At 34.4% G+C, this 134238-nt stretch overlaps 6 protein-coding genes, 5 long non-coding RNA genes, 1 other non-coding gene and 3 pseudogenes across 16 annotated transcripts; 9 read left to right on the top strand and 6 right to left on the bottom strand.

Annotated features, from left to right (window-relative positions):
• Positions 1-1905: 1905 nt before the first annotated feature.
• On the bottom strand, positions 1906-1979 carry TRNAV-CAC (transfer RNA valine (anticodon CAC)). Its single transcript has one exon. It is a non-coding gene; the product is annotated as a tRNA-Val (tRNA).
• A 3558-nt stretch (positions 1980-5537) lies between these two features.
• LOC136061968 (uncharacterized) lies at positions 5538-7670 on the top strand. Its single transcript, XR_010623818.1, has 3 exons — positions 5538-5714; positions 6364-6450; positions 7354-7670. It is a non-coding gene; the product is annotated as an uncharacterized LOC136061968 (long non-coding RNA).
• Positions 7671-28442: 20772 nt separating this feature from the next.
• On the top strand, positions 28443-52881 carry LOC111987293 (disease resistance protein RPM1-like). 4 transcript variants are annotated; one of them, XM_065760487.1, is made up of 5 exons: positions 28443-28749; positions 28863-28944; positions 31425-31561; positions 43407-43495; positions 49698-52881. In XM_065760487.1, exon 5 carries the CDS (start codon positions 49847-49849, stop codon positions 52550-52552), a length of 2706 nt encoding a protein of 901 aa, XP_065616559.1. In that variant the 5' UTR covers positions 28443-28749; positions 28863-28944; positions 31425-31561; positions 43407-43495; positions 49698-49846; the 3' UTR covers positions 52553-52881. The 4 variants fall into 4 exon arrangements, 2 of the variants coding, with proteins under 2 accessions (XP_065616559.1, XP_065616560.1); XR_010623825.1 differs by lacking the exons at positions 43407-43495; positions 49698-52881 and adding an exon at positions 48162-48470; XR_010623826.1 differs by lacking the exons at positions 31425-31561; positions 43407-43495; positions 49698-52881 and adding an exon at positions 48162-48470 and having other exon boundaries at positions 28444-28749.
• Positions 52882-61945: 9064 nt separating this feature from the next.
• Positions 61946-63085, top strand: LOC112035713 (disease resistance protein RPM1-like; annotated as a pseudogene).
• A 9631-nt stretch (positions 63086-72716) lies between these two features.
• LOC136061973 (uncharacterized) lies at positions 72717-74086 on the top strand. The gene is made up of 3 exons (XR_010623824.1): positions 72717-73103; positions 73243-73324; positions 73972-74086. It is a non-coding gene; the product is annotated as an uncharacterized LOC136061973 (long non-coding RNA).
• A 3356-nt stretch (positions 74087-77442) lies between these two features.
• LOC112035712 (uncharacterized) lies at positions 77443-80500 on the top strand. 2 transcript variants are annotated; one of them, XR_010623823.1, is made up of 3 exons: positions 77443-78998; positions 79439-79495; positions 80239-80500. It is a non-coding gene; the product is annotated as an uncharacterized LOC112035712 (long non-coding RNA). The 2 variants fall into 2 exon arrangements; XR_010623822.1 differs by lacking the exon at positions 77443-78998 and having other exon boundaries at positions 79009-79495.
• A 4471-nt stretch (positions 80501-84971) lies between these two features.
• Positions 84972-89275, bottom strand: LOC112035688 (uncharacterized). Its single transcript, XR_002885534.2, has 3 exons — positions 89218-89275; positions 85313-85406; positions 84972-85229 (listed from the first exon to the last, which is right to left on the bottom strand). It is a non-coding gene; the product is annotated as an uncharacterized LOC112035688 (long non-coding RNA).
• LOC136061975 (uncharacterized) lies at positions 86257-88362 on the top strand. Its single transcript, XR_010623827.1, has 3 exons — positions 86257-86474; positions 86900-87188; positions 87960-88362. It is a non-coding gene; the product is annotated as an uncharacterized LOC136061975 (long non-coding RNA).
• A 682-nt stretch (positions 89276-89957) lies between the features above and the next one.
• Positions 89958-96080, bottom strand: LOC136061972 (uncharacterized). The gene is made up of 4 exons (XM_065760482.1): positions 95677-96080; positions 95523-95595; positions 95324-95444; positions 89958-90026 (listed from the first exon to the last, which is right to left on the bottom strand). Exons 1-3 carry the CDS (start codon positions 95881-95883, stop codon positions 95365-95367), a joined length of 360 nt encoding a protein of 119 aa, XP_065616554.1. The 5' UTR covers positions 95884-96080; the 3' UTR covers positions 89958-90026; positions 95324-95364.
• Positions 96081-102879: 6799 nt separating this feature from the next.
• Positions 102880-106957, bottom strand: LOC112022404 (uncharacterized). The gene is made up of 3 exons (XM_065760463.1): positions 105586-106957; positions 103885-104988; positions 102880-103838 (listed from the first exon to the last, which is right to left on the bottom strand). The coding sequence occupies exons 1-3, from the start codon at positions 106955-106957 to the stop codon at positions 102880-102882; spliced, it is 3435 nt and encodes a 1144-aa protein (XP_065616535.1).
• A 956-nt stretch (positions 106958-107913) lies between these two features.
• Positions 107914-108411, bottom strand: LOC112022405 (uncharacterized). Its single transcript, XM_024054998.1, has one exon. The coding sequence runs from the start codon at positions 108409-108411 to the stop codon at positions 107914-107916; it is 498 nt and encodes a 165-aa protein (XP_023910766.1).
• A 1140-nt stretch (positions 108412-109551) lies between these two features.
• LOC112022406 (disease resistance protein RPM1-like) lies at positions 109552-111110 on the top strand (annotated as a pseudogene).
• A 2038-nt stretch (positions 111111-113148) lies between these two features.
• Positions 113149-113709, top strand: LOC112022408 (disease resistance protein RPM1-like). The gene is made up of 2 exons (XM_065760462.1): positions 113149-113496; positions 113602-113709. Exons 1-2 carry the CDS (start codon positions 113149-113151, stop codon positions 113707-113709), a joined length of 456 nt encoding a protein of 151 aa, XP_065616534.1.
• Positions 113710-114772: 1063 nt separating this feature from the next.
• LOC136061974 (disease resistance protein RPM1-like) lies at positions 114773-115519 on the top strand (annotated as a pseudogene).
• A 5509-nt stretch (positions 115520-121028) lies between these two features.
• Positions 121029-133753, bottom strand: LOC111994819 (phospholipase SGR2; the record flags this gene model as incomplete). Its single annotated transcript, XM_065760475.1, is given in 12 exon segments — positions 121029-121711; positions 123096-123142; positions 123872-123975; positions 124412-124460; positions 126736-126798; positions 126882-126975; positions 131625-131727; positions 132382-132454; positions 132681-132802; positions 132879-132951; positions 133033-133590; positions 133688-133753. Coding segments are annotated over 12 exon segments (1593 nt in total), but the record flags the coding sequence as incomplete, so codon positions are not given.
• Positions 133754-134238: the final 485 nt, after the last annotated feature.

Here is a 134238-nt window from a genome sequence, read left to right as displayed (position 1 = left end):
TTATTTTTTTTTTTTTTTTTTTTTTGTGGAAGAATTTGCTATTATGTGTATTTCTGGATTTATGTTGAGTAAAAGCAGGTTGTGATTATGTGTATTTCTGGATTTATGTTTGAGTAAAAGCAGGTTGTAATTTTTTTTTTTTTTTTTTGTAAAATGTTTTATGGATGTGTAAAAAGGCCCAAAAATGGCCAAAATAATAAAGGCTCGAATCTGGGCTATAAGGACCAAAACAGAAAGCTAAAAAAGACCCAAAGATGGCCATTGCCAAAATAGAGAAGGCCCGAATCTGGGCCACAACTGGTTTCTAACAAAGGCCCAAAACAGGTTTTTGAAAAAGACTTAACGGTTCCTAACAAAGGCTCAAAACAGGTTTTTAGAAAAGACTTAATTAGAGCATAAAAGACCATAAAAAAAGAGACTTGCATACTGCATTTTTTTTTTTTTAAAAAAAAGCCCAAACAGAAAAGTTTTAGAAAAAAAAAATCGAAGGCCCAACTGGCCCAAACTCCAGGCCCAAAAATCGAAACCGACCGAAAAACCGACCGAAACCGAAACAAACCGAAATCGACGGTTTTCAACTATTTCGGTCGGTTTCGGTTGAGATTTTCAAAAACTGAAAATTTCGGTTTCGGTTGGCCGGATTAGAAAAAACCGACCGAACCGAACCGATTACAGCCCTACCAACAACATAGCTAGACGTGGGGCTGTCACATATAACAGGCACACAACCAAGAACCAAAAACACACATAGGAGAAATCTTTTTCCACTTCTATTTTCTCTAACTTAAGCTTCGAAATGTTTATTGCTGCTCATTGCGTACTTCTATATATGTAAGAACATGAGATGTCAAACTTCTCTAAGATATTTCAATCTCAATCCGTAAATTACTAATTTACCCCACTCAATTTATCACCACTAAAAGCTCTATATGGACCTAATATATATTCACCAACACAAAATCCGACAGGAAGTGTTGGAATGACTACTACCATACCATTTTTTTTTTTTTAGATAAGAATGACTACTACCATACTAATCACCCATGACTGAGGACAAGCAGAAAAGGATAGGAAACAGAATGACAAAGCATACTTCACAAAATTGTTCAATAATATAGTATATTTGCTCACTATAAGTAATTAGAATTAACAAGCTATACTAGATAAACATGTTTAAAACTATCTTACTCTTAACTTAAATTACTATGTATTAATGAAAAAAATCATTCATATATTATTTTAGTCACATGATTTTTTTGAATCAAATGACTTTTTTAAATAATGCACATATGTTGTTTTATAATTTGTCACGTAATGAGTTGGATTTTACCAAATACAGTCGCACTATGTATAAAAACAAAACAAAGACAAGCTCACTCACATCAAAAGATCACAACTTCATGGCTGCTTATAGTTCACTTGCACCGAAGTGCACAAAACTCCTCACATAGAACATATTCAAGTGTGCCATCAAATTAGGCGTTTTAAAGTTTGCGTGAAGAACGGTGACCGCAAATGAGAATCCATGTGGACCATATCACTGAAAGGTAACACATAAAATGGTTGGGCAAAGTTCATAAAATGTAACATTTCCTAGTATGGATTTACATAAGGGCAATGGTAGTAACTACAAGCTTGTCTGAGAATTATCAGCACCAATGATTGGAGGACAGCCAAAACTTTGTTTGCAGAAAAATGGTATAGAAGCTAACCTTTCCACTAACAAAGGAACAACAACAACAACAACAACATACTTTCTATATCTACCCCAACAGCTATTACTTTTGGTTTAAAAATGCACTCAGAAGCCTTAATAATATATGAATGGTTTAAAAAGCTTATGCTTTGTTTGGTTAAAGCATATATTTAATTGAGGGGACAAAAAATAAAATTTTGATAAATTAATGTCTGAGCCCGGGTTCGAACCGGGGACCTCTAGTGTGTGAGACTAGCGTGATAACCAACTACACCACCCAGACGATCTGTTAGCTTCGCTCAAATTATTTAAGTTCTTGTTTGATAAAAGGAATATTGACTCTCTCTAACATGAGGCATGAAAAAAGTCAAAAACCCAAAAAATGGAAGAAAGACAAAAATTTAAGCTAACAAATCATTGTCTTATAACGAGTATTAAGATCAAGGTTGTTGAAACTAGCCATTTCCTAATTTAGTCTTCAACCTCTTAAAGCTCCTCTTTGTTCCATCTTCCAAGTCAACAGTCTCAACTTGATCTCAAAGGCTGAACAATCGATCAAACTAGCCTTAAGGTTTTGTTTGTTTGATCATTCAAAAAATGTCCACCACCTCCTTCTCCCTCCTCCTCTGCCTCTCTTTCTTCACCACCACAATCCACTCCAAACCACTCACCTCACCGTACCTCTCATCCACCACACTCTTCCCCAATTACCAAAAAATGCTCAAATCTTTCAAAATCTTCATCTACAAACCAAACGAAGCCTTAACTTTCAACTCCCCAGCTGAATCACTCTTCTACTCGTCTCTTCAAAACAGCCCTTTCGTCACTCAAAACCCCGAAGAAGCTCACCTCTTCTTCGTCCCTTTCCGCTCCACTATCTCCACGCGCTCCATCGCGCGTGTCGTCAAACGCCACAAAGAAGAGCTCCCATATTGGAATCGAACTCTCGGCGCCGACCATTTCTACCTCTCGTGTGCCGGTTTGGGCTACGAATCGGACCGAAATCTCGTCGAGTTGAAGAAAAACTCAGTCCAGATTTCTTCCGTGTTCATGTACTTGGTGGCCCTGTAGAGTACTTCTGACATGGTTTTGGGGTCGTTTTTGTATAGTGAGAACAAAAACTTGCCCTTCCGCAATCCGTTCGTGAAAGCTGCCACCAGTATCTTGTCGTCGGCTTCATCAATTGAGAGTGCTTCCTTATTAAAGCGGGTTGTGTAGGATCTTAGCATCTCGTCTTCTCTCTGCCTGATGCTCATCAAACATGCTGTGGACTTCTTGTACCTGTGTCCCCCTATGAAGTGCGAGGTGAACTGAGCGCTTAGTTCTTTGAAAGTGCTGATGGAGTTCGGTGTCAGCCGGCTGAACCAAATCCTCACGGGACCCTTCAGCATGGTTGGGAAGGCCCTACACATGATTTCGTCCGGTACCTCTTGTAGATGCATCAAGGTCTTGAATGTCTCCAAGTGGTCTAGGGGATCCTTGACCCCATCATAGCTCTCTATTTGTGGCATTCGGAACTTGTGTGGAAGGGGGAAGGAATTGACGGGGCCAGTGAATGGAGAGTCGGTCCGGTTCACCAGGTCATCCAAATCGCTGGACACTCGCCCCTTTAGGGCGTTCATTATGACCTCCATCTGTTCCTTCATCGCCTGCATCTCTGCGAACATAGGCAGAGTCATCGCATCCGTGAGGGATGGGAGGCTCATGTTCTGTCGTTCTGGCCTGCTTAGGGCGTTACTCCTTTCAGGCCCTTCTCGTTCTCTTTGCATGGCGCTTGTGCCTTCCTGATCCTCCCTCTGGTTGTGGGGTGCTGTGTTTCTTTGACGCAGCTGTTCTTCCAGGTCATGATTTTGTTTGGTGAGACGCTCCACGGCCGCGGTGAGGGTCCGAACCTGTCTTTCGAGTGCGGTCGTGGGTAGTCCCTCTCCTTGGATGTCGTTGGTTGTTGCCATTGAGCGAGTGAGCACCATGCAACTCTTCTGTCTCAGGGATGAAGCAACGTCTGACCGCTTTCTTCTTACAACGTCCCCACAGACGGCGCCAACTGATGAATTAAGGAAATTCACCAATGAGTCGCACAATGCTCTTTTCGCTTGTACGTTAAACTGCACGAAACAAAGGAGAAAACCTATCGAAGGGCACCGGTGTGGTGCCGGCCAAACACCCTCCGAAGGTTAAGTCAGAAAATATTATCACAACTCTAGAGTGCTAGAGAGGGTTAAATCATGCGTACCTTGGTTTGTGAGGGTATTGGGGCTTTTATAGTAGCATAAGGTTGACAACCCTTTCTTGGCGCGGAAGTCTTTTCCTTATAGGACTCTCCTTGTAGAATCCTAAACGTGATGAACAAATCTCCTCCTTATAGGGAAGATCTTTACCAAATATGTAAGATTTCCGGAATCCTACTAGCGCAAGGACTCTATTTGGGCCCTTATGAGAGTGGGCCAAAATATCCCCCATGAGGGGTCCAACAGGCCCATAGACAACCAGCCCACCTTCCTTCACTCCGTCCATATTTGGCCCGTTCACATGAGATTCGTCCATTGGAAGCCCGTGCAAATGACGGACTCGCTTATCCGGACGTCTGCGGACCATATACGGCCCGTCCAATCACATAAGATATTCTAGGGTATTCTGTCCCTTTCAGTTGTAAAACCACCAGATCTGGCACAAGATTTGACATTATTCGTCTACACTGACTTTCAATATAAACCTTCTCATCATGTGAACCTAAGAAACTCTCAGACGTCATTGACACCATCACAAAACTTGTTTGTGGGTTCTTTTATAGACACATGTGTCACACACTTAGACATAATTTGGACATGATGTTTCAGGAACTCCACATCAGCAGCTAGTTGGTGTTTCTAAGCTCAATGACACCTGTCTAAAAATAACATGTAAGCATAGAATACCTTATACACCTGAAAAGACAAATATGCCCCTGAAAATTTTCAAACCCCGCCTAAAGACCTTTTTCCCCTTCAGCAAAATCAAAAGTCTCTCTCTATCTCTGCTCTCTCTCTCTCTCTCTCTCTCTCTCTCTCACCGCACCACCATCTGCTCTCTCTTTCTTTCTTTCTCTCAACTCCAAAGCTCCACAGCCACTACTTAGCATCGCCGCTGGAGCTACGCTACCAAACTTCACCAATTCCAACGAGACCGACCTTTGTCTCTTCGGAAAACCCCAAAATTGTATCTCCTTCTCGTTGCTTCCAACCACCGACGACGGAGGCTTTTTCCCCTCTTCCAACACCTAAAGTCGCAAGAAGGTTTTCTTGTCTTTCCTTTTCTGTTTATTTTCTGTATTTTTCACATATTATTTGTATTTTTTTCTTCTCGAAATTACAAGGGTTAATCTTTTTATGATGATTGATTTGGCTTCATAATATCACCTTAAAAGGGGTCTACTTTTTATAACCAAGACTCACTTGAAAGATAGACCCTTGTAAGGTATGTTATGGTGTGAGATTTGGGTGTTTTTGTTTAGGAAAGAGATGGGTCTGATGGGGTTTGGTGGTATGGTGTAAGATACGGGTGTTTTTGTTTAGTGAAGAGACAGGTATGATGTCTGATGTGGTTTGGTATTTTGGTTTAGTTTGTATCCCTATTTTATTATCAATGTTTATAAACTTACTTGGGATTGAGTTGCCTAGACTAATATTGATAGTTCCTTGCAGGTAATGTGTATATATTGCTAGCAGTGTACTTTGTAACTTGCACATAGTCTATATTGCCTTATCAATAAATAAAGAGGAATTTGGTATATTTCATTAGATACCTTTGGATTATTTCAACATCAGTCATGTTTATCATTGGCTTTATATACTCTGTTTCTAAAGCTCCACAGCCACTACTTAGCATCGCCGCTGGAGCTACGCTACCAAACTTCACCAATTCCAACGAGACCGACCTTTGTCTCTTCGGAAAACCCCAAAATTGTATCTCCTTCTCGTTGCTTCCAACCACCGACGACGGAGGCTTTTTCCCCTCTTCCAACACCTAAAGTCGCAAGAAGGTTTTCTTGTCTTTCCTTTTCTGTTTATTTTCTGTATTTTTCACATATTATTTGTATTTTTTTCTTCTCGAAATTACAAGGGTTAATCTTTTTATGATGATTGATTTGGCTTCATAATATCACCTTAAAAGGGGTCTACTTTTTATAACCAAGACTCACTTGAAAGATAGACCCTTGTAAGGTATGTTATGGTGTGAGATTTGGGTGTTTTTGTTTAGGAAAGAGATGGGTCTGATGGGGTTTGGTGGTATGGTGTAAGATACGGGTGTTTTTGTTTAGTGAAGAGACAGGTATGATGTCTGATGTGGTTTGGTATTTTGGTTTAGTTTGTATCCCTATTTTATTATCAATGTTTATAAACTTACTTGGGATTGAGTTGCCTAGACTAATATTGATAGTTCCTTGCAGGTAATGTGTATATATTGCTAGCAGTGTACTTTGTAACTTGCACATAGTCTATATTGCCTTATCAATAAATAAAGAGGAATTTGGTATATTTCATTAGATACCTTTGGATTATTTCAACATCAGTCATGTTTATCATTGGCTTTATATACTCTGTTTCTTTTAGTTTGCATTATAGCACTATGTGGCACTAGTTTCTGTCATGGAACCTTGCTGATTTTATTTTGTATGTTGCTTATTTCAGTTACTAAATCATATTGTGTGAGCTGCCTCCTGAACACCCTGTCTCTAACATTAGACCTCTACGTGATTCACTCAGTCTTCTCTTCAGGTATGTTGCACTTCTTTGGTTTACATTTATACAAATATAATTGTATCTGTTGTCCTCATGTTAAATACATAATTTTTGTTGATCAGTGTATGGATTGAAATTTATATAATGAACACAAGAAGGGACAGGAAAAAGGTTTGAAATTTTTTTATTTGCTACCATGACTGTGTGCCTTTGGCATGATTATTCTTAAAGAGGGAAGTCCGCCTTTGTTGGTCCAAATGGTAAGGCTCATTACACTTTGTATACTAACACAGAAAGGTGTTGATTTATTGTACTCTTTATGGTTATCTATCAGACCTGAGCTCCTTTTGTATAGGCCCTAGTTTTTTTTTTTGGGGTAAGTTGTAGATCCTTGTAGTTGTTTTGGTGTTGTAATTTTTATAGATGCTATAGTTGTATTGGTGTTTTACTGCTGCTAGGTGTGTTCTGAACTATTTTGAATGGCTTGATTTCTTGTTTTTGTCCAGCTGCTGCACCCTATTGCTTTTATCAATTTATAGGAACTCATGCATGATTAGTTGATTTAGCATTCCGATTCTTACTTTGTGCACATGCCTTGGTGATGATTCAATTGAAGCAATAGTCTATCAATAATTTTTATGTTTCTGTGTAACTTTGTACCAAAATCATTAGAATGGATTCATTGAATGTTGGGAAATAATCAAATTAGATGTGCTCTTGCTAATTATGCATTTTGATAGGATCCTTTTTGTATATGCTATATCCTCTTTTTAAGGGGTGGTCTCTAGTTGCTTGTGAGCAGCATTGGAATGCATTAACAAATGAAGAGTATCTTTCTTTTGTGGTTATTCTTAAAATTTTATTTTTTATATATATATATGAAGTCTTGAACTTTAAGAGTAAAGTGACCAACTAACCAACCTTGAATTGGTTTTGCAGATTGTCTAAGATTGCTTGTTTATAATGGCTGTCATAGAAAATAAATTTCAGTAGCATATAGCGGTGCTGGAGCAGCCACACATAAGCAATAGACTAAGGACTATACTTGAAGATATGCTGGACTTAGCAAATGAGATTGACCAAGTTTCATTTGGGTTAGGAGAGATGTAAATCAAGTAGCTCATGAGCTTGCTAAGTGGGGCTTTGTTAACAATTGGAATGGTTTTGTAAATTGTGGCCTTACTTGATTGTATGATATATGTGATCATGAAGGATGCTCTAGGTTGAACAATTTCAATTTCGTTCTTTTTAATAAAGCTTTGTTTATTGTAAAAAAAAAAAAATATATATATATATATATATAATGGGTGATTACGTCCAAGATATTTTTATGCAACTTTAAGAAAGAAAAAAAAGAACACACAGACATTGATAAAAAAAATAACAATAAAAAATAATAAAATAAAAAAGAGTAGAAATGAATAGTTGTAATTCATTTGTTCTTGGCTTGACGTTAATGGGGCAATCCAATCATTCTCACTTGTGAACTCAACTATTGTAAGACTTGAGTGAAAGTGGAGCAGCTTGTAGCATTGTACAAATCTCCCTTGAAAAAAGAAAAAAGAAAAAACAAATTCCCTTCATCCCTTGTAAGAAAACAAAAAAAAAAAAAACAAAAAAAAAAAGGTCTAATACTTGCCATTCATTATATCATCAAAATAACAAAAAAGAAATACTCTAGCACGGAAATATTGTCATTCACTATATCATCCCCTTAATTGGAACTCTTCATGAGTGCTATCATTCATCCCAATATAGCACCTGCAACAATCTAGCATTGCAATTCCACCACCATGCACATATTGAAACTAATATAAAAGAATAAAATGTACTATTGCATTAAAAACTTTCATCATTTGCATATAATTAGTCTTTAACTAGAAGCTACTTAAACATACACAAAATCTATCATGCTTGAGTAACTTCATTAGTTACAAAAATTTTCCAAAATGACAGCAATAATTAGTGTTTGGCTATGCAATCACTTGTCCAAATTTTCAGCTATGCTATCTAAATAATTGGCAAGTCAAAAATACTATCTAAGATGTTCCTCCATTGTGCATTAATGTCGAAGATGTTGTCCAAAAAATTGTCCAAAAATGCTGTCCATTAGCTGTGCAGAATAATGTCCAAAATATTATCCAAAAGAGCTTTCGTCCAGAATTTTATGCAAGGGCCTAAAAAAAAGAGAGAACAATATTAGGGGGAAAAAAAATGAGAACCCAACATTATTTGCACCACCAGGTTCTTTTGATAAAAAGTAAGACTTTGTTGCTTTTATACTTGAGCTAACCATTGTGCTAATTATATTCCCATGAGCAGGTAGCACATTCCTTCCCAATCTCAAGTGACATCTTTCTTCCAAAGTTGCAAATTCATGATTGTGTGTCATTAAAGTGTAAAACACTTCAAATATCTTTTTTTTACATCAAACTGGATCCTAGCACAACAACCTGTTCTTACATCTAAATTATGATACTTTATAACCTTGTTTGAACACACAAATTCTCATTGCCTAATAACACCATTATACTCTCGTTTAACCACTTTTCAAATGCTAAATCCCCTTTTTAAAGCATACAATTTATAAGGGTTATATACTTCTTCAAACCTCACTTGCATTCCAATTTTAAATTCAGCACATTCACCCAAAGTTACATTTTCAAAATTTTCCCTTTTATCATTGTCCCCAATTGCAACAAAAGCATTTTTTGAAAAGCCATGACTAGTTGAACCTAATTATAAATATATATATATATATATATTGAATGAACATAATGAAAAGATGACTCAAATATATATACAACAAAATAACATTAACCACCATAAAGTCATAAAAAAGAATTGCTGCCAGCCACCTGCTGGTCCTCAGCCATAAACAAACATACACTCAAGTGAGCTTTACACCAATTATCAAAATATCATAATTTTTCATAATAACTCAACCAAAGACTTAAACTAGGAAAATGACAAAAAGATAGATTGAATACCTTAGAGGAGACTCTTAGGAAGAAACTATTTATCAAAATCAATTCCTTCAGCAAAAACAACGGAACAAAAGCATCACATCCATCCTTGCACCATGAAAAAAAAAAATTATTACAAATAATGAAACAAATTGTGAAAATTCCAACTATGAAAAAGCAAATAATGCAGGTCACTGCACTAGTTGGGTGAGCTTATTACTCAAGTCAGATTAGGTATCTTTCCTGGAAAGTAGTGATTGAATTTATTGGCCTAACAGTTTGCATGCAGGATGCACACCAAAATCTTGTTGATAACAATTTCAAATATAAGAATTATGAATTCTTGTAGGACAGATTTGTATTGTTAGTGAAATGTGAGTGTATATTGGATAGATAGATAGTGAAATGTACATATAAAATTGGTATGGATAGACACTGAACACAAATGGTTTTTATTAATCCAGAAACAACTTAAACTTGGCTAATCCGGAATTGCTAGTCTCCCGGACTTTGGCTATTCTGATTCCTATGTTTATAAATCCCATATAAATGCATCATCTAATCAATATTCTCACTGAAGCATTTTATCAAACAGTAGAAGTTTCCTTTCTAGATATGAATATATGTGTCAATTTATAAAACATAAATAAATAAATAAATAAAACAAAACAAGACACATGTAAACATAAAATTTCATAAAATAAATTCAAAAAGAGAGAGAAGAAAACCTTCCTGCAACGTCTGGTGTTAGAAGCGGAGAAAACTTCTGGTGTTGGTGGTTGGAAACATCAAGAAAGAGACAGTTTTGGGCGTTTTCCGACGAGACAAATGTCGGTCTCGTCGAAATTGGTGATGATCGACAGTGTATCTCTATATCCGGTGGCGATGCTAGGCAGCGGCTGTCAAGGTTTGGAGTTGAGAGAGAGAAGATGGAGCCATGGAGGTGCTGCTGTGCTGTGGTGGTGTAGAGAGAAACAGAAGGAGAAAGACGAAAATTTTGATTTTGTAAAAAGGGGAAAAGCAAGAGAGGGTGAGTGTTTCAAATTTTTTCGGGCGGTGATGCTAAGCAATGGCTGTGGAGCTTTGGACTTGAGAGAAAGAGAGCAGATGGTGGTGCGGTGAGAGAGAGCAGAGAGGAGAAAGAGAGTTTTGATTTTGCTGAAGGGGAGAAGGGTGTTTAGGCGGGGGTTTGAAATTTTTCAGGGCATATTTGTATTTTCAGGTGTATAAGGTAGGGTGTGATGACATGTTTTTTTTAGACAGGTGTTACTTTCTTATTGGGCTTACAAACTACAACTAGATGCTGAGGTAGAGTTCCTGAAACATCATATACTTTCTCATGAGTTAGTGTCTCTAGACTTTTTGCTTCTTTCTTGTTCAAGAATGAAATGACAAGCATGGAAAGTCCTAACTTCATGTTAGATAGGGGAAATTAAACTTTTTTTACCCTAAATTATATCATATTTTACACTTTACCCTTTGAACTATCAAAACACATGATTGACCCTCCAAATTAGAAATTTTGCAACACACTAACCCTTAACCCATTGCCATCTATTATGCTGTTAAGTCTAATAGAATTTAGCATTACTATCTGTTTTGGAGAGATGATAAATTGATCATTCAATATTTAATTCTATCAAAGTTAACACAAAAATAGATGATAAAGGGGACGTTGAAATATAGTTATAACATTAGAGGGTCAATTATTCATTTTGATAGCTACGCAAGGTATAAAATGAGGTATAGTTTTGGGCGAAAAAAGTGTGATGGCTAATAAGTTTACCTAAAAATGTCTCTTTATCGATACATAGGGTTGTAAGTGAACTCAGTTGTTTATAGACAGCTTGAGCCCCGCTTTGAAAAAAAGTTTGATTATTAAGGAAATATTTGTAAAATAAAAAATAAAAAATAAAAATTGATTTTTGACAGATTTTTATATTTTTCATAAAAAATGGTAGCAAAAAATTCTTAAAATGGTACATTAACAAAAGCCCCAAGAACATCCATTAACCGGACCCTTACAATATTTAAGGTAGTTATTACCAATGGTCTGTGGTCTTTATTGTTGAACATAAAAATTGACAATATATATTTACTACATTATTGAAGTTACTACATTATTATTATTTTTTTTTTTATAATTACAATGTGCTGCGGACCCCAAAACTTGAACCTTTTACCCTAGACTCCCAAGCACTTTATGCACAGGGAGGTACCAATTCAGCTACAAAGCTCTTTACAAGTTGCTACATTATTGAAGTGATAGAAAAAACATCAAAACAAAACAATGGTTCCCATTTCTCAAACAGCTAAAATTTAATTTCCAAACATAAGGATGCCAATTTACAGCAAGCTCCCAAAGATCCAATGGTGTTTAGCTATTTTATTAATTACTTGAAGTGAGATTAATCCAAATTATAGTTGTTTTTACCTATTTATAAGAACAGCCTTACATTATTTCCAATGGTGTTTAGCTTTGTTGGTTTTTTCTTTAGCATATATATCACAAATTTTCCTATATTGAGCTTACAAATTGATACGTCGCTAATCATAAAGAGATAATTCACACTACAAAAAAATGAGTTATAACAGTGGTCTTTTATGTAGCACTTACAAAAAATGCTACTATAGTGGGTTTATTATAGCATATTTTCAAATGCTACTATAACTCTCCTTGTAGCAGCGGTTTTTTTTGTAACCGCTACAATATACTTTTTTTTTTTTTTTTACAATGGTTTTCCAACTGCTACAATATACTTTATTTTTCGTGCTTCTATGGGTGATTTCTAAACACAAAACCACAAATTTTTTTTTTTATTTTTTATAAATACAAAACTACAAAGTTTAGTTTTTTTTTTTGTTTTTGTTTTTTTTTTTAATTTTTTATTTTATACCCCAATGTAGAAAACTAATACCCTAATGAGATCATCATACACCTAAAATACTCAGAATGACACAAATACCCCTAGAATTATAAAATGACCAAAATATCTCTAGAATGTCCATAACTAGAGAAATATTTTTAAAATTTTCAAAATGAACAATATACCCCTATGCCTCCAAATTTACAAAATACATTAGGAATGATTACAATGAACCAAAAAAAAAAAAAAAATCCCTAAAATCACTAAATGATAAAAATACCTCCCAAACCGTAGTATTACTACTATTATCTACCAGTTTAAATTGTGAAGATGTTTATCCTCAACAATCTTAGTATGGTGTCAAACACCTATTGAAAAGACCATAATTTCCTAACTCATTTTAGTGACATGTAATATATATGTGTGTGTGTGTGTGTGTGTGTGTGTGTGTGTGTGTTGGGGGGGGGGGAGGAGAACTAACATTTTAGTATTTATTCTATGTGATTAGAAAGATTACTAATAGAATAAATATGTTTATTTTGTTATATTATTTATTTTAAGTATAATGAAATTTTAATATCAATTTTCTAAGATTTATATGAGAAACAATTAATTTTTTTTTTTTATATGTGAGAGAAACAATTGGTTTGAAATATGGTATTCTTGCTCAAATTAAGTTGGTTTTTCAACAACTCAAACAATGTCCAACAAAAAGGAAAAAATAAAATTTAGTTACACACAATCAAGAATGTAAAAAAAAAAAAAAAAAAAGATATTTGCATTTTCTTTAGTAGGCATGAAACATGCTTGTCTATATTAGCTACTATATCATGCAATTTTCAATTTGTAAACACACACACACACACACACACACACACACACACACATATATATATATATATATAGTATAATTAAATCACTACAATATTCTTACTGTCTTTATATTTTGTATATAAAATAATTAAATATTACCATTTTTTTTATTGGAAAAATTATTGAAATAATTTTTTTTATACATCAATTGTTGGGGTGGGAGATTTGAATCTTGGATATCTCTGTTAGAAATGTGCCAAGCAGTTAAGCTACAAGATTCTTGGCTAAAATTATTGAAATATTGGAGAAAAACTAATAACAAGTTTCCCCACCCATCGTGCAGGAACTTAGCTAGCAATAAAGAAATGAAGAGCATAAATTTCAAGCTATTGGACCAGGTATAATGCTATTTATGTATTAGTCTAATAAAAATTTTGAAAATAAAATGGCTCATACACCTTGGCAAAAAGGTTAGTCCTAATAGCTGAGAAAATATTTTTTTAAATCCACAATTTAAAAATTCTAACAAAGTAAATATTGCAAGCAATATTATCATTTCAAATCCAAAATAGTCACAAGACAAATTACAATAAAAACAATATAGACTAGTACTCAAGCAGTGATAAACTAATTAGACAAGCTACAATGAAACAATATTCTCCTTTGAAAGCATTAATCACCAAGAATCACTAAAACAATAAAACATGTTCACTCTTGTAACTAGTAATCTCTAGTAGTGGTTTTTAATTCTCTAGTAGCGGTTCTATGAAATAATTGATACCAAGTTATTGCAATGATATATTCATTGCAGTTACGTGTTTGTCATTGCAATAGATTGTAAAAAAATTAATATCAAATTATTACAATGGTAACTTCAATGCAATAGCTATTAATTCGAAATTTTCGTTGCAATAGATTGCAAAAACAATTGGTATCAATTTATTGCAACGATTCTTTCATTTTAAGTTATTGTAACAATTTTTCCTTATATATTAAAGCTTCTATTGCAGCTGAAAATTATAAGTTATTACAACTTATTATTGTTGATACAATAATTTAACACTTTAGGTTACTATTGCAACCATTTTAACTTGTTTTTTGTTGTACTGTTCTCAGGAAAGATTAAAACTTTAAGCAGGTTTTACAAGAACAAAGATTCCAAGCCAAACTCAAAATCCAAGCTAAGAAGAAACTAAGAAACTAAGATTCCAAGCCAAACTCAAAATCCTCCATCTATTCTATGATGTCCAAGCTCCTGGCAAATTTTCGAAGGTTCACTCGATCTGTTCCCGGCTCAAGGAGTAATGAACTTCTACTGCGAACAGATATCTGGTGCTCATTTTTCAAATCTACTATCACCATAGCTTCATCTTTGTTGGAGAAGTAAACAACCTTGCCCTCAAAATAGGCAGCTTGTTTCATTGCCTTTTGCACCTGTGCCTCTACTATGTTCGCCAGTGTCTCTGCTTCTTATGCCCAAGCTATTGCTTCTTCTGCCAGTTTTCTTAGTTCTTGTGCCAGTGCGGTTTCTTGCACCAATGTTTCTGCTTCTTGCACCCCTGTCACTACTTCTTGCACCCGTGTCACAACTGCTTGCTAAGATCGTGCTGCTTTTTGCTTAAAACTCTCCTTTTCCAATTTAAGTCTCCTCACATTGCGGTGAATTTCTTGAAACTGCTCAACCTTTCTTTTATTGTGGGTGCCATACTGTATTACATCAATACACCCATGTAAGGCATCCTTTTTAATTTTTTTTCCCTTTATTCCAAGATAAATAAAACAATATTATTTAAGTGAAATTTAAAATATGAAAACGCAGTAGACAAGCAAGAGGAGAAAAACTCTAACCTTCAAGGTTATACATAAACAGTGTAGATGGGACAAGATGTAAACTAAAGTCAAAACACCTGTGAGCTCCTTTTGCACAATCACCAAGCAACCTCACTCAATCTTATACCAAACAGAGTTTGTCATTACGACAGTGACCCAAAAAAGGGAAAAGGCTCTCTTCTTCTAGAGAGAAAATTTGGAAACCAATTGAAGAAGATAGATGAAAATGACAAAATATGAGCATGTGAGGGGGTATTTAATTATTTATAAGTGTGTGATAGTCATTTTTTATTAGAAAACCCTTCACCTAAAAAAACCCTTCACCCAAACATTTTAAAACTGATGGAAAACCATACATATTTCTAAGCGATTCACATTGCCCAAAAAAAAAGGCTCATTTAACAAGAAAAAGGAAAGAATATGCCAAAGCAAAAAAGATAAAGAGAAATTTAAGAAAACCTAGATAGATAGAATAATTCAAATGAGCTAAAAGAAATTAAAGAAAAGATAGAACAATTCAAGAGAGTAAACCAATTTAACGAATGAATCAAATATAATTACCAGTGGGGAAGTCGACAATCTAGGAACATTCTCGCGCACACCCAATTCAAATGTAATTACCAGAATTAGCAGGGAGAAGGAGACAATTTGGGGACCTAAAATGAGAGATAAAGCAATGATTAAAAAACAGAGAAGCAATTTGGATCGTTGCGCTTGTACCTTTGCTTCTTTCACTTCTTTCACTTGTGTCTTTGCTTCTTTCGCTAGTGCCTCTACTTCCACTACAAGAAAAATGTTTATTACAATGAAAAAAACCATTGCAATAACATTAGAGTCATTGCAATAGTTGATACAAGATGTTGCAATAAAATTTGAGGTATAGGTTTATGCAACAAAAAGTTTTGTTGCAATAAACTCCAAATATTTTAATAATAACTTTGATGCAATGATATATATATTGTTGCAATAAACAATTTACTATTTAACATATCTTGTAAGTATAAGCTATTACTTCATGAAACTTGTTGTAATAGATTGCAAATAATTGAACAAAATAAGTCGGATTAAATTACTGCAATGATAACTTCGTTGCAATAGCTATTAATTTAAAATTTTCATTACAATAGATTGCAAAAACAATTGGTATCAATTTATTGCAATGATTCTTTCATTTTAAGTTATTGCAACAATTTTTCCTTATATATTAAAGTTTCTATTGCAGCTGAAAATTATAAGTTATTGCAACTTATTATTGTTGTAGACGTAGCATCTCTAAAAAAAAAATAGAACAAGAAAAAGGAAAGAATATGCCAAAGCAAAAAAGATAAAGAGAAATTTAAGAAAACCAAGATAGATAGAATAATTCAATTGAGCTAAAAGAAATTAAAGAAAATATAGAACAATTCAAGAGAGTAAACCAATTTAACGAATGAATCAAATATAATTACTAGTGGGGAAGACGACAATCTAGGAACATTCTCGCGCACACCTAATTCAAATGTAATTACCAGAATTAGCAGGGAGAAGGAGACAATTTGCGGACCTAAAATGAGAGATAAAGCAATGATTAAAAAACAGGGAAGACATTTGGATCGTTGATTAAGAAACTGAGCTAAATGAAATTAAAGAAAAGATAGAACAATTCAAGAGAGTAAACAATTCAATTCTTTCTTATTTTCTCAGGTCAGAAAAGCAATGGATCACTTAAGGATCCAAAAACCTAGATTATACGCTATCAGATGCTGAAAAATTTATGAAGTATTTCACATCCATAGTTTCCACACAGAGAGAGAGAGAGAGAGAGAGAGAGAGAGAGAGAGAGAGAGAGAGAGAGAGAGAGAGAGATACTTATACAAACTATAGTGACAAAAACAGTATTTTCAAATTTTATTTTATTTTTTAAGCTCGTCTCGAAATTTGCTACACTCAAGGAAAAAAAAAAAAAAAAAAACACTCTGTCTTCATGGTTAGGTTCCGTTTGTACTTAAGTTTAAATACATGTTTTTAGTTTTTAAATAATATTATAATGTATTTTATATATTTTTTTTACTTACACGTATTTTTAAAAAAATTAAAAACTGTTATTTAAATGCACATACCAAACAGGCCCTTAGCCTTTTATTTATTTTAAAACCTCTCAAAAATATAGTATTCTTTTAAAAGTTAAGAACTAAATTTCCTAATGTACTTTTTACATTACACGCATTTTAAAAAAAACTAAAAACTGTTATTTAAACACACATACCAAACAAGTCCTTAGTCTTTTATTTATTTTAAAACCTCTCAAAAATATAGTATCTTTTAAAAGTTAAGAACTAAATTTCCTAATGTACTCTTTTACATTTTTATATATAAATGTCAATGCCATTTTTTCATTAGTGTTTAAATTAAAAGTCCAATTAACAAATACCCTTAAGGCTCCACTTGGGAGGAGAGAATGGAAAGAAATAAAAATAATAATTTTAGAATATTCTTCCCTTCTCTGTTTGGGAGTTTTAATGGAGGGAATGGAAAGTCCATTCTCTTGTTTGGGAGTTTAAGTGGAAGGGAATAGAATGGGTAAGAGGGAACACTCATTCCTCTCTATTCTTTTAAAATCTCAAATTTTCATTCCCTCCGAAATTGGGAGGAATGAGAGGAAATAAAATTAGATTTAATGATTTTTTTAATTAAAATTTCCAAAATGCCCCTATTATTCAACCCTTTATTTTAAAATAGGGTCTAATAGTAATATCATCATAAAATGATTCAATTCCATTCTCTCTATGTTGCTCCTAAACAGGATTACTTACATTCCATTCATTTTCATTCATTTCCATTCCTTTATTTTAAAACATCCAATCAAGGTTACTAAATTCCATTACATTCCATTCTTTTCCATTCCTTTCCCTTACTTAAATACATTTCATTCCCTTATGATCATCTTATTTCATTCCATTAATTCCCTTATGAACTCCAAGCGGAGCCTAAGACATTTATTAAGAACTATATTAAAAAAAATTAATACAAATTTATGAGAAATGGAAAAAATTATTAAACACTTTTTTTTTTTCATTTCTCATAAAACTTGAAATGTTACATTTATAATATTTTCATAACAAATCCTTAAGTGATAGGTTGTTATTTATTGTTACGAATGGGCAAAAAAATAATTTAAGTTATAATTCAAATTAGAACCAATAAAAACTTACCACATGTGGAGTCCATTAACGTTTTCCTTAAGTTTATGATAATAATTTTGAAAATGATATCCTTTTACTTAAAAGACAACACATTAAATTATATTCTCTTAAAAAGTCAGACCATCTAAACTTGACAAACAATCTGGGACAAAGAGAGTAATAATATATACATAGTATTTTTTTTATACAAATTTCAAAATTTTTTGCAATGAATTAATCATTGTAAGAGTGGACAAAAAAGAATATTACATGAATTTCTCTATGAGTCATGAAGTATACTATATGAATTCTTTCTGCATTAAAAAGAAGGAAAATGCTAACAAATGCCCTCTGGGAAATGATAACAAACCATTTTAAGAAAATTTTATGAGAAAAGAAAAAAAAAAAAGTTTGTTTTTGACAAGTTTTTCTATTTTCCATAAAAGTTGTGACAAATTTTTTCTAAAATGAATTGTTAACCATTACCCTAAGGGCACCCGTCAACCTGACCATAAAAGAAATAGAAAAAACAAAACTTGGGTGGCAAATGTGAGAGACATGGCACAAATTTACACGTTCAGTTTTTTTCTCTAATAAGACATTTAAAAAAAATTATTTACTAGAAATATGAAAGTAAATTTATTCAATTTATATATATATATATATATTTTATTCTCTATTTTTCTTTTCAACAATGTAAAGAAGTTTTTCATCTTATGAAAATAAAAAATAAAAAAAAGTTTTCATTACTCCACTTTTCATTTCTCCAACCAAAAATAAAGAATATACTTATTTCTCTTTCAACAAAGTAAAAGAATTATTCATCTTATCAAAAATAAAAAATAAAAAAAATTTGTTAGATTGGGAGTGGAGACAGGAAAAAATAGTGGGACTCGACAGTTTTCTCTCCGAGTCCATTAAAATTCAATTCTCCCAAAATGGAGAGAAAAAAAAAGAAAGAAAGGGGTTGATGGAATTACCCATTTACCCCAAGCCCTCCCCCACAACTCTATATGTTGATCTCTCTCTTTTTCTTTTTTTTCCATTTTAACTTCTGTTTTTTTTTTTTCCCTAATTAGATATTTTTAAAAATTACCTAATAGGAACGTGAGAATAAGGGTACTTTGGTACACTGAATGNGAGAGAGAGAGAGAGAGAGAGAGAGAGTTGCCTGGTTTTGCAATGGGAGAGAACTAAGAAGAAAGGGAGTTTGGTTTGAAGGAAAGTGAGTACAGAAGCTTTTGGAATGAATGAAGTAGAGAAGGAAATGGAAGGCTTTAGTTTGAATCAGCTCTGTATTTATAGATTTTAAAAGTTCAAAGAGGCGGGGGATTAATAAAAGCTTCTCTTTCCTTTTCTTTTCTTTTTCAAATTTCCTGCCTACCCTCTAATTTACAATTAAAAAAATTTAAGAAAATATATATATATATACACACACACAAAACTCCCTTACCCTTTGAAATTTTGAGTATTTAATCCTGTATAGTAATATTTTTTTACGCCTATATTAAATCTAGATTAGAAATTGACTCATTATAAGTTTTGGGTCACTAGTTTAACTAGTTGATCTCGGTTCAAATCACCGATTGAATTAAAATTTGAATAAAAATATAATTTTTTTTTAAAGTTCTGAAAATTAAAAATTGATAGATCAATTTTTAAAATTTTAATATAATATACATAGTATTCACATATAAAATATATAAGGGTACAATAACATGCTTAAGGGTATGTTTGGTACACTGAATTAGATTACATTAGGAATAGTAATCTTTATTATTGGAATAGAAGACATTGTAATGGAATAATTATTATCATTCATAAGTTTGGTTGTTACATATGGAAAACTTGTAAAAGAAGATGTATAAAAAACTTTACATTTCTGGAAATATATTAATTTTAAAACCTATTATATACACTAAAGAATAGCTATTACATCCATTTTAAAGAGGAATAGCTATTCTTCAATTTAAAGAATAGTTATTCCAATGTAATAATTAATCCATGTAATAAAGATGCAACCAAATGACCGAATTGATATATTATATGAATAGCTATTCCATTACAGGAGCTATTACAACGTACCAAACATACCCTAAGAAAATAATATTTATTGATCACTCTTAGTATAAGCTAAACATAAAGAGTTCAACAATTTTTTTTTTTTTACAAAAATTTGTAATGATAGAATCTTTAAATTAAAATAGATGAACAAACAAAGTAAATACTATAACAAAAATATTGTGCAATAATATAAACAAGTGATATGAAAATAACTTAAATCATTTTGAAAGTTAATAATTTTCTTCCTAATAAGTTTAAGTATTTTAAAGTACTCAAAAAAAGCCTAACTATTTTTAGAAACTTGTTGAGGTTGAACAAGGTTACAAAAAACCCATCGAATATAATTGGGTTAATTAATTTGACTAGGTTATATGCTTAAATGGTCTAATTAAAGGCTCAAATCAATCTAAGCATTGGGTCACTAGTATAAAAATCCAATTAATTAACCATGTCTAGACATAATAACTATGATTTATTTGTAAACCATTAATTGTGATATTATTTCATATGAAAATGATATAAACATGGTAGGTTTCAATTAGCTCAATTAGTATAATTTCTAATGGTTGAATAAGAGATCTGGAGTTCAATTATTACCTACACAAAAAATCGATTTGTGTCTTGGCCTTATAATAAGAAACACAATCATCAAAATTGGACGTCATATATTGAAACTCTATATATACATAAACATGTGCCATTGTGTAAGCAAAAATGTCTGTTTCCACAAATTTTTAGTAGTTTAGGTATAAAACAATTAATACAAGAGGTGGTTAATTATTACATTCAAAACTTTAAGTGGTTTCGTATTTTACAATTTAAAAAAAAAAAAAAAAAAAAAAAAACCATGCAATTTTTGTGTACTTGCCCACAATTTTAAATTTTAGTTAACGACCCCTTTCATATTATACAATAAATAAAAAATAAAAACACTAATTTAAAGTTCGAATCTTTTTCTTTTTTTAATATTCACTTTTTTGCCTTATATAATTTATTAACTTTAAGAGCCCCTAAAACATATGTTCACAAAATATATAAGCAAAAATATATTGTAAAAAATCCTTTTCTTTTCCAAAAACTAACTCTTTTTATTTTTCATTTTACATACTACAAGATTGTTAGGGATATAGATATGCATGGCTTTTTTTTTTTTTTTTTTTTTTTAAGAAGAAACAATAACTCTATAGTCACAATTTTCACAAAAATATGTCCAACTACCAAGATGTCAAGTTGGTAACTGCAGATAATAAAGTAATGTTAGTAATAGTTTAGATGAGAACCCAAAAAAAAAAAAATCACTTATTTGTTTTGAAAAATGTTGTGTTTGTAACATTACTTTGAAAGAAAAGATATTATGAATTATATGGTTGAAAGTTTGACACATGTTCTACTTTGTCATCCATAAACAAAAGAAAAGTTTTTCATTTAAATTATCTTAAATTAATTTATATGTATACATTTGATGTTTCTAAAAATAAATATTATACTCTAAAATCTAATCTTTAATTTAGTTAACAAAAAAGCCTTGATTTTACTTTTAAAAATATATTAATTGCGTATATAATTTAAAAGATAATTATATATGACTTAGAGTATCGTTTTTCATTGCAGCTTCATGAAGAAAACTAGTGATTTAAAATAAAAAAGGGGGAAAAAAAAAAAAGCTTTCTATTAACTACTTCACCGAGTGAGTAGAGACAAAACCCTTAGTAACAATAATCGGGTAGAATATGAATGATTTTATATGGAAATCCATCAAATGTAGAATTGGAATCCCACCTGTGATAGTCTTTGACAACAAGAAGCAGATCAACAACAACTAGTTCAAGGAATTTTGCTCACAGTTGGGAATTACTCTTCTCCTGGTTGCTCACAGGCAAATGGGCAATTTGAAGTGACCAGCATGGCATTATTAATGATGATCAAGGTTCAAGACTCAGTGTCGAGATGCCTATTGCCAAAGAAGTGGAGAACTAACAATTGCGCTCTATTCCTACCTTTTATCTACTGGAGCATACTTGTTAGTTCTTTGGCCATGGTCTATTAACATGAGTATTGAACCAATTTCTAGCCAACTTTACCCAATTCTCTTTTACTCTCCCTGCCTCATCCTCTATCCAAACTGACCATTAGAAATCATAGTAGAATCTGCTAAAGTGACTGTTACCTCACTAACATGACTCGAGGGAGGTGAAAGGTATTACTGTTATACCACTAATGTTCACTGAGGACACCCTATAATGGTTTATTATCTTAGACAGAAGTGAAATCATCGCCCTTGACTTGCAGTGAGCTAGTGAGTCAAGGAAGTGGGCCAAACCCCACGTCTCGTATATTTGCTTCAAGTCTAGCTTTAAGTATCAATCTGATTTCACCACGAATGTGGACGACTATGCAGTCAAAGTAAGTAGTCCAAGTCGCAATCTGTTATTTTGCACCACACCAGTATACTTGAATTGACCTTTTATCTGAATACAAATTCTCTATATTATTTTTTATGTTCTATTTTATGTTCTACAAATTACAACTTGCCATGTATTTTTTTAACTTTTTTTATAAAATAGCCAAAATTTAAAATGGAAAAAAACACATAACAAATTATGATTAGTGGAACATAAAGTGAAATATAAAATGTAGTATAGAGGATTTTATTCCTTTATCTATACTAGACAACATCAACCACCAAAAATAAATAAATAAATAACTATTGTATTGACAATGTTACTAACACACTACATTGTAAGCATTAACAACACTAAACACAACTATAACGGATATAAAATACTCAAAACTATTTTTTTTTAAATCTCATTTCTAGCACTAAAGGGAGACCTGGGAGGGATATAGCAAGAAGAACTTCAAAAAGAAAAAATACATATCTGATCAATTGGGATACTCACTCTTTAGTGCATAAGCATAAAAATTATACTCAACTGTGAATGGTTAGAGAAAAAAAGCATCTTTTGCTTTAGAAGTTTGTACCACAACCTTATTACTCACGCGTGGGTGGTGATTAACTCTATTTTCCAGTGCCCCTATATGTTTTGGTTCCAACCCAGGGAAAAAGGCACGACCCATTTTTTTTTTTATCTTTTCATTAAAAAAATAATAATAAATAAATAAATAAATAAAAAAAGAAAAGAAGGCACAACCCAGTGTAAAGGATGACTAAAATTACTACCTATAGAGACATTCCTATTTATGATTAGCTTTTGAAAAATATATAGTTTTGGTTCTTGAGGAACCGTTTCATTTTGAGGCCATATGGGTGTCTGATCTGGATTGTAGAGAAGTTAATTTCCAGATTACATTAGGAATAGTAATCTTTATTACTGGGAATAGAAGACATTGTAATGAAATAATTATTACTATTCATTAGTTTGGTTGTTACATATGGAAAACTTGTAAAAGAAGATGTATAAGGAAACTTTACATTTTTGGAAATATATTAATTTTAAAACCTATTATATACACTGAGGAATAGCTATTACATCCATTTTAAAGAGGAATAGCTATTCTTCAATTTAAAGAATAGTTATTCCAATGTAATAATTAATCCATGTAATAAAGATGTAACCAAATGACCGAATTGATATTATATATGAATAGCTATTCCATTACAGGAGCTATTACAGCGTACCAAACGTACCCTAAATTTATACAATTTATATTTTTTATCTTTTTATTTTTATTTTTTATCAAACAAAAAAATTGTTTTCCATCACTTCACTTTTACATCTCTCCAACTAAATAGCACGAAGCAAAATTAAAATATTTTATATTCTTCCACTTTTTTACCACTAATCAAACCGATCTTAAATAACTAGTATTTTTACTATTTTGTTTTTGTGCCCGGAGCTCATTTCACCCAAAAAAAAAAAGAATAATAATACAAGTGGAGTGCAATTCACTTACTTGAAGTTGTAAATTACTAGCATGAGTTTTTACATGGCATTTTTTAGTTTCACATGGCTTGGTGGACTGACATAGGGAATTGAAATTCATGTTGACAGGTAATGTGAAAATATAAAAATAGTCAAAATACCACGTGATTTGGTGGACTGCCATAGGGAATCTAAACTCGTTGTCTGGGAATCTAATCCTCTTTCCCATGCAGCACAACCATATTTGGTGGGCCGACAACATTTTGCTTCGAAACACCAAATTAGTAGTCTATACTGTATGGTGACAAATTTTTTATTTTTTTCTACCGAAAAAGGTTTTTTATTTTTAATTTATTTTTTTATGCTCATCTCGGAATTTGCTACGCCCAAACAAAAAAAAAAAAAAAAAAACTATCTCAAGTTGTTAGTCTTTTATTTATTTTAGCGCTTGTTTGGCTATAGATTAAAAAACTAGTTTATTTTACTATGTAACTTATTTTTGTTACTATTTATACATTTACTGTACTTTTTAATACTATTTATAAATTTTACAGTACAATTTTATACGCTTACTGTACTTTTTAATACTATTTATATGCTTACTGTACTTTTTAATACTATTTATAAATTTCACGGTACAATTTTAGTTAACTTTTACTTTTATCTATAGTACTTTCAGCAAAAAAATTTTAATTTCATCAAAATAAGTAAATCTCAAATAGATCTTTAATATGTTTATAAAAATATAGCATTTTTTGAAAAGTTAATAACTAAATTTCTTAATTTAATTTTTTTACTTTTTTTTTTTAAAATAATACCATTTTTTCATTAAAGTCTGAATTAAAGGTCTGATTAATGAATGTCCTTAAGGTATTCATTAATAAACTATATTAAAAAAATTTTATACAATTTTTATGAAAATAGAAAAAATTATCAAAATTTGTATTGTTTATTTTTCCTTTTCCCATAAAAACTTAAGAAATGTTATGTTCATAATATTTTCATAATAAATATTTAAATGTTAGGTTGTTATTTGTTGTTATAGATGGAAAAAAAAAATTATGGATTCAAATTAGAACGAATAAAAACTTAAATTCTATAATTTATTGTGAAAATGTTGAAAATGTAACACTTCTTTAAATTTTTTTTAAAATGATTCATTAACTAATGCCTTTAGGGAATACGTTAGCTTTTTCCTTAAATTAATGATAATAGTTTTGAAAATGACATCTTTTTACATAAAAGAAGACATATTAAATGATGTTCTCTTAAAAATTTGGACATTTTGAACATAACAAACAATTTGGGATATAGAAAGTAATAATATATACATAGTATTTTCTTTAAACAAATTTTCAAAATTTTTGCGATGAATTGGTCATTGTAAGAGTGGACATAAAAGTATATTGCATGAATTTTTTTATGAGTCGTGAAGTATTACATGAATTTCTTTCTGCATTAAAAAGAAACAGAAAAAAAATATATAATAAATTAAAGAGACTGAAGTCAATGATGACTACAGCCCATCTCTAACATTTCTGAAAATATATATCGTGGATTTTAAGTTGTTAACTGAGGAAGTCTTACGCTTACCTGACTCGGAGTAAAATAAGCTACACCAGTTTGGAGAAGGTGAATAGCTTCGATCGTCCGTTATTCTTTCTCCAATAACTCATAGCATCCACTCTATTTCTCTTCATTTCAGCTGTCCATATCTTTAAAGTGTTCAGCTTTCGGGTATATTGAAAAAAGTTTTGCTTTCTGCTTTCTGTTACAGCTATAGACTAGTTTAGGCAGCACAATTACACAATTTAATTTCCCTTAATCCCTAAACACTTCCCTTAACCCGAAATCACGAATTCCCACTTAAATGTGAAACAATAATATGAAACTATGTTTCACCATTTCAAGGATGGCAACTGTTCTTGCAGAGGTTTCTGGTGAATCAAGAGTGAGTAGGGGTTTGAATGTAAAGGAGGTATTATCTTAAAATAGTTGCAAATCAAGTTGATTCTTAAGAAATGATTCATAAGTTGTTGTAAAATGGTTTGTTGACTGAGACAAACATGCTTGGTTAAGGACTTGTGGTTAAGATCTATTATACATATTGGGTCACTTAAACAAAGACAAAATTCACAATTCAAACATTGTGATTGCACTTCTACATAGAAGCTTCTTATGTCTCTTTATAACCTGGAGGAGATTATGAATCATGATGTCTCGCGTAAATGGAATTTTCTTGAAGAATCCTTCCGTTTCATGACTTTTGTATATAGTCAACATGCAGGTTTTGTCTTGCATTGTAAGTAGAAGCCTTTTCTTGTCTCAATAGATCTTTGAAGGCATAGTATTTATTTCATATGAANATAGCATCCACTCTATTTCTCTTCATTTCAGCTGTCCATATCTTTAAAGTGTTCAGCTTTCGGGTATATTGAAAAAAGTTTTGCTTTCTGCTTTCTGTTACAGCTATAGACTAGTTTAGGCAGCACAATTACACAATTTAATTTCCCTTAATCCCTAAACACTTCCCTTAACCCGAAATCACGAATTCCCACTTAAATGTGAAACAATAATATGAAACTATGGGACTACAATAATTAAGGGTCTAGTTGGTAATATTGTTCTAGTAACATTGTTTAAGTGTTGTGAAAATACATGTGAGTAAAAAAAGTGTTGTGAAAATACGTATCGTGTTGTTTAAACAACGAAAACCATTGTTTAAACAACTCTACCAAACACCCCCTAAAAGATGCAGACAACCCATTTGAAAACAAAATAAATACGGTCATATGACTATGGATGTCAAAATCCCGATCTAAATCTTACAATCCTATAATTTTATGATCTCACCTATCCAAAACGATATGGATCTTTCACGGATTTTTGGTAGGATCGCTAGATCATTCAAGATCAATAGAATTGAATGATTTTTGACGATTACAAACAATCTTAATTTCTTGTAATCTTCTTTAACTTGACAGAATGCTTAGTTTGCTCCAAATGAAAAATAACATCTCAATAGACCCAGTTTTACTATTCTAAGGTAGAGAGATAAAGTGTCACGTTAGAAGCCTTTTCTTGTCTCAATAGATCTTTGAAGGCATAGTATTTATTTCATATGAAAATAGGTCTCGTGAGAAATTTTCTAAGGGGAAGAAGTTTTGATTCGTTTTATGTTGTGATTTCAAATAAAAAGGTGTTTTTCTAACGTCTAAGGGTGAGGTGGGTAACGGGGAGCAAACGGAATGAAGTACAAGTGGGCAAAGTGATAAGTTTTGAACCACGGGTAGGCAAAGTGCAAACGAGCCAAACCTCAGGTGGGTTTGCTGTAATTATCCCTAAATAAAAAATAACATCCCAATAGAGTATTAATTACGTTTTGAGATTTTTGGCCTTTTTAAATGACATTTACAATGGATGTGGTGTTGTATGGTAATTACATTAAATTGATGCAAATTTTTAGTTTTTATGAATGAATATATAATTTATGTGATTATTTAACTTACCAATATGTTTTTTTTCTCAAATAATGTAGAATTTTACGATTCATAATTCGATCATTCGATCCTTGATCATATCTACCTTCCACGATTCTTTGCAGGATCTTGATTTTGACAACCTTACATGTGATTCTATAAGAGGGAAAAAGCAAATGAACAGATAATAAGTGGTCGAGAATGGCTACTTCATTAAGACCACAGATTCTCAAGGGGTTGAGATCAGGTGGGTGTTGCACTTAGTGCAATAGTATTGGATGACTGAGATTGAAAGTTGAATTTTTAACTTTCAATCTCAACCATTGAATTAAAAAAAAAAATGTTAAAAAGTAGGAAAGTAAAAATTGATGTGAGAGTGAGTTAGTGTAATTGCACTTTGTACAATACCCTAGGTATTGCACTGGATCCAAATTCATTCTCAAGTGAAAGATATTATTTTTAAGTATCATATTGAAAAAAAAAATATATATATATATATATATATAGAGGAGATATTTGTCAATTTCAAGAGTGAACTGGTGACATCTTTTCCAACCGATTGAGATAGATTCAATATCTAGAGTATTGCACATAGTGTAATAGTATTGGATGGCTTAGATTGAAAATTGAATTTTCAACTTTCAATTTCAACTAATGAATTAAAAAATGTTAAAAAAAATGTTAAAGAGTTAAAAATTTAAAATTTAAAAATAAGATGTTAAAAATTAACGTGAAATGAATGGGTGAGATATTGAATCAGTCCAACATAATATTACTTTTGAAGTCTGTGTCGCAAATAGTGAAGCACATGAGCTGTCATCTTTTTCCTAATAAATTTAAAAATGTGAAGCGATAACCTTAAAATAAAATAAAATAAAATAAAATAAAAAAAAACTGTGTGACAGTAATAATTCAAGAAACAGACAAGTGAAAGTCATAAAGCAAACAAGCAGTTAAGCAAAAAGTCATAAAAGTGAAAAAAAGTGAAGAATAAGAAGAAAGTGGTCGACCATGGCTACTTCAAGTCTGTAGTAAAAGGCTACTCATACTCTGTTTTGCTGAGAAGAACGAAAATGCTTCTCATTCTCAACTCTCAGTCTCAAGTGAAATACAGAGCGGAGAAAAACCATCTTTATATTATTTAATTTATTTCTCTCGTTTGCGATCCTCCCTATTTAGTATTTCTTTATCACCTTCAATTGTATACTCCTCTTCTAAGCTCTCGAAGGGAACAATTCTTCTCAAGAAAAATATTCGAGTTTAATTTTCAAGTAAGTCTATTCTTTCAAATATTTCACCACTGTATTTGCATATTTTAAATATTTAAAAGCATTAATTAGCTTTTGTTTCTATATTTGATATTTTGTTCTTTTGGATCTCCTAGGTTCCTACATCCATCTTCAATTTGAATATCAGATGGTGTAAATCTTGGGTACCAATTTCGATTAGTGGACTCAGGACTGGAGGTTGGAGTTGAAATTTTTATTTTTTATTTTATTAATTTGAATATTGTATATTTTAGTTCAATTCTACTTATGTCTACATCATATATTCATTCTTTATTAATTATTGAGACCAACCAATAATTCAAATACTTTGAGGAGTAATTATAAATTTGTATGGTCTTTTTTGGGGGGGATTTCTGGACTGAATAAAAAATTTTAAGGAGTTAGGACCTAGATTCTAAATCTAAGGGGGCCAATAAGTGCATTTTTTCTGTGACTTGTAATTATTTATGTGATTTTCATACTACCTAATACCTATAATGGAAAATTGAAAAAGTCAGGCGGCCATGACCCCCCCCCCCCCCTAGCTTCACCGGTGCATTTGAAAGTCCCATCTTTTTTGTGCCAAGTTCTGTGTGAACAACCGAATAGATCGAATTAGTTTGTGCTTCAAACAAAGAACCAAAATTCATATAAGAGAGAGAGAGAGGATTGCTTTTGAAGTATTGCATAATTTTCCCAGTCAAAGCAAAATTTGTGGTGAAGATAAAAACCCAAATATTTAGAAGATCTGGAATCTAATTACAATCCGTTACGGTTAAAAAGGTTGCTCTAAGATTCCAGGACTCTTTCCTTTGCCCATAATTTCTCAAAACATAAATATGGTGAAGAGGGTTTACATATTATAGTGTGTTAGAGATAATAATTCACTAAAAATATATCAAAAATCTCTCTCCTGTCCGAAATTGTTAGTTCTATTTAGAAAATTCAACTTTTAAGGGAAAATCATTTAATGGATTTTTTTTTGCTTAAAAAGCTACAAGTTCCAAAACTGCTCAAATTTATTTAAACTCTAGAGAAAAAAATTATAAGTATTGACTTTTTAAAATAAGATAGTTGGGCTAAGAATCAAATACATAATTTATCCAATATTAAAAGACTACATTACATATTTCTCCCAAAGGACCATATTACATTTTTTTTTTTTTGGAGAAAAGACTATATTACATTTAAGCCCAATAAATCAAATATATTCACATACATATACTTAGATTATTCAAATATTTCATTCCCTTAGTCAAACCGAAACAGTCTTGGGTACGAAATTGATTCTCTTGGAGGGGAATAGAATAAAGTTGGCTGAAAATTAATGTGTGATTCTAAATTTGATAATACTCTAACTCATCATTTACTACATTAAGTTCTCATATATTTTCATTATATTTGTCAACTAGTTGTTTAATAAAATAATAATTTATTATTAAAATGCTCTAATAGAAAAAAATCATTATTTTTTAGAAAGAAAAAATATCAATTAAAGATATAAAAATAAAAAATAAAACAAAACCAATCAGGCAAAAGCATGGAAAGTTCAATATTTTTTATGAGAGATTCAAGACCTTTGCAGTTAGCAAAACTTATAAACCGGTGTAGTAGAATTTTTATTTGACTTGCCCTCCATGATAAATAGTCCAACTTAATTGTCGTGTAACTTAAGCTAATTCTGCACTAATAGCTTCTACCAAATAAAGCACATTTATTTGCCGACCAAATAAATACTATTGGATTATACCATTGGGTCTAGATTCTTATCTTTGGCCAAATGCTAAAGAAATGCATATTCCAAGCTCAATTGCTAAGGGAAACCTATCAAAGAAATGTATATTCTCAAGTGAAAGACCAAAAAATCCATCAAGATATATTTCTCATTTGCAATCCTCCCCATTTGTAATTCTTTATCGCCTTTATTTGAAAATCCATCTTGTAAACTCTCTAAGTATACAATTCTCCTAAAGAAAAAAATTCAAGTGTAGTCAATTCCAATTAAGTTTATCTTCTAAATATTAATATTTAGAAGATAAACTTAATTGGAATTGACTACACTATTGAATATTTCACATTGTATAGTGAAATATTTCACTATTGAATTTTTCATATTGTATATATTTAAAAGCATTTCATTAACATTATATTTTTTTTTCCTATATTAGATAATTTTGCTCTATTGTATATGGTGGGTTCTTAGTTCTTACGTCAATCTTCAAATTGAAAATCAAGTGATGTAAGTCTAGGCCCTAGGGAACCATTTTCGAGTGTTGCATATTGGATTTATAAAATTTGTATATTTTTATTATATTGATCTGAAGATTGTAAATTGTTCTTAATTATACGTGCTATTCTTTATTAATAATCTGGATCAGATTTTGTCGGCTGAGGTTGGGTCAGTTTGAATTATTTTTTTCTACCTAATGGTTTTGCTATTTAACCAATGAGATAATCCTTGTTAGTGTCTTCTAAATCTAATTGCTTTGCTTTTGAATCAATGTACTTGTTCCAAGAACTAGTTTGTTCAACAATTTTAATAATGATATTTTAGGAAGTCTTAACCTTTATCTTTTATGTTTAGAAGAAAATAAAAATGTCAAAATATGATTTTGGTTCTTCAAGTTCCTAATATATATAAATATATCTTAAGAGAAGAAATTGATGTTATTTCACAGGGGAATCTTCCATCCAAACAACTTCATCTGCCAGATTTCTGGCAAACTTAGCTAGCGAGCTATAGAGTTTCCAGTCCGGCCGCTTAATTCAAGACACACAGCTGGCACTGAAATTAAGCTGTTGGATCTCGTACCAGGTAAGCTCAAACTCCTCATGACATTCACACTATATCCTTTTTACCTATTCAATTATCGAATTATCAGTTATTTCATTTTAATCCTTCATTTGAAGTTTTGATAATACCTAATGGTTCCCTCGCTTTGCCATACCACTATTATGCAAACAAAATTTGCTAATTTAAAAGACTTTTTTTGTACAGTTCCTAATCATGCTTACATGATACATTGGACAATATGCTGGTCTTATAATCACAAAACATATATGGAGACAACGATATTGTTATTTTAGTTTGTACTTTAAAACTCTGAGAACATTACTCCTTCCTCTCATAGTATTATAGTAAGTCCTACTAATTAAGTTTTTGACATAATTCTGAGGGTGATTGCCCAACAATTTACTTGGAACATCCATTTCTTTTAAGGGGTTTTCTTTAAGCAACTAAGCTTGGAATATGCATTTCTTTATCATTTAGCCAAAGATAAGAATCTGGACTCTGAACCCAATGGTATAATGAAAAAACAGTTTCATTTTTTTTTTTTTAATATCTATATAGATATTTTATTGTTGTTTTTATATTAAGGGATGCTGCAAACTTGCAAATGGTTCTATAGGGTTCGGGTTTGAGCACTTCTACTATTGAGAGAGTGGACTCAAGCCCAGTTAGCCCAATACAATGAATTTGTAGAGAGTGGGTTAAAGAACTAGGCCCTAACAAGCGGGCAACGCCCAGTCATTTCGTTTGGAGGCACCGGAGGCCGGTTCACCAAGATTGTACTCCGAAGTCTGTCCTTGGCACCTGTCCGAGGAGCTTTGCGATGGCCTTTCTCCCGGGGATCCCTCCCCCATTTCTGATCTTTTTTCTTCTTATATATAGTCCTCTCTTTTTAACCTCTATCTTCCACCTGTTGATCATTCATGCTTCTTTCTTCTGATTGCCCGTCCCGTCAGCCACTTTCCCAGCACCCCTGTGAGTTGCGGCAACCAAGGCAACCCTGTCCAGAAGTCCCATCTCCATTAATGCGGTTGGGGGGGTTAGGTGAGCGCATTTAGTGCGGAGATGACAGCTTGTCCTGGACGTGTTCCCTCGCCATGCCATTATGGCTGACATGTTGGTCTCGGCAGGATCGTCCTCGGCAGGGTCCTTGGCCATTAAGGCCTTCACACTCCTTCCTCGGACTTTTCTTCCTCCTCGGCATGGGCCTTAGGTCAAATATAAGATGGGCCGGGGTTGCCGGATTATCAGGCCCCACAATAGCCCCTCGAAATCCTGCTGTCTAGCTCCTCGGGCGGGGAGGAGGATTTTCGTGTCCTCGGGCCTTCGTCATAACTCGTCCCATAGTGGCCTACGTCAGCGTTGGAGTCTTTCCGCCTGCCTAATGCACGTTTCTGGCGTCTCGATATACGTTGTGCACCAGCATTAAACGCTCGCATTAAATTCTGACGGCTCCATACTCCCCACGTTCAATGGTGTGATGCTAATCGGTCGGTGGGGATTTCCTGCCTTGATGAGCGGGAAACTCCGCCTGATTATCTTTAATTGAGAGTAAAAATACTTGTTTGAATCGATTTGCCCCCTTATTTGTGTACTTGAGAACCTTGGCGCACATACTCTGAATCCGGTCAAACTTCCACATCAACCGGCGCTCCTTTTCAGCATAAAAAGCCTGTCCGAGGAGCTTTCCCTCATTTCTGTAAGTTTTCTTCTCTCTGTAGCGCAAATTTTTCTCTGAGTCCTTTCTTTCCTTCACCTTTTCTCGAGTCTTTTAGTTGTTGTAAGGAATGAGTCTTTTCTCGAGTCTTTTAGTTGTTGTAGGCTTGAGGTACTGTGAGGAAAGGGATTGGTACATTAGGAGGAACGAGGGCGAAGTTGTGATCCCCATAATAGCCTTCTTAGAGGGAGGCATGAGAATCCCTATGGGGCCGGTGACGAGCGGCTACCTTAGGCACTTTCGGCTAACTCCCACCCAGTGCGCTGTCAATATGTTTAGGATACTAGGGTGCGTAGACGCCTTGAATGAGAAGATGGGGTTGAGGTTAACCCACCATGACGTAAACTGGTGCTATAACCTCCAACACCTGAAGGGTAAGACATACTATATGAAGACGAGGGACGATAGGGTTCGGCTTATCTAGTGTCTTCTCGATTCTAGCAAGGGGCTGAATCTTGACTTTCTCATTGTGTTGGGGGAGTGGCACAATGGTCTCCATTGCCCGAAAATAGAAGGAGAGCCAGGTAGGGTACTTGGAGTAGGAGAGGATCTAACCTTTTTTTCTTTTTTCCTTGCTTTGTTCGACTGGTGACAAGAGTTTGTTTTTCTTTCTGCAGATCTGCATGCCTTCGCGTGCCGTTTTAACCTGGTCAACAAGGAGGACTTGCAATTCGTGCTTAGGTCAGAGGTTTTCGTGAACGATGGCGACAATCAAGTCAGGGCTGCTCACAAGATCCTCGGGTGCGATCCGAGCCAGAAGGTGTTTCTGGTCCCGAAGCACGTGATCAGGGCTCGTGACCCTCGGCTTAGGCAAATCACTGTGGTGGAGCACGGGTTTTCATTTTCTGAAGGATCATCCATTCCGAAGGGCATCCCATTGGCTAGTTCCTCCTTGTCCCATCAAGCTGCGGAGGCCGAGGGAGAGGGTTCGAAAAAAAAGGGAAAGGTAGTGGATCTGGGTTCGTCCGAGGACGAATTTGCTGCATTCGATCAAGCCTATCTGTCCGAGGATCCCTCCGGTGACTTGGGGGATCCCCAACTGTCCGAAGCCGATCTTCTACCTCCGAGGGCTGGTACTCAGGCCGAAATGGGTTCCAGGAGACAACCTCAACCCAACCTATTTGACTTGCTTGAAGGCAAGACGGGGAAAAGCACGCCAAGGGAGTCACAACCTAAGCCTCATTCATCCACACCCAAGCTTCCTCCTGCCCTGCTTAAGCCTTTACCTGCACAGACCAGGTCGTCTACTATTCCGCCAATCTCGGATCCTCGGCTCGAGTCCCTTGATCCGAAAAGGAAGAGGTCTTCCAAAGACAAAGACCCAGTGGATGGGGGGAAATCTCGTCCTTCCCAGGAAGAAGGTGAAGCCCGCCAACCCTCTAAACAGCTGAGGATTGGTGGTCGGGACAAAGGGAAAGAGGTTATCCAGGTGTCCGAGTCCCAGGCCTAGCTGCCTGCTGCCATGCTTCACGGGAAGCCTCTGATGGACGACGCCACTCTCAGGGACTTCCGAGGAGGCGAGGGGGCTCGCGTAGCTGACGCCCTGGAGAGGTCCCTCCTCCTTCCCGTCGACATGGCTGAGCTGAGGGGCATGAGGAGGCAAGAAGTGGCCCACAACCTCAAGAGGTACCTGGGTACGGTAAGACTTCTGATACTTGTTCCACCGTTTGAATTTTATTGCTTAGTGCTTATCTTACGGTGCCTTTGTTTCGGTTTGCAGGCTATCCAGGTAGCCTTTAGGCTGGACGAGGAAGCCGACAACCAGGGTAAGGCTTTGGATCAGGAGCGCCATAAGTACTTGACTGCCGCGAGTACTCTCAAGAGATCTGAGGCAGATCTCAAGAAGGCAGTGGAGAGTTTGGAGGAGATGACGAGGGCTAGAGACAAGGCGGCATCCGACCTGGTCGGCGCCATGAAGCATGCTGAGGACCAGACAGGGCGCCTGCGGGATGTCTAGGGTCAGCTGCAGGTTGCCCAATGGGGTATTGCCGACCTGAAGAAGGAGCTAGTCGAGGCCGTGGCAGCAAGAGGCATTGCCGAGTACGCTAGGGACAAGGCCGTGAGGGCTAAAGACGAGGCCGTGTTTGCGAGAGAAGATGTCGAGCGCTCCGTAGAGCAAGCAGAGGAAGAGGCCTTTACAGAGGGGGTGGCTAAGACTGAGGCTGCCCTCAAGGCTCAAATCCTTGAAGTGTGCAGGTGTTTCTGCTCCGAGACTTGGGAAGAGGCCCTCAACCAGGCGGGGGTCGAGGCCTCGTCTGACCTTAGGAGGGTTGAGAGGGTGTATTACCCTTCTGCTATCCGAGAGTTCGCCTCCATTGTTCCTAAGGCTGGCTCCGCCTTACAAGCGACAGATAAGGGCCAAACCGATGCCGCCGAGGATTCTACTTCAACTGATAAGCCTATTGAGGGGGCTGAGCGCTATGGAGCATTGGAAGGGGCAGGAGCTAGTAGTCAAGAGGTGCCCCAGGATGTGGTGAAGCCTCCTGCTGACTCCCAAGCCACACTCGTCGGCCTCCAGATTCCTCCTGCTGAGGAAGGGTTCTCAGAAGTAGTCCCTCCGAGCCAGAGTCCCGAGGTACTAGTAGAAGCCCTCCAGCAGACGCCTCAGGACAAGCTGTCTACCGAGTTGGAGAAGTAGGCCACCTTGTCCAGCTATCCCATTCTGATGGCCTGGGCCACTTTGTTTGTTTGTTTGTTTGTTTGTTTTGTTTTGTTTTGTTTTGTTTTGTTTGTTTGTTTTGTTTTGTTTTTTTTGTTTTTTTTTTTTTTCGCCTTCTGTCTTAGCGACATTGTAACGAAACCATATGTTTCTTGTTATGATATATTCAGTTGTTTGTTTTTAGCTCCTCAGATGATGTTTCCTTTCATTTGTTATACTTTAATGTTTTGTTCAATACCTTAGTTGCGTCTGGGACTTAATCTCGTGAAGTAGTTGGCTTTCCCACAAGTTTGAGTCTGAGGGCCATGCCCACCTTGGTTCTACCCAACGCTTTTGTTCTTCTGTAAGTAGCTAGTTTCTCCGTAGGCTTGAGTCCGAGGATCATGCAAGGTCTTGGTGTAGTCTAGTACCCAGATACTCCATGCAGTGGTTAGTTTTCCCATAGGCTTGAGTCTGAGGACCATGCAAGGCCTTGGTTCAGTCTAACGCTTATATTCTTCTGTAAGTAGCTAGTTTCCCCATAGGTTTAAGTCCTTGGACCATGCAAGACCTTGGTTTTGTCTAGTACCCAGGTACTCATTGCTGTGGTTAGTTTTCCCAGAGGCTTGAGTCTGAGGACCATGCAAGGCCTTGGTTCAGTCCAACACTTATATTCTTCTGTAAGTAGCTAGTTTCCCTATAGGTTTGAGTCCTTGGACCATGCGAGACCTTGGTTCTGTCTAGTACCCAATTACTCTTTGCTGTGGTTAGTTTTCCTAGAGGCTTAAGTTCGAGGACCATGCAAGGCCTTGGTTCAGTCTAACGCTTGTATTCTTCTATAAGTAGCTAGTTTTCCCATAGATTTGAGTCCTTAGACCATGCAAGACCTTGGTTCTGTCTAGTACCTAGGTGTTCTTCTGTAAGTAACTAGTTTTGCCGCAGGTTTGGGTCCGAGGACCGCGGGAGACCCTGGCTCAGTCTAATACCCAGGTGTTCTTCTGTAAGTAACTAGTTTCGCCGTAGGTTTGGGTCCGAGGACCGCAGGAGACCCTGGCTTAGTCTAGTACCCAGGTATTCTTCTGTAAGTAACTAGTTTCGTCGCAGGTTTGGGTCCGAGGACCGCGGGAGACCCTGGCTCAGTCTAGTACCAGGTGCTCCTTGCTTAGAGTGATGGGATTTGCCTTCATCGTCGGGGGGTTTGTTTTTTGCGTGGTGGCAGCCTCGACCTTGCTTCACCGAGGATGGGCTATTCATCGGACTGGCCTCTTGACCCCACGCTGCCCTGGGCAGGGGTAGCTCGGGCTTCTATCCTCACGCGTGGCAACAGCCCCCTCTTCGCTCCAATCTTCTGCCTTCTTCGATTACGAGGCGTCTCCTGACTGTTTGCGTTCTGCGCTTAACACTTCGGTGTGCGAGGCGCGCCCTCATTAATATCCTCGTGGATTAATGCAGATCCAGCGGCTTTAGGCTTCCTTGGAATTCTATCGGGATTAATGTCGTTGATGACTCTTTCTTCGAGTTCTGGGTGGACCAATTTCCACTAGCCTTTGCCCTCTATATAAGGCCTTCTGGGGGAATCGTCCTTCCACACTTCACGAATCCTCCAGTGGAACAAGGAACATGACTCTCCCACCCCCTAAGCCCCTTCGATGACCTCGTCGGGATTGGGATTAGAGCTTGGCGGAATGGGACGGCCCTGGACGAGGGCGGAGGCAAGCAAGATCAGGGTCCTTCTCCCTTGGTTGAGAATCACTGCGGTTGTGGTTTGCGTCAGACTTCTGCCGCGGAAAGGTTTGGGCGTCATCCTGGTAGTATCGTGCCTTGCGGTTAGGAGGGAGGTCCATGAAGTACATAACGTCCTTCTCCGGTGCGCGTCCATGCCAGCCCTTCAAGCTGATGGTGCTTCGCTCCCAGCTTATCTGCCGGTGGAGGCTTGCGAGATTACGTCACGCTTGGTGCCGAGCGTTGCCGCCTCCAATGTTCAAGCATTGTGCGGCTGGGGAGCATCGAGAAAACATCATGGGGCGGGGTCATCTGGCTCCTTGCATCTGCTCCTCTCTTCTTGCCGGTGCCATCCATACCGGCCCAGGGGTTGTTGGTAGCTTTGAAGCAAGCCTGCCTCAGCCCTTTCTCTTTTAGGGTTAGCTCTTGGACAAGTCCGTCTGGACCTCTGTTTGTATAGTTAGCTTTAAAACAAGCCTGTCTGAGCCTCTGTTTGTATTTTGTATTTACTTTTCGTTTAATAAAATGCTGTGACGTTTGTTCTCTTTTCGTTTTCTTTGAATCTTCTGCTTTTCTGCAATCGTTTTTTTTTTTTTTTTTTTTTTTTTTTTTTTTTTTTTTTTTTTTTTTTTTTGTGCAACGCGTCATTGTTAACCTTGCACAAATTAGCCATCTAGGAACGACTGTCCGTTGCTCCTGCTAGTGCACAAGTTCTTCCCACAGACGGCGCCAATTGTAGCCCAGTACAATGAATTTATAGAGAGTGGGTTAAAGAATTAGGCCCCAAGCGGGCAACGCCCAGTCGTTCCGTTTGGAGGCGCCGGAGGCTGGTTCACCAAGATTGTACTCTGAAGTCTGTCCTCAGCACCTGTTCGAGGAGCTTTGCGATGGCCTTTCTCCCGGGGATCCCTCCCCCATTTCTGATCTTTTTTCTTCTTATATATATTCCTCTCTTTTTAACCTCTATCTTCCACCTGTTGATCATTCATGCTTCTTTCTTCTGACTGCCCGTCCCGTCAGCCACTTTCCCAGCACCCCTGTGAGTTGCGGCAACCAAGGCAACCCTGTCCAGAAGTCTCATCTCCATTAATGCGACTGGGGGGTTAGGTGAGAGCATTTAGTGCGGAGGTGACAGCTTGTCCTGGAGGTGTTCCCTCGCCATGCCGCTATGGCTGACGTGTTGGTCTCGGCAGGATTGTCCTTGGTAGGGTCCTTGGCCATTAAGGCCTTCACACTCCTTCCTCGGACTTTTCTTCCTCCTCGGCATGGGCCTTGGGCCGAATATAAGATGGACCGGGGTTGCCGGATTATCAGGCCCCACAGGTTCTATTAATAGACTTGTAAGATTTATTCAAGATTACTTAATTAGTTCAACTATGTGGTTACTTTATTAAAAAAATACATTTCTGTCCCATGAGAAAAAATCCACATGGTAGAATCTTAAAATAAGAACTTAAGAAATAGCACCTAAGTACTGTACTTAAGTCTAACCTATATGAATTATAACCCACTTTTTTACGTAAATATTATACTTATCATTTTCATGGTGGAACTTTCTAAAATTAGACTTCTAGCTCAATGGCAATACTTAGTCTTCTTTACAAAGAGAACCAAGGTTCAAATAAAATTAACAATTATTTTTTAATTAAAATTAAAATGCACCAACATAATGCAAAAGAAGAAATTTATTAAAGCATAAAATGATAAAACGTTATAATTTGCAACGACTAATTACCCAGAGGGCAATATAAAAAAATGAAACTGTTTCCTTATACCATTGGGTCTAAATTCTTATCTTTGGCCAAATGCTAAAGAAATGTAAATTCCAAGCTTAATTGCTAAGGACAATCTATCAAACAGAGGCATATTCACAAGTGAAAGGCTGGAAAATCCATTTAAGATACATTTCTCAATTGAAATCCGGCCCATTTGTGATTCTTTCTCACCTTTATTTGTGTTAGAGATATAGGTCTACATAAGTCAACGAAGGTCAAACTCAACCTGCTTGCCCACACTCTTACATTATAAAAATGTAGCCCTTAAGGAATTCCACCAAAGTCAACGAAGGTCAAAGTCAACAGTTAGTCAATGGCTACATGGTCTAGGTCGGTTTCGGGTTTCCAGGTCGGGTCACAAATCGGGCTGCAGAGACGATGACATCATCCTGATGACGTGGCGCTGACTTGGACTAGGGCTGACGTGGCTAGATGACGTCAAGATGACTTCATCAAAGGTTTTCGGCACGTGGTAACGCATGCGTTATCTTTCAGCACGTAGAGGCGAGGCTAGATATCTAGGAGGCACGTGAGAGAGCGTGATAGGTCGAATGAGGGCCGGAATCTCAGGTTCCGTAGATCGGCAAACAAGGAGGTCGACAGGGTGGCGCGTGTGTCCAATGAAGATATGCGAGTGAGAATTCCGATGCGGCGCATCGGAGATATTTTGGAACCAATTGCGGCGCGTGGCTACGCTTTAGGTGATCAGATTTCTGGGTTTTCCTCATGGGAGGTTGAGGAGCACATTTGTGGGGTTGGTTTCGTTAGGCGAAGTCTTGATTTGCACAGATCTGAAAAGGGAGGCACAGCATGTTTGAGAGATTGAAGACATGGCAGCGAGACAGTAATGGTGGTTTCGTGGCAGCTATGTGAAGCCGTGAAGTCCAGATCTGTGGGCAAGTAGTGTCACTATGGTGGATTTGTGTTATGCATATAGGAAACTTCTTTGCTGTGTAGAGATAGTTGTTTAATGCCAAGAATGAAATTTGGCTTTGATACCATATTAAATATATTATTAGCAGCAATGTGTTAAACCATGTTGTATATGCTAGAGTGGATGCAAAAGGGGAAGCATAGAATAGAAACACTGAAAACACGAGGGTTACATGATTCAGCATTGTCGGCCTACATCCACAGAGGAATCCTTTAAGGGCTACATCACCTGTATTACAATGAACCCTAAGGGTGTGTTTTGATTCCGCTTATTTTGCTGAAAACTAAAAACACTATAGCAAAATAATTTTTAAATGTGTGAATAGTGCTGTGAAACCAATTTTTAATGAAAAGTTTTGCTGAAAAAAAGAGGTTTGTGGGTCTCGTGAACAGTGCACAGGACCCACTAGAAAGCTAAAACGCGCTTCTAAAAAAAAAATAAAATAAAATAAAAGCCAAAATGCAAACGTGCTAGTTTTCATCAGTATCCAAACGGATACTAACGTGAGTATCTATATGCGACTAAACCCTAAACTACTAGTACAAGCAGGAGTGGGCTTGGGCCTATTATATTGGGCTAATATGTTTAATATATCTCTAACAATTTGTAAACTCCTCTTGTACAACTCTCTAATTTTTTTGTTTTTTTTAGAGAGTTACAACTCTCTAATTAAGTATACAATTCTCTAGGAAAAACATTTAAAGTGTAGTAATTTCAAGTAAGAGACCGTTTGGCCAGCGCGTTTGCGTCTGGCTTTACGTTTTTTTTTTTTTTTTTTTTTTTTTTTTTTTCACTTTTCAGCAACTTTTTCATTAAAAATGGGTCCCACGGTACTATTCACACATTTAAAAATTATTTTGCTACAGTGTTTTCAGTTTTCAGTTTTCAGTTTTCAGTTTTCAGCTGTATCCAAACGGGCCCTAAGTTTATCTTTTAAATATTTCACCATTGAATTTTTCATGTTTTATACATTTAAAAGCATTTCATTAACATTTTTTTCTATATTAGGCAATTTGTTCTTTTGTATATGATGGGTTCTTACGTCAATCTTCAAATCGAAAACCAAGTGGTGTAAGTCTATAGGGTACCATTTTCGTGTATTTGAAGTTGGATTTGTAATATTTGTATATTTTTATTATATTAATTTGAAGATTGTAAAATTGTTCTTAATTTTACCTACAACTATATCATATATTTATTCTTTTTTAATTACTGGGATCGGATTTTGAGGCTAAGGTTCGGTCATTTTGAATTTTGATTTTTTTTTTTTCTAATTGTTTTGCGGCTTAAAAAATGACCGTAGTAATGCCCTTGAAACCTAAAATATTTCCAAAATACCCTTGAAACCTAAAAAATTATCAAAATAGACCTGAAACCTAAAAAATGACCAAATTACCTTTAGAACTTAAAAAATGACCGAAAGACCCTTGAAATCTATCAAATGACCAAAATACCCCAAAAACATTTATTTGCAAGACCAAAATGACAATAAAATTTTATATAACCACTCTACTTGCTTTTCCTCCCTAAAAGTCTCGATGGAACTTATAAATTTTTCTATTGTCATTAAGTTGTTGTATTTTGTTGTATACTTATTGAAATTTAAAATATGATAAGTTATCTAAAAAACTATCTAGTATATATTTAGTAGTTAGTACCACAACTTAGTGCCTTAGTGTTGACCTAAACCTTATGATTTTAAATTTTTTTAAGTTTTATTTTGAAATTATCGCAAAAAACTTAATGTTGTGTCCTAATACACATCTCAAAGATTTATTTACAATTTCATTAAAAGAAAGATCATAAGATTTATGAAACACTAAACACTTTCTAGTCTTTTATGTTTCTTAAATGACTGAAATGACCCTAAAACTTATAAAATGACTAAAATACCCTCTAAACCTAAAAAATAATCGAAATACCCTTAGATACTAAAAAAATGACCTAAATGCCCATGAAACCTAAAAAATGACTAAAGGGACATTGTAACTTGAAAAGTGACTTAGAACCTAAAAAAATGACTGTAATGCACATTAAATCTAAAAAATGATCGAAATACCTAAAACCTTAAAAAATTTCAAAATACTCTTGAAACCTATAAAGGGTGAGTTTGGTTCAGCTTTTTATAAAAGTGCATAATGAAAAAGTGGAGTTTTCAAAAAGTGCATAATGAAAAAGTGCATTTTCAAAAAGCTGAGTGTTTGGTAAAAACTGTTAAAAGTGCTTTTTCAAAAAGCTGAGTGTTTTGCTAGCATTTATAAAAGTGACAGTTTGAAGGATAAATTACCAAAAAAGACAACGTATATATAAGGGAGTTTATTTCATATATATATATATATTTTTAGATGTGAGTTTGGTTCATACTTAAATCAACTACTTCATTGTACTTAAATCAATTTTTCTCTTTCTAAAAAAATTATTTTTTTTCTCACCAATATTAGCTAATAATAACCTACTACTTAAGATTTATTGTGAAAGTATTGTGAAAATATTGTGATAAAAATTGATACTGATTTTAATATTAACGTACTATTAAAATTATTTTTTTCTGTTTTTTAAAAAATTAATTTTTCTCACTAATATTGGCTAATAATAACCTACCACTTAAAATTTATTGTGAAAATATTGTAATAAAATTTCCTTCATTTTTTCTTTTTTCTTTTTTTCCCTCTTTTTTTCTCCTCCACTCACTTACCGCATTTCCTTTTTTTTTTCTTTTTTTTTTTCCCTCTTTTTTTCTCTCCACACACGTACCCTTCCTCTTTTCCTCTTTTTCCTTTTTTTTCCCTCTTTTTTTCTCCTCCACTCACTTACCGCATTTCCTTTTTTTTTTCTTTTTTTTTTTCCCTCTTTTTTTCTCTCCACACACGTACCCTTCCTCTTTTCCTCTTTTTCCTTTTTTCCTCTCTTTTTCCATGCCACTTCTTCCTCCAAGCTCCAGAATGTTCCATTGAGCTTTTCTTCTTCCTCTTTCTTTTTTCTTTTTTCTTTTTTCTTTTTCTTTTTCTTTTTCCTTTTCCTACTTTCCCCTTTTTCTCTACCACTTCCTCCAGAAGCTCTAACTCTGATTATCTTCATCGCAGCTCTGCAATGCCCAACGGGACTCTGCCTGCGCCCACTGCCACATCCCCGCCACCAAAAAGTGCTCCAACTGCAAGGCCGTTCGCTACTGGTAACTCTAAAGATGATCACTTTGGCTTGCTTGTTTGTGATTCCTTGCTTCTTTTTTTTTTTTTAATTTGGGGTCTCTTGTTTTTCAATTAAAGTGACTGTTTTTGATGTTTTATTGTGACAAGTTTTGGTTTTTATAGGTAATTTTGGATTGATGCATTATAATTGGATAGAATTCAGTATAATTGGAATTCTGAAATAGTTTTTAGTCTAGCGTAATTTTAAGAGTTAGGGCAATTTGGTAATTGAACTCACCCCCAACGGATATATATCAAACGCCCAAACCAACTTTTACAAAATGGACCAAAATAACCAAAATACCTTGTAAAACTTGAAAATGACCAAAATACCCTCAAAATCCTCAACAATTACCAAAATGCCCTTAGAACCTTAAAGATGATCAAAATACCTTTAGAACCTAAAAAAAAATTATCAAAATATCCTTAGAACCTAAAAAATGACCTAATGACCCTAAAACCTAAAAAAAATGACCGAAATTACCCTAAAACATAAAAAATGATCGAAATAACCAAAAAACCTAAAACAATGACCAAAAATACCCCCAACACTTGAAAATGACCAAAATACCTTTCGAAACCCTTTAAAATTACTAGAACACCCTTAGAACCTAAAAATTAACTGAATGACCCTGAAACCTAAAAAATGACCAAAATGACCAAATAACCTAAAAAATTACTTAAATACGCTTAGAACCTAAAAAATGACCGTAATGCCCCTGAAATTTAGAAACTTACTGAAATACCTTTGAAACATAAAAAAATGACTGAAGGACCTTTGAAATCTAAAAATGACCAAAATGCCCCTTGAAACCCCTATTTCCCAAACCAAAATGTCAATAAAATTTTTATACAACCATTCTATTTGCTTGATTTGAAACCCATTGATTTTAAAATTAATGGATTTAAAAGGCCTTGATTTGAAAGCCTAAATTTGGACTTGGACTTGGATTTGGATTTAAGATCAATAAAATATTTTCCAATTATTATTTTTCTTAAACCATCCACATTTTAATTTTAGTAACATTTTTAATAAATATATGAGGTAATGAAAAAGCCATTAAAAATCCAATCGACAAGATGATGACTAAAAATCAGTCATCATAGCCAACAATTTTTTTTTTTTTTTGCTAACTATTGACAACTAAAATGTTCTATATCAACATAAAGAAAGAACCCAAATGCATGAGTTTTTTCACAACATTTAAAATCTCAAACTAAAAAATTGTTTCAAAGTTCTTAACAGCTAAAAAGTTCTATTTCAAGAGAGACGATAAAGTATCCAAAATATGTGTTTTTTACACAAAATTCAAAACAAAGAAGCCATTGATAGACCAATTGACAAAATAATGGCTAAATACCTTCCATCATAGCAAACTAAAACAATTTGTTGCCAACTCTTGCCAACTAAAATATTTTAGAGAGAGAAAGAGAGTACCCAAAATACATGGGGTTTTTTTTAATAACATTCAAAATCTCAAACTAACAAATTGTTTCAAAGTGGATCTTTTCTACTCTTTTTTCTTTGGCAAGGCTCAATTGCATAACTTATAGATACCAAATGTTGACGTGTTGCTATGCATAGGAGAATTCATCACTTTTCTCCTTCTTCAGTCATTACTTCAACTGCATTGTCCATATATTTTGCACCAACACCAGTAGCTCTATCCTTCCCGCACAAGATCTCAATGTCCTCCAATTGTCAATAACTTTGTTTTTATAAGCACATGCTTTTGTATATTTCTAAGGAGAAAAAAGAAGAAGCAATGAGTTAACTTAAATAAAATAAATTGGACAATAAAACAAAGGAAGGGGAAAAAATAGAATAAAAAGCAGGACAGTAGTGATAAACTTATATTTAATAGCTAACAATCTATACACACAACATAGTAAGCACATCAAAAGACAAGTTCATATATAAGTGTGGGCATAATAGTTTTTTCATTGAAGTTACTTGGAGTTGGAGAGACTGGATTTCTTTAGTTTTAGCAATCAGATAGCAGGGTGCTAATCCTACCAGTAAACTGTTAAATATACCAAATAGCATCATTAGAACCATCAAACTGCACTAACTGAATATAGAAGACTACAATACAATTCGCTCAAGTTTCAAAAAAATATTTAAAAGATTCTAGATTATGAAACTTGACTGAATAATGAAAAAGTTAATACAAAATAAGTAATGCTATTTTCAGTGGGTTTCTCACTTGTAAGATAATCCTCATTCAAGCAAAGTTTTCACTAGGAAATGAATTTCATGGGAAAGGAAAAGGAAAAAAAGTCTAAGCAATAATACCCTATGAGTTTTAAAAATTATAGAAATCAATAATTTACATGCAAAAGATAGAGTATTTTAATCCAACAATCACTTCACAAGGTACAAGTTTGCATAAATGTCCTCAATGTCCTCTCCTGCAGACTTAGAAGTCAATGTGAAAGATTTATCAATCCCTGCAATCACTTTGAGTAGGCCTTGTACCACAACAGCCAAGTGAGCACTATTCCCAGAAATGAGCCAAAATTTTTCATTCCTCCACCACTCTTCTAATCCAATACCAGCCCATTCCACCTCAAGGATAGCAAGTGAGATAAGCCATATGGTTATGATAAGCACGTAGACCAAGAATGTCACACTTAGAGTTTGCACAATGAAGGGGCCAGAGAAAAGTGAGAGTGCAGGGAGGAAACAATAGACAATGAGGAATCCATACCAATATTAAGGTAAGGCATGCGTAGGAGAAATTTGAGTTTCCTAGAGTCTAGCAAAGGATTGTTTCTAGAGAAGAAAATCTACTGCTATTAACAAGCTATAGCCAATACATATTAAAAATTAACTTTCATTCATTCACAAGTCACAACCATTCACAGGAAATACATACATTCAACCTAATATCCGTTTGGATAAAAAATCTAAAACAAAAGCTCAATTGACAGAAGTAAAATTTTCATGTAAAGAAAATACATGATCGAAGTAGAATAATCATACACAGCTCAAACAAAACACAAGCAACCACCTAGCTTAGACAAACAAAATACTTCTGAGAACCCAGTAACCTTTGTAAATGGAGAAAGATATCAAAGTAATCTTAGTCACATCAATCACTTAATTTGCATTTTCAATTAGTCCAACATTGAACTCTATAAACATAAAAAATTCAACAATTCCTTAACAAAAATAAACCAACCCAATTCACTAAATCTCATATATAACTCCCATTAAAAAAAAAAAGAAAAAAGAAAAAAAATTCAACAACACTATCATTCCCAAGTCCTAGCTTTACCAATAAATACAGACCCAGATATACAAATCCAAACTAAACCCACACAACCCAAATACAAACAAACAAACAAAAAAAAAAAAAAAAAAAGGAGAAAAAGCCACAAACAATAACTCATAGAAAATACATAAATCCATAGACAAACCCATAAAACCCCATTGATATTTTGTGAATCCAGATTTAGTACTAAAGGAAAAGGGAGATACAGAGGTTTAAGAGTATGAGAAGAGTTGAGAGAGACATCTTAGAGTGAAACATGAATTACATGTAAGTAATCAAATTTTTTTGGTGACTAAGTGTCAGTTACTACCAAATAGGAGGAAATTCCAAATCACCTTTCTAAAAAAAGTTAGCAAATTAACAACAACCAGATCTCCTTTAAAAAAAAAAAAAAAAAAAAAAAAAACCCAAATCAATCAATAAGCACAACTTGGATTAGCAACGGTGAATAAAAATTAAGACAACTTACATACATCTCATGCATTGATAGTTAAACGGCTGAAATTGAAGAACCCAACTTCTTCTTTTGTGGGTCAGCCATCTGGGTTCTTGTGGACCTTGTGGTTGGTTTGGCTAGGGAGGGAATTGAATAACTTTGTTTCTTCTTTTGTGGGTCTTCCTTAGGGTTTTGTTTAGTAGCCGCTGTGTTTCTTGTGGTTGGTTTGGAAGAGAAGAAGTGAGATGGAATAAGCGTGGGAGGAGAGTCTTTGATTTTTTTTTTCTTTTTGTTTATACATGTAACCTGTTTCACCTGTAACCGGTATTCACTCAAAATAAATAAATGGTCAAGATCAAAACACCGTTGAATTAATGGTTTAGATTTAGTTTAGGTGAGTATCATACCCAAAAAATGAGGGGTACGGTAAAATGACCCCTCTTAAACATGGCAAATCAAAGACATGTATTAAACTTCATCTTTGTTAATTATGATTTAATTCACTTGAACAAGATGCTAAAATTTATATTTCTGTTGATGTCTTTTAATATCTTTACTTGAGAAAAAATGTGATTATCATAAAGTAATAATTTGTTCAAAAGTGTTAATTCTTAATAATCAGATAAGAATGATATTTTAAGAAATATTCAATTACTTTGTTTCGAAAGAAAAAAAAGATGTCAAAATTTTGCTCCATAAACTATATAACTTTTTTTTTTATCGGATTATCAGTTATTTCATTTTAGTCCTTAATAAATCTTTATAAGCATTTACTGGTACGGTACCCTCACCTTCCTTCCCTTATCATTATTATGCAATTATTAAAAAAAAAAAAAGAAAAAAAAAAAGAAAAAAAGAAAGAAAAAGAGCTAATATAAAAGACTAGGGAAAATTCTTTCATTCATTTTAACATTTACCTTGATTCTTATGCCGTAGGTCTCTCGTGTGGCGAGCAACAAGTCAAAGCATGGTCCTCTATTTCTCTTCCTTCCTCTCACCTCTATTCTCCAAGTTCCAACTTATATGATTGGAAGAAGGGGAGCCTAAAAATTCAGCAACAGAGCTAGGAGCGAGTTTGAAAGCGAAAATGGACTCGGCTGTTGCGGCTGTAGTAGAACACTTGATTGACAATGTCCTTTCAGTTGTTGCAACTGAAGCGTCGCTCTTATGGGGAGTTCGTGATGCAATTGGAGATATCAAGCATGAGTTGACAAGCATGCGGTCTTTATTAATAGATGCAGATAAAAGGGGTAATCGACTCCTCTGGAGACGATTTCTATGTACAGAAATCGTCTCCTCTGGAGTCGATTTTTGTACATAGAAATCGTCTCCAGAGGAGTCGATTTCTTAGTATATATTTACAACCAATCAAGCTTTTTGTGTGATGAAGAACGAAGTCTGACCGAAGTCCCCGTCGGTCACGAACGAAGATCGAAGAACCCAGGCGAATGAAGAAGAACGAAGAAGAACCCAGCAACACCGAACGAAGAAGAACGAACCCAAGCGCCTGGGTTTCTTGCCGACGAACCCAGGCGCCGATTCTGACCGACGAACCCAGCAACACCGACGAGCAAACGAAGAACCTGCGCCGATTCACCAAACCCCGATGAGCACGGGAGCAGTGGAGGGTTTGATTTGTTTTGGATTTGATTTTTTCATGGGTTTTTGGGGCTTGGAAGTGGAGAAACCCAGGCGCATTTTGGGGAGGAAAGGAAGAACACGAAAAAATTGTGTAAGTTTTTGGGCTGGGCATATCAAAGAAATCGACTTCATTGAAGTCGTTTCCTATACAAAGAAGTCGACTTCACTGAAGTTCTTTGTATAGAAAACGACTCCAACGAAGTCGGTTTCTGTGTAAAAAAAATCGCAAAAAATAGGCCATATGAACAGTAAAATCGACTCCTCTGAAGTCGAATTGTTAGAAATGCAATATGTTTGAAACGTTGGCTAACTAATAATATTGTTTGGGTTTTGTAGTTATTTTTTTAAAAATCCCCAAAGGCATGTATTAAACTTCATTTTTGTTAATTATGATTTAATTCACTTGAACAAGATGCTAAAATTTATATTTCTGTTGATGTCTTTTAAAATCTTTACTTGAGAAAAAATGTGATTATCATAAAGTAATAATTTGTTCAAAAGTGTTAATTCTTAATAATCAGATAAGAATGATATTTTTAGAAATATTCAATTACTTTGTTTCGAAAGAAAAAAAAGATGTCAAAATTTTGCTCCATAAACTATATAACTTTTTTTTTATCGGATTATCAGTTATTTCATTTTAGTCCTTAATAAATCTTTATAAGCATTTACTGGTACGGTACCCTCACCTTCCTTCCCTTATCATTATTATGCAATTATTAAAAAAAAAAGAAAAAAAAAAAGAAAAAAAGAAAGAAAAAGAGCTAATATAAAAGACTAGGGAAAATTCTTTCATTCATTTTAACATTTACCTTGATTCTTATGCCGTAGGTCTCGTGTGGCGAGCAACAAGTCAAAGCATGGTCCTCTATTTCTCTTCCTTCCTCTCACCTCTATTCTCCAAGTTCCAACTTATATGATTGGAAGAAGGGGAGCCTAAAAATTCAGCAACAGAGCTAGGAGCGAGTTTGAAAGCGAAAATGGACTCGGCTGTTGCGGCTGTAGTAGAACACTTGATTGACAATGTCCTTTCAGTTGTTGCAACTGAAGCGTCGCTCTTATGGGGAGTTCGTGATGCAATTGGAGATATCAAGCATGAGTTGACAAGCATGCGGTCTTTATTAATAGATGCAGATAAAAGGGGAGCAAGCAGTGCCGGAGAGGAAACTTGGGTGACAAATGTGAGGAACACAGCATATGATGTTGAAGATGTTATTGATATGTTCATGTATCACATCAATAGCCAACAAATTGGGGGTCGATTTTCTTGGTTCCTTCACCATACAATTTACATTCCACAGACTCTTTGGGTGAGGCATAAAATAGCCTGCAAGTTACAGAATATCAATAAGACAATCAAGACCACTTCAGAGTTTAAACAGAAATATCATGTTGATCCTATAGAGGGGAAAAGTTCAAAAGATATTCACAAATGGGTTGTGCGGCATGCTGAATCATCTTTGTTTGTTGAAGAAGATGAACTTGTAGGGATCAAAGATAAAAGGCAACAATTATTGATGCGGTTGGTGGATAGAGAACAACAGACTGTCATTTCAATCCATGGGATGGGAGGATCTGGCAAGACCACACTAGTTGCCAACATCTACAAAAATGACACAGTAAAGAGACATTTTGATTGTTATGCATGGATCACTGTCTCCCAATCATATGATGTAGAAGACTTATTGAGGAGCATGATTAAGGAATTCTACGAGTCAAAGAAGGAAACAAATCCATCAAACTTAAGTTCCATGAAATACAGACTGCTAGTAAACAAGCTGGTGAGCTACTTAGAGAAGAAATCATATCTACTTGTCCTAGATGATGTTTGGGAAAAAGATGTCTTGGATGAACTAAAAGTATCACTTCGAGATAGTTATCCTGGGAGCAAAATCATCCTTACAACTCGAAATGATGATGTAGCTCACCATCCTTTTATGGGTATACCTTATGTTCATCGTATTCAATTGCTAGAACCGGATGAGGCGTGGGAACTCTTTTGCAAGAAAGCATTCTTAGGCAGTCCAAATAGAATCTGTCCACCAGAGCTTGAATCTTTTGCTCAGGAACTTGTAAGAAAATGTAACTGCCTACCTCTTGCAATTGTGGCTTTGGGCAGGCTTATGTACTCCAAGAATGATACGTCTCAATGGAATCAAATAAATAGCAGCTTGAATTGGAATCTAAGTAACAATCCTGAGCTAGGAGCAGTGAAGACCATTTTGTTGCTTAGTTTCAATGATTTACCATATCAATTGAAGCACTGTTTCTTATATTGCTCTCTTTTCCCAGAAGATCATAAGATTCGAAGAAAAAGGCTCATAAAGCTATGGATGGCAGAAGGATTTGTAGAAAAAATTGAAGGGTCCACTCTAGAAGAAGTAGCAGAGAGCTACCTATTAGAACTCACTTTCAGGAACATGCTTCAAGTTGTAGAAAGGAACGAATTTGGAAGACCAAAGAGATGTAAAATGCATGATATTTTGCGGGAGCTTGCTCTATCAATATCAGTCAAAGAAAAGTTTGGTGTTGTACATGATGGAGAAGAAGAAATGAAAGAATGTAGAGCACGACGCATTTCAATTCACAAAACCGATGGAGAACTCAAATCATTTACAAGTATGTCAAAGATTCGTTCTTTTCTTGTTTTTAACAAGACGTTGAAGGCGTTGCCTCTAGGAAGTAAAATGTTAAGGGTTCTAGATTTGGAGGATGCCCCCATTGATGAATTGCCTGATGAAGTATTCAAATTATTCAACTTAAGATATTTGAATTTAAAAAGAACTTTACTTAAGAAGCTCCCAAATGCCATAGGGAGGCTCCTTAATCTTCAAACCTTGGACCTCACGGACACACAAATAGAGACCCTTCCTCGTGGAATAGGAAAGTTGCAAAACTTGCGACATCTGCTTATGTTTCGCTACACTGGTAATTGGAATGACTTCCTCTATTATATAGGGATGCAAGCACCATCAAATTTCGCTCGGTTAAAGAATTTGCAAGCTGTGTGTTCTATTGAAGCAAACGATGACTTGATAAGACAGATTCAGAGCATGACCCAACTAACCTCGATCGGTATTTCAAATTTGAAAGCAGTACATGAGAAGGACTTATGTATCTCAATTCAAAACATGAGGCTTCTTAAGATCTTGTCTATCACGGTAACTAATGAGGAGGAAACTCTCCGAATGGATGCACTCTCGTCTCCTCCTCCCAACCTTCAAAAGCTTAATTTGACCGGAAAACTAGAGAAGGTGCCACAGTGGTTTCGTTCACTTCAAAGCCTCACATATTTGAATTTGCATTGGTCGAGACTGGAAGAAGATTTACTCCCTCACATTGCTGCTTTGCCCCATTTGGGACTTCTTCACCTTAATAATGCCTATGTTGGAAAACAGCTATGTTTCAGTACAGGCTTTCTTAAGCTTAAAGAGTTACAGATTCGGAATTCCCCTCAATTGAATGAGATAATAATAGAAAAGGGGGTGATGCCAAATCTGAAATCCCTATATATTATCAGCTGTATGGAGTTAAAGACAGTGCCCAAGGGCATTGAATACCTTCAAAATCTCCAACAACTGTATTTGAAATCTGTCTCAATGGAACTTAAAAATCACATTGAAGGAGAAGGAAGCGTAGATTTTCCAGAGGTGCAGCACATCCCAAATATCTACATCTGGGTCTGACTCTTAATGCTATGTGGGCATGTAAAGCCTACCATATGTTTGAGGAAAGTCCTCTGTGGACGTTGTCTGATTGGAAGATAAAGATGGTGACTTATGTAACCCCAAGACTTTCGCTGGATTTTTCATTACGTCTTTCATGCATATGATTTTCAATTGTACGTACAGAGGTTTCTTAGACTTGGTTTGGATATGATGTCTTATTTGTGATTTGGAACATGTATTGGTTTGTTTTAATAAGCTACATATTTGCTCCATTTGTTTATATATATAAATATCTGTGTTTCAAACTTCCAAATGCTTACTTTGCTTCTTGTATAATTTGAGAACTAGTCATCATGGAAAACTTTGATTAATAATAGCTTGGTACATGCTTACTGTGTCTTTTTGTTGATTCCCTTGTACATGCTTCTATCCATTTGAGAAGCAACATGTAAGTTCAGAAATAAATTTCTCGACTTTATACATGTTGTCCCTCATACTTTCCTCACAGGTATTCCCCTCCCAAAGCTGAGACATGGTTGTTTTTACTTTTTAGGAGATAGTGTGTGTGTGGGGGGGCGGGTGTGGTGGGGCTAATGGACTAGTGCCTAGTTTATGGGTAGACGATCTTAGTCATACTTTCTTTTTGCATCGTCTCTTAACCTTAGTACCCTGTAGATGTACAAACTAGTAGACAGTAGATGAGCAATCCCCTTCCATTTCTGTACCCATGCTTGAAAATGATGAAATAGTGGTTGTATCAAGTTGAGGACAAAATAAAAAGGTTCCCAGTTTCTGTTTTAGTTTTACACCGTATGCTCTTTAGTTTGCAATTCCTGTATAAATGAGAGTGATTAAGGCTTATTTTATTTTTTTGATTAGTATAATCATTGTTTAATTGGTTTCCCTTTATTAATTCATCTTTGACCATTAACCTATGGTTCTTGAGTCCTTGTTAAAAATCTTTGACTTAATATAAATTCTTAATGAGATTTCCCTTTTTTTCCAATTCTTCTTTTGGGTAGCAAATATGTTGTTTTAAACTGTATTTTTATTACATTCCTCATTGTTAGGTCGTGTGTTCATGAAGAGAAATTAGTGCTCAAAGTCATAATATCAAACTAATACATGTTGGAACAATTTTGTTTCAGTCTTCTAATATGTGATCAGAACTGCAATGTGATACTTTTGTGTTACCTAAGTTAGCAATATCTATTTGAATTTGTAATCGTACTCTTAGTCATGACTCAAGTTATTATTTTGTTATTCAGTGTTGCCTTTGCATATACTAATATAACAGCCACTTTTTGTAGTTTTTCTCCTCTACCAGATGCATCTCTCTCTCTTTTGGTAATCATTTTGATAGTAAGAAGTAAGATGTCTCTTCTCTTTGCTTACAAATATTCTTTCCTTCTTGTTTTCCTTGAAATATATTTTTGTTGGTTGCATGGGTCTGATCTTGAGCATTATTCATGACTACCCTCTCTGATATCATGACAAATTACCAATTATTTTGAAAACTTAAACTGTTAAGAAAGATGCATTTAATCATTTAATTAACATTCTAGCAGATTGAGTCTTTACCACATCTTGGAAGTTATGGTTTCACTGAAATGAGTCTTGTCTAGGTGATGGCCCTAAAAGTCCAGACGGAGGACATGAGGAACCAGCTTTGCGGTGGTGGACACCTGTAACAGGCGATGTTAAAGGCACTAAATTGCTGCTAAGGCGCATAGAAACACTGTACATGAACAACCATATTAATTGGATGTTTGGATGCTATGGAGTTTGCTTGGGATATTGGTGTATTTTCAGATTGTGCTTAAAATTTCAAGTAGATTCTTGAAACTATTCAAGAATCTAGATTGTTTTTAAATTTTGTGTTTAAGAAATACAATTTTAAATGTTGAAATTGTATTTTGATAATACAAATTTTACTTAAATTTTGTCCAAGTTGAAATCGTGTTTTAAGAACAATGTTTTAAGGGATGAAAAAAGAAAATTTTTCAAAAAAAACAAAAGAGTTTAGATTCTCAAATAATTTCAAAACAGTGTCAATGTAAAAAATTAATGTAAATATTTTGCAAATTTTGCGACGGACATTCTAGCATTTTACCCCCTTTTATTCTTTTAATTGGCAAAATGCCCTTGTTTCGAAACTATATAAGTGCGTGCCCCTGTTTCGATACTCGATGACCCTAAAATCGAGTTACTTAAAGTACTCGATTGGTTTAAAATCGAGTTATGCCCGATTAAACTTTAAAAAAAAAAAAAAAAAGCTTTTCTTCATCTAAGTTATTTCACTAACAAATTTATGTAAGCTCGACTTATATTATTTATCCACTTTATAATAGCTTAACTTTTTAAAACTAATGGTTTCTGACATGATAAATAAGTAACCATATTCATGCCTAACAATGCTTGCTATTGCTTGATTGCTTGGAGTTTGATTTAGTTACCATCTTGGCATAAATTGATAAACACATCAAATTCTTTAAAATAGAATGAATTAGCTTTTGGATCCTATGTCAAAATACTGTTTTTAATATGTGTTTTGGTGTGTATGCATGTGTGAATGCATGTTTGTAGGCATGTTCTGTATGTGAGTAATGCCCACCATATGTTCCAGGAAAGTCCTCTATGAATGATGTGTGATTGGAAGATACAAGATTGTGACTTATGTAACGCTGACTTTTTCTGGATTTTTTCATTATGTATGTCCTCCATGCATGTTAATAATCCTAATCTTGCTTGTGATTTTCAATTGTATGTACAAAGGTTTCTTAGATTTGGTTTGGCTATAATGTCTTATTATTTGTGGATTGGAATATGAATTTGTCAGTTTTAATAAGCCATATCGCTGTTTTTTTTTTTAAAAAAATTTATTTTACTTGTGACAGAATGATGCTGAAGATGATAAGTTTGCCTTGTTTGCTTCAAAGGGATTTTGTTTTGTTTGGAGCTCCAAATCTAAGTATTGTTTGGGTATTTTGGTTATTTTTCAATAAATTAATACTCAAGGCTTTGTTTCTTATTTGTCTTTAATAAATGTAAAAGTTTGAACTCCAAGATGCCTTTGTGGCAGTTTGTTGGAAGATTGCCACTGGTTCAACCGTGGATTTACTCATCTTTTGTGTTGTAATTTGTATGTAATTTATCTTGTGTAAACCATTAACATCTGTGTAAATTTTTCTATTGTTTCTGAGTTTTATAGTTCTTTTGTTTATTCTTCTTTAACAACTTGATGAACTTGATCCAAACCAACATCAAGGTTTGTTTTTTGTGGGTTGAAGGGTTTGGTTGGGTCCTTACTTTTTTGAAACTTGAGTTGGATCGGGTTGAAAAGTTGATGAAAATTTCAATCCAAATAACCGATCCAACCCGCTATTAATTAATACTTTAAAAAACAATATATGTATAAACTCTTTAATTTATTTTATTTTAGATTTTATATACCTATCAAAAAAAATTTAATTTATTTTAGACTCTATAACTTACTTTAAATTTGTTAGTTCGGACTGTCTTAGTATTTTGAGATTTATTTTAGATGAAATTGTAATTATTTATTAAAAAAATGGGTTTAAATTGGTGAATGAAAACCAAAATTTTTTATTAGGCCTGACAAAATGGTTCTATTGACCCGACCCAACCCTACATGTTCCCTATGAATTAGGTTGAGTTGAACATTTCTCAACATGTGAAATTGTTGGCTTTTAAAAAACACAAAACAAAATCCAATCTATTCCAATGCATTCACACCTCTATTTTCTTTTTTCATAAACAATTATGCTCTTACAACTCTGTATGATTGATGATAATAATAAAATAAAGTTTCCATTTTATTTAAAAATTATTTAACACCCTACCGCCCCTCTTCATAGCAAAATTGTTAAAATGAATTAAATAATATTTTTGGAGAACCCACAGTGTGAGCATGAAGATTTCATGATAGTGTGGATGATCCGTCATGTTCAAACTAGGGAACTGTGCTTTTCCATCACTTTGAGAAGACTAAGTTACACAGTTGATTTTTTTTCCAGAAGAAGTTACATGGTTAAATTTAATTGTTATCACGAGAAGATGACACATTTTACAATATCTAAAGAATTGTATTTGTCTTAAATATGAACCTTACTTATCAATCAATATAAGCTAGATGTTTTTAGTGTTAGGAGGGAGTTTGTATTAAGTGTAGGTATTAACTATTACTATTAGCTGTAGGGAGGTTTAGCAAAAATATTTTCAGTTTGTCAGTAGGAAGTACAGGACATAACATAACGCCCATGTTGAAGGGTTTGACAACATTATAATAGTGCATTTTTGGAATGATAATAAACCTTATTTTTTTTTATTTTTTTTTTTCATTTGAACCATGGACATTATTCCCATGACTTGATCTCTTTGCAATGATTTTGTAAGCATAAATCGGCCTCGGTGGGTTCGTAGCCAAGATTTATACCACTTCTAGTTGCCAATCATCTTAAGCAACAATTTGCTCAACCTTATTTATCAATCTGTGGGCTTGTAGGAAAATATCAATGTGATTAAATAGTATTCCAATATAGTGAATTGATTTTTAAAGTTAAACATCACAACAGTTTTCCATTTGATAGCTAACAAAATCACCACAAAAGGAGTAATTTTATGCAATAAAGCTACAAATTTACACCATCTTTTGCAATTCTCATCACCTAGAGAGAGAGAGAGAGAGAGAGAGAGAGAGAGAGAGATTTCCCTTAACACCTTTCTATATCTATTGTGTGTCATTGTCTACATGTTTTTTTTTTTGAACAACACTATACACTATTTGTATATGTCCATTTGATTTCACCTAAATCCCATTGGGATTAGTTTCAAGTATACTTCCATTTAACCAACTGCTACTCTGCTACACAGCACAACTAACCCACTCCTCTCATTCTCAATCAACATTTCAAAGGTTGAGCCCTGGTGTGGACAATGGCATATCCTTTTCATTGTACCTTTGACTTGCATTCCCATTGTAGCATGACACAATCATAAATTTCTGGACTTTCCGCAATGTTAAAAATATGAGATAATTTGGGCTAGAATGCAATGATATAATAATAACAAAAATTGCTTCCATTGTACTTGCATGATGCATCTAAAGGCATGCAGCAAGAATTTGAATACTGCTGCTATTATTAGCGCTTCTTCCAAATCTTCTTGGCTTTCTTTGAAAAATTTCTAACCATAACTGTGTCAGAGAATGTTAATGGAAGTTCTTTATCAACAGTTTCTCTTTGATCAGACCTGCCAATGGAACCACTTTCTTCTTTTGAGTTGCCCCCCACAACTAGATTCTGCAGGTGAGTTGGGGCTTTGATAGGCCAAAAACGTATTGACCCCTTGTGATGAATTAATTAATTAATTAGCCAAGTTTAATTAATTAATCAAATTAACATGCAAATGCGTGGTAGCACAAACAATTCACCAATTAAACTAAGTGCAACGGAAAATAAATTGACATGGTGATTTGTTTACAAATGGGGACAACCTACATGACAAAAACCCCACCGGGTGATTTTCAGGTCACCATTCCTGAAATTCCACTATTATCACAACAAGCGGTTACAAGTAAAGGAATCCCAGTACCTTATACCAACCTACAGTTGAACCCTCATCCCAATACCCAATTGGACTTGTTCTGTAGTGACAATTTCTCATTTTGATGCACGGCTCCCAAGTATGTGACTAACCAATTGCGTGGATCCCAGTACACGACTTCAATCACCAACTAGAGAAGGTTGTTGGCTACAAAGTTTTTCAGTTCATCCCAATGATGAAGATCAAGAAGATGCTTGGTCACAAAACCCTACAGTGTACAAACACAGCAACTTCTTCCAGAATGATAAACTAGGGCAGAACTTCGTCTCCGGTCACAATTTGCTTGAACAAACTTTTCTCAATGCTTGTGCAACTTGTGAACACTTTGATGGCCCTTAAAATAATCTTTTTATATGTCTAGGGTTAGGAGAAAAGAAGGCCTAAAGACATATTCACAAATTCCAAGAAAATCAGGTCAGAATTTTGAAATTCTTAAACCTTGACAGATAGGAGCTGTCGTGCAGGTGTCGAGCACACGGGCTGAGATCAATTTCTTAAGCTCGATAGATGCAGTTGTAGAGCCAGTTGTTGAGCTTTAATGACTTTGCACTTTTCAGCTTGTTTCTTGGACAGACTTGCATGGTTTCAAAACTTGATCTTCAAACACAGTTTCTTGAAGTATTAAACACATCTAGATCTACCCAAATATAAGTAAAGTGCGTTTTATCAAAGGATTAGCCAATTACATAAAATAGTGACATATGTTCTAACAAGTGAATCATATATGTCCTAACAATCTCCCTCTTTGGCAATCCGTGAAAAAACCATAACAAACAAATGAACATATGAGAGAAGTCATAAATCACTCAACTCCTATTCACTTGTTGAATACAATAAAATCTATTCTAACACAAACTCTTGAAAAACTTTGCAAGAAAAGAGTTCTATGGTTTATTAATATAGAAATAATAGATCAAGGAAAACTGAAATGTAAATTGTAAAGCATCTCTTAAACATGGCAAATCAAACAAATGTGTTAAACTTCATCTCTTATTAATGATTTAATTGTCACTTGAACAAGTTTAATATGTGAAAATTTATATATATTTTTTTTATGTCTTTTACTATATTTACTTGAGAATAAATGCAATTATTATCATGTAATAATTTGTTTAAAAGTTGTAAATTTCGTAATAAGATAAGAATGATATTTTAGAAAGACTCAATTATTTTGTTTTGAAAGAAATATATATATATATATATATAGTCAAAATTTTTTTTTTTTTTTTTTTTTTTGAGAATCTTACTCTTTAAATCTTTATAAACATTTATTGGTACCCCACCTGCCCTTACCATTATTATGCAATAAAAGAAATTCTAATGTAAAGACTAATGTACACGTCCTCTTTTTTTTTTTTTTTGAAAGTTCACAAATCACATTCTTCGTGTTCTGTTTAATGTACAAACCACGTATTAGACAACATCTGGTGTCATAAATACATACCATGTGGAAGCGATGATATTTTAATTATTGAAATGTTCTGTTTAAAAAAAATATATATTGCAAGTTTCTTTAAAAAAAAAATGAAAATGCTGCCAGCGACAAATAGAAATATTTCTCACTGTTTTATTTAGATAAATACAATGATCATTGTTTAATTTAAATAAATACAAAAATCATTGTATCTACACCACTTATTCCCCAAAAACAAAATCATTCTTCAACTTAACTGACGTACTGGTGGTCTGGTACACTTTTTGAGAATTAGAATACTTTCATGCATTATGTTTCTTACCTCTATTCTTCTTCTTCTTCTTCTTTTTGTGTGTGTGTGTGCACGGGTCTCCTAGGACTGGCAAGCAAGAAGTCAAAGCATGGCATCCTCTTTCTCTTTGGATGTGATACAACTCGAAGAAAGGGAGCATAAAAATAACTTGGTGACTAAAGCTAGAAGGGAGTTTGAACTGTGAAGTTAAAAATGGATCGGGCTGTAGTGGAACTCTTGATTGAAAGTATCATTTCAATCCTTTCAAATGAAGCATCTTTGTTATGGGGGGCTTGTGATGCAATTGAAGATATCAAAGATGAGTTGATAAGCATGCAATTGTTCTTAGCAGATGCTGATAGGAAGGGAGTAGGGAGTGAAGGAGAGAAAACTTGGGTGGCAAATGTGAGAGACATGGCGTATGATGTTGAAGATGTTCGCATAAAATAATCTGCAAGCGCACATAATCGTAACAAGTAGTAAAGTGTTTTTAGAAAACGAATGTCGAACCCACAAGGATTAACTATGTTATTGAATACCGAAATTCACTAAATTAATTACTATTTGGAAAATCGAAAATAAATGGAACGTTCTATTCTCTGAATTAAATTAAACTATTTAATAAAAATAAATCTACGAATAAAAAGAATTAACAAAGCGTAAAAATCTAACAGTGTAAAAATATGATAAGAATGGATCTAGAGCGATTGATTTCACCTAACAAATCCCACACAATTTATCCTTCCTAATTATTAAATTCTAATAATCTCCCGTTTAAATTCACTAAATTAATTACTATTTGGAAAATCGAAAATAAATGGAACGTTCTATTCTCTGAATTAAATTAAACTATTTAATAAAAATAAATCTACGAATAAAAAGAATTAACAAAGCGTAAAAATCTAACAGTGTAAAAATATGATAAGAATGGATCTAGAGCGATTGATTTCACCTAACAAATCCCACACAATTTATCCTTCCTAATTATTAAATTCTAATAATCTCCCGTTGATGATTAAAAATTCCTTAAGTATTCAATATCTTCTCTCGAATAATATCAAAAATATCTTCAACTAACAATTCCATATTTCTATGTGAATTTAATTAATTGGAGACTCATTACGTACTTTGAATTTTTTTAAAAATCACACTAGTTGCAGTAAAGCATCTCTACTTTCGCTCAACTAATGGTGTTTAACTCTAGAACTAAAATAACAAATCACCTCTCGGTCTCATTGTAATTCAATTGATCAAACTATAATTTGTAAAAAATAGTAAGCATTAAGAATAAGAATTAAATACTCAATCATGGAAATATTAAAAATAAAATAACTCAGGAAATAAATTGTGTGTTCACTGCTAGACTACATCACTGCTCTAGAAAATAAAATTTAGTTCATAATAAAATTGAAAAGAAAACAAATAAAACTTATGTCTTTCATCTGAATTGGTTGATCAACATGAAGCTCTCGCCTTTGTCCTCAGATCCTCCTCTTTAGAAAGACTCCCAAAAAGAATTCTTCAATTGCGGCAGCCCCCTTTTCCTCTCAGGTTTCTCTCCCTCTTTTTTTTTCCCTAAAGAGCCTTTAAATAGGTCAAGGAATTCTATTCCCGTTTGGAGAAAATCCCAGATTTTTAGGCTTCAATTAACCGAAGATTTTGGCCCATTTAACATTGTAATTCAGACTTTTGGTAAACTACAAAGTTGTAACCCTTTAAGTTAAATTTCCAGCCCAACTTGAATCATCTCGATTGGATATCTAAGCTGAAAGTTATGCCAAAAATACTAACTGATGTGCAAACTGGAATCCTAATCTGAATTAGACTTGGATTTAATTGGCTTAGCCCCACTTTGCATGTAAAGCCCTTGTAGATTAATCTGAAATCTTCTCATTCCTTCAAAGAACAAATGAATAGATAAATATAAATATAAATCAAATCAAATCAAAAGAAATAAAGGAAAACTAACAATTTTAATAAATAAGAGGATAATAAAAATCATGTAAAAATTACACTTATCAGAAGACATTGTTGATAAGTTCATGTATCACATGAATCATCAACAAATCGGGGGTCGATCATCCTGGATCCTTCACCACACCATTTACTTTCCAAAAAATCTCTAGGTGAGGCATCAAACAGCAACCAAGATACAAAAAATTAATGGGAAATCAAGGGCGCCATACCAGAGAGGAAGCAAAGATATGGTATTGATCATATAGAGGGAACTAGTTCTAAAGATAATCAGAAACGGGTGGTGCATCATGCTGAATCATCTCTTTTTTTTTTAAAGAAGACGAACTTGTTGGGATTGAAAAGAAAAGGCAATTGATAATGGATTGGTTGATGGATGGAGAACCACATCAGACTGTCATTTCGATAGTTGGGATGGGAGGTTCAGGCAAGACCACACTAGCTGCCAACATCTACAATAATGATGATGTAAAGAAACATTTCGACTGTTGTGCATGGATCACAATTTCCCAAGCATATGAATTAGAAGACATATTGAGGAGCTTGATTAGGGACTTCCACGAGTCAAGGAAGGAAAAAAATCCAGCAGACTTGAATTCCATGAACTACAAACAGTTGGTAAAAACACAGGTGAATTATTTAGAGGAGAAAAGGTATCTACTTGTCCCAGATGATGTTTGGGACACAAACCTCTTGGATGAAATAAAGGTATCACTTCGAGATAGTTGTCTTGGGAGTAGAATCATCCTTACAACTCGAAAAGAAGATGATGTAGCTTGCCATCAAATGGGAGGTAAGCATCACATTCATAATATTGAATTGTTGCTAATGGAAGAGGCTTGGGAACTCTTGCAAGAAAGCATTCTCAAGCAGTCCTAATGGAAGTTGTCCACCAGAGCTTAAATCTTTTGCTTAGGAACTTGTAGGAAAATGTAATGGCCTACCTCTCTTGCAATTGCAGCTTTGGGCAGCCTTATGTACTCCAAGAATACTTCTCAATGGAATGAAATTTATAGTAGCTTGAATTGGAGTCTAAGTAACAATCCTGAGCTAGAAGCAGTGAAGACCATTTTGTTGCTTAGTTTCAATGATTTACCATATCAATTGAAGCATTGTTTCTTATATTGCTCCCTTTTCCCAGAAGATCATAAGATTTGAAGAAAAATACTCATTAAGCTATGGATGGCAGAAGGATTTGTAGAAAAAGATGAAGGGTCCACTGTAGAAGAAGTAGCAGATAGCTATCTAGTAAAAGTCACATTTTGGAACATGCCTCAAGTTGTAGAGAGGAATGGATTTGGAAGGTCACAAAGATGCAAAATGCATGATCTTTTGCGGGAGCTTGCTTTATCAATATCAGTCAAAGAAAAGTTTGGTGTTGTACATGGTGGAGGAGAAGAAATGAAAGAATGCAAAGCACGCTGCATTTCAATTCCCAAAATTGATGGAGAACTCAAATCATTTACGGTTATGTCAAAGATTCGTTCTTTTCTTGTTTTTAACAAGACATTGAGAACATTGCCTTTAGGAAGTAAAATGTTAAGGGTTCTAGATTTGGAGGATGCCTCCATTGATGAATTGCCTAATGAAGTATTCAAATTATTCAACTTAAGATATTTGAATTTAAGGAGAACTTTACTTAAGAAGCTCCCAAATTCCATAGGGGGGCTCCTTAATCTTCAAACCTTGGACATCGTGGACACACAAATAGAGACCCTTCCTCGTGGAATAGGAAAGTTGCAAAACTTGCGGCATTTAATAATGCATCGCTATACTGGAATTGGAATGACTTCAGATATTATATAAGGATGCAAGCATCGTCAAATATCGGTTAGTTAAAGAATTTGCAAACTATGTCCGCTATTGAGACAACAGGTGACTTATTAAGACAAATTTAGAGCATGACGCAACTCACCTCGATTGGTATTGGCAACGTGAAAGAAGCAGATGTGACGGACTTATGTATCTCAATTCAAGACATGAGACTTCTTAGGTATCATGGTAACTAATGAGGAGGAAACTCTTCAAATGGATGCACTCTCATCTCCTCCTCCTAACTTTCAAAAGATTTATTTGACTGTAAAACTAGAGAAGGTGCCACAGTGGTTTTGTTCACTTAAAAGCCTCACAGATTTGTAATTGCATTGGTCGAGACTAGAGGAAGATGTGCTTACTCACATCACTGCTTTGCCCCCTTGGGTACGTCTTTCACTTACTAATGCCTATGTTGGGAAACAACTATGTTTCAGTACAGGCTTTGCTAAGCTTACAAGCTTGGAGATTCGTAATTTCGCTCAATTGAACAAGATAATAATAGAAAAGGAGGTGATGCCAAATCTGAAATCCCTAAGGATTGACAGTTGCATGGAGTTAAAGATAGTGCCCGAGGGCATTGAATACCTTCAAAATCTCCAAGAACTAGATTTGGAATCTGTCTCAAGGGAACTTGAAAATCGCATTTACAACGAGGATTTTCCAAAAGTGCAACACATCCCAAAAGTGCACATCTGCAAGTAATTCGGAATATTTTATGAAGGTAGCTTCTCAGTTCAATCTATTTTTTCTTCCACTTTTAATCTTTAAATGAATGATCATTGCATTTATTTTATTATTTAAGCTATTTCTTTGAACTAATGGTCTCTGACATCATAAATAAGTAATCCATTTTGACGATTAATTGTACTTAATTGTATCTCTGTCTTTTTACCCATGGCAGAATCATGCTTGCTATGCTTGATTGCTTGGAGTTTGTTTTATCTACCATCTTGGCATAGCAAAATAAAAAAATTCCTCACAATAGATAAAATTATTTTATGGGCTTGACTCAAAATACTATTTATATAAATGTATTTGGTTGTATTCTGTTTGTGGGTATGTCAAGCCCACCATATGTTTGAGAAATGTCCTTTGTGGATGTTGTGTGATTGGAAGATACAAGATGTTGACTTATGTAACCCCACGACTTTTGCTAGATTTTTCATTATGTGTCTTTCATGGGTGTTGATTATCCTAAGCTTTCATATAATTTTCGATTCTATGTATAGAGCTTTCTTAAATTTGGTTTGGTTGTGATGTCCTATTTGTGGTTTGGACCACGTATTGTCTGTTTTAGTAAGCCACATGTTAGCCTGTGATTTGTTTATATATCAATATTTGTGTTGCAAACTTTTAGGTGCATACTTTGCTTCTTATATAATTCGAGAACTAGTCCTCATGAAATACATTGATTAATAATAGCTTCTTCTTTTATTATTTTATTACTATTATTTTACCATTGATAATAGGATGTTTTAACTCTTAAGTGCTCACATTGTTAGTCTACCACACTGAGGTCATAAATTTTAAGGTCTAATTTAAGATAGGATGTCTTTTTGTAATTTTTATTTTAGCTTGGTACATACTCCCAATGTCTTTTCATTGATGACCTTTGTACTCGTTTGTACATACTACTATCCATTTGAGAAGCAGCATATAAGTTAAGAAATAATTTTCTTGACTTTATGTACCCTAGTATTTTCCTTATAGGTGTTCCCCTCCCATTTAGGCTGAGACATTATTGTTTTGAGGAGATCATGTAGGGGAGGGGGACTAGTGCCTTGTTTCGGGGAAGATGCTCTTAGGAGTTAGGTCATATTTTCTTTTTGCGCCGACTCTTAACCATAGTACCCAAGGGATGCACAAACTACTAGCTAGAAGATACACAGTCTCTCCCCATTTCTATACTCATGCATCCTTGACTAACATATAAATTCTTAATGAGATTTCCAATTTTTCTCTGTTTTTCCAATTCTTCTTTTGGGTAGCAAATCTCTTGCTTTAAACTGTATTTTAACTACATTCCTAATTGTTAGGATAAGCTTATGAAGAGAAATGAGTGATCCAAGTAATAATTTTCAACTAATACATGTTGAATAATTTTGTTTGTCTTCTTTAATATGATTGGAACTACAACTTGATGCTTTGTGTTACCTAAGTTAGCAATATCTATTTGAATTTTTATCATACTCTTAGTCATAACTCATAAGTTACTCTTTGTTATTCAGTGTTGCGGCGCATCAGAAAGATCTACATCTGGTAGTAATTTGGGAATGTTTCATGGAGGTAGCTTCTCAATTCTCTCTGTTTTTCTTCTTCTTTTTGTCTTTTTTCATGAATGGGTATAACATTCATTTTTATCTTTCATCTACCCCACCCCCCCCCCCCCCCAAAAAAAAGCTTTGCTTCATTTAAGTTATTTCACTAACAAATTTATGTACGTAACATGCTCAACTTATATTATTTATCCACTTTGTAATAGCTTGAGTTTTTGGAACTAATGGTTTATGAGATGATAAATAAGTATGCATGCCCAACAATGCTTGTTGTTGCTTGATTGCTTGGAGTTTGATTTAGTTACCATCTTGGCATAAACACATCAAGCTTCTTGAAATAGAATGAATTAGCTTTTGGGCCCTGTCTCAAAATACTATGATTTATATGTATTTATGGTGTGTATGCATGTATGAATGTGTGTTTGTAGGCATGTTCTCTATGTGGGTAATGCCTGCCATTTGTTCCAGGAAAGTCCTTTATGAATGATGTGTGATTCAGAGAGATACAAAATGGTGACTTATGTAACCCTGAATTTTTTTGGGTTTTTCATCATGTGTCCTTAATGCCTGTTAATAATCCTAATCTTGCTTGTGATTTCATATATATAAGTTTATTAAAAAGTTTATATATGTCTATGAAATGCTAGATATAAACATTGTTAGTCCACTTTGTAATAGCTTAAATTATTATGAGTTCAACCTTGACAAAATTTACCATATCTCTGTTTTTTGGTTTTGTTAGGACATATGTGTTTCATATGTTAGGAACATATGTCAATAGTTTATGTAATTGGCTAATCCATTGACAAAATGCACTTTATTTGTATTTGGGTAGATCTAGGATGTGTTTAATACTTCAAGAAATAAGGTTTCAAGTTCAAGTGTTAAAGCCATACAAGTCTATCCAAGATTCAAGTCTGAAAAGTGCCTGTCATTAAAGCTCAATAGCTAGCATCTATCGAGACCTGTAGAGCTGTTCTAGCCTGTGGCTTGACAGCAACCTCGACAGATAGGTATCTGTTGAGGTTTATGAAGTTCAGTTTTTCAGGACTATTTTTCATCCAATCCGTGATTATGTGTTTGGGCTTTCTTTTCTCACAACCCTAGACATATAAAAGGATTATTTTAAGGGCCGTCAAAGGTGACACAAGTCGCACAAGTGTTGAGCAAAGTTTGTTCAAGCAAATTGTGACTGGAGACAGAATTTGCCCTAGTTCATCTTTCTTGTGAAGAAGTTGTTGTGTTTATGCACCGTAGGGTTTTATAACCAAGGAGCTTCTCGATCTTCATCGTGTGATGAACTAAAGAATTTTGCAGCCAACAACCTTCTCTAGTTGGTGATTGAAGTCGCATACTAGGATCCGTGCAATTGGTTAGTCACATACTGGGAGTCGTTTATTATAAGGAGAGATTGTCACTACAGAACAAGTCCAATTGGGTTTTGGGGTAAGGGTTCAACTGTAGGTTGGTATAAGGTACTGGGATTCCTTTACTTGTAACCGCTTATTGTAATAATAGGTTTTTCCCATTCGTAAACAAATCACCTTGTCAATTTATTTTCCGCTGCATACTTTGTTTATTTGCCATGTAGGTTTGTGAGTAGCTCATTGCAAATTTGCTGAAGATTGACATAAGATTGAATCAATTGGGTCAGCTGAGTTCTATTGTAATTCCAAGCAAGTAGATCGGAAAAATTTCCTCTACATCGTGTACTTATTTCTCCGAGGTAAGAAACAGTTGGATCAGCTTAAGAGTCCTAATTTAATTGGGTTGTCGTCGTCAAATGCCAGTGTCTTTGAAACCATAAATCCTAAGCCTTGAACAAAGACATTTATTTAATTCTTATTCTGTTTTGAAGCTGAAATTTGTTTTATTTACTAGTTAAATGATTATTTGATGAAAAGGATATCATGGTCTCAAAATCTTAGTATTAGTAAATTAAACATGGAATACTGCTTTAAAACTTGTAAATTAATCTTTCCAACTGTTGATTATTCCATCCTATTCAAGGGCAGCATATATAGATGAATCTTATACTTAAGTTATTTATCATATGGTTTACTGTTTTGGAAATGGTAAATCTTGCCAATTATTGCTTGTTCAAGATCTTAAACATATGCTTACTTTCAGGCTTAGATGTCCAATTCTTATCCTTTGTGTTGTTTATGATATGATGAACATTTAGCCATGTTTTAAAACATGTAGGTAGTGAATACGATCAATTCCGTAGAAATAAAGAAGGATTCCGCGTATGATATCCTTATGATACGGATTCAGCCTTTACAAACTAAGTTAAGAGTGTATTTATTTTATTTATTTACCTTCAATATGTGGAAATTAGAGGCTGGGCTCAATCCGTGAGAATTGAAGCCCCGGAGAGACTGAGCAAAAATAAAAAACAAAAGCTTGAATAACTTTAACGGATCAACTGAGAATTGCTCTATTTTGAAAAATGAGTTCAATAATGAAGACTTCATGCATTTTTTCTTTACTTTCTAACCAATTATCAAAAATAAAAAAAGAGGAGGATTTGAACCCTTAAAAGTTTCTGTTGGAAATGTTAGTTTTGCCTTTGGAAATTGTTGAGAAAAGTTTTTTTTTTTTGCTTTTAGTATTCTTTTTTTTTTTTTTTTGGTATTCTTTTTTTACAAATATTCTAACTTAGCTTTTTTCGAAATAAACTATTTTTTTTTTTTTTACACATTTAACATAAATTGATAAAATTTATCAAAAACTATATTTTTTTATTAAACACCACAAATAAATTACCAAAAATAAGCTATTCCAAGATGAACATCAAAACTTCTAAACTTGTTGGGATACAAGTTGGAAGCTGTAAAAGTTATTTTTGTTTGAAATGCCAAACATTGCCTCTTGTTGGCTGATCTGATAATGCGGATTCAAGATCAATTGTTCAGTCCAAGTGATCAATACCAAACCCTCGTAAAAAAAGCCAAGATCCAATCGCAATTATTTTAAAAGTCTCTTACGAAAAGTAATATAGGAGATAATTGTCTACATTTAAGTGGGAACACGATGACATGTTTCTCAACATTATAATATGATGACTACTGAAGACTATCGCAAATGGTAAAAGGCAAGTGGAGCTGTTATCTTTTTCCTACATAGATATAAAAATAAAATGTGAAGCACTAATCTAAAAACTAATATAAAAAAAAGCAGAGTGACAACTATAAATCAAAAGGCAGACAATCCATTTGGGAAATTAAAATTTAAAAGAATAAGAGGAAAGCGAGAGAAAAAAACCAAGTTGAAAGTTCAAAATGGGTATGAAACACCTTTGAATGTTTAGACCCCAAATTACAAATTATCAATTCAAGCTTATTATCAAACAATTAATGTATGAAATATGAACATAAGCCAATCACAGAATTGATACCTAATCTAAGCTAAATATAAACACATCCATAGCAGTAAATAAAAGGCAAAGATAAAGAAAGAGAGATGCAAACATACGGACAACACACAATGTGTTATTGAAGAGGAAACCAAAACCCTCGGCATAAAACCTCTCTGCCGCCCTCCAAGCGGTAAATAATCCACTAAAGAATGTAATTGGGACACATGAATAGCAGAAGACCCTTCAAGCCTAATTTACCCAAGTACCTAAGCCCTCTAAGCTTCTTGCTCCAACGAGGTTACGCCGAATCTATTTCTTCTTTAGCTTCCCAGATTTCGCTACTAGACCATAGCATCAACCAATGTAGATTGGTTCCTTCCTAACTGCTTCCCAAAAGCACCAAATAAACCTTCTCACAGACGTGGGTGTGGTGAGATAAGGATTTGGCAAAGAACCTCTCAAGGGTATGACAATGGAGAGGGAGAGAGTAGAAGAATTTGAAGAGTCTCCAAGGTTAAGATTATGAATGAATCAATCTTGTTTTTCTCTAAGATTTCTCTCAAAAATTCTTTTTGGAAGCTCTACTCATTTGGTGGGTCTAAGGGTCTATATATAGTGAGGTGAGAAAGGAATGCGAAGAGTCAGTTTTTCCCAAACAGGGTGGTTTGGTGGCTTGGCCTCGCTACTGGTCTGAGTCACGAGTTCAAGCTGCGAGATAACGGCCTGGCAACCTAGGACGATTATCTTGTAGTGCGACAATTGGCGCAACCCTTCAGCTCCCTGTGTGCTTCTCATGTGCCTGCAGTTGGCGGCTTGCAGCCGCGAGTCACCCGCGAGTCCTAGCCGCGAAACTCTGTTTCTTTGCACATATATACTTGAGCTTTTCTTCACATCTTCTCACACAATATCCTTACAATAATCCCACCTAAATACAGGGTTGCTAAGTGCTTAAATTACAAGCAAATTGATACGAAATAAAGCCAACAAGATGGTTGATTAAATTCAACCTTACACAAGTGAAAACAAAAGAAGAAGAAAGTGTTCGACAAGGGCTACTTCAAGTCTGTAAAGGTCTACTCATTTTCTGTTTTGCTGAGAAGAAAGAAAAGTCTTGGAAGTTGGATTTGATTTATTTATTTATTTATTTATTTTATTGATTTGAAGATTGTAAATTGTTGTTCAATTCTACTTATCTCTATATCATATGTTTATTCTCTATTAACTATTGAGAACACACTGAAATTTTATCAATTATTTTGTCCTTTTAAGTGTGTGAGTATTTCATGAGGAATAAATAACGGTTTTCTATTTTTTATTTTATTTTATTTTATTTTCTTTCACTGGGGGAATCACTTGATTTTATGTATTACCATTTTATATTCTATCTGTTGGTCACCTATCTGACTGTATTGGTTGTAACTGCAAATTGTAATGCTTTTATAGTTTTATTATCAAAGAAACATATTGTTTGAAAAGAAAAAAGGCCAAACTCTTTGATCAATTAATGATACAGAGGAATATTGTGGAACACTCGAAACAAATTGGTCCCTCACGGGAAACATGACTATGGTTTTTTTAATATAGAAAAAATTAGATGTAAACCTCGTGGAAAATTAAAATGTAAATTGTAAAGAATCTCTTAAAGACTTAAACATGTCAAATTAATAAAAAATGTCAAAATTTTGGATCATAAACTATATAATTGTTAATAATTCTTTTGATCAAATATCGGTTAATTCATTTTTGTCCTTAAATCTTTATAAACATTTATTGGTACCCTTGCCTTCCCTTACCATTATTATGCAATAATAAAAAAAAATAAAAAGAAGAAGCCTAATGTAAAAGACATGCACCCATCCATCCAGTGTTGACCAGACAAATTAGACAACGAGTTGGTGTCATAACCCATAAATACAAACTATATGGAGAATAAGATGATATTTTAATTATCGGAAATGTCGTCCGCAACAAATAGAAACAATAATTGTTTAATTATTTTTTTCCTCAAAATAAAAAATAAAAATAAAAACTATTTTTTTGAGAAAGAAAAGAAAAAAAAATCATTGTTTAATTTAGATAAATACAAAGATCATTGTATTTATGGAATTCTAATAATTATGACATTCGCTAATTAAGTAAAGTCAACGCTGATGAACGAAATCTACGCTGATGTATTCCAAAAAATATTTGGGTTAGGTGTCAAACCACCACCAAGATACAAAAAATTAATGGGAAAATCAAGGGCACCATACCAGAGAGAAACTAAAGATATGGTATTGATCGTATGATATCCTTATGATACGCATTTATCAACTGAGAACTGCTCAGTTTTGAAAAATGAGTTCAATAATGAAGGCTTCATGCATTTTTTCTTTACTTTTTAACCAATTATGAAAAAATAAAAAAAGAGGATTTAAACCCTTAAAGTTTATGTTGGAAATATTAAGGTATGTTTGGTAACTGTTTTTTTCTTTATTTTTTATTTTTAAAAACAATTTTCTATTTTTAAAACTAAAAAATTTGTTTGGCAATTCAAAATGGACAGAAAATAAAAACTGTTCTTAAAACTCAATTTGTGAAAAAAAAAAAAAAACTGAAAACATGCAAAAGACTGTTTTTAATATCTAGTTTTCAAAAGTCAAAGAAAACATGCATTTGATTTAATGTATCTGTTTCATTTAATGAATTAGCATTAAAATTCAAATCCTAATAACATATTTTAGTTTTTTTTTTCTTCAAAAAACTTTTTTTTTTTTTTAATTTCAACTAACCAAAAATGTTTTTGATTTCAAAAATACAAGAATTTTTTTTCTTTATATTCCTAAAAACAAATTTTTAAAAATAGAAAACAAAACTATTACTAAATATAACCTTAGTTTTGCCTTTCGAAATTGTTGAGAAGAGTTTTGTTTTTTGCTTTTTGTCTCTTTTTTTTTTTTTTTTTCAAATATTCTAACTTTTAGATTTTTTGAAATAAATTAATTTTTAATTTTTTGTAACACATTTAACATAAAAATTACTAAAAATTATATCTTTTGCTAAACATTAAAAAAAAAAAATACTGAAAATAAGATATTTACATACTTATATAAGAACTTCTGAACTTGTTGTGATACCAGTTGAAAGCTACAAAAGTTATTTTTGTTGGAGATTCCAAACATTGCCTCATATTCGCTGATCTAATAATGCAGATTCAAAGTCAATTGTTCAGTCCAAGTGATCAATAATTCAATACCAAACCTTCATCGAAGAAGCCAAGACCCAATCACAATTATTTCAAAAGTCTCGTACGAAAAAGAATATAGGGGACAGTTGTCCACGTTTAAGTGTGAACATGGTGACAAACTTTCTCAACATAATAATATGATGACTATTGAAGACTCTTAATAATGGTAAAGCAAGTGGGCCGTTATCTTTTTCCTAAATAAATGTAAAAATAATATAAAAGAAGCTGTGTGACAACAGCAAAAGTCATAAAGCGAAGCAAAAATCATGAAGTGAAGATTCTTCATTCCATGAAAATCCATTTGGGAAATAAAATTACAAGAGGGAAAAAGCCGAGTGAAAACAAAAGAAGAAGAAAGTGGTCGACAAAAGGCTACTTCAGGTCTGTCATAGGCTACTCATTCTCTGTTTGCTGAGAAGAAAAAAAAAGGCCATTCATTCTCAAGTGAAAAACAGAGCGGAGAAAAACCATCTTGATATTATTTCTCATTTGCAATTCTCCCTATTTGTTATTCTTTATCACCTTCAATTGTAAACTCCCCTTGTAAGCTCTCGAAGTACACAATTCTTCTGAAGAAAATATTCAAGTAAGTTTATTCTTTAAATATTTCTCATTTTTCACCACTGTATTTGCATATTTTAAATATTCAAGTTTAATTTTCAAGTGAGTTTATTCTATTAGCATTTGTTTCTATATTTGATGATTTGTTCTTTTGGATCTCCTAGGTTCCTACATCTATCTTCAAGTTGAATATCAGATGGTGTAAATCTTGGGTATCAATTTCGAGTAGTGTACTTAGGACTGGAGGTTGGAGTTGAAATTTTTATTTTTTATTTTATTAATTTGAATATTGTAAATTGTAGTTCAATTCTACTTATGTCTATATTATATATTCATATATATATATATATATATCTAAAAGCTAAAACGTAGTATTTATTATTGATACGCTCCTGTTAAGCCACCTCATCATGCACGCTATTATTGTTTTCCATATTTATTTTTTACCTTTAATTTTTTTTGACAATATTAAACATATAATTACATTGACTTTACAAATTCATTTTAGGCGGTTTTAACATTATATATTCACCAACTTTAATTTTAGATGTTATAACTAAGTATTGTCTATACATATTCCTCTTAGACAATTTTAACTTTATATATAAGTTTGCCCCTTTATATTCTTTTATTTTGGTTCTTCTTATTCTCATTCTTTTAGTATAAATTTGTCACTCTCTCCCATTTTATGCATATTTTTCCTACACAAAAAGGTTATTTCTCGCTCTCTCTCTCTCTCTCACACACACACATTTTTTGTTGGATTTTTTTATGAAGTTTGTACTCCTATTTTTTTTATCATTTAATTTACAACACAAAATAGTCTTAATGTTGTTGACCAAATTTTGAGAAAAATCATATTATAATATGTCAATATTTTGTGTTGTTGTTAGGTTTTAGTTTATTTGGAAAACAGCAAGATAATCTGGGCAATACGATGAAGAACAATTAATGCAATTGAAGAAAATGGTATTTGTGCAATTTCCTTTCACTTTTTGTAAATATTTTGTTTAACAAATTAACAGCAAATTATTATGTCTTTATTATATGATATTTTTAGATACTTGAGTAATTGTTTTAAGCATTTACGAATATTTTGTATTGCTCGTTTCCTTATCTCATTTGTGTATTATTTGAGATTTTTAAGAAAGAAAAGTCAATTTTGTGTTTAAAATTATTTATTTATCTATTCATTTTTCATATGTTGGATTAGATGTTAGATTAGATTATGATAATAATAACACAATACTTTTTTTTTTTTTAAATCTCTAAAATTTTCCTCTTTGTACTCTTGGTTACAATCATTATATATAAAGTTATAACCAACTCATTTTTCTTAGGAATACTGACATATTTCTATTGCGTCACTTCAAAACCTTATTAAAAATTTTGAATTTGATTATGCATTGGATATTTGGCTTGATCACATCACATTTACAATTTTTTACATATTCGGAAGAAGAAGTTTAACTTTGATGCGATTTTTATTTTTCCTTTTCTTTTTTTGAATTGTAGTTTTTATTGATTTTTTTTAATACATTTTTTGGTGTTTTAGATTGTACGGTAGATACAATTGGATTTGAAAAAGTTTGTTTAAAAATAAAAAATAATAATTTTCAAATTTTATATATTTTTCATTGATACAAAAAAAGTTATAAATAATTTTTATTAAAAAAATTATTATTTTTACTACCTTTTGAATTCTTGAGAAAAATTGTATTGTTTTCATTTTGTTACAACAAAAATTTTATATATTACATTTGTGATTGTTCCTATAATAAATGAAAATATGATTATAAAATACATTACTATTTATTAAATTAGTCCAAATTGCAAAAAATAAATTTAATGGGACTATCCTAAAAATATTATCTCGCACAAGGAACGAGTTCGTGACTAGTTCTTTATTAATTATTGAGATCACACTTCATGAGGTTAGGGCTGTTCACGAGTCGGGTCGGGTTGGGTTTGTGCCCAACCCAGACTCGACCTGACATTATCGAGTGGGGAAAATTTCAACCCGCTACCGACCCGAATGAAGTTTCAGATCATCCAGGTCGAGTCATATCGGTTTTTGGGTGTGAATCAGTCGGTTTCGATTTTTCCGATATTGCTAGATTTTGGCCAAAATCTGGCCAGATCTTGTCAGATCTAGCCGGATCTAACAAAGTTTGGCCAATATTCCTTCAAATCTATGGAAATCTGGCCAAGATTTAAGAATATCAACAGAGTTAGAGTCGAGCTTACCGAAGTTTTGGCTGAATTTGAGTAGATATGAGCTAGATCCAACCAAATATCGTCGAATTTAAGCATATCTGAGTGAGGAAAAGAGTAGATTTTTGCTGGATTTGAGCGAGTCTGAGTAAAGGAAGGCAAAACGTGGCCAGTTTGGAGCTAAGGAGTGCTAGATCGTAGCCAGATCTAGGTTATTTTCGGCCTTCTTTGAGTTTTTGTCGGGCAGGTTGGGTGGCTCGGGTTTTTGAGGATGAAACCCGCCACACGACTCACTAGAGTTGTTTTCTAAGGGTGGAAACCCATCATCGACTATTGAAGGTGTCAGATCTGGCCGTGATGGGTTGGTTCTGGTCGAGTTGGTCGATTTTGTTGGGTTCTCCAGTTTTCATGGACACCCCAACATGAGGATGAGGTTGGGTTAGTTTGAATTTTGAACTTTTTTATGGGAGTTTGAATTTCTAATTGTTTTGCTTTTAATCAATTAGTTTGTCCTTTTATTAGTAAAATATAATGTGTAAGTGTGGCCTTGTGGGGCTATTTCATGAGGAATTAAATAAGGGTTTTATATCTTTTTAGTTGGTGGAATCACTTCATTTTATGTATTAATATTTTCTATTCTCTCTCGTTGGTCACGTATTGTCTAACTGTATTTGGTTTAAATTGCCAATTGAAATGCTTTTATTATCAATGAAACTTATCGGTTTGAAAAAAAAGAAAAAAAAAAAGAAAAAAAAAGCCAAATTGTTTGATCAATTAATGATAAAGAGGAACAAAAACCCTCAGTCATGTTTTGGGTGTTCTATTTTATATTCCACCAATTACATACTATAACACGGTTTTTTTCCCCTCTCATTTTTAAGTAACCAAAGCAAATTGTTTTAAAAATAAAAAATCAAACACATTACATATTATAATTGATGAAGTATAAACTATAAAGTGAAACACTAGAGTAGGACATGAGACTTTTGTTTAAGAATAAGAAGATTCAAAACAATTAAAATAAATTGGTCCCTTATGGAAACATGACTCTATGGTTTATTAATATAGAAATAATAGATCAAGGAAAATTGAAATGTAAATTGTAAAGCATCTCTTAAACATGGCAAATCAAACAAATGTGTTAAATTTTTCTTAAAAAAAAAAAAAAAAAAAACCAAATTTGTTAAAATTCATCTCTTATTAATGATTTAATTGTCACTTGAACAAGTTTAATATGTGAAAATTTATATTTTTGTTGATGTCTTTTACTGTCTTTACCTGAGAATAAATGTAATTATTATCATGTAATAATTTGTTTAATAGTTTTAATTTTTGTAATAAGATAAGAATGATATTTTAGAAAGACTCAATTATTTTGTTTTCTAAAGAAATAAAAATAAAGTCAAAATTTTGGCCCATAAATTATATAATTTTTTATTCTTTTATCAAATTATCGTTATATCATTTTAGTCCTTAAATTATTATTATTATTTTTTTTTTTTGAGAATCTTACTCCATAAATCTTTATAAACATTTATTGGTACCTTGCCTTCCCTTGCCATTATTATACAATAAAAAAAAAAAAAAAAAAATTCTAATGTAAAGATTAATGTACACATCCTTTTTTTTTTTTTTTTTTTTTTTTTTTTTTTAAGTTCACGAATCGCATCCTTCTAGCGTTGACCAGAGATATTAGACATCTGGTGTCATAAATACAAACCATATGGAAACGATGATATTTTAATAATTGAAATGTTCTGTTTAAAAAAAAAATGAAAATGTTGCCAGCGACAAATAGAAATTAATATTTCTCCGTTTAATTTAGATAAATACAATGATCATTGTTTAATTTAAATAAATACAAAAATCATTGTATCTACACCACTTATTCCCCAAAAACAAAATCATTCTTCAACTTAACTGACGTACTGGTGGTCTGGTACACTTTTTGAGAATTAGAATACTTTCATGCATTATGTTTCTTACCTCTATTCTTCTTCTTCTTCTTCTTTTTGTGTGTGTGTGTGCACGGGTCTCCTAGGACTGGCAAGCAAGAAGTCAAAGCATGGCATCCTCTTTCTCTTTGGATGTGATACAACTCGAAGAAAGGGAGCATAAAAATAACTTGGTGACTAAAGCTAGANCAAGAATATGTCTCAGTGGAACGAAATTCACAACAACTTGAATTGGAGTCTAAGTAAAAATCCTAAGCTAGAAGCAGTGGAGAGCATTTTGATGTTTAGTTTCAACGATTTACCATATCAGTTGAAGCATTGTTTCTTATATTGCTCTCTTTTCCCAGAAGATCATGAGATTCGAAGAAAAAGGCTCATTAAGCTATGGATGGCAGAAGGATTTGTAGAACAAGATAAAAGGTACATGCCAGAGGAAGTAGCAGAGAGCTATCTATTAGAACTCATTTTACGAAGCATGCTTCAAGTTGTAGAGAGGAATGAATTTAGAAGGCCAAGGAGATTCAAAATGCATGATCTTCTGCGGGAGCTTGCTTTATCAATATCAGAGAGAGAGAAGTTTGGTGTTGTACATGATGGAAGAGAAGAAATGGAAGAATGCAAAGCACGCCGCATTTCAATTCACAAAACCAATAAAGAACTCAAATCATGTACAATTATGTCAAAGCTTCGTTGTTTTCTTGTTTTTGACAAGACACTAAAATCATTGCCTTCAGGAAGTAAATTGTTAAGGGTTCTAGATTTGGAGGATGCCCCCATTGATGAATTGCCTGATGAAGTATTCAAATTATTCAACTTAAGATATTTGAATTTAAGGAGAACTTTACTTAAGAAGCTCCCAAATTCCATAGGGAGGCTCCTTAATCTTCAAACCTTAGACATCTTTGGCACACAAATAGAGACCCTTCCTCATGGAATAGGAAAGTTGCAAAACTTGTGATACCTATTTATGTTTCAATTCACTGGAAATTGGAATGACTTCAATTATTATATAGCAACACAGACACCATCAAATATTGTACATTTAAAGAATTTGCAAGCTGTGTGTTCTATTGAAGCAAACAATGACTTGTTATTACAAATTCGAAGCATGACTCAACTGACCACAATTGTTATTTCAAATGTGAAAGCAGCAGATGAGACGGACTTATGCATCTCAATTCAAAACATGAGACTTCTTAGGATCTTGTCTATCAAGGTAACTAATGAGGAGGAAACTCTCCAAATGGATGCACTCTCGTCTCCTCCTCCCAACCTTCAAAAGCTTCTTTTGACTAGAAAACTGGAAAAGGTGCCACAGTGGTTTTGTTCACTTCAAAGCCTCACATATTTGTATTTGCATTGGTCGAGACTGGAAGAAGATCTACTCCCTCACATCGCTGCTTTGCCCCATCTGGGACGTCTTAAACTTACTAATGCCTATGTTGGAAAACAGCTACGTTTTGGTACAGGCTTTCTTAAGCTTACAGTGTTGTGGATTTGTAATTTCCCTCAATTGGATGAGATAATAATAGAAAAGGAGGTGATGCCAAATCTGAAATCCCTATGGATTGACAGTTGCATGGAGTTAAAGATAGTGCCCATGGGCATTGAATACCTTCAAAATCTCCAACAACTGGATTTGACATCTGCCTCAAGGGAACTTAAAAACCGCATTCGCAACGTGGATATTCTAAAGGTGCAACACATCCCAAAGAGGTACATCTGGAAGTAATACAGAATGTTTCACAAAGGTAGCTTCTCAATTCTATCTATTTTTTCTTCCACTTTTAACCTTTAAATGAATGGTTGCATTCATTTTATCATTTAAGCTATTTCTTTGAATGAATGGTTTTTGACATTATAAATAAGCAATCTATTCTAAGCTTGCATATAATTTTCGATTCTATGTATAGAGGTTTCTTAGATTTGGTTTGGTTGTGATGTCTTATTTGTGGTTTGGACAACGTATTGTTTGTTTTAGTAAGCCACATGTTAGCTTGTGATTTGTTTATATATCAATATTTGTGTTTCAAACTTCCAAGTGCATACTTTGCTTCTTATATAATTTGAGAACTAGTCATCGTGAAATACATTGAGCAATAATAGCTTCTTCTTTTTATTATTTTACTTTTATTCTTTTTCCCTTGATAATAGGATGTTTTAACTCTTAAGTGCTCACATTGTTATTCAGTGTTGCGGTGCATCCAAAGATCTAAATCTGGTAGTAATTTGGGAATGTTTCATGAAGGTAGCTTCTCAATTCTCTCTGTTTTTCTTCTTCTTTTTATCTTTTTTCATGAATGGTTATCGCATTTAGTTAATTTTATCTTTCATCTAACCCCCCCCCCAAAAAAAAAGCTTTGCTTCATCTAAGTTATTTCACTAACAAATTTATGGATGGTTGACTTATATTATTTATCCACTTTGTAATAGCTTAAGTTTTTGAAACTAACGGTTTCTGACATGATAAATAAGTAACCATGTTTGTGCCCAACAATGCTTGCTATTGCTTGATTGCTTGGAGTTTGATTTAGTTACCATCTTCACATAAACTGATAAACACCTCAAATTCTTTGAAATAGAATGAATTAGCTTCTGGAACCTGTGTCAAAAATACTATTTTTAATATGTATTTTGGTGTGTATGCATGTGTGAATGTGTGTTTGTAGGCGTGTTCTGTATGTGAGTAATGCCCACCATATGTTCAAGGAAAGCCCTCTATGAATGATGTGTGATTGGAAGATACAAGATTGTGACTTATGTAACGCTGACTTTTTCTGGGTTTTTTCATTATTTGTCCTCCATGCATGTCAATAATCCTAATTTTGCTTGTGATTTTCAATTGTATGTACAGAGGTTTTTTAGATTTGGTTTGGCTATGATGTCTTATTATTTGTGGTGTGGAACATGAATTTGTCAATTTTAATAAGCCATATCTTTCTTTTCTTTTCTTTTTTTTTTTTTTTTTTTTTTTTGGTTTACTCTTGGCAGAATGATGCTGAAGATTATGAGTTTGCCTTGTTTGCTTCAAAAGGATTTTGTTTTGTTTGGAGCTCTAATTCTAAGTATTGTTTGGGTATTCTTGTTGTTGTTCAATAAATTAATACTCAAGACTTTGTTTCCTATTTTTCTCTAATAAATGTAAAAGTTTGAACTTCAAGATGCTTTTGTGGCAGTTTGTTGGAAAATTGTCACTAGTTCAACCGTGGATTGTAATTTGTAGGTAATTTAGCTTGTGTAAACCATTAACATCCGTGTGAATGTTTTTCTATTGTTTTTGAGTTTTATAGTTCTTTTGTTTATTCTTCTTTAACAACTTGATGAACTTGATCCAAACCAACATCAGGGTTTGTTTTTGTGGGTTGAAGGGTTTGGTTGAGTCCTTATATATTTGAAACTTGAATTTGATGGGGTTGAAAAGTTGACCAAAATTTCAATCCAAATAACCCGATCGAACCCCACTATTAATTAATACTTTTAAAAAATATATATGTATAAACTCTTTAATTTAATTTATTTTAGATTTTATATACCTATCAAAAAATTTTAATTTATTTTAGACTTTATAACTTACTTTAAATTTGTTAGTTCGGACTATCTTAGTATTTTGAGATTTATTTTAGATGAAATTTAAATTATTTATTAAAAAAATGGGTTTAAATTGGTGAATGGAAACCAAAATTTTTTATTAGGCCTGACAAAATGGTTCCAACAACCCGACCCAACCCTACTTTTTCCCTATGAATCAGGTTGAGTTGAACATTTCTCAACATGTGAAATTGTTGGCTTTTAAAAAAACACAATGCAAAATCCAACCTATTCCAATGCATTCACACCTCTATTTTCTTTTTTCATAAACAATTATGCTCTTGCAACTCTGTACACTACATCTTATGATTGATGATAATAATAAAATAAAGTTTCCATTTTATCTAAAAATTATTTAACACCCTACCGCCTCTCTTCATAGCAAAATTGTTAAAACGAATTAGATAATATTTTGGAGAACCCCCAATTTTTTTCATGGATACAATAGTGAGGAAGCGGAGGTGTTGGCTTGCCGGAGAGCAATGGAGTTCGCCGTAGAAGCGGGGTTCACGGAGCTGGTTCTTGAAGGAGACAACAGCACAGTCATGAAGTCTATTAATTCTCTTCAGCCAAATATGTCTCGTCTGGGTCATGTATATGAGGATATAAAGTGTGTTGCTGCTAGTCTTCGTAGGTTGGAGGTTAGCTGTGTAAAACGTAGTGCAAACACCGTGGCCCATGCGTTGGCTAAATATGTTAGGCAAATAGACGAGGAGGTTGTTTGGCTTGAGGAAGATCCTCTCCCTGCAGTTGAAGCCATGTACTGTGACTCTCTCAATTTAAATGAATGAATGGCATCTGTTTCACTCTCAAAAAAAAAAAAAACTCTTACCAATGCCAATACGAATATTACGAAGGGTGAGGAATACTCCAAGAGGCGATCCAACTGCAAAGAATGTGTCAACCTGATGTAAAAGATTTTAGTCATATGAGAAAATATACCCTTTCCAAAATATGAGCAGATCTGATTTGCAACTAAACATAGAACCAATTTCATTCTTCTATGTTTAGTGAAGAAGTGATGCAGAGTCCACTCCAAAGCGTAGGTGCTGTGCTCGCTGTCATCGATAGCTACCACCATCAGTTGCTTTTCTGCTACTGCTTCTGCTTCTGCTTCTGCTGGGCTTGCCATTTTCGAATCGAAGAGTGAGTGACAATCAGAGCTTTTGTTGTTTGTGGAGTTTATTAGTTTATGGGATTTGGAATACTTGGCATTTTTACTTTATAGAAAGAGAGGAGACATATAATTGGACGCTTTCTCAGTTTCTCTGGAAGCCTCTGTTGGACGTTGTCGTTTTCTGGTTATCCACGTAACTCATTCTATGCTTCATGATTGATTCCCGTAAGCTAAGGCCTAAGTGCTATGAAAAATTCTATTGCTTTTTGTCAAAGGATTTTGCCAACTCAGCTTCCAATCAGTCCCTTATACTGGAAAACGCAAACTTCGTGCTCGCCGTTTGTTTTCAATTTTCGTACATTTAATTTATGAGAAAAAAAACATTTTTTTATTATATATTTTACTTAAAACATTAAAAAGCAATTGTTGGGTTTTTACTTTTTAATCTCCGCAATAGTTTTTTTTTTATTAAATTATTTATTGGGCACAAGAGATTAAGGGTGAGTGGTAATTGTAGTTATGAATAAATTGTTTTCTCTATTTTGGGAATATCTACCTTTATTAAGAAAAATAAAAATAGTAAAAGATACATTTATAGAGATCAACTTCATCACGGTTACTCTTATTATTAGGCTAAAATACCGATTATTTTATTTTATTCTATTTTTTGTGTAGATGGGATTTAAACATTGGAAAATGCTAAAAACACAAACTATTTTATAAATTGATAATAGTTTTATCAGATAAAAACTAATAAAAATTGATCATATAAATAGTTTTACAACCCGACTCTCGGATCTGTTTCTCTTGGCCACATCACCCAACCCGATTTCCCCATCCTCCACCAGGTAAATACTCGACCCAATTCTTCTTCTTCAATTCCATGCCCAAAAAAAAAAAAAAAAAATTGAAAACCCTAAAAAATTCTCAATTTTTTTCGAAATTTACTTCGAGTTGAATCCACTATTTTAGGGCATAAATGAATTATTAGAATTATGATCAATCTGTTATTGAATTGGCTTTTTTTTTTTTTATTAGCTGTAGTTGGATTGAATATATGATAGAATTCTTGCTTAGACTCACTTCATTTACTACAAAGTCCTTAACTTTAATTTATATATATATATATATATATTGGTTTAGGAAGTAAACGGTTCAAGACTTGTGTACTTGGACAATGTCACTAGAATCACAAAGTAATTCATCAACATCTTTCTCACCACCTGGTTGCTTGGAGTCCATAGCCTTTGCAGTAAGTTCATCTAAATCTGAAGTGATAGGACCCACAATTATTGAGGAATCTTCAACATCTCCTTCCTCGTTTTCAGCAACTAAATCTTTTTGTGAAGTAATCTTGTCCTCAAAGTGATCCACCCTGTCCTCAGTTTCATTAACAACCGTGAAATCTTTATCCTCCAGCTTTGTCAAATAGTCACACGGAGAAGACTGGTTGTTCACATCAGGAGATGATTCTTCATTTCTAGCATGTTCTTTGTACATCCAATACATTGGAAATGGGGAGGATAAATTCTCCTGATGACAGAGAATATCATAGGAAAGGACACTTCCCAACGAATGCCCATATATCTTCAAAGAGACATTTGATTCCCCACTAATAAGTTGGGAATTATAATCCCAGTTATTGATATTAAAAAGAAAAAGAAAAATGCAAAAGGGAAGGTTAAACCAAAGCAACCTTCCCCCACCCAAGGCTTTCCATATCTAGATTCTTTTTGAAGCCCCACTCAAAATGTTGTCAGCTCCTTTATGAGCCCTTTTCTTACTCCTCCCTGCCAACTTCATGTACAAGAACCATTTAACCTATTTCCTTAATGCACCCTAAACTGTAATTTTAACCTAGTAATATGTCTAAAGAGAAACCATATGATCACCTAAAATCTGCTTGCTCAAAGCAGGCACAAAGGATAGAAAACTTGATCAAAAGGCAGGTGCTGATCAATCACCAAGAGAAATAAAACCAAAGTTTCAGACGACAATTAAGATGTTAGCAAAAAATTTTGAAGCAGAAGGGAGCATCTCCAAACCATAGCCACAAATCTACTACAATATTCTTTATCTTCCACTATTAATTTGTAATCAAGGAAGTTATATTATCTTACAGCTCTTCAGAATGTAATGTTACTACGCATTTGAAATTAAAACTCGAGGCTAACATAAAGCTTAGAAAAGAAGTTAAAGAATGTGTGTAAAGATCCAGTGACCCTATTAAAAAGAAGTGATGTAGAGAGCACAATCAAATTTATTCGAAGTTTATTGTCAAATTACCAATTCTCCTAAAAGCTTAAACTATTAGGAAATGATAAATTTAATCATAATACTAATACTCCCCCTCACATGTGGGCTTAGAATCCCCCTTGATAAATGGGACCCAACATACAGGATTTTTAAAATTTTAAATGGGAGGTACAGTGGAGACAACGATCAAACTTAGGACCTCCTTTTCTAATACCATGTTGAATTACTAATTCCCCAAAAGCTTAAGATGTTAAAAAATGGTTAATTTAATCATTTAACCATAATTCTAACATTTATTTATTACAAATATTTTCTTATTTAAGATACAAGAATTCATTTTTGAATTTTGAATTTTAAGTGTGCGTTTGGGAACTAATTAAAAATTAAAATTATTTTACTATTCAGCTTATTTTTGCTACTATTCATAACTTCCACTACACTTTTTGGTAATATTTATAAGCCCCATTGTACTATTTCAACTAACTTTTACTTTTATCTACAGTACTTTCAGCAATAAGTTTTCAGTATCAGCAAAATAAACGATATCCAAACACATCCAAAATTTGGCTTTAATTTTGTTGAGGATTTCATGGGATGTAATTGTAATGTGATGCAAGCCTTGAAGCCTATTAAAAAGAGACTCCAAGAATAGTTTGAGACAGTTCAATTTGAATAAGTAAATAAATAAATTTGAGTTAGAGTTTTCTCTACAAGTTGGTGGTGATTCTAAGCACCCTTAGATGGTGAAGTCTAGGATTTTTTTTTTCCCTTTTATTTATTATTCATGAAAATCCATTCTGCGTCGAGAACTCTCAAAGAAGAATGGAATCACATGCCAATTATGACACAGAACTTGCATATTAGACTCATTCTTTAAGTTCTATATCTGAAAAATAAAACTCTTGCATGTAAGAAATTAGAGAGATATATTAACTTTGGAACAGTTAATAGAGCCCACCCTTATGGAGTGTAGATGATCCATGATTGCATGAGAACGAGTTGCCAAATCTTCAGTAAATTCCTACACCACAGACCATGAGCATATTAAAAACAGGGAGAGAACGAGGCTTTAATCCGCATTTATGTGTTGTTAAAGAGCCGTACCTGGAATCCAATATGCAACCGCCTTCCACCCTTGTGGTAAGGTATAAGAACGGGCCGTTTATTGGTGTATTCTTTGCAGACAAGTGGTTCTATTCTGTAAGAAATTTCAAAAAATATTCTTTAATGTGTTGTAATGTTGCCATAGATTACCAAATTCAAATAAATAATATAAAAGGGAAAAATGGTAACAACTACAACAAAACTTATAGCTGATTTATACCACCATGGTTTGATGTGTATGTTTGTGCAAAGTAGAAAAGGGGTAGGTGTGCGTGCGTTTGTATCAGTTTGTAGAAAGAGCAAGAGAGTGAAGGAGGAAAAGGGGCCCTTCTCCATTTCCAGCAGTCGAGTTAAAATTTCTTAAATAGCACACTTATATATGTCTTGCTTACATCATTTTCCCTTAAAAGTAAGCAATGCCTTACATGCACCATTTTCTCTTTTCTTTTGTTAATATTCAACATGAGAAAACTTGAAATTTTACTTCATAAATCTATATATTACTAAAAGCTGAAGCGTAGCGTTTAATATTGCTACGCTGCAGTTAAGCCACGTCAGCACCATGTCATCATTTTTTTTTTCTTTTATTATTTTATTTTTTGTTTTATCGATTGCCATTTATTAAGTCTCTTTTTAAATTCTGGTGTTACTTTATCTCCATATCTATCACGTGTCTCTCCATTAACCCATAACCCATACTCTTGAGATGTTGCTATTATATGGAATTCTTATAGTCGCCAATACTTTATCTCCATATCTACCGTGTGTCTCTCCATTAACCCAGACTCTTGAAATGCCGCTATTATATGGAATTCTTATAATCACTAATACTTTATCTCTACATCTATCATGTGTCTTTCCATTAACCCAGACTCTTGAGATGCCGCTATTATATGGAATTTTTATAGTCACCAATAGATTGCAACCTCCTCACGTCTCATTTTTTTTTCTATAAATTTTCAATTGTTCTCTGTTTACAAATTGATTGGTATGGCCTTCAATGCGATAGTTTCTTGAGTGTTTTTTCCGTTCTTTTGGTCATGGCTCAAGTTCGTCTACCAAAACCCAATCAAGTGAGCGCAAGAGATAAATAATGACTCTAGAGCTTGCAAACGAAACTAAAGCAGATGAGAGGTGAACATTGGTAGCCCAAGTCCAAAGGGTATAAACTGAAAATGAGTTTTGCTATTTGTATTATTCTTTTTTTTTTCTTTTTTTATTCCCATCTCATTATTAGGAGAAAAAAAAAACGTAGTTCAATTTTGAGTTTTCATTATGAACGAGATTGAGTTTTCATGGTCTTAAAACTATTAAAATATATATATATATATATTTTTAATTATTTGAGTTGGGCATTTGACCATGTTTGTTATAAATTGTTTTATGGTTGCCATTCTCTAGACTGTAGGAATGTTACTCTCAATATGTTTGTTCAATGTGATGTTTTTATTTTGGTCTTTGTTTTATAGTAAGAGTTTTATTCATTTTCATCAAAGAGAAATTGTTATTGTTCTCTTTTTCCCATCGTCTTATATGCTAAATTAAATTTCATTTTTATCTCTGTTTTGTTTGTTAATTCTTCGACAGATGTCAATGATCAAGACTCGCAATCATTGGAGGCTTTTTAATCTATTAAAGGTCATACTAATCAATTGGTAACCATTCTTTTCTTAGAATATTTTGAAGGAAAGAGGAATAAAATCGTTGCTTTTCTTGGGTGGTGCTTGATAATTTGCTTTTTATGGTTCAATACACAGCTATATTAGATTTCATTTTTATCTCTGTTTTGTTTGTTAATTCTTCGACAGATGTCAATGATCAAGACTCGCAATCATTGGAGGCTTTTTAATCTATTAAAGGTCATACTAATCAATTGGTAACCATTCTTTTCTTAGAATATTTTGAAGGAAAGAGGAATAAAATCGTTGCTTTTCTTGGTGGTGCTTGATAATTTGCTTTTTATGGTTCAATACACAGCTATATTAGATTTCATTTCCTTATACTAATAATTTGTTTTTTATTGTTTAATTTGACTATTTGGTGTCCCAGAAATTGTGGGAAAATGGAAAAGAAAAGAGAGTAAAGTTTGAATCTTAATTTTTTTTTTTTTTTTTTTTTTGTATGGAACTTGGGATGTAATAGTTTAAATTTTTTTTTTATCTTAATATTTTAAAGGAAACTCTAATTCTTCAAAGTACATCAGCTTAAGTAGATTGTTGTATTGTGGCTAGAATTTTTGTGTTTGGGACCTAAGTTGGCCTGTTTGGTTGACGAATAACTTTGGGGATTATTTAGCTTATGAGAAATTTTTTGGTATTTTAGGAGTGAGGAAATTCAAAGAATTAAGTTATTTTTAAATTCCATTAGTACCTAGCTTTATTCTAACTGTTGTGAGGATAGAAAAATTAATTGGTTCTTGATTTTTGAATACCTATCTTTAATACTGTGTACATGAACAATAATTGGATTTTTAGTTTTAGATTTTCAATTATGCTATTTTTTCAACAACTTGATTTTCTTTTTTGAATATCTAGAATACTATATACATGAGTTTTAGACAAATCTTAACAATACTATTTCTTTTGGATTTTACTATTTTTTTTCCTTATTAAACACAATATGATATAGTTGATGTGTTCCAATAAAGGCAGAAGCAATTGCTATTTTTGGGCATAGCAACTGATACAATCTGATAACTTCCTGTAGCCATTTGAAATTCATAACTTGGAATGTTAATAGACATCTTCTCCGAGGTAAGAACAATTGGCCGAGTTAGCAAGTTTACAATTCGTATACACTCTATTTTGATTTTCTATGGGAATTCAAAACAATAATAATTGAGTGATTTGTATAGGGACACATTGATAAATGTCTGTAGTAGACATGGGTGGAATCAATGGCATATTACTATTTGACAATTTTGTGGTCTTTGATGGAAATTGATATAAGTGAGGATCTATTAAATTTGATCATTTTGCTGAAGTAAGGTTTGTTTAATATGTATTTTATTTATATACCTTATTGTAAATAAGTTTTTGTACGTGATGACTCTAACCTATAAAACTTCACTTTCCTTCTTCTTCTTTTTCTTTTTTTTTTTTTCTGTGGTCTTATTCTTTTTTGTTGGCAACTAACTAGACATCACTTTTGGGAATGAAGGATTTAGCAACTGGTACGAAGGTTGCACCTCAAAATTTAGAAGAATTAAAATATAATACAATCTCATCATGGGAAGAAAAATAGAAATCTAATGTTGTGTTGGCATGTCCCTCCATTATTGGTTTTCAAATATCATATCTATAAAATTAAAAAAATTAAAATAAAATAAAATAAAAACCAAAATAATATAATGATATATTTGTAGAGATAGAGAGTTGGAAAATAATTTTAGAAATAGTTCAAGTTTTTAGGAGAAAACTATCTTCAATAAATTTTAGAGAATAAATTATGAATTGTATCATATTACAAAATATATATTCCCACGCATCGCGTGGGTCTGCGACTAGTGATATATAAAAGAGAAGGCAGCCACTCTGGAGTTAAGCTCACACAATCTTTTTATATTCTCTCCTCTCTGGCCATCAACACTACATCTTTTACGCAGATCTAATTAAAAGTACTTACCAAATAAGTTCATTGGAAGGTTGCAAGTTGCAACTCAAGTACACATCTAAGTATGCAAGAGGAATCAAATAATGATGAATAAATCAATAAAAATGGAACCAGAAACTAGCACACAGAAATCAATCCACCAACAAAATCAAGAAGAGGAAAGAAAAACTAGCTGGTTGAAACCACATCCGGCCCTTCATACTCCCAATTCTAACAAAATACAATGTCTACTAAGCAAATGAAATCAAAACAAAAACGAGAAACATCAATGTAATAGAGGAACTATGACTGACCTGTATGCCATAGGATCAAACGGGTGAAAAATGTTAAACATTTGCCGACAGGCTGGCATCTTCCTATATTCCTTTCCTTTTCCTGAGATGAAGACGAAAAGCAAGTCATTAAATCTGGAACACGTATCTGAAACTACCTAATTTTATAAAAGAGTGACAGAAATTCAAAACTAAAGAAAAAGACACAGCCCAAAGCTACAAAGCAAATTAGCAACCCCAAGAGAAAAGACTGATACCTACCAAAATTCACCAAATCCTGAACAAACCTATGCCCATTACTAGGAGAACATAAATCACAAACTCATTTATATATAACTAACTTTCCGCACAGACCTCTGCATATTTATCAGGTAGATTACATTTAAATAAAGTAAAAAAATAGTCAAAGCCCAACTCAATATTAAGAAATACGGAAGCTCTTGTCCACAAATAAGTATTTGAATGAACATTGATTAGAAACTTTGAGCATCAAGTTCAGTTACATTTTAGTCTCTAAAAAAGCAGAAATTTTACATGGAAGTATAAACACATGATGTTAAACACTTTAGCTCGTACTAGAAAAGAAAGTTATACTATCAGTACGAACTAAATATCTAGACTAATTAATCATAAGATAATTATAACCATTTAAGAACTTCGGAAGATTTCAGAGAGATATCAACATTCTTAGTAAAAAGGATATTCATGCACCCATACACATACAGGGTCTTAAATCCATATGCATATTAACTCTTACCAATGCCAATAGGAATATTTCGGAGGGCGAGGAATACTCCAATAGGTGATCCAACTGCAAAGAATGTGTCAACCTGATGTAAAAGATTTTAGTCATATGAGAAAATATACCCATTCCAAAATATGAGCAGATCTTATTTGCAACTAAACATAGAACCTAAACAGTTTTTAGACCCTTTAACCCAACCAGATTAACCTAGTTAATTAGCCAAGTGATTAACTTAGTAAAATTATGCAAATCTAGGTTATCACAATCAAACAATTATATCAACTATAAAGCAGCGAAAAAATAAATAACAAAAAAATATGATGACCCAGAAAACCACATGATAAAAACCTGGGGAGGATTTGACCTAGCTATCTGTTAGAATAATGTGACCCAACATAATATATATATATATATATATGCCTTTATTATTAACAAATAAATGTTCAGTCTCTTATGAAATTATGCAATATTTTTTATGATGTAAGATATTGATATATTGAAATAGGTCTACTTGATTTAGTAGACTAAGATTATGAATTCATTCATTGTAGTCCTTGACTTGACCATATCCATCATGATGTAGCCTATTCTGATAGGTACATTGTTGGACCATGATGGAAAGGAGGTGCAAGTTAAAATTGCTCAGACTATGGAAGACAATAAGGGCTAGTCTTTCGATGGTTAGTGCATAATAATCTCGGAAGTCCTTCCATAAAGAGATTCATGCACGTTGAGTGTTGGCTTTAATAAATCTATCGTGTCAATACCAGTAACTTGAACTCCTATTAAAGGTGTTGTCATTATAGTAGTTCTGGATATGAACGATAGATGTATCCATGTATTAGCATGGAGTTACAAAAGTAATAACACATTAATAAACTTCTTCATTAATGAATCTAATTAATAAAGTTGTTTATTAACAAATGTAACATTTCTGTTACATGAAGTGTTATTACGATAGGAAGGATTTTATGGCTGGTCATGTCCTTTCTGAATATTATAAATATTGTCAAGGCCACACTTGCAAGGGGGTGTGAAAGAGAAAATAAAGCCCTTGTTAATCCTGACCAGCTGGGGAGAGCATCCTGATTGCTTGTGAGGTCCTTGAATAACATAATCTAGTATGTAAATTTCTCACATCTTATTGTTGATTTTTATTGCATATGCACATGATATAATTGTTAATTGATAGATGTATTATATTTGTTTCTCTTGAGTTATTACTTTTTAAGTATAATTCCAACACTATCCTCAAGGTAAACTTGAATCCACTATCTTGAAAGAATCAAAGTTCATACAATAAGATTTACAAGCCCCCACACTCAACTTCTTATTCATACCCGCCAGTAGAACTTACTGACACGACCACGTACAAACTCCGAGACCACAGACTCCTTCTTTCTTGGATTCTCCAGCAAGTACAAGCACCTATGCTTGTTTTTCTTTAAGTTTCAATGGCAGCAACTGAATTGATCATCAAGGCGTAGATAACATCTTCTCCTTAAAAACCCTAAGTTTTGTGTAAAGAAAAACTCATCTAGATCTCACAAGAGATTTACACAAAACAGCAATATGAGCAACCTCTAAAACGTGGCTAGGGTTTGCTTTATATACCTAGGGAAAAACATAAAACCCTAAACATTTTAGGAGTTAGAGCTGAGTTGGAATTCTGCAAAAAAAACGCATCTGACTCGATTTTCGATTGATCGAACCTAAGCTTCNGGAAAAAAAAAAAAAAAAAAAAAAAAAAAAAAAAAAAAAAAAAAAAAAAAAAAAAAAAAAAAAAAAAAAAAAAAAAAAAAAAAAACAATGCAATGCATGTAAATCCTAAACATACATGATGCATAAAAAAATATGTCATGATACATGCTCTAATGCAGTGAAACTAAGTTCAATATAAGTTCAAATTCACAAAATTGGCTTGAGCATAAAGTTTCTAACAAAAACCCCCAAAAAATTTGAAAACCACCTAAATATTTTGAAATAAATTGACGAACTGATCATTACACAAATTAGAAAACATATTAGAATAATCAATTACATCAATCCAACAAGCCAATTTCATCAATTTTTACCCAATTGAACAAAATTCCCAAATCGGGTACATTCAAGCTCTAGAATTTTCAATTTCTCAAACTTTAAACACATTTTGCATTAAGATCATAGAACTTTCAATCTTAGATGGCCACAACAAGATCACACACAATATAATGTACCAAGATTAGCAAAGAGTAACTTGTGTAGTGTGTGCAACTAGTAAAAGCTTAAGATACATGTGAGGTGATATGTGAATAGAAATTAACCACAAAGTCTACAAAATTCATCATATAGAATTTGAAAGAGACTATTATCTAAAGCGTTACATCATATAACTCCCACATCTCCTAGATCGTAAGTTTGCAATCATGTAAGTTTCTTAAATTTTGTCTCATATTGTACACACAAATTTTAATTTTTCAAAAACTTATTTAAAAGCCGGGATAATGTACACACCAATTTTAATTATGTGATTTGGCATCAAGCCTAATAGTACACACCAATTTTAAGCATTAAGCAATTAAACTGAGGCTACACCTTATGTTCTTTTTGTGCATGTGCTACACTTTCTTGAGCACAAAATTTTACGATATGTACTAAGGTGTTCATGATTGGCTAGTGAACAGTAGTGAGATGGTTATTTATACCTTTCTCAAAAAGATCAAGTCCGACAGTCAAATAACATGTGACTTCAAGATTAAGACAAAATGATAAACACCATAAATATCTTTCCCACACAACATGCACTACAAAACTTCAACTAGTCAAGTGCAATAAATAAGCTCATCCAAGCTAAACAAAATACATAAACATGTTATATAAAGATAAGGTGGTCAACCTTGATTTCAAATCCAAGATCTATAACACAAAAATCTTTTTGGTTTTAAAAAAATTATGACCAAGAACAAAAAGCATACATTATGCTAAATGATTAAAAATGCAAATGTAATGCATGCCAGTGCTTAACTAAACTATAGATGGTACACAAATAAGAAATATCAATTTCTTAATTAACCCATGAGTACATGTACAAACTAGTATATACTCACACAAAATCAGAAATAGCTTAGCACATATACAACATATACTATTTAAGTTTCTCCACAATATCAAGCATGTTTTAAATCAAGAAAGAGATATCATAATTCATGTAATCCTCAAAAAGAAAAATTAGACACAAAATAAAATATTTTTGTCTTTTTGAAAATTTTCAATGTTTTTGGATTTTTTTTAAAAAAAATAAAAATAAAAAACAACCTATAAAACAAAACAACCAAAAACAGAAACAAGACATGTCCACAAACAATTGAAATAATTAAAACAGGGACAAGTCAGCAATACTCACCTCAGAGAATCTTTTCTCACCCATATAGCATGATTCTTCAGCTTTGTAGATGAAAATCCATGTGAAATAGAGTGTATTTGAGGGATTACACCAATCTTCTGAGAAAACTAAAATCCTGCAATTTCCTTTCACAAGCCAACAAGCTTAAATTTTTCAAAAGCATATGAAACAATTTATTTAGACTTATGGCAGGAGAAATATCATCACATATCCTAGATTGACATACAGAATGCTTAAATTTCAATTTATGACAATTAGAACAAATGTGACCATGGACACCACAAAAATGGCAGACAGGAACAAATTTAGGAATATCAGTATTCCTAGTGGTGTTTCCAGTCACATGCTTTGGTTCTTGCCTCAACAAAGAACAATTTGGTCTAATATGACCAACAATACCACAAAGGTGACAAGTAGGTACAAAAACAGATTTATTATTCTCTCTAACAGTAGGTTTAAACATAGGTTTAGAAACTTCAGTGTCTATATCAGAACTTTGACCTTTGTCTAACCAAGCAAAATAAACCTTGTTTTTATTATTCCTCTGGAAATGAGGGATATAAACTTTCTCAGTTTTAGAATTAAGAGAAACAGATACACTTCTGTTATCATCAGTAGGCTTGGTACTTAGCTTTAGATTCAACTAACTCTTGTTCCAAGCTTTTCATCTTCTCATCTTGAGAGGAAATTTGATTTCTCAAAAAATCATTCTTTTTATTAGACTCATCTAATCTCACAATCAAATCATCTTTTTCAAGATTAGCTAATTTTAACTCGTCCTTGAATTTCTTAGCAATTTTCATAGATTTCACTAATTCCCTACGAAGAATTTCACAGGCATCAATAAAATCAACAGAAACGACAATGCCCTTTTTATTCAAATCATCACAAACATTAGCAGAAAGACACTTCAAATTATTCATGATAACAGGAGTCAAGGATCAGCTCAGAGATCAAAAGATCTACAACAAAAGAGCTACATGTTCTGATACCACCTGAACAGTTTTTAGACCCCTTAATCCAACCAGATTAACCTAGTTAATTAGCCAAGTGATTAATATAGTCAAATTATGCAAATCTAGGTTATCACAATAAACAATCATATCAAATATAAAGCAGCAGAAAAGTAAATAACACAAAAATATGATGACCCAGGAAACCACACAGTAAAAACCTGGAGAGGATTTGACCTAACTATCCTCAAGGTAAACTTGAATCTACTATCTGGAAAGAACCGAAGTTCATACAATAAGACTTACAAAACCCCACGCTCGACTTCTTATTGCTACCCACCAATAGAACTTACTGATACGACCACGTGCAAACTTCGAGACCACGAACTCCTTCTTTCTTAGATTCTCCAGCAAGTACAAGCAGCCACGCTTGTTTTTCTTTAAACTTCAATGGCAGCAATTGAATTGATTATCAAGGTGTAGATAACATCTCCTCCTTGAAAACTCTAAGCTTTGTGTAAAGGAAAACTCCTCTAGATCTCACAAGAGATTTACACAAAACAGCAATATGAGCAACCTCTAAAACGTGGCTAGGGTTTGCCTTATATACCTAGAGCAAAAACATAAAACCTTAAACGTTTTAGGAGTTAGGGCTGAGTTGGAATTCTGTAGAAAAAACACATCTGACTCGATTTTCAATTGATCGAGCCTAAGCTTCGATCAATCGAACCAGGCCGAGAAGCACTATTAAATCTTGCATCAGCTTGTTCCAACGTTACATAATTAATACAACTTTGAGCACGTCTAAACAAAACTAAATAACCTATTTTTATCATGGTTTGCCAACATTACACATTAGAGTTTTAAATACATAAATTCCTAAATCTTTAGAACCTAACAGAACCAATTTCATTCTTCTTCAGAGATGAAAGCATTTACTTTTGAAAATCCACAAGCACTAGAATAAGTAAAGAACAAGGTACTCCATTATGCAAAAAGGAACAAAGAAATTGCACAATAAAGGATCTAGAAATCTCGCTTCTTTACCTTAAATTCAAGCTTCGTGTACTTAATATATGGGGTGTAATTCATTGGTGCATCATCTTGCCCAAATGGCAGTTCTCATCTATGTGTTGCTCCTGAATAGTTGTAAGATCCTCCTTAGTTCCTGTATATTTTACACATCAAAACTCAGACATATAAACAAAAAAAAGTGGCAAAATTTTATGTGAAGATTGGAGGTCACCTTGATGCAACCTTGTATCTCCACCACCACATTGCTTTTCCAATTCCACTATTTTGGTCTTTAAAGAATCAATCTGAAGTAGCAAATATTACATGTTATACAAAAGGTTCCATAGAAACCCATGAAGAAAAATGATCATTTTTTATAGTCACACCTGTTTCTTCAGCAATTTGATTGCTTTGTTTTTATTGCCTTCATCTTCACACATGTCCTCAGTCATTTTCTCCAAACCCTCAATCTGGATGCCAGAATCCATGTTCGTAGTTTCACTCAAGGCATCCCTCTTCTGAGAAAGTATGTCACTAGAATCACAAAGTAATTCATCAACATCTTTCTCACCACCTGGTTGCTTGGAGTCCATAGCCTTTGCAGTAAGTTCGTCTAAATCTGAAGTGATAGGACCCACGATTATTGAGGACTCTTCAGTATCTCCTTCCTCGTTTTCAGCATCTAAATCTGTTTGTGAAGTAATCTTGTCCTCAACGTGATCCACCCTGTCCTCAATTTCATTAACAACCGTGAAATCTTTATCCTCCAGCTTTGACAAAGAGGCACACAAAGAAGGCTGGTTGTTCACATCAGGAGATGATTCTTCGTTTCTAGCATGTTCTTTGTACATCCAATCCATTGGAAATGGGGAGGATAAATTCTCCTGATGACAGAGAATATCATAGGAAAGGACACTTCCCAACGAATGCCCATATATTGAAACCTATATAAACGTTAGAATGATTCATATCATTCTATGCACATAACTTATATTTCATTTTAAAAAATTAGAAAAACCAGGGATGCATTCCCCTACAAACCTTTCCATCATAGCCTGGATTCCTCTTCAGAAACTTCAAGTATAACCGATTTAATTGGATGGATACCTGGATGAGGAAGTATTTTTATCAACTCAAGCACTAATCATGCTGTTACCTTCAATGTCCTTAATAGCTTGAGTTGGTCACTACTAATTAAAAAAATTTAGGGCTGTTTGGTAGAGTATTTTAGCAACAGGTTTTCAGTTTTTAAATAACATTAAACACATTTTCATACACTTTTTTATCCACGTGTATTTCAAAAAAATACAAATAATATTACTTAAATTCCTCTACCAAACGGACCCACTTTTTCAAAGCAACAGCTGAAGTTGCTGAGGAAGAAAATAAATAGTTACAATTTTTTTTCTTTTTTTGAGAAAGCAGTTATAAAATATTTAATGCAAATATATCTATTAATGTCATTTCAAAAAAGAATACAAATCATATTTCATAATTGGTGGGCCGACAACATTTTGCCCCACAATTATATTTCATATTCGGTGGGCTGACAACATTTTGCTTGGAGACACCAAATTTATAGTGTACACTGTATATAGACAATAGAGACAAAATTAGTAATATTTTTCAAAATTTTATTTTATTCTTTTAAGCTCATCTCGGAATTTAGACTATGCTTAAAATAAAATAAAAATCCGTCTCAAATTGATGTTCTTTTATTTATTTTGATGTGTTTCAAAATAGTCTTCCTTAACAAGTTAATAACTAAATTTTCTAATTTACTCTTTTTTTTTTTTAAATGTCAATACTATTCTTTCACTAGAATTTAAATTAAGGGAAATGTCATGTCCATAATATTTTCACATCAAATCATACATGACAAGTTATTACTGTAAGATTTTAAAAAGAATTTATGTGGGCCACATTTAAGTATTAAATAATGAAAACTCATGTCTTAAAGATTTTATTTGTGAAAAATGTTATGGAGAATAACAATTTCTAAGTAATTCTCAATTTGTATTACTTATTTGGTTAATAAACACCTTGAAGTTACAAGTTTTCAACTCCTTGATAGAAGGAGGGTTATGAAACAAATCTTAATTTAAAAGGGTCCCTAGTCTAGCCTATATATATAGCATGTCTCCATCAAATGGAAATATGTAAAGTAAAGGTCATAATCTAGAAGAAACTTTTTATAGATATACTATCATATAGTAAGTCTTCTTTTTCTCTAAACACTTAACAGCTATGGCTGAAGTTATGTTTATGTTTGTTTTGTTTCCGCTACATTCTAAATTTTATCTTACCATTACGGGTTGCAGTTGGTGGACAATTTAGTGATAGGTTTAAATTAGAACAATAACAACTTATCACTTATAATTTGTTGTAAAATATTGCGAATGTAATACTTCTATTAATTAGGAGTCCGGTTAGCTTTTCTTTTAAAAAAAAAAAAAGTCCAATTAAAAAATGCCCTTAGAGTATTTGTTAATGAACTATATTAGGAAAATTTTAAAACTATTTTTATGGGAAATAGAAAAAGCTATTAAAAATTTAATTTTTTTTTCCATAAAAACTTGAGAAATGTTATGTTCACAATATTTGTACAACATTTTCACAACAAACCTTAAATGGTATATTGTTACTGGTTGTTATGAATGGACAAAAAAGTAATTTGAGTTGTAGATTCAAATTAGAGCTAATAAAAACTTACAACTTATGATTTTTTGTGAAAATATTGTGGATGTAGCTAGGGATGACAATTATGCCCCGCTCTACTTGAATACAAAGCACTGGTGGCCGAACTCCGAGTAACCATGAAGCTAGATGTAGTGGAGTTGGAGGTTTATTCAGATTCACAGTTGGTGGTGAGCCATGTTGAAGGGATATTTGAAGCGAGGGACCCCAGAATGGTAGAATACCTAAAGCTAGTACTATCAATGCAAGCAAGTTTTGGGTTGGTGAAGGTATCTCTGATTTCTAGAGGGAGTAACAATCATGCAGATTCCTTAGCCACTCTAGCTTCATCTATGGGAGATTGTATACCTCGGAATATCTCAGTAGAGTCATTGGAGCTCTAGAGCACAGATCATCTGTGCTGCGTAGCTGCAACCTCGACTGCCTCTCCGAGTTGGATGGACCCTATTATCTCATTCATCTTTGACGAAACACTCCCGAGTGAAAAGAAGGAAGCCAAGAAGATACAAAGAAAATCAGCCAAGTTTTGGCTATAAGTTGGGAAAGGACTATACTAACGATCTTGGGGAGGGGGGGGGGGGGCTTTACCTATTATGTGTGCACCCAAAGACTGCAATGGGACTCCTTGACGAATTGCTTGAAGGGTTTTGTGGGAGCCACACTAGTGTTGGCCCATCGAGTAATGACACAAGGATTTTGGTGGCCAAGTATGCAAAGAGATACCATGGAATATGTTAAGAAGTGTGACCAATGACAAAGGCATGCATCAAACATCCATTAGCTCAGAAGGAATCTCAATCCAATTTCTATTCCATGGTCTTTCACTTAGTGGGGGCTAAATATTATAGGCCCATTCCCTCAAGCCACAGGTAATAGGTGGTTTGTTATAGTAGCGACTAATTATTTTACCAAATTGGCAGAAGCCGAGGCTTTGGCAAACATCCGATATGTCAATGTGAAGAAATTCATCTAGAAGAACATTGTCACTAAGTTCGGGATACCAAAAGCCCTAGTCTCAAACAACAGACTATAATTCGAAAGTAAGGCATACAAAAAGTACTATAGTGACCTCAGGATTAAAAACATGTATTCGTCACTGACATATCCTCAGAGCAATGGTTAGGCCAAAGCCACGAACAAAGCTATTGTCAATGGACTGAAGAAGAGGTTGGATAGTGCCAAAGGAGAGTGGGCCAAAGAATAACCCCATGTGTTGTGGGCTTACCGGACCACACATAGGAGGTCCACAGGGGAAACCCCCTTTTCCATAACATTTGGAATAGAAGTAGTGATACCTATGGAAGTTGGCTTGTCAAGCATTAGAACTGCAGATTTTTCCTCGAGTACAAACAACGCGTCCATGATTGAACAACTAGATTTCGTGGAATAGAATAGAGAAATAACATTTATTAAGTACTAAGTTGCAAAAAATTCAAAGAAAAACTCTACGCTATAAAAGAAATATCACACCCCTAGACTCCCTTCCCCCACCTAGCGCTCCATCTCAGACAAGACAATGAAGTCCATCGTGCCAGTTCCTTGAGATTATTAGGTAGTCCTCATTCAGGCCTTTGTTAGTTTCAAGAAGACAAAATATCAACCTGACGAGAGAGTTCCTAGTCTGAAGGTAGTACCCAGAGCCGGAGCTATCATAACAGTTGTATACCCAGTTAATTTCGTGGTGAGTAAGGTTGATACCCATCTTTTTGTTTAGCCAAGCTATGCTATTAACTACTTGGAAAAGGTTAGGGGAACATTGGGTAAGACAAATCCTAAAGAATAACAAAAAATCCCTCATGACCTTATCTATGGGAATCCTCATTCCACCTTCTATGAAGTTAATCATCGGAATGGCCACAACCCTTGTCGGCCTTTTCATGTATTGTTTCCCCACTTCACAGTGTCAATAGAAACATTAGAAGGAATGCCATATTTGGTTTTAAAGGACTTGCTTTTCTTGGGAGTATCTACTAAGTTAGCAAACCTACACATCCTAAGGAGAGTAAAAACAAAAGAAAAACTAAAGGAAAAACTCTAATGACCAAGGATCGAAGGAGGTGCAAGAAACTTACATAATTGGGAGCACAAGTCTTCAGGCAACTTTTTTTTGGTTTTGAGAGACTTCTTTAAGGGTGAGAATGAGCCCCAACCCCCCTTTATATATGTGGAGAAGGGGCTGCAATTTTCCCGCTCGTTTACCAAAGAGAAATAGCTCGACCGATCTTCATCTCTTTGTAGAACGTGGGGAACACGTAGCCGCCTACAACATTAACTATAGCATTAGGAAGCTGAAATGTTGGGAACATGCAGAGCCATTTGAAAAGACACACTTATGTGTTAAAATATGATGCATGTATTAGCACCCCTGCTCCTGACCAAAACCCTACGTCCTCAAATATCCAAGGAAGTGGAGTTTTGGGGGGCTATTATGGGGGGTTTGGGTGTGGCACCCTTGTTAAAACAAGCTCAAGGAGTGACCAGGTCCGACCACCTTCAAACTAGGCTCAGCCCAATTGAGATACCCAGTTTAACCGACGAACAAGTAAACCCGAGGAAAACCTCACACCTGAGGAGGCACCACAAAGGTTGTCTCAAAGAAGACGAGGGGGTACCCACCTGAATTAAGAGCTAGAAAATTGAAGAAGGCTGCATTGACGAATGTATGCAAGAGAGAAAGGAAGCGTCCCAATAAAACAACCATCACCTCTGCATTAAATACACTGCAACAACCTAGCTTGCCGCATTATAGGCAAAATGACACTTGAAAAGTGCCCACACAATTTGTATCTTACTCAACCACCACTAGCAAGGCAAGGATGGGACAAGTATCTAAGGGAAGCTTAGCAGCCCTCCAAGTGAAAGGCTAAGATGGGAACCAGGTGGTCATAAAAGGGGAAAGATCCCAAGTGAATAGGGATTGGAAAAACAAAAACTCAAACTCAGAATATAAATTGTAAAGTTCTCTCAAGTGTAATAATGATCCTCGGCCAGCCTGAGGAGAAAGATAAATAAGAAATTTGATCTTTTTCTATATCCTTATTATTGATAAATCATGGATTCATCCCTTTTCTTTTATTCTCCAAGCTGTTAAGTCAAGAAGCCCAAGCGTTGGCCCACATACTCATTTCTAAAAATAAATTGTATTGGGCCTAAATCAAAACCTTAAATTGGAGCTTAGGTTTCTCAGTTTTTATCCCATACAGATACGAATCTAATTTTGACAACTATGCAATTGAGGTTGAGTCAGCGTTAATTTTGATTTTTTTTTTTCTAATTCTGATATTTGTAAGTGTAGGTATTTCATGAGGAATAAATAAGGGCCTTTTATCTTTTCACTTAGTGGAATCACGGCATTTTATGTATTAAATTTTCTATTTTCTCTCATTCATCACCTATTGTTTGATTGTATTGGTTGTAATTGAATTTGCAATGCTTTTATTATCAATAATACTTATTGATTGAAAAAAAAAAAGGTCAAATTGTTTTTTTTTTTTTTTTTTTTTTTTTTAAAAAAAAAAAAAAAAAAAATTGATGTTTCTAATTAATGGAGATATTTAGGATCCGTTTAATACATATGTTTAAAAACTGAAAATTGTTGTTTGAAAATATTTATGAAAATACGTGTGAGTGAAAAAATGTATAGAAACTAGAAATATATGTAATGTTGTTTAAAAACTGAAAATTGATGTTTGAAAACACAAACCAAACACCCTTATAATTTGAACTTCCCCTTCCCCTCTTAAAATATTATCTAACCAATTTGGTCAAACTCTCCAACACTTGTGTAAAAAAGCGAGTTGCAAGTGGTGAAATTTCGTAATTTTTTTTTTGTGATATCTCTCTGGCGGTTTACATTTGATATTCACGAATGAACACTCTTTTTAAAGGAAATTGAAATATCTACACTCAGACCAACATTCACTTTGATAGGACCATCGAATTTAACGGTCAAACTTGGTTAGATATTGCATTTTGCTATAAAACTTCTAGATTTGGCTTAATTTGACTATTTTAACCAGTTGTTTTTCCGACTCAAATTTGATTTTTCTCGATTTTCATGTCTATTCGAAGAAAAAATATATTATTATAGGTAGAGAGGGTAAAAGGGGTAGTGACACCGACAAATCAAATTAGAGTCCTATCCAGGCATTAAATAGAGATCAAATGAAATCTTAAACGTACAGTTTAATCTAGTTTTATATGGAATTATGATTAACAAAACTGAGGGAAACACTAACATTTGGCTTCCCGGGTTGGAATTGGCAGGGGAAGAAGGTTTATGTATCATACGTTAATACATACACCTGTTACATATCAGCAATATTTAAAGATTTTGTGTGGTTAGCAAAAAAATAAAGATTTTGTGTTGTTTAGATACTTCAAGTAAGCATTGAGCCAAAAAATAAAATATAATTACGAAACTGTATATACATGCCAGTGCCATCCAGCTTTAATTAAGAATATCCGAATCCTAGTACCACAAACTAAAACTTTTCAAGCTCATCTAGATTTAAGAATGACTTAACTTGAGAGAAGTGATAATCTTTTTGTATAGTATAATACCTTTTTTTTTTTTAAACCGTATAGTATATTACTTTATTCCTTCAGCCCCAAGAAAAAACAAATTTTATATATCCATACAAATATAATGGAGCCTGCAACTTTGGAATCGTTTACCAATTATTTATTTTTTAAAAGTGAAAGCCCGATTATATTATTCTGACACGTTGATGAATAAAAAATTATCACTTAGAAAAAGAATTCTGGGCTTCCCCAAAGTTTTGTTAGTTGTGATATTGTGTGATTTACTATAGCTTTTTTTTTACGGAGAATTTACTCTACTTTTTTTTTTTTTTTTTTTTTTTTGAGAATCAAGTCAATGCTTTTATTAATCAAAGAATACAATCATGGATAACAAGCTGTTGCACATCACTTGGGATGTCATTTGACCAAACATGGGGACAAGGAATAGTTTTTACAGCCTTAGCCAGTTTATCTGCTACGGCATTTCCTTGTCTCTTTACGTGCATAAAGGTGGCTGAAACAAAGTTCAAAGCCAAGGCTTTTATATCATCTAGAATATGACCAAAAGAGCTGAAGCAAGGAAAGCCCGAGTTGATAGCATTTGTGATGGATTCTGAATCCCCTTCAAAAACCACGTCTGCCAATCCCAGCTGAAGAGCGAATCTAACGGCTTCTCTACATGCGATGGCCTCCACCTCATCTACTGTAGTAGGCAGAACCGTTTTGTCTGAGAGAGCACCACACACCCTTCCATCTGCATCTCTGACTACTACACCAACTCCCGACTGCCAGATTTCTTTAAACAGAGCTCCATTGTAATTGACTTTGTGCTGTGATATCTGGGGTGGGTACCAACGTGTTGCACCTGCGGGCCTAAACTCAGGTATGGGAGGCCCTTGTGCTAACCAGTATTCGAGTAATCTCTCTCTCATGTCTTGGTACAGCAGATGGAACGGAATGGAAGATGCGTGCATTCTTGCGGCATTTCTTTTGTTCCATATACTCCATGCAGCAAAGGCAAACCGTTCAGCCAGGTTTGGTGCATCTAAACTTGTGATACCAATCCACAGGTCTCTGAAGTCCACGAAGCGCATGGAGAGGTGATTTCTGAGGATTTCTTCTTTCCACCAGACCTCCTTGAGTGCTTGGCAGCCCCATAAGGCATGAACAGAGTCCTCAACTTCCTCATTGCACCATTCGCATAGTGCATTCTTTGTTACATTCCTAGCCAGCAGATTCTTTTTGGTGGGGAGTGAATCACGACAAGCTCTCCATAGGAAGTGAAATTCTTCTCCAACAGCTTGTTTGAGCTGAAGTATCAAATGGACTAGGAGTGGACAAGACCGGCTTAGACATCAGCATTTTGTACTCACTCTTGGTCGTGTATCTCCCTGACTTGGTGACAGCCCAAATGAGAAGGTCAGGGACCCGGTTTGAGCTTAGAGGGATGCCAAGAATCTGTTGGGCTTCATGGGGAAAGAATTCCTGCGTTACTCGCTCTATAATCCACCTTGGGCCTTCTTCATCAATAAGAGCACATACCTTTGCATTCATAGGGAGGTTTTTTTGGGGAGAGATGATATGTTTTGTTGACATATCAGGCAGCCACTTATCACCCCTAATCTGCATTGAAGTACCATCCCCAATCCGCCAATATGCTCCTTGCTTGACCACCTCCCTTGCCTTGAGAATGCTTTGCCAAGCATATGATCCATTGGATTTTACCCCACTTTCAAGAACTGAGCACGTGGGGAAAAACCTTGCTTTGAAGACTTTGTAGAACATAGAATCGGTATTATGGATTAATCTCCAAATCTGTTTGCCTAGGAGAGCTAGATTAAATTTTTCCAATTCCCTAAAGCCCAAACCACCATGTAATTTTGGCAAGCAAAGTTTTTTCCAAGCTATCCAATGGATTTTTCTTGCCTCACCCGAATACCCCCACCAAAATTTTCTAGTCAATGCTTCAATGTCCTTGCACAAGTTTTTGAGGAGTTTGAAACACCCCATAGTGAATGTCGGCATTGCTTGGATAACCGCTTTGATTAGGATCTCCCGACCAGCTTGTGATAGGAGTTTTTCTTTCCATCCTTGGATTTTGTGCCACACTCTCTCTCTAATATAGCTGAAGGTTTCCTTCTTTGCTCTCCCTACAAATGATGGCATACCCAAATATTTCTCATAGTGAGTCACCACCTCAACCCCCACCAAGTCCTTCACCCTATTCTTGATGTTATCTTGAGTATTTGTGCTGAAGAATAATTGTGTTTTGCCACGGTTGATTTTCTTCCCTGACGCTTCTTCATACACTGTGAGGATATTCATTACTTTTTGGCAATCAGTATCATTGGCTCTACAAAAAAGCAAGCTGTCGTCTGCAAAGAATAAGTGGGTGATTTTTGGTCCTTCTTTGCAGACAGACACTCCACGTAGTTCTCCATTGTCAGCTGCCTGTTGTATTAGAGAATGAAGACCTTCTGCACATAAAAGAAATAAGTAAGGTGATAGAGGGTCTCCTTGGCGGAGACCCCTACTTGGATGAAAAAAACCATAAGGCTCTCCATTAATCATGATAGAGAAAGAGACCGAACGAAAGCAACAACCCACTAGAATCCTCCATTTTCTATCAAATCCCAATCTCTCCATGATTTTATCCAAGAAATCCCATTCAACCCTATCATATGCTTTACTTATGTCAAGTTTTAGGGCCATGAACCCTGTTTTGCCTTTTCTTTTATTTTTTAGGTGGTGAAGTGTTTCAAAGGCAACAAGAATGTTATCAGTAATGAGACGATCTAACATGAAAGCACTTTGAGTCTCAGACACAAGTGTAGGGAGGATTTTTTTGAGTCGGTTGGCTATGGTTTTAGAGATTATTTTTTATATGACATTGCAAAGGCTTATGGGTCGGTAATCTTTTAGGTTTGTTGGTGATTTTGTTTTGGGGATGAGGGTAATGAAAGTATGGTTTAGATTTGGAGGCATTATTCCCGAATTTAGGACAGATAAGGTTGCATCTAAAACATCAGACCCAATAGTGTTCCAATAAGATTTGTAAAAAAGTAGGGGCATACCATCGGGTCCAGGGGCTGTCATAGGTTTCATTTGCTTGAGTGCTTGCTCCACCTCCAAGGCTGTGAAAGGTTGGGTTAGGTCAGCATTCATTTGTGGTGTCACTTTGGGCTCGATCCCTTGAAGGATTGGATCAAACCCGGCTGGGTTGGCTGTCTGGAAAATAGATTGGAAGTACTGCACAAAGGCCTCCCCGATCTTCTGTTCATCCTCCACAACTTCCCCACTATCAAGGGTCAGTTTAGATATGAAATTTCTTCGGTTTCTCTGGTTTGCCCGGCTATGGAAATAGGCTATGTTAAGGTCTCCCGCTTTCAGCCAATTCACCCTTGATCTTTGCTGCCAAAGGCACTCTTCCTTGGTCATCAAATCATGCACCTCAGCCTTTAGAATTCTCACCTGGGCATGGTTGGAACCGTTCATGGAGTTTGCTTCTGCCTGCATTAGCAATTTTTTCTTTTGTTGCAGCATGCGACAGATGTTGCCGAAAAAGTGTTTACTCCAAGACTGAAGAGATAATCGGCAAGCCTCTAATTTTTTTTCCACTCTGTCCATCGGATTTTCCATTGTATGGACCTCCCATGAGTTTTTTATCACCGCTTCATACCCTTCATCCTTCATCCAAACCGCTTCAAACCTAAAAGGTTTTCTTTTCCTGTAAAACCGAGCATTTTCATCTTCTGTACATATCCATAATGGGCTATGATCCGAAAGCGAACCTGAGATATGATGAACTCTGGTTGATGGGAACATTTGGATCCATGGATTGGTTGCTACTCCTCTGTCCAATCTAATCCAAGTCACTGTACCATCAAATTGGTTATTGCACCACGTGAACGGCAAACCAACAAAACCCAAATCCTGGAATCTACAGAAGTCAAGGGCTTCTCTAAAGTCAATCATTTGTCTCTCCCGTCGCATTGCACCACCCAGTTTCTCTTCTATTCTGACAATTTCATTGAAGTCTCCCGTACAAATCCAAAGGAGATCCATTTTGTGGCTTAAATGTTTTAGTAGTGCCCAAGAGTGTTCCCGGTTGGCCGTTACAGGGTTTCCGTAAAAACCCGTAAACCGCCAGGCGTCATCCACTCCTAGGTTCACCACTACATCAATGTAAGTGGGTGTTGCATCTAGCACGTGTAGATTGATGTCTCTACTCCAAAACAGTGCAAGGCCACCACCAATATTGAGTCTAGAGACTATGTGAACATTGTCTAGATGCAGTTTTACCCTTAAATTCTTCATGTAAGAGTCTTTTGATTTTGTTTCCATGAGAAAAACAATTGTGGGAGCGTATTTTTTCACCATCTCGGTGAGTTCCTGAACTGCACATGGTCGTCCTAAACCACGGTAGTTCCAGCTTATGGTGTTCATTGATGTCGACGGGGCTGCCTAGCAGCCACCACCGTTGGGCAAGCTTCTGGGGATTCCTCATAGGGCACTGAGATTTTTTTTGTTGGACGGCTACCTTCTTCAGACTCATCACTTCTTTTATGTTTTCTCTCAATCATGAGCACGTCATTTGGGTTGCTTTGTATGTCACGTGGGATTCTAACCCATGTTGATTTGGTTGGCAAAGGTTTGGTTTGGCTTTGTGTGATATTTGTGGGCTGGTGATTGGTACATGGCCCAATAGTGGTAGGGATGAGGTGGGGTTGGCTTTGTGTGGTGATGGTGGGCTGATGAGTGGTGCATGGCCCAATAGTGGTAGGAGTGTGTTGGGATAGAACTTTGGGCTTGAGGTCCAGTTTGGTCTCGGTATTAGAGTGTGAGGAGTTAAAAACTTTCTCTTTATCATCAATGTTGGCATTTATACTGGATTTTTCAACGGTTGCTTCCTCTGTGCCAGAGATACAGCCGTTAGGAACATTCAATGCTTGATTCGCCTTCCATTCAGCTACAGATTGATGAGCAATTATGACCTCATTTATTGCCATGGTAGTGATAGTTGTTGGGATTGTCGCCGGGGTTGGTGGAAGGTCACGTGGTTGGGATGGCGGTGATTGGATGTTTGAGGCAGTGGGAGTTTGTGGTGGTGGTTTTTTGCTTTTTGGGTGTTTTGGTCTGGTTCCAGGTACAGTAATGGAGGTTTTTCAGGTGGTGATGTCTATCTCTGCTCTCATCCAATCCCCAAAATTTTGGTCTGACTTTTTCAGTGATCCTTTGCTTCTCAACCAGCGTTCACAGTATCGGTCATCATGGGATACCAGTCCGCACCAGTAGCAGAAGTTTGGGAGGCGCTCGTACTTCAAAATTGCGCACCTAATGACAGACTCATCGGACCAAACCTTGCGTACCCTGTTCAAAGGTTTAGTTATATCAATTCGAACTCAAACTCGTAAATAATTTCCCTTACCTCCTTCACTTTCTGTATCAGTCATGAGTAGTGGTGTGCCCAAAGAGCTTCCAATGGCATCCCGTGTTTCTTGGTTAAGACATTGGACTGGTAGTTCATGGATTTGGATCCAGAATGTTGTAAATTGGAATGCAAGTGATGATAAGGGCACATTTGCAGTCACTTTCTCAAAGACCACAAGGTGTTTGTCATATGTCCAAGGCTCATATTCAATTACCCTGTCTAAATCACATTCGTCTTCAAAGTTAAAGAACAGGATGTTGTCGCCCATATCTTTAATTTGAACATCCTTTTTCGATCTCCAAAGTGGCCTGAACGTACGAGCCACAGATTCCACGTTGACGACTCGTTTTGTCAAAAATTTTGCAGCAAGAGTGAAAGTGTCAGGCTCTGCTTTCTTTGGGCAAGCGATTCCAGTTTCTTCTTCATCTAATAGGGAGAGTTTTTTCCATAATCCTTCAAGGGACTCCATGATGGTAAGTTGTACAGGTAGTGAGGTGAGCTGTGGTTGTGTTTTGGATGGTGATTTGGGACGCCCTACCAGTGCCAGAGCATTAGAGGGGGACGGGATACCTGTACGGGGACAGGGACAGAAAAGCTCCACTGGGGTTGAAAGGAACCTCAGAGAGCGACCGGGGAGTTTCCAAAGGTCAAATTGTTTGATCAATTAATGATAGAGGAATAAAAATCTACAATCATACTTTGAGTGTTATATTTTATGTTCCATCAATTGCATATTGTTACATTTAAAAAAAATTAAAAATATATATTTTTATTTAAATCAAACACATTACATACTATAATTGATGGAGTATAAAGTGAAACACTAAAAATTGGGCATAACATGGAAATTTGTCTCAAAATGAGAATTTTCAAAACAATTAAAATAAACAGGTCCCTCATGGAAAATGACTTTATGGTTTCATAATATAGAAATAATAAACCAAGGAAAATTGAAATGTAAATTGTAAAGCATCTCTTTCATAAAAAATAAATAAATAAAAATGTAAAGCATCTGTTAAACATGGCAAATCAAAGAAATGTATTAAACTTCATCTTATTAATGATTTAATCGTCACTTGAACAAGTGTGTATATATATATATATATATATGTATATATATATGCGAAAATTTATATTTTTGTCAATGTCTTTTAATATCTTGACTTAAATTATTATAAAGTTAGTAATAATCTGTTCAAAGTGTTAATTGTGTAGTCAGATAAGAATGATATTTCTTTAGAAAGATTCAATTATTTTGTTTCGAAAGAATTAAAAAAGTCAAAATTTTCTATTTTATTTTCCGATTATCAGTTATTTCATTTTAGTCCTTTTATAACTATTTAATTCGGTACCCTCACCTTCCCTCACCATTATTATGCCAAAAAGAAGAAGAAGAAGAAGAAGAGACTATAAGGAAAATTCCTTCATTCATTTTAACTTTTACCTTGATTCTTATGCCGTAGGTCTCTGTGTGGTGAGCAACAAGTCAGAGCATGGCCCTCTATTTCTCTTCCTTCATCTCTATTCTCCAAGTTCCAACTTATATGATTGGAAAGAAGGGGAGCCTAACAATTCAGCAATAGAGCTAGGAGCGAGTTTGAAAGCGAAAATGGACTCGGCTATAGTACAACACTTGATTGACAATATCCTTTCAGCTGTTGCAACTGAAGCGTCGCTGTTAACGGGGGTTCGTGATGCAATTGAAGATGTCCAGCATGAGTTGACGAGAATGCGATCTTTTTTAATGGATGCAGTTAAAAGGGGAGCAAGCAGTGCCGGAGAGGAAACGTCGCTGACACAAGTGAAGAACACAGCATATGATGTTGAAGATGTTATTGATATGTTCATGTATCACATCAACAGCCATCAAATTGGGGGTGGATTTGCTTGGTTCCTTCACCGCACAATTTATATTCCACAGACTCTTTGCGTGAGGCATAAAATAGCCAGCAAGTTGCAGAAAATCAATAATACAATCAAGACCATTTCAGAGTTGAATCAGAAATATCATGGTGAGCACATAGAGCGAAGCAGTTCAGAAGATAGTCACAAATGGGTTCTGCGGCATTCTGAATCATGTTTGTTTGTTGAAGAAGATGAACTTGTAGGGATCAAAGGAAAAAGAAAACAATTAAAGACGTGGTTGAAGGATAGAGAAAAACAGACTGTCATTTCAATCTTAGGGATGGGAGGATCTGGCAAGACCACCCTAGTTGCCAGCACCTACAACAGTGACGCTGTAAAGAGACATTTTGATTGCTATGCATGGATCACTGTCTCCCAAACATATGATGTAGAAGACTTACTGAGGAGCATGATTAAGAAATTCTATGTGTCAAGGAAGGAAACAAATCCATCAGACTTGAGTTCCATGAACTACAGACTGTTAGTAGAAATACTGGTGAGCTACTTAGAGAAGAAATCATATCTACTTGTCCTAGATGATGTTTGGGACACAAATGTCTTGGACGAACTGAAAGTATCACTTCGAGAGAGATATCCTGGAAGCAAAATCAAGAGCAAATTCTGGAGCAAATCCAGGAGCAAAATCATCCTTACAACTCGTAAAGATGATGTAGCTCGCCATCCTTTTATTGGTATACCTTATGTTCATCATATTCAATTGCTAGAACCGGAAGAGGCGTGGGAACTCTTCTGCAAGAAAGCATTCTTAAGCAGTCCAAATAGAAGCTGTCCGCTAGAACTTGAATCTTTTTCTAAAAAACTTGCGGGAAGATGCCAAGGCCTACCTCTTGCTTGAATTGGGATCTAAGTAAAACTCCTGAGCTAGAAGCAGTGAAGAGAATTTTGTTGCTTAGTTTCAACGATTTACCATATCAATTGAAGCATTGTTTCTTATATTGCTCTATTTTCCCTGAAGATCTTGAGATTCGAAGAAAAAGGCTCATTAAGCTATGGATGGCAGAAGGATTTGTGGAAAAAGTTGAAGGGTCCACTCTAGAAGAAGTAGCAGATAGCTAACTAGTAAAACTCACTTTCAGGAACATGCTTCAAGTTGTAAAGAGGAATGAATTTGGAAGGCCACAGAGATGTAAAATGCATGATCTTTTGCGAGAGCTTGCTCTATCAATATCAGTCAAAGAAAAGTTCGATGTTGTACATGATGGAGGAGAAGAAATGAAAGAATGCAGAGCACGCCGCATTTCAATTCACAAAATAGATGGAGAACTCAAATCATTTACAAATATGTCAAAGATTCACTCTTTTCTTGTTTCTAACAAGACGTTGAAAACATTGCCTTTAGGAAGTAAAATGTTAAGGGTTCTAGATTTGGAGGATGCCCCCATTGATGAATTGCCTGATGAAGTATTCAAATTATTCAACTTAAGATATTTGAATTTAAGGGCAACCTTACTTATGAAGCTTCCAAATTCTATAGGAAAGCTCCTTAATCTTGAAACCTTGGACATTGGGGACACACAAATAAAGACCCTTCCTCGTGGAATAGGAAAGTTGCAAAAGTTGCGGCATCTAATTATGTACTATTGCTACATTGGAAACTCGAATGACTTCAAATGTTTTACAGGGATGCAAGTACCATCAAATATCACTCAGTTAAAGAATTTGCAAACTATGGGTACTATTGAAGCAGATGATGACTTGATAAGACAAGTTCGAAGCATGACCCAATTGACCACATTCGGTATTTCAAAAGTGAAAGCAGCAAATTAATGAGACGGATTTATGTATCTCAATTCAAAACATGACATGTCTTAGGAGCTTGGTTATCATGGTAACTAATGAGGAGGAAACTCTTGGAATGGATGCACTCTCATCTCCTCCTCCCAACTTTCGAAAGCTTATTTTGACTGGAAAACTAGAGAAGGTGCCACAGTAGTTTCGTTCACTTCAAAGCCTCACAAATTTGCAATTGCATTGATCAAGACTAGAAGAAGAACTACTCCCTTACATCGCTTCTTTGCCCCATCTGGGACTTCTTTTACTTATTAATGCCTATGTGGGACAACAACTATGTTTCAATACAGGCTTTCTTAAGCTTACAAGATTGGAGATTTGTAATTTTCCTCCATTGAATGAGATAATAATAGAAAAAGGGGTGATGCCAAATCTGAAATCCTTAGAGATTGACAGCTGCATGGAGTTAAAGACAGTGCCCAAAGGCATTGAATATCTTAAAAATCTCTGACAACTGGATTTGAAATCTGTCTCAATGGAACATAAAAATCGCATTGAGAGAGAAGGAAGATTAGATTTTCCAAAGGTGAAGCACATCCCAAAGGTGTACATCTGGTAGTAATTTGGAATGTTCAAAGAAGGTACGTTCTCATGTTTATCTGTTCTTCTTCTTCTTTTTCTCTTTAAATGAATGGTCATTGCATTTATTTTTTCTTTTATCCTTAAAAATAAAATAATAATAATAATTGCATCATTTAAGCTATTTCACTAATAAATTTTTATACGTTTGTAACAAGCTTGATTTATATTATATTATTAATTCACTTTGGAAATGAACTAATATTTTTTGACATAATAAATAAGTAATCTTTTCTTATTAATTTTACTTTATCGTATCTCTGTTTTTATTTATTTATTTATTTATTTATGTTACCTGTGGTAGAATCAGACTCACTAATTCTTTCTACTGCAGCTTCATTGCTTGTAGATTTTTTTAGCTACCATCTTGGCATAGGCACATCAAATTAACTATAGTAATAAGGAGATAACACCCACATAAATATATAACAAGTATACATTTTAAGGCGTTATCAGAGCTCGTGATGCAATTGAAGATATCAAAGATGAGTTGATAAGCATGCAATCATTCTTTGTAGATGCTGATAGAAAGGGAGTAAGGAGTGAAGGAGAGAAGACTTAGGTGGCAAATGTGAGAGACATGGCGTATGACGTTGAAGACATTATTGACTACTTCATGTATCACATGAATCGCCAATGAATTAGGGGTTGATCTTCCTGGATCCTTCACCACACCATTTACTTTCCAAAAAATCTCTGGGTGAGGCGTCAAACAGCCACCAAGATACAAAAAATTAATGGGAAAATTAGGGGCGCCATAGCAGAGAGAAACCAAAGATATGGTATTGATCATATAGAGGGAACTAGCTCTAAAGATAATTAGAAACAGGTGGTGTGTCATGCTGAATCATCTCTTTTTTTTTTTACAAAAGACGAACTTGTAGGTATTGAAAAGAAAAGACAATCGATAATGGATTGGTTGATGGATAGAGAACCACATCAGACTGTCATTTCGATAATTGGGATGGGAGGTTCCGGCAAGACCACACTAGCTGCCAACACCTACAACAATGATGACGTAAAGAAACATTTTGACTGTTGTGCATGGATCACAATTTCCCAAGCATATGAATTAGAAGACGTATTAAGGAGCTTGATTAAGGAATTCCATGACTCAAGGAATGAAACAATACCAGCAGACTTGAATTCCATGAACTACAGATTGTTAGTAAAAACACTGGTAAATTATTTAGAGAAGAAAAGGTATCTTCTTGTCCTAGATGATGTTTGGGACACAAATCTCTTGGATGAAATAAAGGTATCACTTCAAGATAGTTGTATCGGGAGTAGAATCATTCTTACAACTCAAATAGATGTAGCTTGCTATCATTTGGGAGGTAAACATCATTTTCATCATATGCAGTTGCTGCAAAACGAAGAGGCATGGGAGCTCTTTTGCAAGAAAGCATTCATAAATTGTACCAATGGAAGTTGTCCACTTAGTGCACACATTGTTAGTGTGCCACACTGAGGTCATAGATTTATAGCCTAATTTAAGATAGGTTGTTTTTTGTAATTGTTTTTTTAGCTTGTCACATGCTCCCTATGTCTTTTCATTAATGCCCCTTGTACTCAGTTTGTACATACTACTATCCACTTGAGAAGCAGCATATAAGTTAAGAAATAATTTTGAGGAGATCATGTAGGGGAGGGGGACTAGTGCCTTGTTTCTGGGAAGATGCACTTAGGAGTTAGGTCGTACTTTCTTTTTGCACCTACTCTTTACCATAGTTCCCAAGAGATGCACAAACTACTAGCCAGAAGATGCACAATCCCTCTCCATTTCTATACCCATGCATCNTACGTTTGTAACAAGCTTGATTTATATTATATTATTAATTCACTTTGGAAATGAACTAATATTTTTTGACATAATAAATAAGTAATCTTTTCTTATTAATTTTACTTTATCGTATCTCTGTTTTTATTTATTTATTTATTTATTTATGTTACCTGTGGTAGAATCAGACTCACTAATTCTTTCTACTGCAGCTTCATTGCTTGTAGATTTTTTTAGCTACCATCTTGGCATAGGCACATCAAATTAACTATAGTAATAAGGAGATAACACCCACATAAATATATAACAAGTATACATTTTAAGGCGTTATCAGAGCTCGTGATGCAATTGAAGATATCAAAGATGAGTTGATAAGCATGCAATCATTCTTTGTAGATGCTGATAGAAAGGGAGTAAGGAGTGAAGGAGAGAAGACTTAGGTGGCAAATGTGAGAGACATGGCGTATGACGTTGAAGACATTATTGACTACTTCATGTATCACATGAATCGCCAATGAATTAGGGGTTGATCTTCCTGGATCCTTCACCACACCATTTACTTTCCAAAAAATCTCTGGGTGAGGCGTCAAACAGCCACCAAGATACAAAAAATTAATGGGAAAATTAGGGCACCATAGCAGAGAGAAACCAAAGATATGATATTGATCATATAGAGGGAACTAGATCTAAAGATAATTAGAAACAGGTGGTGTGTCATGCTGAATCATCTCTTTTTTTTTTTACAAAAGACGAACTTGTAGGTATTGAAAAGAAAAGACAATCGATAATGGATTGGTTGATGGATAGAGAACCACATCAGACTGTCATTTCGATAATTGGGATGGGAGGTTCCGGCAAGACCACACTAGCTGCCAACACCTACAACAATGATGACGTAAAGAAACATTTTGACTGTTGTGCATGGATCACAATTTCCCAAGCATATGAATTAGAAGACGTATTAAGGAGCTTGATTAAGGAATTCCATGACTCAAGGAATGAAACAATACCAGCAGACTTGAATTCCATGAACTACAGATTGTTAGTAAAAACACTGGTAAATTATTTAGAGAAGAAAAGGTATCTTCTTGTCCTAGATGATGTTTGGGACACAAATCTCTTGGATGAAATAAAGGTATCACTTCAAGATAGTTGTATCGGGAGTAGAATCATTCTTACAACTCAAATAGATGTAGCTTGCTATCATTTGGGAGGTAAACATCATTTTCATCATATGCAGTTGCTGCAAAACGAAGAGGCATGGGAGCTCTTTTGCAAGAAAGCATTCATAAATTGTACCAATGGAAGTTGTCCACTGGAGCTTAAATCTTTTCCAAAAGAACTTGTGTGAAAATGCGAAGGCCTACCTCTTGCAATTGCGGCTTTGGGCAGTCTTATGTACTCCAAGAATATGTCTGAGTGGAACGAAATTTACAACAGCTTGAATTGGAGTCTAAGTAAAAATCAAGCTAGAAGCAGTGAAGAGGATTTTGTTGCTTAGTTTCAACGATTTACCATATCAGTTGAAGCATTGTTCCTCTATTGCTCTTTTTCCAGAAGATCATGAGATCGAAGAAAAGGCTCATAAGCTATGGATGGCAGAAGGATTTGTAGAAAAGATAAGAAGGTCCATCCTAGAGAAGTAGCAAAGAGCTACTATTAAACTCATTTCGAAGAATGCTTCAAGTTGTAAAAGGAATGAATTTGGAAGGCCAAAGAGATGTAAAGTGCATGATATTCTACGGGAGCTTGCTCTATCAATATCAGAGAGAGAGAAGATTGGTGTTGTACATGTTGGAAGAGAAGAAATGAAAGAATGCGAAGCACGCCGCATTTGAATTCACAAAACTGATGGAGAAGTCAAATCATTTACTAGTATGTCAAAGCTTCGTTCTTTTCTTGTTTTTAACAAGATGTTGAAAACATTGCCTTTTGGAAGTAAAATGTTAATGGTCCTAGATTTGGAAGATGCCCCATTGATGACTTGCCTGAAGAACCATTCAAATTATTTAACTTAAGATATTTGAATTTAAGGAGCAACTTTACTTAAGAAGCTCCCAAATTCCATAGGGAGCTCCTTAATCTTAAACCTTGACATTGGGACACACAAATAAGACCCTTCCTCTGGAATAGGAAAGTTGCAAAATTGCATACTATTTATGTTTCGATGCTACTAGAAATTGAATGACTTCAAGTTTTAAATGCAACGTAACCATCAAATATTTACGTTTAAAGAATTGCAAGCTGTGTGTTCTATTGAAGCAAATGATGACTTGATAAGACAAATTCAAAGCATGACCAATGATCTCAATTGGTATTTCAAATGTGAAAGCAGCAGATGAGACGGACTTATGCATCTCAATTCAAAACATGAGACTTCTTAGGACCTTGGTTATCAAGGTAACTAATGAGGAGGAAACTCTTCGAATGGAAGCTCTCTCATCTCCTCCTGCCAACCTTCAAAAGCTTTATTTTACTAGAAAACTAGAGAAGGTGCCACAGTGGTTTCGTTCACTTCAAAGCCTCACATATTTGCAATTGCATTGGTCGAGACTGGAAGAAGATCTACTCCCTCACATAGCTGCTTTGCCCAATTGGGAAGTCTTGTACTTAATAATGCCTATGTTGGAAAACAACTATGTTTCAATACAGCTTTTATGCATGAAAAAGTGGTTGTATCAAGTTAAGAAAAAAGTTATCAGTTTCTATCTTAGACCCTATGCTCTTAAGGATTATTTATTTTCTGATAAGTATAATCACAATTTAATTATTTCCCCTTTATTGATGCATCTTGTCCATTAATCTATGGTTCTTGAGTCCTAGTTAAAAATCCTTGACTAGTTGACTTACATATAAATTCTTAATGGGATTTCCAATTTTTCTCTGTTTTTCCAATTCTTCTTTTGAGTAGCAAATCTCTTGCTTTAAACTGTATATCTACTGCATTTCTAATTGTTAGGTTGTCATAAGCTCATGAAAAGAAATGAGTGATCCAAGTCATAATTTCGAACTAATACATGTTGAACAATTTTGTTTTTGTCTTCTTTTACGTGATTGGAACTGCAACTTGATACTTTGTGTTACCTAAGTTAGCAATATCTATTTGAATTTGTTATCATACTCTTAGTCATAACTCATAAGTTACTCTTTGTTATTCAATGTTGCGATGTATCCCAAAGATCTACATCTGGTAGTAATGCGAGAATGTTTAATGAAGGTAGCTTCTCAATTCTCCCTATTTTTCTTCTTATTTTTATCTTTTTTCATGAATGGTTATTGCATTCATTTTTATCTTTCATCTAGACCCCCACGCCCCAAAAAAAAGTTTGCTTCATCTAAGTTATTTCACTAACAAATTTATGTATGCTCGACTTATATTATTTATCCACTTTGTAATAGCTTAAGTTTTTGAAACTAATGGTTTCTGACATGATAAATAAGTAACCATGTTCGTGGCCAACAATGCATGCTATTGCTTGATTGCTTGGAGTTTGATTTAGTTACCATCTTGGCATAAACTGATAAACACATCAAATTCTTTTAAATAGAATGAGTTAGCTTCTAGATCTTGTGTCAAAATACTGTTTTTAATATGTATTTTGGTGTGTATACATGTATGAATGTGTGTTTGTAGGCGTGTTATGTATGTGAGTAATGCCCACCATATGTTCCAAGAAAGTCCTCTATGAATAATGTGTGATTGGAAGATACAAGATTGTGACTTATGTAACGCTAACTTTTTCTAGGTTTTTTCATTATGTGTCCTCCATGCATATCAATAATCCTAATCTTGCTTAAGATTTTCAATTGTATGTACAGAGATTTCTTTGATTTGATTTGGCTATGATGTCTTATTATTTGTGGTTTGGAACATGAATTTGTCAGTTTTAATAAGCCATATTTCTGGTTTTTTTTTTTTTTTTTTTTTTAACTCATGGCAAAATGATGCTGAAGATTATGAGTTTGCCTTGTTTGCTTCAAAAGGATTATGTTTTGATGAGAGCTCCAATTCTAAGTATTGTTTGGGTATTCTGGTTATTGTTCAATAAATTAATACTCAAGACTTTGTGTCTTATTTGTCTGTAATAAATGTAAAAGTTTGAAATCCAAGATGCCTTTGTGGCAGTTTGTTGGAAGATTGCTACTGGTTCAACCATGGATTTGCTCATCTTTTGTATTGTAATTTGTATGTAATTTAGCTTGTGTAAACCATTAACATCAGTGTGAATTGTTTTCTATTGTTTCAGTGAGTTTTATAGTCTTTTGCTTATTCTTCTTTAACAACTTGATGAACCTAATCCAAACCAACATCAGAGTTTTTTTTTTTTGGTGGGTTGAAGGGTTTGGTTGGGTCCTAATTTTTTTGAAACTTGAGTTGGAGTGGATTAAAAATTTGACAAAAATTTCAATCCGAATAACCCAATCCAACCTTGCTATCAATTGATACTTTAAAAAAAATATATGTATAAACTCTTTAATTTAATTTATTTTAGATTTTATATACCTATCAAAAAATTTTAATTTATTTTGGGCTTTATAACTTACTTTAAATTTGTTAGTTCGGACTATCTTAGTATTTTGAGATTTATTTTAGATGAAATTGTAATTATTTATTAAAAAAATGGGTTTAAATTGGTGAATGAAAACCAAAATTTTTTAAGGTAAACTACATATTTGGTCCCTAATCTTTACATCATATTTCAATTTAGTCTATAATCTTTCAATTATGTCAATTTGGTCCCTAACCTTTTAATATCATGTCAATATATTCATTGTCGTTATACCTTAGATGAAAATTGCTAACATAGCAAACGGCCAAAATAAAATTTAAGTTTATTGTCATATAAACAGAAGCTAATTTTTTATTTTGACCATTAGACACATCATTAATTTTCATCAAAAAGATAATGGCATGGACTAAATTGATATGATACTGAAAGATTAGGAGTCAAATTGATACAATTAAAAAGTTATGAATCAAATTAAAATATAGTATATAGGATTGGGACCAAATATGTAGTTTACCCAATTTTTTATTAGGCCTGACAAAATGGTTCTAACCACCCAACTTGACCCAACATGTTCCCTATGAATTAGGTTGAGTTGAATATTTCTCAACATGTGAAATTGTTGGCTTTTAATAAAACACAAAACAAAATCCAACCTATTCCAATGCATTCACGCCTCTATTTTCTTTTTTCATAAACAACTATGCTCTTGCAACTCTGCATATCTTATGATTGAATAAAGTTTCCACATTATCTAAAAATTATTTATCACCCTACCGCCCCTCTTCGTAGCAAAATTGTTAAAACAAATTAAATAATATTTTTGGAGAACCCACAAATTTTTTTCATGCATACAATAGTGAGCACACAATTTGAATAATAGTTTGATGAACCTTTTTTCATCCTATTACTATATTAGTCTTGTAGACGTATTCCTTTCCTCGTATAAACTTAGATACTGAAATTAAATTATGGGGAAAATAAGGTTGAGTGGATATGTTAATGGCAATGACTTCCTTCACAAATTCATTGAGAGGAAGACAAAGCTGCCATGATTCTTCTTCACATAAAGCATGTCAATTGCCAGATGAGAAGTTAATTTGTCATAGCTTTGCATGAAATCAAAACCAAAGAATTAGGCATAAGCAATATGTAGCAAATACTAGCAAGCTAGAACCCATTCAATGTTTCCGAAGAAAACCATGGTTATTAACTCGTCCATGAAAGCCTATTCCTGCAAGCCCCCAGATTTCCCACCATTCCCACGCCTCAACAGCCTCATAGGAGCATGCTTTGAGCCTTTTGAGAAGCAATTGGCATTCAGTTATGTAAGGGGTGACCAAAGCAAGCTATCCCTGAACAAACTCGATGTCAAAAACTCTCTTACAATTGCTAAACAAGAAAGAAAAAGAAAGAAGTTGTTGATAATAGAATTCATGTCATTATGTATGACATAAAAGGTAAGGAACACTCAATGACGCCCAAACTTTGGGAGTATAGGGTTTATGTTCTCAAGAAAGGGTGGAACACGTTTTGCCAAAAACATAGCCTGCGTGAGCATAAAGATTTCGTGACAATGTAGATGTTCCGCCATGTTCAAACTAGGGAACTATGCTCTTCCATCTCTTCGAGAAGACTAAGTTACACAGCTGAATTTTTTTTTTAGAAGAAGTTACATGGTTAGATTTAATTGTTATCAAAAGAAGATGACACATTTTACAATATCTAAAGAATTGTATTTAAGAGTTTGTTTGGGATCCGTTTATTTTGCTAAAACTGAAAACTTTTTGTTGAAAGTACTGTAGATAAAGATAAAAGTTAGCTGAAATAATACAATGAGACCCATAAATAGTAACAAAAATAAGTTGAATAGTAAAATAAGTTGGCTTTTTAATTTTTGTCAAACACACACTAAGTCTTAAATATGAACCTTACATATCAATCAATATTAGCTAGATGTTTTTAGTGATAAGAGGGAGTTTGTATTAAGTGTAGGTATTAACTATTACTGTCAGCTAGAGTGGGGAGGTTGAGCAAAAAGATTTTCAGTTTGTCAGTATGAAGTACAGGACATAACATAACGCCCATGTTGGAGGGTTTGACAACATTATAATAGTACATTTTTGGAATGACAATAAACCCTTTTTTTTTTTCGTTTGAACCATGGATGTTATTCCCATGACTTGATCTCTTTGCCATGATTTTGTAATGCACAAATCGGCCTCGGTGGGTTCGTAGCCAAGATTTATACCACTACTAGTTGCCAATCATCTTAAGCAACAACTTGCTCAACCTTATTTATCAATCTGTCGGCTTGTAGCAAAATATCAACACGATTAAATAGTATTTTAATATAGTGAATTGATTTTTAAAGTTACACACCACGACAGTTTTCCATTTGATAGCTCAAAAAATCACCACAAAAGGAGTATTTTTATACAATAAAGCTACACCATCTTTTGCAATTCTCATCACCAGAGAGAGAGAGAGAGAGAGAGAGAGTTCCATTAACACCTTTCTATATCATTCTATTGTATGTCACTGTCTACATGTTTTTTTGAACAACACTATACACTTTTTGTATATGTCCATTTGATTTCACCTAAATCCCATAGGGATTAGTTTCAAGTATACTTCCATTTAACCAACTGCTACTTTGCTACACAGCACAACTAACCCACTCCCCTCATTCTCAATCAACATTTCAAGGGTGAGCCCTGGTGTGGACAAAGGCATATACTTTTCATTGTAACTTTGACTAGCATTCCCATTGCAGCATGACACAATCATAAATTTTAGGACTTTCTGCAACGTTAAAAATATGAGATAATTGGCCCAGAATGCAGTGATATGATAATAACAAAAATTGCTTCCATTGTCATCAATTGCACTTGCATGATGCATCTAAAGGCGTGCAGCAAGAATTTGAATACTGCTGCTATCATCAGCGCTTCTTCCAAATCTTCTTGGCTTTTCTTGAAAAATTTCTAACCATAACTGTGTCAGAGAATGTTAATGGAAGTTCTTCATCAACAGTCTCTCTTTGATCAGACCAACCTGTGGAACCACTTTCTTCTTTTGAGTTTCCCCCACTAGATTCCGTAGGTGAGTTGGGGTCTTCGGGTATATCTCGATACAAGTGTTTTAATATGAAAAGTGCAGTATCATGATCCCTCCAATAGTTTCTGTATGCCAAGATTCACAAATTAAAAGAAGATCAATGTACAAAAGCAACACAACATGCAGGCTCAAGTTACTTGTCTGTTATTATATTCCCCACTACAGAGAATGGGGATAAAAGAGAAGATAACTGTTAAATTTTTAAAACCCACAATCAAACCCCCAAATCAAACTCAAAAGACCCAGAGTTTAAAGTGATACGATTTTTAAAGTCCAAAGTTTGAAACTAACAAAACTATAAGGTTTAATTTGTAATAGTCTTAAACTTCATGATTTTAATTGGAACTTTTGAAATTATAGGATTTATTTTGGAACCACAATTATTGGGTTATATTTGAAAGAACCCCCAAAATATATAGTGTAAAATGTAATTTTCCCTAATCATTTTCTCCAATTCTGCAACTTAATCTCTTTCTTTCTGACTGAAATTATGGATTTGTGACAATTTTTGTTGCCAACGGATTTTGCTGTTGTACTTATGTTATTAATTCAAGCTGGTGCTGCAAACTGTTCTTTGTAGTTATGTTATTAATTCAGTTTCTTAGTCATAAACAAGATTACTGTTAGAAGTATATAGTTAAATGATTAAATTTACCATACCCTAATAGCTTAAGTTTTTGGGACAACAGTAATTTAACATAGCATCAGAGTGAGAGGTCCTAAGTTTGATCATTGTCTCCTCCATTCTACCTCCGATTTAAATTCCCACGTGTTGGGCCTCACCTTTTAAAAGATAGTTTCGGCTCACACGTGAGGAGGAATGTTAGAAGTTTATGGTTAAATAATTAAATTTACCACATACTAATAGCTTAAACTTTTGGGACAATCTGTAATTTAACAATTACAAACAGATGAAAAAGATTAGTGCAATTTATCAAATGATTATGAACAGATGAAAAAGAAGTTCTGAGAACATAAATATCCTAAACTCAATCTGACATTTTGTTAAAAATGTTTTAACCCTTCTGTGGTGTAAGAATAAGAAAGAGAAACGAAAAAAGAAAAACTTTCTAGCAACTGCAAGTATATAGTAATCATTGACATTGTGAAAACCTTATGGTTAGCAGAAACAGATTATTAGATAAGAACCAAATAGGATAGCTTGAAAAAATGCAAAAAAGGCCAATAAATGTAAACACATAAGAAGAATCATAGTGATAGTTGTTGCTTAAACATGGTTTGGTGGGATCAGATACATTAATCATTACATGCTAATTGCATGAACACTTTGTGCCAAATGTTCAAACGAGAAGTTAATGATGGAAGGCAGATGATAATAGTTGCACACAATGTAGATAGTGAGTACTTGCCCAATAACAAGCAATACTTGACAGAACCAAAATTATGTATAAAATGACTTTTTTTAGATAGTAGAAAGTGGGTACTTACGTATGTGCTCCAAGGGCTTGTAAGTATGGATGCTCAAATGTTTTATCCTGCACGAACAACATCAAACTATTATTGGAAAAACATATTTCAACATGCAAATACAGCTCAAGTTCAACTTAATCTTAATCACAACATTGATATCAGTTACATGAGTCTTTTTCCACTTCAAAAGTCATGTTCTTTGCTAACTCTGGAAATCTTCTTACTACTACCCACATATTTTTTTAATCCCCTTACCGGCTTACTCTTAACACTCCTTCCACTTGTATCAACTTTTTTAAACTAGTGCATCTGTAGATCTTCATTACACACAATGAACCATCTGAGGTGACTCCCGCATCTTATCCTTGATTGATGCAATGCCAATCTTTGCATCAATATCTCAACTCCTCATTTGATTTTCCTTATGTTGTGAGTCATCCATCTGAACCCTCTTAACATTCACATCATGGCATTTAGCTTAATGCTGCCATGTCTAAGACCTACATGAGCTGGGTACACAGCACCATGTCCATATCCTTGTTTTAAGATTAGCATGCAACAAGGTGGGGATACATACAAAGAATCTAGCAAGAAAGCTGTTCCAATGATCAGATTAGGTCCTTGTATGTTGAACTGGTACTACCTTATCCATTTTTAATGAGTTCTAACAAGTAACAAATGCAAGATGCTAATCCCAGTTATCATTAGAAATATATGTGCAGTATCAGTATGTGCATGTGCATGACCATGTACATGGTTGTAAGATATAGCATCAAATTGGTAAAACAACGCACTTGAAGCATGTGATCAATCCGTCCTTCTTCACTTCGAGTTAATCTCCGAATCATAAGAGAACCATATGATCTCCCCTCTTTTTCTTGGGAATCCTCTCCCTCTTCTGCAATATAAACATTAGAATTTTTACACGTATTAATAATATAGATCAAAGAATATAAGATTGATTAAAATACTTCTCCACACAACCGTAGATAGGCTTAAATAGCAAAAAATGGATTTCCATAATAAATACTGATTAGTTTGAGCCACCACTCAGTGGAGCTGGATTATAGTATCAAAATTATTTTTTGGTCGTGGGGCAACAGTTTGATTTATTTTTCTCTGTTTTTCTTGTTTCTTTTAGTAAAAAAAAACAGGGGCATGGAGAAAGGGGGGTGGGGGGTTGATGCAGATACTTGGAAGAGTACCACTCTGTTAAGATATATTACCCCAATCCTCCTTACCTTTATGAACAGAAGGAGGAGAATATGAAATAACAATGAAAGGGAGGAAACAGGAAAAGTAATGCAAAACAGAAGGGTGAAAGATTATGTTACCTTCTAGTCTATCCATGCTTCTGGATTGGCAAACTGTGAGTACTTTGACCTGTTTAAACAGCATACAGCTTAGAACTTAATATCTTGTATGAGTAAAAAACAAACACCACACACATATAATATGGTAAAATGTAACAAAGCGATTGAGGGGCCTGACTGAAGCTCAACGTCACTCAGTACTATAAATGAATACGAGAACAGTTAATCATAAACAGAAACAATATGAGATTATTTATATTTACATGATTACTTATTGAGCTAGCATTCTATCCTCCCAAACTGGAAACCAGCCCAACCAGCGTAGTCAATTTGGATGCACATACACACTACTTCATTCAAAGTTGAGAGAAATGGGAACCTGACAATGGCCATGCTAAATTATGGGTCAAGCCAAAATCAAACCCACCAATCAAGTAGAAGCTTTAGTATATGTGACAATCTTAAGATTAGTTTGGAAAATATTTCAACTTCTAGGATTAGAAGAGGACGAATGTTTACTTTTAACTTTTTAGCAAAAATAAACTATTTAAAAGTCACATACATAAGTATATAAAAGTGGTATTTCCAGATTAAGGCATTTCTTCCAGATTTAAATTTATAACTAGTGGTGTACAAGTGCCATTGTACTTGAAACCAACAGATTCAAGAGCTCAAACTCCAACATTATTTTTATAAGTGGCAAGTTATACATGCATCTAGTGGATTTCAAAATCTGTCCACCCCATTCTAAGGGGCAAGGAAGTGCCAATTGAGCCAATTGAGCCACAGCTCATTGGCAAATCCACCTTTAAATTTCACCAAATAGCATAGCCACAATTTCAAAGAAATGAAACCCCGCCCCCAGGGACATGCCCCTTTAAAATTACTAAAGAATACTCTATTTCATTTTCAATCTCATTTATCTTCAAAGAGACATTTGATTCCCCACTAATAAGTTGGGAATTATAATCCCAGTTATTGATATTAAAAAGAAAAAGAAAAATGCAAAGGGAAGGTTAAACTAAAGCAACCTTCCCCCACCCAAAGCTTTCCATATCTATATCTAGATTCTTTTTGAAGCCCCACTCAAAATGTTGTCAACTCCTTTATGAGCCCTTTTCTTACTCCTCTCTGCCAACTTCATTTACAAGAACCATTTAACCTATTTCCATAATGCAGGTACCCTAAACTGTAATTTTAACCTAGTAATATGTCTAAAGAGAAACCATATGATCACCTAAAATCTGCTTGCTCAAAGCAGGCAAAAAGGATAGAAAACTTGATCAAAAGGCAGGTGCTGATCAATCACCAACAGAAATAAAACCAAAGTTTCAGACAACAATTAAGATGTTAGCAAAAAATTTTGAAGCAGAGGGGAGCATCTCCAAACCATAGCCACATATCTACTACAATATTCTTTATCTTCCGCTATTAATTTGTAATCAAGGAAGTTATATTATCTTACAGCTCTTCAGAATGTAATGTTACTACGCATTTGAAATTAACACTTGTGGCTGACATAAAGCTTAGAAAAGAAGTTAAAGAATGTGTGTAAAGATCCAGTGACCCAGACAAAAAGAAGTGATGTAGAGAGCACAATCAAATTTATTTAGAGTTTATTGTCAAATTACCGATTCTCCCAAAAGCTTAAACTATTAGGAAATGATGAATTTAATCATAATTCTAATACTCCCCCTCACATGTGGGCTTAGAATCCCCCTTGATAAATGGGACCCAACATACGGGATTTTTAAAATTTTAAATGAGAGGTACAATGGAGACAACAATCAAACTTAGGACCTCCTTCTCTAATACCATGTTGAATTACTAATTTCCCAAAAGCTAAAGGTGTTAGAAAATGGTTAATTTAATCATTTAACCATAATTCTAACATTTATTTATTAAAATATTTTCTTATTTAAGATACAAGATTTCATTTTTGAATTTTGAATTTTAAATTTTGGCTTTAATTTTATTGAGGATTTCATGGGATGTAATTGTAACGTGATGTAAGCCTTGAAGCCTATTAAAAAGAGACTCCAAGAATAGTTTGAGACAGTTCAATTTGAATAAATAAATTTGAGTTAGTGTTTTCTCTACAAGTTGGTGGTGATTCTAAGCACCCTTAGGTGGTGAAGTCTAGGATTCTTTTTCCCTTTTATTTATTATTCATGAAAATACGTTCTGCGTCGAGAACTCTCAAAGAAGAATGGAATCACATGCCAATTATGACACAGGACTTGCCTATTAGACTCATTCTTTAAGATCTATATTTGAAAAATAAAACTCTTGCATGTAAGAAATTAGAGAGATATATTAACTTTGGAAGGGTTAATAAAGCCCACCCTTATGGAGTGTAGATGATCCATGATTGCATGAGAACGAGTCGCCAAATCTTCAGTAAATTCCTACACCACAGACCATGAGCATATTAAAAACAGGGAGAGAACGAGACTTTAATCCACATTTATGTGTTGTTAAAGAGCCGTACTTGGAATCCAATATGCAACCGCCTTCCACCCTTGTGGTAAGGTATAAGAACAGGGCGTTTATTGGTGTATTCTTTGCAGACAAGTGGTTCTATTCTGTAAGAAATTTCAAAAAATATTCTTTAATGTGCTGTAATGTTGCCATAGATTACCAAATTCAAATAAATAATATAAAAGGGAAAAATGGTAACAACTATAACAAAACTTATAGCTGATTTATACCACCATGGTTTGATGTGTATGTTTGTGCAAAGTAAAAAAGGGGTAGGTGTGTGTGCGTTGTATCAGTTTGTAGAAAGAGCAAGAGAGTGGAAGAGGAAAGGGGGCCCTTCTCCATTTCCAGCAGTCAGAGTTAAAATTTATTAAATAGCACGCTTAAATATATGTCTTGCTTACATCATTTTCCCTTAAAAGTAAGCAATGCAATGCCTTACATGCACCATTTTCTCTTTTCTTTTGTTAATATTCAACATGAGAAAACTTGTAATTTTACTTCATAAATGATATATAAAAGAGAAGGCAGCCACTCTGGAGTTAAGCTCACACAATCTTTTTATATTCTCTCCTCTCTAGCCATCAACACTACATCTTTTACGCAGATCTCATTAAAAGTACTTACCAAATAAGTTCATTGGAAGGTTGCAAGTTGCAACCCAAGTACACATCTAAATATGCAAGAGGAATCAAATAATGATGAATAAATCAATAAAAATGGAACCAGAAACTAGCACACAGAAATCAATCCACCAACAAAATCAAGAAGAGGAAAGACAAACTAGCTGGTTGAAACCACACCCGGCCCTTCATACACCTAATTCTTTTTTTTTTTTTTAATAAGTAATAAGGATATATATTCAAGAACACTGCCTTTTGCATAAAAACAAAAGGCAGAGAGAACAGTACAGATCGAGCAGATTAAGAAAAGAGAAAAAAGAAAGGGGAAAGATACTAAATGCAAAGGAGAGAGCTAAGGAACATAGGGAGAGAGTCACTAGAGGTGATTCCCCAAGCCCTAGACCAGTCAAATAGGGAGCCACTGAAAGAAGCCAATAACTGGTCATCCGAGCTTTCCAAGTCCTCAAAAGTCCTCCAATTCCACTCCCTCCAAAGACACCACATTAAGCACAAAGGAGCTAGATTCCACATGCTAGATGAGTATTTTCCAAGCCAATTCCACCAACCAAAGAGAGTATCTGCAACCATTCTTGGCAAGACCCATGAAAACCCAAAAGATCTAAACACCAAACTCCACAACCTATGATCCTTACCACAATGAAGTAGCAAATGATCCACCGTCTCCCCATTACAACGGCACATAATGCACCAATCAACAAAATGCATCCCTCTACCCCACAAATTATTACCTGTAAGGATTTTATCCCACATAATGGTCCACACAAAGAAGGAGACACGCTGAGGAGCCTTAACCTTCCATACACCTTTCCAAGGAAAAATAATGGAAAAAGGTCTTCTTAACTTATTGTAAAATGATCGGACAACAAAGTCCCCATTCTTTGTCAATTTCCATCGTATATAGTCTCCATTCTCAATGGGAGGTAGACTTGAGACCAAGGTGCGGAGAAAATTATCCACATCATCCATTGCCCAATCATTTGGTCTTCGAAAAAAATGAACATTCCAGCTTCTCTATTCCTCTATCCCCAACCACTCAAGAGAAGAGGCCACCGATGCCTCTCTATTGGAAGCCATCCCATACACATTTGGAAAAGTCAAATGAAGTGAAGACTTCCCACACCATTGATCTGTCCAAAGCTTAACTCTGCTAAATTCCTCCCAACCCCTTCAGATACTTCTCCATAGGCCACATCCGTGTACCCTCTACCTAGCTTGGAAGTCCATCCCCCCATTCTTCCCCAAACTTTGAAGCTACAACCCTTCTCCAAAGTCTTGTCTCCTCGATCCCAAACCTCCATAACCACTTTCCTAGTAACACTTTGTTAAAAGTAGTTAATTTCCTTACCCCTAACCCACCATATTCCAAAGGTGCACACACCTTGTCCCACCCCACCAAATGTGTCTTGGAATCCCCCCACAAGAAATCCCTTTGCAACCTCTCAATTTTATTAGCCACATGCGTAGGGATGGTAAAAACAAATAAATAATATGTAGGAAGACTAGATAGAGTGCTCTTAAGCAACGTTAGTCTTCCACCTTTAGACAAATACATCTTCTTCCAACCGGCCAATTTACGCTCAATTCTCTCCAAGATAGGATTCCAGACAGTAGGGGACTTGTAGGACGCCCCTAATGGCATACCAAGATAAGTCATAGGCAAAGACCCAATCTAGCAGCCCAAAAACTCTACCAAGACATGGACATTTGGCACTTCCCCAATGGGAATCATCTCACTCTTCAGCACATTAACCTTTAAACCTATCATTGCCCAAAAACAAAGAAGAAGCATCCAAACATGTAAAATCTGCTCCTCATCTACGTCACAAAACAGAATCGTATCATCCGCAAACAAAAGATGCGAGACACAAACCCCTCCACCCCGACTACCATCAGCTCTAAAACCTCGAAGCAAACCAGCCCCTTCAACTCTTTTCATCATCTTACTGAAGACCTCCATCATAACCAAAAACAGCAAGGGAGATAGCGGGTCCCCTTGTCTCAATCCCCTCGAACTCCCAAAAAAATTGGCTAGAGACCTATTAAACAAGATAGAGAATTGGACTGTAGATATGCAAGTGCGAATCCACCTACACCACCTAGTCCCAAAACCCACTCTCTTCAACAAATCTAGAAGAGCCTCCCAATTCACATGATCATAGGCTTTCTCAATATCTAATTTGCAAATAACCCCTAGAGTCTTACTCTTCACCCTGCTATCAACGCACTCTTAGCAATAAGAACTGAATCAAGAATCTGTCTACCGCCCACAAAATTGTTCTAAGACTTAGATATCAATTGATCCAAACCCTCTTTCAGGTGGTTTGCCAAAACCTTAGCCAAAATCTTGTAAACACTCCCCACCAAACTAATAGGTCTAAAATCACGAATATTGGAGGCACCATTTTTTTTAGGGATTAAGACTATGAAAGTTGCATTAAAGGATTTTTCAAACTTACTGTGTTGATAAAACCCTTCAAACATAACTAAGACATCTCTTTCCACAACTCCCCAACAATGGTGATAGAAAGCCATAAAGAAACCATCTAGACCTGGAGCTTTATCTCCGTCCAACTCTTTGACAACTCGAAGAACCTTCTTCTTCTCAAACCTTCGTTCAAGCCAGTCTTTCTCCAACCCCTCTAACTGATCAAACTTCAGACCTTCCACAAAAGGCCTCCACTCCTCAGTCTCCTTGTACAAGTTTTTATAAAACTGTACAGCTTGGTCAGCCATCTCAAATTCATCTTCATAAATAACCCCATTCACCTCCAACATACTAAAATGATTATACCTTCTCCAAGAATTGGCCACCTTATGGAAGAACTTGGTATTGTTATCTCCTTCCTTAATGCAAAGCATCTACGACTTCTGTCTCCACGAGACTTCTTCCAAAGAGAGAAGGTTCTGAGTTTGAGATCTCAACACAGCCCTCTCACCAATCTCCACATCAGAAAGGCCATACTCCCCTTCCTTAGCATCCAATAATTTCAGAGCCTCTAACAATTCTTTTTTCCAACGCTCTACATTTCCAAACTCTCTACAATTCCACTGAATAATATCTTCCTTTAAAGCCTTCAGCAAATACAAAACTAGGAGTACCTGAGAAGGAATAACGATTCCACCAAGAGTGGACCCTATCTTTGAACCCATCCGTCTTTAGCCACATGTTCTCGAACCTAAAAGGACTTTTCCCCCTTAATATCCCTCCTACCTCCACTAAAATGGGTAAGTGGTCTGAAATAGGACAAGGTAAAACCCGCTGGATCACATTCGGAAAGCAATCCTCCCAATCATGAGAAACCAGGGCCCTGTCTATCCTAGACATCGAAGGCTGATCTGAGCCACTAGACCATGTATAACTCCCCCCTTCCAAAGGCAAATCTATCAAACTAAGCTCCTCAATGAACTCAGAAAACATCTCCATAGTTGGGGTAAGGCAAGATCCCCCCCAACTGTTCACTAGGAAAATAAACAATGTTAAAATCCCCTGTGTAACACCATGGGATTTCCCATAATTGCTAAATACCAATCAGCTCATCCCACATCTGCCCCCTCAAGTTATTATCATTCGGGCCATAAACCCCAGAACAAGCCCAAATAAAACCATCCCCCATACCCTGCCAACGAACTGAAACAAAAAAATTACCCACCATAACCTCCATCTTTTCTAAAGTCCTCCTATCCCACATCAACAAAACCCCACCCACTGTCCGATCCACATCCAAAGCTACCCAATCTACATAGGGGCAACTCCATAAGCTACAAATCAATTGTCTATCCAAGCCCGCAAGCTTAGTTTCTTGAAGGCAAATAACATCACAATTCCATTCCCGTAACAAATTTCTAACAACCAAACGTTTCCGCAAATCATTCAATCCTCGAACATTCCATGACACCATTTTTAGCTTCATAGAACTGTAATCAACCTACCACAACCTCAGTAACGCAGTCAAATAAAACTATCTCCCATCATAACTAACCGAGAAAATCAAATTCCTCAACTCTCTCTCTTCCCTTTATCCTTAGAGAACAAAATACAATGTCTACTAAGCAAATGAAAACAAAACAGAAACAAGAAACATCAACGTAATAGAGGAACTATGACTGACCTGTATGCCACAGGATCAAACGGGTGAAAAATGTTAAACATTTGCCGACAGGCTGGCATCTCTTCACTTATATTTTCTTCTTCCCAATATTCCTTTCCTTTTCCTGGGATGAAGACGAAAAGCAAGTCATTAAATCTAGAACACGTATCTGAAACTACTTAATTTTATAAAAGAGTAACAGAAATTCAAAACTAAAGAAAAAGACACAGCCTAAAGCTACAAAGCAAATTAGCAACCCCAAGAGAAAAGACTGACACCTACCAAAATTCACCAAATCCGGAACAAACCTATGCCCATTACTAGGAGAACACAAACCACAAACTCATTTATAGATAACTAACTTTCCGCACAGACCTCTGCATATTTATCAGGTAGATTACATTTAAATAAAGTAAAAAAATAGTCAGAGCCCAACTTAAAATTAAGAAATACGGAAGCTCTTGTCCACAAATAAGTATTTGAATGAACATTTATTAGAAACTTTGAGCATCAAGTTCAGTTAAATTTTAGTCTCTAAAAAAGCAGAAATTTTACGTGGAAGTATAAACACATGATGTTAAACACTTTAGCTCATACTGGAAAAGAAAGTTATACTATCAGTACAAACTAAATATCTAGACTAATTAATCATAAGATAATTATAACCATTTAAGAACTTCGGAAGATTTCAGAGAGATATCAACATTCTTAGTAAAAAGGATATTCATGCACCAATACATATACAGGGTCTTAAATCCATATGCATATTAACTCTTACCAATGCCAAGACGAATATTACGAAGGGCGAGGAATACTCCAAGAGGCGATCCAACTGCAAAGAATGTGTCAACCTGATGTAAAAGATTTTAGTCATATGAGAAAATATACCCATTCCAAAATATGAGCAGATCTGATTTGCAACTAAACATAGAACCAATTTCATTCTTCTTCAAAGATGCAAGCATTTACTTTTGAAAATCCACAAGCACTAGATAAAGTAAAGAACAAGGTACTCCATTATGCAAAAAGGAAAAAAGAAATTGCACAATAAAGGATCCAGAAATCTCCCTTCTTTACCTTAAATTCAAGCTTCGTGTACTTAATATATGGGGTGTAATTCATTGGTGCATCATCTTGCCCAGATGGAAGCTTCTCATCTATGTGTTGCTCCTGAATAGTTGTAAGATCCTCCTTAGTTCCTGTATATTTTACACATCAATCAGACATATAAACACAAAAAAAGGGGGGAAATTTTATGTGAAGATTGGAGGTCACCTTGATGCAACCTTGTATCTCCACCACCACATTGCTTTTCCAATTCCACTATTTTGGTCTTTAACGAATCAATCTGAAGCAGCAAATATTACATGTTATACAAAAGGTTCCATAGAAAGCCATGAAGAAAAATGATCATTTTTTATAGTCACACCTCTTTCTTCAGCAATTTGATTGCTTTGTTTTTATTGCCTTCATCTTCACACATGTCCTCAGTCATTTTCTCCAAACCCTCAATCTGGATGCCAGAATCCATGTTCATAGTTTCACTCAAGGCATCCCTCTTCTGAGAAAGTATGTCACTAGAATCACAAAGTAATTCATCAACATCTTTCTCACCGCCTGGTTGTTTGGAGTCCATAGCCTTTGCAGTAAGTTCATCTAAATCTGAAGTGATAGGACCCACAATTATTGAGGAATCTTCAGCATCTCCTTCCTCGTTTTCAGCATCTAAATCTGTTTGTGAAGTAATCTTGTCCTCAAAGTGATCCACCCTGTCCTCAGTTTCATTAACAACCATGAAATCTTTATCCTCCAGCTTTGTCAAAGAGTCACACAGAGAAGACTGGTTGTTCACATCAGGAGATGATTCTTTATTTCTAGCTTGGTCTTTGTACATCCAATCCATTGGAAATGGGGAGGATAAATTCTCCTGATGACAGAGAATATCATAGGAAAGGACACTTCCCAACGAATGCCCATATATTGAAACCTATATAAATGTTAGCATGATTCATATCATTCTATGCACATAACTTATATTTCGTTTTAAAAAATTAGAAAAACCAGGGATGCATTCCGCTGCTAACCTTTCCGTCATAGCCTGGATTCCTCTTCAGAAACTTCAAGTATAACCGATTTAATTGGATGGATACCTGGTGGAGGAAGTATTTTTATCAATTCAAGCACTAATCATGCTGTTACCTCCAATGTCCTTAATAGCTTGAGTTGGTCACTACTAATTTAAAAAATTTACTTTTTCAAAGCAACAGCTGAAGTTGCTGAGGAAGAAAATAAATAGTTATAAAATATTTAATACAAATATATCTATTAATGTCATTTCAAAAAAGAATAAAAATCAATGTAATCTTATATGCTCAAGATATCTCCAACAAAAGGTAATGCATGAAGAATTCCTTAATCAATAACTATGATCAGCAAATCCCTTGCAACTGTTGCATATGTATACATATGTATGCATAAAAATCCTCTAATGATCCTCTCATTGATCATAACCAAATTCCTATGAGACCAAACCCAGAGCACATCTTCAGTGTACACCTTTTACCCAAAAAAAATCCTACAAGGCTGATATGAATCCGTTTATCAGAAGAAAAAAAAAAAAAAACTTTTTATTAGT

This window comes from Quercus suber, unplaced genomic scaffold (assembly GCF_002906115.3).
Source record: "Quercus suber isolate HL8 unplaced genomic scaffold, Cork oak 2.0 scaffold_369, whole genome shotgun sequence".
Classification (NCBI taxonomy): domain Eukaryota; kingdom Viridiplantae; phylum Streptophyta; class Magnoliopsida; order Fagales; family Fagaceae; genus Quercus; species Quercus suber.
This window is presented reverse-complemented; position numbering and strand designations above follow the sequence as displayed.

What these genes read in the sequence shown, in the direction of transcription:
- LOC111987293 (XM_065760487.1), top strand. Translation starts at nt 49,847, where the DNA reads ATGGACTCGGCTGTTGCGGCTGTAGTAGAACACTTGATTGACAATGTC.
- LOC112022405 (XM_024054998.1), bottom strand. Translation starts at nt 108,411, where the DNA reads ATGGAGTCCCTTGAAGGATTATGGAAAAAACTCTCCCTATTAGATGAA.
- LOC136061972 (XM_065760482.1), bottom strand. Translation starts at nt 95,883, where the DNA reads ATGGACTCCAAGCAACCAGGTGGTGAGAAAGATGTTGATGAATTACTT. An exon ending in TCAAATTGCTGAAGAAACAG is followed by an intron (nt 95,596 to 95,676) that starts GTGTGACTATAA and finishes TTGCTACTTCAG; the next exon opens with ATTGATTCTTTAAAGACCAA. An exon ending in AGATACAAGGTTGCATCAAG is followed by an intron (nt 95,445 to 95,522) that starts GTGACCTCCAAT and finishes TAAAATATACAG; the next exon opens with GAACTAAGGAGGATCTTACA.
- LOC112022404 (XM_065760463.1), bottom strand. Translation starts at nt 106,957, where the DNA reads ATGAACACCATAAGCTGGAACTACCGTGGTTTAGGACGACCATGTGCA. An exon ending in GACAGCCCCTGGACCCGATG is followed by an intron (nt 104,989 to 105,585) that starts GTATGCCCCTAC and finishes TTTTATGTGCAG; the next exon opens with AAGGTCTTCATTCTCTAATA. An exon ending in AGGGAGATACACGACCAAGA is followed by an intron (nt 103,839 to 103,884) that starts GTGAGTACAAAA and finishes GTCCACTCCTAG; the next exon opens with TCCATTTGATACTTCAGCTC.
- LOC112022408 (XM_065760462.1), top strand. Translation starts at nt 113,149, where the DNA reads ATGGATTGGTTGATGGATAGAGAACCACATCAGACTGTCATTTCGATA. An exon ending in ATCTCTTGGATGAAATAAAG is followed by an intron (nt 113,497 to 113,601) that starts GTATCACTTCAA and finishes CATCATATGCAG; the next exon opens with TTGCTGCAAAACGAAGAGGC.